At 38.9% G+C, this 144,179-nt stretch overlaps 5 protein-coding genes across 6 annotated transcripts; 3 read left to right on the plus strand and 2 right to left on the minus strand.

Annotated features, from left to right (window-relative positions):
* The first annotated feature begins 6,126 nt into the window (after positions 1 to 6,126).
* On the plus strand, positions 6,127 to 63,998 carry DNAJC13 (DnaJ heat shock protein family (Hsp40) member C13). Its single transcript, XM_062509256.1, has 57 exons — positions 6,127 to 6,232; positions 14,107 to 14,187; positions 18,508 to 18,583; positions 19,087 to 19,236; positions 19,587 to 19,628; positions 20,697 to 20,897; positions 21,984 to 22,190; positions 22,279 to 22,374; positions 22,512 to 22,603; positions 23,426 to 23,592; positions 23,692 to 23,771; positions 23,851 to 24,020; positions 24,748 to 24,847; positions 25,098 to 25,205; positions 25,733 to 25,888; positions 26,627 to 26,683; positions 27,926 to 28,047; positions 29,195 to 29,270; positions 30,316 to 30,411; positions 30,546 to 30,689; positions 31,871 to 31,885; positions 32,400 to 32,482; positions 33,617 to 33,770; positions 35,927 to 36,030; positions 36,109 to 36,268; positions 37,202 to 37,264; positions 37,608 to 37,709; positions 37,857 to 37,961; positions 38,361 to 38,563; positions 38,998 to 39,082; positions 39,567 to 39,721; positions 40,644 to 40,689; positions 40,871 to 41,025; positions 41,633 to 41,834; positions 42,493 to 42,608; positions 43,470 to 43,548; positions 44,091 to 44,226; positions 45,352 to 45,536; positions 46,971 to 47,045; positions 47,252 to 47,371; positions 48,626 to 48,805; positions 49,134 to 49,301; positions 50,557 to 50,670; positions 51,004 to 51,120; positions 51,654 to 51,831; positions 52,894 to 52,985; positions 53,342 to 53,441; positions 54,324 to 54,398; positions 54,562 to 54,674; positions 55,101 to 55,270; positions 55,641 to 55,683; positions 56,607 to 56,780; positions 57,776 to 57,955; positions 58,209 to 58,349; positions 58,774 to 58,917; positions 59,725 to 59,824; positions 63,067 to 63,998. Exons 2-57 carry the CDS (start codon positions 14,120 to 14,122, stop codon positions 63,162 to 63,164), a joined length of 6,738 nt encoding a protein of 2,245 aa, XP_062365240.1. The 5' UTR covers positions 6,127 to 6,232; positions 14,107 to 14,119; the 3' UTR covers positions 63,165 to 63,998.
* Positions 63,999 to 65,344: 1,346 nt separating this feature from the next.
* Positions 65,345 to 94,121, minus strand: ACAD11 (acyl-CoA dehydrogenase family member 11). Its single transcript, XM_062509282.1, is given in 21 exon segments — positions 65,345 to 65,649; positions 66,103 to 66,212; positions 66,617 to 66,733; positions 68,507 to 68,661; positions 69,222 to 69,293; positions 69,485 to 69,536; positions 69,539 to 69,578; positions 71,095 to 71,161; positions 82,534 to 82,632; positions 83,777 to 83,884; positions 83,997 to 84,135; positions 84,493 to 84,570; positions 86,318 to 86,441; positions 86,582 to 86,688; positions 87,112 to 87,233; positions 87,826 to 87,973; positions 89,673 to 89,837; positions 90,266 to 90,427; positions 91,726 to 91,851; positions 92,077 to 92,176; positions 93,943 to 94,121. Coding segments are annotated over 21 exon segments (2,343 nt in total). The 5' UTR covers positions 94,080 to 94,121; the 3' UTR covers positions 65,345 to 65,534.
* ACKR4 (atypical chemokine receptor 4) lies at positions 75,723 to 79,734 on the plus strand. Its single transcript, XM_062509318.1, is given in 3 exon segments — positions 75,723 to 75,756; positions 75,759 to 75,804; positions 78,654 to 79,734. Coding segments are annotated over 3 exon segments (1,161 nt in total).
* Positions 94,122 to 94,756: 635 nt separating the features above from the next.
* On the plus strand, positions 94,757 to 103,816 carry UBA5 (ubiquitin like modifier activating enzyme 5). Of its 2 annotated transcripts, XM_062509295.1 has the most exons (12): positions 94,757 to 94,902; positions 95,952 to 95,997; positions 96,087 to 96,176; positions 96,925 to 97,034; positions 97,463 to 97,549; positions 98,208 to 98,292; positions 99,111 to 99,215; positions 99,385 to 99,512; positions 100,121 to 100,256; positions 100,706 to 100,781; positions 101,108 to 101,214; positions 101,784 to 103,816. In XM_062509295.1, the coding sequence occupies exons 1-12, from the start codon at positions 94,757 to 94,759 to the stop codon at positions 101,865 to 101,867; spliced, it is 1,200 nt and encodes a 399-aa protein (XP_062365279.1). In that variant the 3' UTR covers positions 101,868 to 103,816. The 2 variants fall into 2 exon arrangements, with proteins under 2 accessions (XP_062365279.1, XP_062365288.1); XM_062509304.1 differs by lacking the exon at positions 94,757 to 94,902 and having other exon boundaries at positions 95,953 to 95,997; positions 96,087 to 96,171.
* Positions 103,817 to 103,950: 134 nt separating this feature from the next.
* On the minus strand, positions 103,951 to 129,622 carry NPHP3 (nephrocystin 3). The gene is made up of 27 exons (XM_062509270.1): positions 129,269 to 129,622; positions 128,559 to 128,684; positions 127,177 to 127,327; positions 126,251 to 126,403; positions 124,796 to 124,929; positions 124,384 to 124,544; positions 122,817 to 122,964; positions 122,198 to 122,272; positions 121,505 to 121,684; positions 120,010 to 120,113; positions 119,206 to 119,320; positions 118,020 to 118,163; positions 117,379 to 117,476; positions 116,796 to 116,898; positions 116,095 to 116,177; positions 114,935 to 115,073; positions 113,955 to 114,119; positions 113,376 to 113,473; positions 112,429 to 112,551; positions 111,905 to 112,094; positions 111,523 to 111,764; positions 111,051 to 111,126; positions 109,769 to 109,896; positions 108,047 to 108,287; positions 106,903 to 107,028; positions 106,462 to 106,577; positions 103,951 to 106,268 (listed from the first exon to the last, which is right to left on the minus strand). The coding sequence occupies exons 1-27, from the start codon at positions 129,620 to 129,622 to the stop codon at positions 106,088 to 106,090; spliced, it is 3,954 nt and encodes a 1,317-aa protein (XP_062365254.1). The 3' UTR covers positions 103,951 to 106,087.
* Between the last annotated feature and the right edge of the window lie 14,557 nt (positions 129,623 to 144,179).

Below are 144,179 nucleotides of genomic sequence, written 5' to 3' on the forward strand. Positions count from 1 at the left end.
TGCAGGAATCTCCCTATGATTCTGAATAGTTCTATCAAAAGATTCCAGTAGTTGAATTTTCCTACTCTCCCACTAATTCAATGTGCTCCTGAAATACCTCAGTGTTCAAAATAATTTTTATCTTTTTTTTTTAATTTTTTGTGTTTTGTTACCCTAATTGTTGAATACAAATTTCAGCCACTCCATTAATGTCCAGTTTCTCAAATGAATAGCATTCCTACTCCTGAACTAGAATTTAAATTTGACTTTCAATAAAAATCAACTTTCAGTAAATAAACTGACAATGAAGTTGACAATGCAATGTCTTAAGTACATTAATTTTATAAGATAGAAGTATGTACTAAAATATGTAAGATGTGTAAAAGTTGACATGTCACACTGTCATGCAGATCAATACATTGAATAAGCCAGCAAGGTATACTGCCATCTGTTTTTGTTCTTGTGTCTATAAAAAGAGACAGGGAGAGATCAAATAGCAATCTTAATTTTCTTTAATACAAGTGTGCTTTTGCTAAAAACCACATCTTTAAAGGCTGTATTAGGACACAGAAAAAGAAACACTAATGTACTTTCAACTAGTCAAATATTAGAAGCAGAAGGATGATGTGAAAATAAATTAATTCATGTTCCTGGAGCACTCAGTGTACTGAACAATGTCACAGAAATGCCAATATGGAAATTAGTAAGCTTGAATATTCTGAAACTTGAATAATAGAGCTGGTATAGTGTACACTAAATAAATCTTGGGCCAGCAAACAGAGCATTGTGAATAGAACACAGCATAGAACTCATGTGGATTCAATGAGTCTTTTCATCTTGTGGGGTGAATAAAGCAAAGTTCCCATGGATAAAAATTATACACAAGCATGCAATTATTTGCAAAGGCAATCCTAATCTTCCAGAATTTTTTTAACTCTGAAAGACTTTTGCATTTACAATGTCAATACTGCACATTTATTTATTATGTAAATGCATAATTCTTTAGGTTTATTTTTAAAATCCACATAGTTATGACATGGGATAATATCATATACAACACATAGACCTTCAACAAAGATCTCTAATTAGTATTAAGAATAATTAACAGAGTTGAGATCCACTAGAGAGGATGTCAAATACCAATGGGCATTAGGTTTTCCAGCCTGAGTTATCCTGGAAAAACTGTGGTTTCTAGTTTAGCATAACCCACTATTGCGGGTTCTGCCTTTTTTGCCCTGTCTTTTGCAGCCTGTTGCTCTTTCTCCCACTCCTTCTTCTACATTGGAATCTTCCTATCATTCTATTCTATTCCTCAGATCAATTCCTGTCTCCTTCCTAGACATTCCTAGTCTTTGTTCCCAGCTATTTGCATCATTAACAATGTTTTGCTAGGCCAGATCTAGGTATTTCTTCTCCTTTTGCTTTCACTCTTCTGTGAGTTCCCTATATAAGTTTTCTTGAGAAAAAGTCCTCCCTACAGAAGCACTTCTTCTGTTCAAGTAAAATTGTCAAAAAGCATAGGCTAACAGCTATGTTCATAGACTAACACCTGTTCTCAGGTCAAGCCTGCAGAAGCTGATGGATTACTCTCCTCTCTCAGTTGTTCAAGATATTTATGAGTCTCATGCACAAAGCCTACTCCTAACACACTGGCCAGATCTGCTCTTCCAGAACTCCAATTTCTTCTTTGCATAGGCCTTCACCTTTCTCACAATCTGCTCCTTCTGCAATGCCTCTTTGTGTTTCAGGGAGCCACTCTGCATGGGCTGTGTGTCAACAGTGGGAAGAAATATCACCTGGGACATCCACAGTACCTTTTATCACAAAATGGTCCCCAGGAGTCAGATATTTCAAAACACCTTAAGCAGGCTTGCAATGCTAAGGTGAAGCATTCCCAAGATGAAACTAAGTATATGGGAATTGTCACTGTTATTTTATCAAGGTTTCCACTGAACATATGTGTACAGATTTTTTTTTCAACTATCTGACTAAATACGCTCAAAAGAGAAGGTAGTTAAAGACTTCCTGTATGACTTGGTTGCTATTTCATTTTACATGCAATAAACAATGCATTTCTCCTCTATGCTTTCCTTTGAAAAAATACAACCACACATTTTTTTAAACAGTGTCATTTCATTAGTGTCACATCATTGTGCATTGCTATTTAGTTCCATGGAAAGATTCTTTCTACTGTGAATGACATCTGATATTTTAAGCAAATCTGTTATATTCACTTTTCTTACACCAGATGTACCTACATAAACTACTGAGACTGGATTGCAACTAATATTGGAACTTATTTATTGGAAGGTAAAAGAGTTACAAGACAATCTGTACATTATCTTCAAAAGACACATCAAAAAGACCAGGTTATACAAGGGTATAGACGGATTAAGAGATAAAACGTTATTATGTGAGTATTTACTGCACATAAACCGATGCCAAAATGAGAGGATTGTCCAAACAGAAGAGGAGTTATTGGAAGAATGCTATGAATATGAATACAGATTGGTATGCATCACTGTACTGAAGATACAATTTACCAAAATTTATCACAAAGTTAATTATCTTAGGCTGGATTTATTATCAAGCTATTAGCTAGGATAACAAACAAGCAATCATTGAACAAGTCTATCAGGAAATACAGAATTATTAATGGGGAGCATCCAAAAGTTACCTGTTGATTAATGTCACAGAGAAGATAAATTATTGTTATTATCTGCATTTATTTTTAGACAAAATGTGTCAAGATACATAAAAATTTGATGTGAGCTTTGAACAGCTGGCAGATTGTCAGCATAGTCTTAATGCATCTTTGGGATAACAATGAATACAACAAAGACTGATGCAGGAATGTGAGTCTGATTCCCAGAAGGCCCTCTGTGTAACCTGCATTTTGACACTTTACCATTTTTCAGTAAAAGAGACAAAATCCAGGATGGACGTTTTCAAAGACATGCTACTTAATTAGATTTTTGTGGGACTTTTACATTTACTTCTTCCTTTTCAAGGTCTTTCTGCTACCCCGTCTCAGTCCAGTACTATAATTAGTCATAAAAGGCTTATTGTTATTTGGTCATCTAAAAATTACAATTATTAAGCATATTTTGTGTTATATGTTTAGTTATCCTAAATTCACATTAAGCTGTGGTGTACCTCTTAGATCCAGTCTTTAAGAAGACTGGATAGATCCTAATTACTTCATAGCAGAAAAACAGTAGTTGACCTTAGAGTGGATGGTCCTGCACCCTCCAACACTGAAAGTTAAGTTGAGAGCAAAGTAACGATTCCCAGTTCTAGCAGGAACTTATTTTCTTCTAAGACAAAGAAGGGTGGAAAAACCCCTCATTTGTCCAAACAGGTGACCCAAAATTCTGCCCTACCATTAGAGACAGTACTAGGGAGGGAAGTTAATTTGTCCATTGTTTGGTGCTTGCAGGCTAGGTAGAAACCTGTTCTTTTTTATTGCTGTAAACCATAATATATCTGTGTTGAAAGTAATAGAATCTCTGCTATTATAGGTTGCATTTACAACCATAATATTTACTGTTGCTGTAGAGAATCTTAGCACTGGCTCTACAGTACCTGTAATGTAGTCTGCTTGAAAAATTCAGCCATCCTAAACCACAGTCTTTCAGTATAGGTGCTGATCACAGAAATAGCCAGTGGACTATTAATTATTTAGTGGTGGACTAGAACTCTTCATTCCTTCCAGATTTCAATAATTGGATGGTAAGGAGAGACCTTGCTCTCTAGACTGGAGATGGCCTAAACTCCTTTGCAAATGGAAGTATTTAAATGGCCAATGCCAGATTGACATTTGGAGTACTTCAGGTGAAAGATCTGGAAGAATTGAACTTGGGTTTGCTTCTCCAAAGTGAATTGAAGCAATTTAACATTTTATCTTTCAAGAAGGCATCAAACCTCTATTTTGCTATTCTTATTGTGATAATGAGAATGGCTCTGATATGATTTCTGACTCCGTAAGTGACTGGGAAAACTAAGGACAAAGCACTACCTGTGTCAGACACAGGTAACAACAAAACTGCCATTGACATTAATGGAATGAGGGTTTTGTTCACTTTCTTTTTAAATTAAAACAGCAAACTTTTAAATCTGATGTGTTTAAAATACAATTTTTGTATTCCAGCATTTCCACAAACCTTTAGTTAAACAGAAAAATTGGATCCTATCTCTAAAAATATCCAGTAGCATCACCTCACCAAAAAAAAAAAAAAAAAGACAGAGCAAACTAGAATGTGTTTTTCTGCACACAAGGTAACTTCATGCATACTTTACAGCTAGACAGTAATGAAATCTTGGTCTACTTTAATTTGTGAAAGATATTGTACCATGTTGTACAACATAATTTCCATAAATTCTTGTCAGAACTGCTAAACTCCAAAGTTAATACCACTACTTATGCAAAAGTATGTCCAAAAATAGTGGACAACACAGTTAATGAAACACTAGCTTCAGCTGAATAAATATACTGAAATATAATCCATGCTAATTAAAATCCATCCATGAAAACATTGATTACTTGTTATATCAATTTTGTTATGCAAGTTCATTCTTTGATCCCTAGTAATAAACAGCTAACAAGCTGTTGCTTTACTTGATGTATTCTACCTACCTATATTGACAATGCAAAACAAGTACTCAGACAAAATCAGCACCCCCCAAACCAAAAACTAATCAATAAAACCAGAAATCACTCCAAACCTGTCCAAAAACTCTTCTATGCACTCAAAGAAACTTTTCTGAATCATATGACCTTTCTCTGAAATTAGATTCCTACAATTCCTAGTACATCAATAAAACATTAAATCTTCTTTTTCCTCTCCATTGAAGTTCTGTAACCAAAAGCAATTTATCAGCTTCCCAAAAGTAATGTTATTTCCCCATCAGTGCTATTTTATCACAGTGTCCCAGATTCAGAGGACTAGATTTATCAGAAGAATGATTGACTAGTATTTAAGTACCTTAAGCAAAATATAAGACAGATAGTTTATCACAGAATCACAGAACATCCTGAGTTGGAAGGGAACCACAAGGACCACTGATTCCAACTCCCAGCCCTGCACAGGACACCCCAACAGTCACACCATGAGCCTGAGAGCATTGTCCAAATGCTTCTTGAGCTCTGTCAGGCTGGTGCTGTGACCACTTCCCTGGGGAGCCTGTTCCAGTGCCCAACCACCCTCTAGGTGAGGAACGTTTTCCTAATATCCAACCTAAACCTCCCCTTGCTCAGCTTCATAGTGTTTCTTAGAGTCCATATGATGATGAAAAGGATATTAAAGGATATTTTAATAATTTAACACCTGTGGTTTTGATCTTTTTCTGCCAAGATAGTTAGTTCCACTTTTTTTTTGGTCATTTCTCTCATCTGCAGACTTTATGATACTGTTTGAAGTGAAAGGCCATAGTATAAGAATGCAAGTCTCTTTTAAAAACATTCGAAATATTTATGCCAATCAGTAGGCATGTTAAGGAACTCGTGTTATAAGTGCTGCTACAGTATACAGCACTTTCGGGAAACCTTACATTTGGCACAGAATATGGGGAAGTTGACGGGCAGCTCAAGAGTCCCATAACACATCTGGAGGGTGGTTAGCCAACCACATAAATCAGTGATTCAGCCTCCGCAGCCTTAATGTGGCATTTTAACTTCGCTTTTATAGTCACGTAAGTAATGCACACAATTAAAACAGCGCGCTCTGGATTTTTAACAGTTGAACGCGCCTTTCACGGCCTGGAGACGCTCGGGCAGGAGCCCACCGGTACCGACAGTCCTGAGGCGACGCGCAAGAGGAGCGCGGCGGGGACTTTGCCCCTCGGCGGCGCGGCGGGTGCGCACAGAGACATGTCTGCTCCCGGCAGAACAAGGCAGGGCAGGGCAGGGTAAGGGGCGACGGTGGGAAGGAGGGACGTAGGGAGGGAGGGAGGGAAGGAAGGAAGCAGGGCGGCAGGAAGGGGGAGGCAGCGCGGAGCGCATCAGGTGACCGCGTCCCGTGACGGCCCCGGGCCGCACAGCGGCTGCGCCGAGGGGGCGGTCTCGCTGCCCGAGCTAAGATGGCGGCCTCCAGCGCCAGGCTCTGAGGCAGCGGGAGCGGTGTAGCGGCTGCCGCCCGCCCGGCCGGCCGGAGGGTGAGGGGTGAGAGCTCCGCTCAGTGCCCCTTCGCCCTTATCGCCGGGAAGGCGCATTGCTGGTGGGGGCAGGTCCGGGCAGCGCGGGCTCCCCGGCCAGGTAAATCCCAGCGGCGGGGGAGGTGAGGGGGCGGCGGTAGCCCCCGCCTGCTTCCACGGTCCCGGGCGCTGCTCTGGGCCGGGTGGGCGGGCGGGGGGCGCGCCCGGCCCGCGGGGATGTGCGGGCAGCGGGGTCGGGTCTGGGGCAGCGGCAGCGCTGGCTCTGCCGCCCGGGGGCTGATGCTGCCGCCGGCACCGCCCCGCTCCTGCCCCAGCCGTGAGGGGCCTGGGGCTGTGAGCTGGCGTCCCTCGTCCCCAGCGTGGTACCTGTCACCAGCAGCTTGCAGCCCTTCGCTTTCTGTATCTGAGCAGAGGAGAGGGCTGGGGTTATTCTCCAGCCTCAGCCCGCCCGCTGCTTCGCTCGGCATGCCCCTCACCTGATGCGGCTTCTGTAACCTCCGGGCGGAATTCGTCCTCTTTCTCAAAGGAGGACTGACGTGTCCATTAATAAAAGACACGTTATTTTCCTCCTCGTGCCATGAGTTCAAAATACGCCGTCAGGAGATGCTTTGGGAAATAATTTATGAAGGGTGGGACACGTGGTGGAGATACACTTTCACAGAGATGAGATTTTATTTCTCTTTTGAGTGCTAACAGTATGCCTGAAGAGCATGAACAGAATTAGATGCATCTTCCAGAAAATTTACTCTTAATGCTCTTATTTTTCCAAGAGCACTTGAATTTCTTCCATGCATGCTTTTAGCTTGCTTTTTGTTTTCTGAAAGTCTAAACAAGTAGTTATATTGGATGGTTTTCTGTCTGCAGTGAGCTGCCAGCAGTCTTTGGGATAGATTTTCCTGTCAAGTGGTGTGAAGCTTGTGCCTATATTGCTGTGCCTCTACTGAGGGCTGCGTTCTGGGCCATGTTAAGTGTCTTAGCATTTCAGTTTAGGAGAGAGAGGTCTTTTTTCTCTTTCTGGCTTGGTGCTCTCAAGCTAAGGGAGTGTTTGAGCATTCTGCTTGGGGGGGAAACATAGGCCTAGAAGTTTATTCAGAGACTTCCTGTGAATGCATTTAATCTCTGCTGTGTGGCTGCTTTTGAAGTTAATGTAATCTGAAATGTGTTTTCTCTTTTTCTCCTGTGGTCTTTCACAAGTAAGATCTGTGATGGTTGGAGTAAATGAAATTGAGTAGATAATTGTTTTGTTTCAGGTTACTTAGCGCTGTTTAGAGTTTACTGCATTTCAGAAAATATTGCTTGTTTTAGAATTTAAGTCCTCTGAAGCTGAAGTGTTTTTTCTTCTTCTTCTTCTTCTTCTTCTTCTTGTTAGATTTGTCTGCATAGGCTATTTATATGTAGGGAGATATGTTGGAAAGGAGGAGGCTGTTGCAGGGACTACTAGTGACTTGAGTTTCATTTTAGGATTGAGTTAGGAAGATGCTCTACTGATGGATAAAATCAAAACAACAGAACTAGTATTACAGATGTGAAAATTACGCTTGGCTCTAGCCTGCTTTAATTCATAGATATGCAGCTTGATCTAATTCCTGCCTACTACAGGCAGCCAAGTGCCAGACCACTTAACTAGAAGTTACTGGCGCCTTTCTATTATTGCTGACAGTTTTTTTTTCACTTGCAGCAAATATCTGAGTGTTTGGATTCAGAGTTGCATTTCTGTCTCTGTGTTCCAGGAACTTTAACCTTATATTTTAGCCTTGTTGGAACACATTCTTAAAAAGATTTATTTTGTATGTATTGCTTGCTCCTCTGGGTGTCATGTGACATTTTTCATAGTTTCCAAACACATATTTGTCCTGAGGTACTGAATCACTTTGTATTTCCAAATTGCAAGTGATATGCTGAGGCTTAGTCTTTAAAGCCAGATCTGTTTTTCATACTGTGCAGGTGACTTTGCTTTTGATTTGTTTGAAGCTCAGAAAATGAAACTTACTTGCTTAATAATTCTTCTGCAGGCATTCAACCATATCTTGAAGTGTTAACCTTCAACTGCTTAGCTTCCTGATTTGCTTCCAAAAAACTATTTTTGTGGCAAAAAAAATTAACAACTCTCTTGCCTCACTAATAAAACAGAATATTATTCTGAAGAAATATGACAGGATTGCTGAACTGTGACTAAAAGGAACACCTTCTGTTTTTTCTTCCCTTAGTGAGTATATAGTTTTGTTCTGATACTCCCCTGTCTAGCTGGTGAATCAGATTGGTTCACTGGTAAAGCAGAATGCTAATTTAAATTTAAAAGTCCAGAATCTTCCACACTTTTTCTTATTCTCAACACTGGTCCTCAGTGAGGGAATGGGTCACTTAGAGGATAGAGTCCAATGATGTCGCCATCATTTATGGTAGTAGTAAGGCTGAAATTCTCAGTCTGCTTCTGTTTCTGGGCCACTGTATGTGAGCTTGCTGCTATCACTGAGGCATGTTGCTTCTTTTAAGGATCTGGTGGATTTTATCTCCTTCTCCCCTTACAAAAAGGCCTGGGAGTTCCTATACTACAGATGAAATTTGTTTCCACAGCTAATTAGGTTGCAGTACTTCAGGAGAAGAGTACTGTTCAAGGAAGAGGAAAAACTAATGCTTGTTGGAAAGAATTTGTCTGAAGGCAAAACTCTGCCAGTCAGTGACCACAAGCAATGAGAGAGGAGACTGAAACCAACAGCTGAAACATTTCAGTGCAGGAAAGCTCACTTATTTAAATAATGGCTTTAAAGCTACAGAGGTGTAGATGACTGGAAATCAGACTCCAGAACTTTAAGCTAGCAGACAGGTATGTAGAACCACAGAATTACAGAACCTTAGGGGTGCTTTTTAGTGCTTTGCTCTCATTTCTTTCCAGTTGGTCCCTGTTTTTCTGCTTATAGTATGTCTTCTCTCTTTCAGAAAACTCACATGTGAGCTTGCTGTGAGTATCTGTCCCTGTGTAGTAAAGACATTCCAGGAACTCAAAATCAGCCATGCTGAAATAAAACCTTTAAAACAAAATCACAGTTTCGTATGTGCATTTCTCTTCTTCTTTTGCCCAAGAAATCTCAGTTTCTTATCAGTGTTTCTTTTACTTCTCCCTGCAGTGGAACAGAATAATAATCCTGTGTGGGGCTCTGAATCCTACCTTATTAAACCTTTATCTAAGAAATACATCGAGGTTTTGTAATAATAGAAAGATAATATAATCAGGAAAAAACCCAATCTGAATTCTGCACTAAACTTTGAACCCATGTCCAAACTTCTGACTTTATTTAATAAATTGAAGGAAACATATGTGTAATTACAGCTGTGCCTATTGCTTTGATGTCTTCAGGGTCACAGTTCTTCTTCTGACTCTACAAGTGCTGGTTTGAGACTGACTTGTCTCTGTTTCCTGAAATAGATTGTTTTCCCAGATGGTAGCTTTTGTCTAAAGAATGTGAAATCCTGGAAAAGTGGAAAGTACAAGTTGAATATAGCTTGTGTAATATACCTACTTGTATAAAAGGTCTCTTTTGACACAAACTATTCTATGGTTCTGTGTTGCTTAAACTGAAGCAGGGGGAGTCCTGGAAGTAGTTCAGGCCCTTTAGTTTAAGGGGTTGCTATTTCTGGTACATGAGGCACGCAAAAATGTGGTTTTGGCTCTTCCCCTAAAGCTGTTTCACTGCTATTTACAGTACTACAGGAACCAAATAGGAAAGTATTGTTGAACTTCAGTCCTGTGAAAAAGATGATTTAAATATCCAAGGGATATTCTTGAGAGTGCTTTAGTTAGGCTCCCAAAAGAAGTTGCAAGTTGTAGACAGTACTTTGCCTGCAGAATCCTTGGACTGACTGCAGTCTGCATTCAGCATGCTGACTCTCAACCAAACAAATCATGTTTACAAACTGCTACTTTCAAAGTAATTTTTGTCTCTGCTCCAGTGGAAATAGAACAACTGGGTGTTCTTCTAGTATCAAAACTTTGAAAACCATCAATATGGGATATGCAATAGCTGTGCTGTGAAGTATTCAAAATAACCTTTGAAGTTGTTGACTTCTCTACTCCTAGATATCCCAGAACCACTAAGATGATTGCTCAAGTTAGTGCCTTGTTGCCCTGGATGCTCTTATGAGTGAGATAACAAATTTCACTCAATTTTTTGTATCAAGTCAGTCAACTTTGTAAAGGTCTATTGAATGTGGGAAAAGGAGGTAAAGGTAACAAGAATGTTGTCTTCTTTTAGGAAATTAATATGTAACTAAACAGGCCTCTATAGCTTACACTGGCAATATGGCTAAACTTGATTAATGGTAAAGCCTGGTGTGTTCTGCCAAGTCAATGGCACCTATTGTCTTAGGTGCTAAAATTACAGTGTATCACACAGTAGATAATACAAGAGGGATGCCATACTTGCTCTGCTGGAATGAGTGAAGGAAGTTAGCTTCCTGGTTTCTTCTAAAATATCTTTGTCTGTGGTATGAGCTATTTTGTTTTCATCTTGTTCTTGCTTTGGAATCCAAGACAACTGGAAAATAATTGCTGGGCTTTACCACAGCAGCTCAGAGCACTAGGCTATTGTTAGCCTTTTCTCTCTGTTAAACTGATGGAAAATGTGTACAAGAATTAATTGTTACTAGATTTGGGCATATATTGCCCCTGTGCTAGTCTCCTCAGTGGGAAGGACGGTTGCAATCACTGTCCAGAGGCACAGTGAGTAAAGTATCAAAGCTAAATTATTTTAGTGGTTGTCATCTCAGCAAAAAAGCAGTCTGGTGATTTTGTCACTTGCACTTCAAGTACAGTAAATACTTCATGCATCAGTATACTGCTTCTAGTTAGATGCTGGTGTTAAAATTGCTGAAAGCTGCTGGTAGCTCAGAAATTAATGTTTCTTAGTTCTGTATTATTAGAACTAGATATTTGCAGCCTTGAGAACATCTTGCTTTAAATACTCCAGAGCAAGTTGTGCTCAAGTCTGGGAGACCTAATAGAGCTTGATAGAGGAGTCTGGTATTGGTGAAACTGGAATTACAGATAAATAGGTCTTTTAATCCTGTACTTAGTGAGGCTAGTCTTGTTATAAGCCTCTTATTTTATTTTTACTAATACTTCAGTCTATGTCAAGAAAATGCTTTGAGAGGTATGAAGATTGAGTATATCACATGTTGTTCTGAAAGGTAACTTTAAAACAAAATTACTAGATATAAAATGTGCTTCTGTACAGCAAGATCTGTGTATTTTGGATTGAGCATACTGTTCTGATTCTTATCCATGGTAATAATAATAATACTAGTTGTTTAACTAAGCAAAATGGAGAACTTCAGGAGTAATCATAAAATGCTTTTTGTTGGAAAGGACCTTAAAGATCATCTAGCTCCAACCTTGCTGCAATGGGCAGGAACACTTTTCACTTGACCAAGTTGCTCAAAGCCCTGTCCAGCCTGGCTTTGAGCACTTCCAGGGCTGGTGTAATGGGTGTTGAGAACTTCTCTAGGTAACCTGTTCCAAGTGCTGCACCATGCTCACAATAAAGAATTTAATCCTGACATCTAACCTAACCCTCCCCTCTTTCATTTTAAAGCTGTCACTCTGTCCTGTCACTGCATGCACAAAGACCCTCTCTGGCTTTCTTGTCGGTCCCATTATGTACTGGAAGGCTGCCCTAAGTTCTCCCTGGAGCTGCCTTTTCCCCAGGCTGCACAGCCCCAGGTCTCAGCCTGTCTCCATAGGTGATGTGCTCCAGCTCCCTCCCTGGCCATCTTTGTGGCTCTCCTCTAGACTCACTCCAAAAGGTGTGGACCAAGTCCTTCTTATGTTGGGAGCCCCAGAGCTGGATGCAGTATTGCAGGTGGGGTCTCACAAGAGCAGAGCAGAAGAATCACTTCCCTTGGCCTGCTGGGCAGTTTTTGTTTGATGCAGCCCAGAATGTGGTTCTGGGCTGTGAGCACACATTGCTGGATTGTGTCAAATTTCTCATCAACCAACACCCCCAAATCCTCCTCAGAACTGCTTTCAAGCCATTCTCCACCAAGCTTCTATTTGTGCTTGGGATGGCCCAGCCTAAGTGCAGGGTCATGCATGTGGCCTTGTTGAACTTTGTGAGGTTGGCGTGGACCCACTTCTTGCACCTGTCAGAGTCCCTTTAGATGTAATCCCTGCCCTCCTGCTTGTTGATTGCACCACACTGCTTGGTGTCATCAACAAACTTGCAGAGAGTCCACTGTCCATATCGCTGACAAAGGTGTTAACATGGTGCTGGCCTCAGTCTTCACCCCTGAGGAATGCCACTTGTCACTATCTGCACTTTAACATTGAGCCACTAACTGCAACTTCTTGAGTGCAGCTCTCCAGACAATTCCCTATCCACTTAGTGGTCCATCTGTCAAATATGTGTTACCTCAGTTTAGGGGCAAGGATGTCAGGCAGAGGACAGTGTCAAATGCACAGGTCCAGGTAGGTGATGTCAGCAGTCGGTAGCAATAATACTGTTGAATGTCCTGCCCCTCAAAAAACTTTGTTTCCAAAAACTGGCTTTAGAGAATTTAACTTGCCACACATGATTGGAGTATTAACACAGAAGATTTGACTCAAAAGACTTGAGTCATTGAAACGCATAAGTACTGCTCTTCTCTCTTCCCAGAGGCAGTACTTGAAGTTTCTTTCAGTAGGTAGTGATGATTGTGCTGGTTCTTCACCTGAGGGAAGGAATTCTAGAGTTCATTTTGAGCAAGTTATCCATTCTTCATGCTTGTGACTCCATAACTGCTACAGCCTTTGCTCAGAAAGAAAACTACCTGAGGTTGTAGAGGGTAGAAATTGGCGATATGTTATAGGTCATCCATCTCAAAATAAGAAGTCTTCCTTTGCAAAGTCAAGTAGAGCTAGTTGAATGTAAAAAGATAAGAGGCTGTTTTCTAACTTGCAGTGGGGTACTGACGGGGATTGGGTTGCTTGAGAGTTGCTTCAGGCAAGCTGTGCTCTTGCAGACAGAGCAAGTGCATTAGTGCGTGATGTTTTGGGGATACCACCATGTTATTGGTGTGAACCTGAAAGTAATAAAGGGGAAGCCTGATTTAATAAATTTAAAAATAGAGCTAATGCTGTAGCACTAAATAAAGAGTGATAACTTTACCCTTGTACTTAATCACAGAATGTCTGTTTAAGTTCCTTGTGTATGCCATAACAGCATAGTGAAGTAAAAGGGAGATTAATTTCCTAACAACTCAACATGCATTTGTTTCAGGCATTGAAAATAGTAATGTTTAGAAGAATTACTTAGAACTTTCCTTAGAATTTAGCAGGTCCTAAGGCAATGATCTACTCAAGCAGCTGTGGGCAAGTTTCACTAAATTCCTCTGTGTGTGTGTGTGTTTAGGGAATAGATATTCCTGTGTCAAATAAGCATGTCAGGATGTTAGTGGTGAGATTGCTTAAACTTTTACAGCATAGGAATGATACTTAGTCAGCTCCTTAATCACAGTGCTTAGCTAGTAAGTAAGTTTCTCAACCTCAAGTTCTGTTTCAGGCTGGAAAACAAACTCTATGTATCCAAGTATCTCCTTACTGCTTATTTCAGAATTGCAGTGCAGTAGAACTTTGGTTTAGCTGGAGTTGCAGGTAGAGGCTACTCAAATAATTTTGTATCATACTATTTTTGGGATTAAAGCATTTTTGGAGATGGCATAAAATATACTTGAATTTAAATGTGCAAAGGTGCAGTGAAAGTAGAGTAATTGTAATATGGCAAATAGGGAATAGCTTACTGGAACTTGGTACTGTTAAGTAGTAGCTAGTGTAACAAATGCAGTGAAGAAACTAATAATTCTTGTGCAACTTGGTCCATGTATTGTTTGATAAACATAAGTTTTAAAACAAAGTATTTTTGTCTTGAAGCATATTGATGATTAGTGAACTTTGGTTTTAAATAAGAATCCCAAGTGCTAACAGGATGTCTCCTTTGTTTTCAGGTCTTGGCACAGAATGAATATAATTAGAGAAAACAGAGATCTTGCTTGTTTCTACACAACAAAACATTCATGGAGGGGAAAGTAAGTAGTTTGAAGTTCGTTAATTTTGGTTTTTTGTTTTTGAAGTTTTGTGTGACGTTTTTCCTCTGTTGTTTGATTTCATTACATAGTTTTAACTTCATCCAACTGATGAATGAAAATTGAAGTAAAGGCTCCTGCTGCTCAGTGTCTGAACTAAATGCATCTTCACTAGAATTAGTTTGGATTTTAAACCTTGTGGTTTAGCCTTCCTCTGCTTATGCTCTACACTGCCTCCACTGCAGTGAAGCTCTGAAATGGACTACCTGACCTTATCAGCTTCTGCGTCTCTTGAACTTACTATATAAACCAGTAAATTTCAAGTGGAGATGTTTCTTCTCAGACAAGTTTATGGAGGAGTACTGTTTTACGTACTTTAATAGATGAGGATCACTAGTCCATACATGCACTTAAGAAGTTGTATAACAGATTATCTGTTAAACTGCTAACCTAGATAATTTGAAGAATTCTGCTAATAGAAATAAACCTAATGCTAATGGAGGTCTTAGATCTAAAAATGAATTTTTGGTGATGCTTCTGTCTGCAAAGGCTTGGGAATGTCTAATAAAATTATCCACTAAGTTATCATAACCGGTATCTGTTATGCTGTGTCTGAAATCAGCTGTTATAGGACTTTATTTGGTATGCTTACCCACTGATCCTTTTCATGTGCATAGTATTTTTGTAGAATGGGGTTTTTCCTTGCTATCTAAGCATCAACATAGCAAATAGAGTGGGTTATCTGCATCTTGGGATCATGAGAACTGGTTGGTTCTAATGGTTTCATGAAGAGGTATTGTCCAAATCTGTTGTTTGACCAGTAAATCGAAACTGGTTGGTTGATTTTTTTGTCTGTGTGACACATTCATCCTAACAAAAGCTGAAAGTACTGAGAAGGAAAGGAGAATGGGCTTGCAAGGCAAGGAGCAGCAGTCACCCATCTTTCACAGATGTACTTTGAAGAGCCATGAGGTTGCTTCAATAAGAGCTCCCTGCTTTTTTGTCAGCAAAAATTAAAGCTCTGGGTAGTTCAGAGTCCAGACTAGACTGAGCATCACTCAGCAGTCTGAGTGCAAAATCTTTTCTCTACCAAGTCAGAGTTTTAATTGACTTGAAAGAAATTGTTTAATGTTTAGTTTTATCTCTGTAGAATTGTATCTGGTACTTGTGTAAATTGAGCCTTACCTGAGTTATGATCCATACATTTGGAATCGTGTGGGCATGGATGAATAAACTACTTCCTGTAGTAACAATAAGATACTACATTGCAGTAGAATATTAGAACATATTAGTTTGTTCCTCCTAATCTTTCTGTTCCCCAACAGAAAATGTCTGGTCTCTTCCTCAGAATTTTCTGTGGCATATGTGCAAGTTTGGTGTGCATGTGATTTGAGCCAGTTGGTGAAAATCAAATACATAAACTTCAGATTTCTTCTTTTGCCCAACTCCTCTCATTAAAGAGCCTGAGGCGAGCTCTTGAAGTTATGATCTTGAACCTTGATGGTAACATTCTGGTACACTTACAGAAGTCTTCTAAAACTAGTCTAAAGTCTAGAACTGATTTAGTTTAAAAATTCAGTGGTGTGTTAATTGTTCTGTTGTGAGGGGGAAAGAACTATTTAGTAAGTAGTTGCCTCTTCTTTGTGGCAGCAGAAGCTTATTTGGCTCTTCATAATTTTCTATTTGAATTCTTTAGTCCACTCAGTCCATAGTTATACATTCTTAGTATAATCTATGTATAACATTAAAAGACCTAGAACTTAGTGTAGTGCTAAATGAGCCTGAATCATTTTGACTGCTGGCTATTTTGACTACTCAGAGAATTTATCACTTTGAATATGGGCTCTGTGTGTCGGTAGAGTATTTTACAGTAGTGCAAATTATGATGCTCCAGTGTTAATCTGTAGATCTGTAAAATTAATGAAGATTGTTTTGTATGGTGGTATGAAATTTATCTGCCAGTTCATTCCAATTAAAAAGATCTCTCCAGTGCTTTGAAATAACTAGTGAACAGGTAATAGCCTTTTTATGGGGAAGAGGACATTTGCTTCAACTATTCTCAAAACAGTCTGGGATTAGACAGCACTGCAAAGTAGTTTGAGAGATAATTAATAGTACACTCTTAAAGTCCTGGAGGTACAAATACTCTTCTTACATATTTATAGGGGAGGTACTGAACAAGAGTAGGCTATGTGTAAGAGCTGACTTCTGAATGTCCTCTGTTCATGAAACAAGACTTGGGTCTTTTGAATTTACCTACGGAGAGGAAACAAGGGAAATGGCAACTCAACAAGACTGCTGTTCTGTCTTGTGTTCCTTGTCCCATCAGATTTTAAGAATGCTGGATAATAAATGTTTCCTGAATCGTGAAATGTAGGCTTGAGCATAAGGGGAGAAAAGAAAGAGGCTATGATATTAGAAGCTGCTCTTCAGTTATATGTAATGGTTGCAAATCCTTACTCTTCCACAAAGCACTGTGCAGCTCATAGTAGGCTAAGTAAGTAAACAAAACCTTGAGCAGGTAATAAAGAGCTTTTTTATATGTGACATGCTGTTCCAAAGAACTTGAATGAACCTTATCTATAAGTCATATAAAGGCAGAATACCTACCTAAATTGTACAACAAGAAGAGAGGGAACAGTTGTTTGCTTTTTATGAACTAAGAACTGGCGCATTCTTTGACAGGCTGACTATAGTGGAATTATTAGCAGCTAGTGTAGCTTCAAACATTCTGCTTCATTACTTCATGACTTCCTTGACCTGCATCTTAAATAAGGATACTTCAACTATGTGAAAAAACAAATAGGTTTTGCAAATATGTTAAACATCCTTAAGGTGGCAGATCACTTCAATACAGATGTTCTTAAGCTTTGAAGAAAGTAAGCACTTGTTTTAATTTCTAAGTAAACTCTGGGCCAGTGAAGGCATCAACTTAGGCTGGTTTATTTGAATAATAATGGGGGATGGAAGGGTATTAAGTTTGTGAGATTGCCTAGCTGTCATATAGATACTCTTGACCTTTCTGTCACAAGGGATATGTGAGAGCTGATCGGAATATATTCGAAGCCCTTGCAAAATTTGACTTTGACTAAATGATGGCTTGTGCTGCAGACCTATCAGGTGAGAGAGGAGAAAGGACTGCAGCACAAGAATGCAGAGAAGGATGGAAGAAGTGACCTGCTGGTTCTTGATGCAGTCTAACATGGCACAGATTCAGGTTAATTAAGCATCTGGCTGATAATCTTTTCCAAGCAAACGCACAGTTTACCCAGAACTGAAACTTAAATTCACACACTGAATCAGTTTTAATATGGACAACTAGCCAAAGTATTTTTATTTGGTTCAAGTTCAAGAAAGGCATCCATGTTCAGATGCTGTTGCTTTAGTCAGAGAATACTTGCTAGTATTGGCTCTGGTTCAGGTTTGGCATTACTGTTTGGGCCGGATGGCTTCCAGATGGAAGCACCCTAGAACATGGTTTGTGCAAGTAATAAGGTATTATTAGTGATCTACTGTTTCAAACTCTGCTTAGTTATGTTTCAAAACTTCCAGATTCAGGAATATGTGAAGAGTCCTTATTTGTTCGGGGTATATTTTGTAGATGACCTAAGATGTAAAGCTATGGTAATACTTTGATTTTGCACTTGATGCATCTAAATTCTGTAGCTTCAGCTCACTGCTGCTTGTATCTGATACATCTGAAACACAACAACTACCTTGCTTTTCTTTAAGCCCTGTGACAGTTAATATATCTGTGATATCAATGTACGGTGACTGTAGCTGTGGTGATCTGAGTCTTTCTAGAGTTTGGTAGCTTTGGTTTCCTTCAAGATGAAGAAAATTAGGCTTGACCATAGTAGTACTTTGACTTGGCACAATATTGTGAACAGTTGTGTAAATTGAATTTCAGGTTAAAACTGTTGGCTGAGACAGCTTCAGACAGATGCTTTAGACTATGGCAGGAATGGTTTTGTTTTTTTTTTTTCCTTGCCTGTGTAGCCTCTTAGAATTTATTCTGGTCTAGTAGTACCTTTCAGTGCAAGTTTCAAAACCATTCTTTGATCCTGACTTAACCACTAACTTAGGAAAAGGTATGCGTAAGTAAATCTATTTAGTAGTATTTAACTTGTATGTCCCCTTTATGGATATATAGAACAGAAGAGCTTAACATATGATCAGGGTAAACTGCAAACTAACAACAAAGAAAATTCCATATCCATTTCCAAACAAAAACCTGTATATATCTTCTTAAGATCATTTTTGCAGTTCAGCACAGGTTTTCCTGTGACTTCTGGAAAAATTTAACACTCTTGTGTATTCTAGATATAAGCGGGTCTTTTCAGTTGGAACCCATGCCATCACCACATACAACCCCAACACGCTGGAAGTTACAAATCAGGTAACTGTCATTTTTGAAGTTGATTTTTGACTTATGTTCATTATCCAGAGTGAATAGTTAAGGCTTAAGAAAGTCATTCAGGCTTAAGAAACCATCTAGTCCTACAAGATCTCAGAAAAGGCAGAAGGTGTGGCAGCTGGGTACAAAAGCCCCTGTAACAGAAGGTCTGTGTTGCCTTCACTAACTCTACAAATACCCATTAGGGTTTTGTCCTTTTAAGCAATTTGTCTTTACTGGCCAGCAAGTAGTAGATTGCCTTTGGCTGTTCTGTTCTGAAGGAACTGGGAGAAGTGTGATCACTGCTAAACTGTGTCCCCGAAGGGAGTCAGAACATTTAGTTGCTTTGCACAGTATCAAATAGGGAGCTCAAGCTCATGCTGTCACATAGCATGCTAGCTGTCATCTTGTTACAGGGTTATTATAGGTTCTAAGGGGTTCTGAAGGGGGAGAGATGTAGCTTTAAAATTACTAACAGTATAATCTAATTACTTTCAATTGTCTAGTGGCCTTATGGAGATATCTGTAGTATTTCTCCTGTTGGAAAAGGACAAGGAACAGAATTTAACCTCACTTTTCGCAAAGGGAGTGGAAAAAAATCCGAGACACTTAAGTTTTCCACAGAGCACAGAACAGAACTCCTTACAGAGGCATTGGTAAGATTTTTATTTTTATTTTCTTCAAGCAAGCAGTAAGTACTTGGTTACCAATGCTATCTGTAGTAGCTTATTATGCTTTCTTTCCCTGCATAAAAAGTAGGAAAACAAGTTTTTTGAGCTGTTATGTTAATGATTTTGATCTAGTGTCAGTTGGAGCAAGTATGCATGATTTGTAAAGAGTGAGTAAAGCTACAAATATTGAATATATTAAACTGCAGTGGAATGGTGAGCCTTCTGAGGAGGCTTAATAGGAGTCCCATAAAACAGAGTCAGCTAAAATGTAAACTTTCTGGATAGATAGGTTGTCATATTTGCATTTGTTCACTGTTAACTTTTTTTAAAAACAGAGATTCAGGACAGACTTCTCAGAAGGAAAAATCACAGGACGGGTGAGTGTCTGGCTTATCTGCATCATGTGTGGTTTAAGGAAATGATCTAAAGACTTCTACTTTGTTCATGTATTTTATGCTTGTGCTCTATGTGCTACCTGAAATAGCTTTTGTGACTTTGGATCTGAAGTCTTTGAGAAGAAAAAATGGACTTTGTTCAAAAGCAGTGGGAACCTCTTTACCAGTAGAATATTTGAGCTCTCTTTGAGTGGCCTGAGCCTTATACCTGTACATGGACTGTGAATGTTGCTGTTGAAATACAGGGCTGTGCTGTGTGGAGTTCTTATCTGGAGAGGAGAAAAACATTGATTCATTAGTCAATGTTTGCTTTACTTTCTAATTAAATATTTTCTGCGTCACATCCTGAACATTTGATGCTCCCTAGAAGGATTTCAACAGGTCAAATTACAGACAAGATTAGCATTTACTGAATTAAGGTAATACAATAATAAGCAATGCAGTTTACAGAGCTGGACTTTGTCTTTTTGCAATAGAAGATAGCACTTCATATGCTTAAAGTTACTTTAAGTAATTTGAAGTATTGCATAAAATAAATCTTGAGTCATGAGAATAGTAACAGTGCTGGAATATGGGGCTCCCCTTTGTCTTATCATGGCTTAAAACAGATCTCTTATTTTTGCTGGGTTAAATAAGTTAGTATTTTGTAATGGAATGTGATTGCAGGAGATGAAAAATTTTCACTACAGTGTCAAACTTAACTTGATTTAATTAGCTGAATAACAGCATTTGGTGTAAATGCTATTTTCTCATCTGACCACAATGTTCAGAAGTCTGTGAGTAGAAGATCTTCTGCAACAAGAGAACTTACTTCCTTTGGGAGTGGCTCTTTTGGGACTCTGTTCTTGCTTCAACGTGCATTGTTCAAGCTGTGACCTCCTTGCTAGTTGACAGCTACAGCTAGTTTCCTTTGCTTCATAGTATTCTTAATATGGATAAGAGCATTAAGGAAGATTATATGTTTTTTTTTGAACTTGCTGGCTAAGTAGAGAATTACTGCTGTGTAGTAAAGGAGTGTGCATAGATGTCTAAAAGTAGCTCTCTCTTCAGAGGTATAACTGCTATAAGCATCACTGGAGTGATACAAGGAAACCTGTGATTCTGGAAGTGACTCCTGGAGGTATTGACCAAATTGATCCTGCAACAAATAAGGTCCTGTGCTCCTATGACTACAGAAATATTGAAGGCTTTGTTGATATTACTGGCTATCAGGGAGGCTTCTGCATACTATATGGAGGATTTAGTAGATTGGTGAGTATTAAATCAAAATATCTTGGTGTGGTCCTTAGGAATTTTAGCTGCATATGTAATAATGCAGTTTCAACATAGTTGGAGCATATAAGTGTATGCATCTTTGGGACTCAGCTGTGGAACCTCAAGGCTTATAGGCTGATCCCAAAAAAAAAGAAAAAAATTAGTTAAAACATTTGAGAGTTTTGTATGGGTTTGGTTACTTTTTGTTTTGTTTGTTTTTTTGGGGGGGTGGTGTATGTATTGCATGTTTAAGAGCTAGAAAGGATAAAATACCTGGTTTTTTCAGGTAGTAAATATGAATGTAATGTGGATGTGGAATTTCCTGTAATTTCTCAGATTTACAGAAGTGACAGGTAGTGTGTTACTAATCTATGTAACTTTTGGAGGGATTCAATTCAGAAATAGATTGATTGGTGATGCTATTGCCTCTTGAGACCTGTGATCTGATTACATGGCAGCTTTGCTTGGGAAGTATTGCAGTGTAATACAGGTTCTAAAATCATGATGGGGTTTCTGTGTACTGTACTTCAAGCAGCTGAAAATGATCTTTACATTAGTAACCATAAATTAATTCCTAGGCTTAACGAACTCAGTCTCTATTAACAAAAACTGACTTGGTGAGGGTTTCCATGTCTTTTGTACTGCAGCATGCTTTTCTGTGGCATAAAACTAGTAATATGTACTTGGTGCTCTAGAGCTGCCCTAACCTTGAAGATCACCAGTGGCAGCCCCAATTGCTTTCTCAGGGTCCTCACTCCAGCCAGGCTGTCAGGGTCTGTTGCCAAGGGTGCACAGGCAGGTCATGGAGACATAACTTTAATGACAGACTAATGTGTAGTAGCTATCCTTTAGGAATAGCTGCTGTGGAACCTTTTTTTTTTTAAGGCAAATGTAAAGTTCATAGTGGATCTCTTGTGTGATAAATTCCTGTCTATTATGTGCATTTAGCAAAGGCTGATCCAGCTGCTGTGACCATTCCCTACTGTTAGATATATAGAGGAGGATTATTTATAGAGTCGTGATTTTCTTTGGCTATGCTGTATTTTTCACCTGTTAATGTTTTCTTCTTGATGGAATTTGCAGCACCTGTTTGCATCTGAGCAGAGGGAGGAAATTATCAAGAGTGCAATAGAGCATGCTGGCAACTTCATAGGCATATCTCTACGGATAAGGAAAGAATCCCTAGAATTTGAGCAATACTTGAACCTTCGCTTTGGAAAGTACAGCAACGATGAATCTATAACGTCTTTAGCAGAGTTTGTTGTTCAAAAAATAACACCTAGGCACTTGGTAAGGCTGTCAGACTGAACATACTTTCCTATTCCTATTAAGTACTAAGTATTCTCCTTCCTAGCATGCCTGTCTCTTGTTTTACAAGGAACCTGTGAAAAGAGTACTAGCTCTTACAGAAGCTTGCTTAGTTGAGAGGGATCCAGCTACCTACAACATTGCAACTTTGAAACCTTTGGGCGAGGTAAGGGGCATTCTTTCTCAGTACCGCTTCAAATAAAGGCTCTTAAAGGGAGGAATTGACAGTATATGTAAGCCTTAATTTGTAGAGCAGCTAAATAACACTGCTTCATGAATGTGATCCTCGTCCCTTATTTTTAGGTATTTTCAATAGTGTGTGACTGTGAAAACCCCCAGCTTTTCACCATTGAATTCATCAAAGGACAAATTCGGAAATACTCTTCAACAGAAAGGTAACTGGAGATTCTGTGCATTATAGATTCAGAAAGTCAATACTATAGTGCTTGTAGTTCCTCATCTTCTATAAACTTTGACCCTTGGAGGGGTTAACTTGAGAACTTGCTGTTATAGCAGTTTGCCACTTACAAATCAAGATTTGTTACAGGAACTAAATCTCTCCCATTTGCCTTCATCCCAACTTCGAGCAAATTTCTACAGAAGTTTTCTGATGACCGTGAAAGGGTGTTGGACAGTTAGATACAGCCTGTTTCTCCTAAGCTATATAGTTCTGTGTATGCTGTACTTGGTTAAGTTGTGTATCTGAAACATGGGAAGAAAGCACAGTCTAAGTAATAGGGAAATGTGAAGGCTGTGAGCCCTTTGAGCTCTCTGCTTGAGACAGTCTTAGTTGATTCTATTTAAAATAACCAACAGAACAGTCCCTGAGTGCACTTGCAGTTATAATACAGTCTAATCCTGCTAAGTGAGGTTTTGCAGAAAGCACAGGGATGAATTGGCTGACAACATGTGTCACTCATTAACAGATAATCTAGAACTGATCCCATTAGTGAAAGGCTGAAGCTGACTATACTGAGTATAAGTCAGCTCTCTCCTTACAGTAAATAAAGGAACACTGTAAATTAGTGGTTTCTTCCGTTTAAATTAGTGGTTTCTTCTGGAGGTGTAGCTGTTGGCAGTAGTGTTAGTAAGCGATTCCAAGTATTGCTGCCTTTCACAATGTGATTTTTTTTTCCCCTCTGTTGTTCTTATAACTTGGTTCTTTGACACCACTTCTCTGATACAAATTGTATTTGTGTGTCGTTGTCCCAACCCAGAGATTCTCTCCTGGCTAGCTTGTTGGATGGAGTGAGAGCCTCTGGTAATAGAGATGTCTGTGTGAAAATGACCTCCACGCACAAAGGCCAGCGTTGGGGGTTACTCAGTATGCCTGTAGATGAAGAAGTAGAGAGTCTTCATCTGAAGTTTTTGGCTGCTCCTCCAAGTAAGCTAATGCCTCTTACATGGGTTTATTGTGCTCTTTAAAGCATCCAGATACTGAGTCAGGTACTGTATACTTAACTTTTGGTATGTCTTTTTTCAGATGGTAACTTTGCAGATGCTGTGTTCAGGTTCAATGCTAACGTTTCCTATAGTGGAGTCCTACATGCAGTTACACAAGATGTAAGAATAGAGCTTTTACCTATCCTTTTTAGATGTTGCTAATGCATAAAGAAATTAATGATTGTTATTTTTTAACCAGGGTCTGTTCTCAGAAAACAAGGAGAAGCTCATTAATAATGCCATAACAGCATTGCTCTCCCAAGAGGGAGATACTGCAGCATCTAATGCAGAGCTTGAAAGCCAATTCCAAGCAGTAAGACGACTAGTGGCTTCAAAAGCAGGCTTCCTTGCCTTTACTCAGCTTCCAAAGTAAGTGCAAAGTCTCTTCAGGCTTGGAAATAGTAGATGAAAATAGCTCTTGAGCTTTTGTTAGTAACTTATGTCTAAAAGTGAGAAATGGGATTAGGACTCTCTTCTGAAAAGGACTGTGAGACTCTGTATACTATTTTTTTGAGTAGTGTGAGGCTGTCATCAGGCTTTCATGCAAATTGAGACTCCCAGGTAATCATTTGCAAGTAAAGTTCATTCTTCCTGTGCTAAATACTCTGCCTTGAGGCAAATACAGTTTAATGATTTTCCTGGTGGAAACAATTTTAAGATGTACCTTCATCTGTCCTTGAAGTAGGCAGTATTTCATTCTCAAAGTATGCTGATGTCATTGCTATCTTCAGTTCAACACAAGATTAAACAATGTTAGGAGGTTATACTTCTGCAGTAAGTACAGACTGCTTGGAGTTTGTCTTAAATAACATAAAGCAGCAGAAAAACTGTCTGTTGTTCTGGAAACGAAAAGCTTCTGTTTCACTGTTAATAGTATCCTGTCACTGCACAGATACATCTTTATTCTAATGAATGTGCTTGGCATGTTGTTAACAGTGAATAGTAGGAATATTTTCCTACCAGGAATCTCAAAGTTATAAAAGTGTTAAGTTACTTGCTTGCTAAATGCCCCTTCTGTCTGCTGCCTAGATTTGATCCTAGTTTTACGACTTGAGTTTCTTCTCTGATCTTAGTGGTTTTGCTTCCCTTTCAAAAGATTTCGAGAACGATTAGGAGTGAAGGTTGTGAAAGCCCTCAAAAGGAACAATGATGGAGTAACTCATGCCTCTATTGACATGCTTTGTGCTCTTATGTGTGTAAGTATTACATTTCAGGTTCTTTCACTTTGGGATATGTGAACTTCAGGCTACTGAAAGATGTGGAAATAGGGACGGCCATTCAACTTGCAGTGTGTTCAGACATGGAATAACTTGTTATACAGTGATTTCTTGCTGAACTTGAAGGAGAATATGCTTTTTGCGGGTAGAGAGAGTGGCTTTTGGTTTACAACTGTTAAGAACTGAGGGTTGAAATGTGGCTGCATAGTGAATACTTCTTCTTTTATAGCCAATGCATGATGACTATGACTTGAGGCAGGAGCAGCTGAACAAAGCTTCCCTTCTTTCTTCAAAGAAGTTTCTAGAAAATCTACTAGAGAAATTCAATTCCCATGTGGTAAGTCAGATTTTGGAAACAGATTTAAACTTCTTTAAGTGCCTTTCCTAATTGCAATGAAAATGCTTTTGTCATACTTAATTGTACCTTTGAATGTATTTGCACCTGCAATTGAAAATACAGCTTTGTGTGGCACTGAAATTTGTTCTAATTAAGCTTGGATCTTGAGAGCTAAGGACATAGCTGTTAATACTGTGGAATTTGAATGTCCTCCAACAAATGTTAGCATGTTTAATATGAAAACTGGACATTTCTTTTGAGTAAAAGAATTGTGTAACTTGGATTTGTGGGATTAAATTAGATAAAAATAGTTTGAGTCTCTGATCTGCTTTTTACTTACTTACCAGAGTAGTGTCATGCGCAGAGTTATGGAGTATTCTGAACTGGTAGTTTTTGTTTACAGACTATTTTTAATGCTATAACAGGAAGGAAAAGGGAAGAGCACCTTCAGCATCATGAACATTCTTGGACCACTGTATCTGAATTGCATGCTCATTAGGACATTGCATATGTCTTCCTAATTTCAGGATCATGGGACAGGTGCCCTAGTAATTAGTTCACTTCTGGACTTCCTGACATTTGCCCTATGTGCTCCATATAGTGAGACTACTGAGGGGCAGCAGTTTGACATGTTGTTGGAAATGGTGGCATCTAATGGAAGAACACTATTTAAACTCTTTCAGGTAAGACTTACTTTTCACTATTATTAGATGCTTCAGGTAATCAGTGAGCATGAAATTTTTCTTGTTTTCCTGAAAGACAGATTTGTCTTCAGCTGGTTAATGTGCCTAAATCTTTTCTATCTTGGTGAATGTTTTAGTGGTCTATTATTTTGCCTGCTGATACCAGATTGAGGTGATTATTCTATGGTGAATTAAATGCCAAATCATTGTAGAATAGACTGCCTAAGAGCTGTTTCCAGAAACACAGTAAAATAGCATGTGGACTTTAAGATAGATTCAACAGATGCACAGATGTTCCCCTGATTGGAAAGTCTTCTGCCTTTTCTTTTTTCTTTCTCAATAAATTAGAATTAAGAGTTAGAAAACAGGAGTGACATCCACTTCAGTAATAAACATGTAAGGATTGCAGCATTTTTTAGCAAAAACGGCAATGCCTTCTTACTGTAAAAATAGTATTTTCTTCTGCTTTTTGCGTGGTATCAGCTTGTGTCAGCTGGTTACCTCTGCATTATTCCAGCTTCTCTGATAGGTACTGGTGTTCAGTACCAGGAATTCTGTCTGGGAGTTGCATGAGAGATACTTGTTCAAATATAGAGGATAGGAGCTCCTCAGGCTAGCTTTCACAAAATTGAATTGGAGGTATAACAGCCATGTACATTAGTTAAGGAAACTGAATGACAGATTATCTAATCTTCAGTTTTTGCACTTGGATAATTTTTTGTTAACATTCTGTTCTAGCACCCTTCCATGGCAATTGTGAAGGGAGCAGGTTTGGTGATGAAGGCAATAATAGAGGTGAGATTTTCATCAGTGTTGGCTGGGATAGCATGCAAAATATGTATTGTCTGTTTTGGAAGTGCAATTGCTTACAAAGAGAAGTTTGTTATATTAGCTTCTCAAAGAGGGGAGTGGGGAGGGGGAAGTTGAAAGGTGAGGAAATTACTGCTTAATTGTGAGTGGTTTAATATAGCAACTTGCTTTATCTTTACACTTGGAGGTTTGGAAAGCATGTGAGTTGGGACATTAGGTGGTGCCTTGCATGTCTTCATACTGCAGTCAAGATTTGGCTGTAAATGTTGTATGTTAGCTCAGCCACATACCTCACAGCCACCAGACTTCTCCTGCATGTTAGAGGGTATCTCAAGGAGGAGAGGCCGTATTTCTTGGGATGCATTGCCAATGGAATGGGACTGGGATTAGCAATCAGTAGCAGTCCCAGAGCAGACTAGTGATGTCAGCCTCTGTTCTTGCTTTGGCTTTAAGTTTCCATACCACATAACGTATGGGCCAAGTCCATACTTCTCAAGGGTTGCTCATGACTGTTGCAGAGTGACCATGGTAGCGGACTCTTGACACTTCCTGGGTTGAAATTCAGGGCTTAAGTTGGTGCCTCATTGTATCACAATGGCTCGTGCATCTGAAATCCATCTAGTACTTTCTTGGAATGGAAGTGAATGAACACTTGAAATAGAGGTATTCCAAATCTTCAAGTTTGCAGCAATATACCTGATAATGTTAGCTAAAAGTTACTATGTTGTTTATTAAAAGTCCTATCATTTAGATGAGTAAAAGTATTGCAAAAGCTTTTTCTTATTCCTTGCAACTAATGTATCTTGACTGAGTGACAGTAGCTGCCTAAACTGAACAGCAGCCATTAATCCTAAATGGTTACTGTCAGCAGAAGTCAAGCAACAAGCAATTATGTGTGGCTGCCATTCTTTGTTTAATCCTAATTTATAATTGCAGTGTGAAAATTCTACTACAACGTTTTGGTGTATGATGGGAGACGGGCATCTTGTCCTCTTCAGTTATTGTCCTCATAGATGTAACTACCAGTTATCTGGTCCATGGCTTTACAACAGCATTGAGCAGTTGCTGTTGAGAACTTTTACTTAAAACTTACCATACTCTAGCTTCTGGTTTTTGAATATTAGTTGGCATAACTGATGGTCAAGAAGGCCTTGGAACTGTAGACTGAGATAAAAGCAGCTTAACTAAGATTCTTTCTTTAGTAATCATCTTGCCCTGTTTCCAAAGGAAGGAGACAAAGAGATTGCTACCAAAATGCAAGATCTTGCCCTCAGTGAAGGTGCCTTACCTCGTCACTTGCACACTGCTATGTTTACAATAAGCACAGATCAGAGGATGCTTACAAATAGGTATGTCCATCTCACTTGATATATCATGTTTAAAAAATTCTCTAATGACCTAGCAAACACTGGGAGGTCAGAGAAGAAAAGTTGCAGTTCATCAGGAGAGTATTTTCTAGCAGCTAGTATGTTTTAGTAGAGCAAGCTTCAGACTGCAGCCACTTAATAAACCCTTGATTATTTTTTGTTGACGTGGGCTTGGGTTGGTTATTAGTTAATGGCTCAAGTTTTGATTTTTATTTCTTACAATTCAGGGAAAGAAAAGGCAAGTAGAATGTTTGGAACTTTTAAGAAGTTTCAACTTGTACAACTGTATAAAAATCGATGTGCACATCTCAGACATCTGGCATGCAGCTAGTCACCCATCCTATCTGAGAGAGAAGTTTCCTCACAGAAATTATTCCCTGAATCAACAGTTAGTAGAACTTGTGATCTCTGAGTGTGTGCTGTGGCGGATGAGTGGTGATTCAATTATTTCCACCCAAATACATGATTATAGAGGCTTTAGCTGTGAATTCCTGAAGTGCTTAGAGTTGCTAAGGAATGTAGGGACAAGTGGAACTTTTTGCCACTTTGTGTCATCCAGGAGAGAGCTGGTATGAAACTATCTGTCCTGTTAGTTCTATTTGGTGCCACTACTTACAATGTGTTTGTATCAATGCTTCAGTTCAGTGCAGTAGAATCCTAGTGACAAATGTTGGCAGAAAGCATCGGTTGACATAGAAGGCAGGCTCCCAGTAAGGCTTTTCTAGCCAATAACTGGATTAAGAACTTCAAGTAGAGCATGTAGCAGTTCTTGATGGCTTCTGGCCTCTTAACTTTAGCTGTAACATAATGCCGTAAGGCTGGCTAAATAAACTTACACCTGGTTATTAGATATTTCTGCTCTATTGCTCAAGTGTTCTTTGAGGTCTAGATCAAAAAAGCATGTGCTTCTACTGTTCCACTAACTTCACTGGAACTTATTAAAGGCAACACTTTAAAGCATGCTGAGCATATCCTTGAACGATGTAGTGCTGTGTGCTCTTGCTTACTCAAGAGCACAAATCTCTTGCTCATCTCCATTTCATCAGCATGGTAAGGGTCACAGTTTAGTGGTTTAAAAATCTGTTTAAAGTACTGACTTGCAGTTTATTAATTTCAATGGCTTTTTCAGGCAGTTAAGTAGACATTTGGTTGGCCTCTGGACAGCTGAGAACAAAACTGCTATGAATTTGTTGAAACGTATTTTGGTAAGTAAAAGTAGAATATGGAGTAGCAAAAAAATAAAATATGAAAGCTTGCAGTATCAAAGTTGGGATGGTCTATATAGTATAAACATATTCTCTTTTCCCTTCAAGGGGAAGGTCTTGCTTGGGAGATCAGCAGTCTGGCATCTGCTAATTAAAGAATATTGATGTCTAGTTCAAAGCATCTCATATTCTAAAAATTCTGTTACTTCCCTGACACTTCTTAAAATACTTTGGCGCAAAACTTAAAATAAGGTGTCTTGACTTTTCCTTGATTAAAAGGACAAAATTGTGGGAGACATTGTAAGCATGTCTCTAATGCTTTCTTGTGCCAATAAGAAATTGAGGTATTAAGAGTTCTGTCTATGCTTTCATGCCTTTCCTGTCCAACTTTGTTTGATTATAACTTGGTTAAATTTATATGTTGTTAGTTCATATGCCGATCATTCATATGTTCTTTCACCCTTACAGCCTCCTGAATGTTTCTTGCTTAACTTACTTCAGTGAAGTTGGTTCAATGAGTAGTGTTGTAAGAAATTACTTTATCTGGGAAATTACCAGCTTTTAATTTCAAAATAGCAGTTCCTTAATTTTTTGGCAGAGTAAACTTGGTCACTGATCTTGGTCACTATCTCATGGAAAGCTTAGTCAAAAAAGACTCTCTCATCTCTAATATCACATGTAACATTTAGTCCATATCAGAAGATATGGATGGATTCTAGTGTTATTCATCCTCTCAGTATTGCCCTGGGATCTACTCTTTTCTTCCAGCATTCTTTAGGTGCATTAAGTGCTGCTTTAGGAAATGGGATATAGCCAAGAGTTCTGCTGCACTGAAGCCAGTAATATGTCTCTGTTGAGCAATTGTGTTGAGGATGGTGGCATTTTGCTAATCACAGCAAAAACATGCTGTAGCTTTACATACTTACTTTAGAGTAGAATATGAATTCTGTTTTGAAGTCTGATTTAAAGAAATTTTTATTTCCTAATGTGATGGTTTCTGTTCATTAGCCACATGTGTGCTTACACTGATTTTAAATGTTTTTAGCCACCAGGTTTGCTGGCATACCTTGACAGTGCTGATCCTGTTCCTGAAAAAGATGCTGATAGAATGCATGTTAGAGATAACTTAAAAATTGCAACTGTAAGTAACTGTAGTTGTCTTACCTATTCCATTATATAGATGTACAGTCTTAGTGACTTTTCTAATGCAGACACTTGTCTGCTGCATTGACCTGCAGCAAACACAGCTGTAAAGTAACTGGTTTTATTCCGCAGGATCAGTATGGCAAGTTTAATAAGGTTCCAGAGTGGCAGAGACTGGCTGGAAAAGCTGCAAAGGAGGTTGAAAAATTTGCCAAAGAGAAGGTGGATCTAGTCTTGATGCACTGGAGAGATCGAATGGGCATAGCTCAGAAAGAGGTAAAAGTATTTGAAACTCTTTGTTAGAGTAACTTAGCTAAGTCACAGTTGAGTGTCGGAACACACACTCAAATAGTAAAGAGATGTTGTGGTGTAAGAGTTCTCCTTCCTTTTAGCAAACTCTCTACTTCTTACTATTCTTGGGTTTGAAATGGCTTCCAGGGAGAATGTAAAGCAGGCAAATTAATTCCTTCAGCATATGTGTTAAGCTTTAGCCAACCTTACCAAACTGCAGTGCAGCCTATATGCATTTCTTCTAAGGTAATTACACAGGATAAAACACCTTGAAATTTTGTAGCAAAACCAGTTTTTGAAGTATATTTAAAAGAAACAATATTCTTTGCATTCAAAATTATGTACTTGTCTATTACTATGTACCATTAATATTTTAGTTACGGACCTGCTTGAAGAATCATAGAATAGCCTGGGTTGGAAGGGACCTCAGTATCATCTAGTTCTACTCTCCATGCCATGGACCGGAATACCACCTTAGGATTTGCTTAAATATAGGTATCTCAGTGCTTAAAGAGCAACACAAGACTATACTTAAGGTCATGATTGAGACTGAAGTCATAAATAACTGTTTTGGTCTGATATTGTAAGAGGAGCACTTAAGCACTGCTTGAATTCTTATTATTGGTCTCCTTTTTCTTTTGGTTATGGTACCATGTTCTAAATGACATAAGATGTTTCCCTTAACTTTCTTTAGTATATTGACTAAGCTTGTTTTTATGCATTCTGGAAGTTGAACAATCTGTTGTACATGCAAGGAAGGATGAAAAGCACAATGCAGAGTATTGAAAATGCCTTTGCACTTGTTCTGATGTAGTAATAAGCTTTAATTTAGAAAAATCTAGCTCAAGTTTGATGTAGAACGTGGTGCACTAGTTCGACAGCAATATTTTTGAAATAATGGTGAATTAGGTTCAAGACAGGAGAAATGAAGAAATGTGAAAAACAGTGAAAAGTCAAATTGCACTTCAAACAACTTGTCTAGATATCGAGTTTAAAGAGTGATTTTTATCTGTGGAGTTCTGAGCTGTATCATTTCACAGTAAATGTGTGCAAGTGTAGCTTGGAAGAGGTAGTAGCAAGTTTGGTGTTACCACTTTGAATTACTTCAGCGACTCTGGAGTGTTAAATGTATTTTTCTTTTTCTTCCAATTTTTCTTCATAATCAGGACAGAAACAATATGGTGAGTCTGTATATCTCTTGTCGCTTGTGTGGACTCTGTTGCTCAGACTTCTGCTTGCATGTGATACCTCATGTAGATGATAACACTGATTTCATGCTTCATCAAAATAGGGAATCTTTCAGTGACCAAGTCAGGCTTGATTTCATTTTTGTGACTTCCTCTAGCTCTTTCCTTTTAAGAGGAAAACCTTCTTCATGTGGGTTTTCACCTCCATCAGCTTTGGAGCTGATGAATGCCTCTGGTGGGGGGAATTAAGCTTTTCTCAGTGATAACTTGCTTCTAAACAAATGATTTGTCAAACAGCTGAAAGTTTCTCTGGCATGATTTAACTTGGTGCAAATAACACTTGTAAAAGTCTGTTGCTGCTACTCACTAGAAAAGGAGACATTATTAATGAGGCTTAACTTAGTGTGGTTTTGGAAGAAGTGTAAAAAATTCAGACTTCTGTTTTAAAAGGGAAAAGTGGGAGGTATGTGCCTCTACTAACTTGTGAAATTTGTTGGTTTTTTTGCAGAACATTATTCAAAAACCAGTGATATTAAGGAAACGGCGCCAAAGAATAAAAATAGAAGCAAACTGGGATCTTTTCTATTACAGGTGAAAATACTAAAGTTGATATGGTCGCCTCAGATACAAGTTTTTATCTGGTTGGATATTTTTGTTAATATCTTCTGAATTTCTGGGACTTCCAATTTCTGCCTGCCTTGATACAGTGAAAGTGTCTTGCAACAGCTACTTACTAAAAACCCCCTAAAGCTATACTTAAGGATTTCACTTGTGTTCAGGAAAGGGAGGAATTTATAAAGCTTCTAAAATATTACCAAACTACATAATTTTTTTCCTTGAACCAAAAGGAAGAGTAAATAATTCTGGAAGAGTGAATAAACTTCAGGTACAAATCTGCATGGTATTGGAGGCCAAGTGAAGTAGCACTGGAAAGCATTGTAGTTTGATGGTACATCAACGTGTAAGTTACTCAAGATATTGTAACTTGAATTGGAACAAACATAGCTTAAAGCAGGGCAAGAGAAAGCACATGGATACTGGATTTCAAATAGTACCACAGGTCCTAAATGCAGCTTGCTTACCTGTGAGTTCTTACAGATGTCAAAGTTTACAAGGGAGGGGCTTCCTCTTGGCTAATGAAATATGTAAGCGAGCTTGGGGAAATTCCATAACCTTAACTGTTTGATGTTTCTAAATGTCAAATACCGTTTCATGAAAGGAAGATTCGTGTGCTCCTAAACCTTTGGTATCAAAGCCCATTCTCAGTCTTTGGCTCCAAAGGCTGTGTTGATAACTGCTGCTGAAGAATGTGCACTGACTGTTTTCTGACACTTAAGACATCAACTTTTATTTTATTGCACGAGCTACTTTCTTATATTGTTGTTGGTTTAAAGCACAGCTGGTATGTGCATGTCAGCTGCTCTGGATTGTCTACCTGTAGTCTTTATTGGCTTACAGTGAATCACTTGCATGTCTCCTGGTCATCAGCTACATGTAGATGGCAAACTCAGCCCAAAAGGATGAGACAGTCTAGGCTGGCCACCATGGCTGTGACAACAGTATACAAGCGAACAACTGTAATTACTGTAACAAACTGGAGACCACTGCTCTCTGCCTTCTAATTAAGGTCCATTAATGCTAGCAATTTTCCCTAGCTTGCCAGCTGAATCTTGTCTGCTTTTCAGATAATGTTTTGGGAGGTTTAAACTATGTAACTTTTCTTAGATTTGTTCAGGATCATGCTAGATCAAACTTGATTTGGAACTTCAAAACACGGGAAGAACTGAGAGATACTCTTGAGTCTGAGATGAGAGCATTTAATATTGACAGAGAACTTGGTAGTGCTAATGTTATCTCGTGGAACCACCAAGAGTTTGAGGTAAATTATCTACCATAGGATAAACTGAATCTGTAAAATATGTGTACCTGAAATGTCACTTCTGTCTCTTATTTCACAGGTGAATCTTCTGTTGATAATCCCCAACTAAAAGCTAGAATTTTTGGGGGGTTATGGAATCAACTGCTAAGGCTTAAATCAGTGAACAAGTACTACTGTCCAATGTCACTGTGCAAAACATAAGCCTCTTTAATCTAGCAAATGATGCCGTAGAGATGAAACATTTATCAGAACCCATGGAGTATTCTTGCAATAAGACAACAGTTGGTCCTTACACTGTTGTCCAGATAAGTCGTACTTGTTTTTGAGAGTGCTCTATCAGAATTGTTTTGGGTAGTTTCAGAAGAAACTTGTTCCTGATAACAAGTTTGTTTTTGTTTCCTTCATGTTTCAATAATCCTGTGTCTGTTAAATACTGGGTTGCCAAATCATGAATAGGTTGTGGGGCTAAAACATGCTGCATTGTAAATCATAGGTGAAGGTCACTGTCATCCCATTCCAGGAACAGCAGTACCTAAAGGAAAAAAAAAAACAGCTTGGATGCTTATGCAAAGCCGTCATTATGGTCCTGATTGGCTTTCTCAAAACATCTTGCAAGATGTTTTCAAGTAATGTGCTAATAAACACTTCCTGTACTGTTCTCTTATCTTTTGTGGTTCCACACAACAATGTGGTTTTAATTAATGTGTAACACTTAAGCAAAGCAAGGCCACCCTTGAATTCAACTGCAAGATAGTCCTTAGATATTCCCATTGCCATCCTTGTTAGAATATGGGTTTCTAGTGACATTTGAGCTGAGAACTATTTGCAAAATGAGAACAAATTTGGTTTGGAGAATTTCTCAGCTGACTACACTGCAAATCAGGAAGAACTGCAGGACATCAGGCCAACGGTTTATGAGGAAAAAAAAATATTATGAGAGAACAATATTTATCCCTGTCACACTACAGGTTGCTTCTTACATTGATGCAATAAATAGCTAAGACTGGGTTTAGACTGGTATTTATTGAACTGGCATCCATATTTCAAAGTTCCCTTCAGGTGTAGGTCAGGCACAGGACTTCTGGGTGTCACAGTGTCTGCTATCCCAACTTTTTAGCACTGCAAACTGGGACAGAATCAGAAGTATAGACTTGAAACTTAGTAATATGGACTTCCCCCATGTGCTCTACAGTCCTGCGTGGCTTTATGCTGTGGAATGTATCGGTAGCATTCTTGCTGCTACAACCCTGCATACTTTAGGACTGGATTGAGCAGCTGCTGTCTCACAGATGTGCTTTTAAATTGTAATGAATATGTTACTGGAACTATGCTGTTAGTATTTGAACTAGGTAGTGGTGACAAAGGCTTTTCTATCAATTGTGGAACCTGTCACTTTGCTAAGGGGGATCCTGACTTGAGACTCCTCTAAAAGCATACCAGTTAGTGGGATATCTTTGTATGATATGCTGAGATCAAATCTGCAGTTAACTTTGTGGCTTCTTGACAGTAATCTGTAAACTGTGGATAAGCAAAACATCTGTATAGAGTGGCTTTTGTTGTATGTTAGAGGTGCCTCTAATTAAAGTGCTTGCCAAATGCTTGTTACCACTGAACATTGAGGCATTTGTTAAGTTTAATGTAGTTGCTCTGAAGTTAATGATGCCTTTTATTGTGCAATTTTACTTCAGCTTCTTGTTATGTGAACTGATGCCTCTAGGCTTTTATTATCCAGCACAGTAGCAAGTGTAACTAGTAATTAGGTCATGCTTGTGCTTCATACTTGAAATAATATTGAGTGAAATACCTTGTAGTGGAATAACTACTTATTAAAACATGAGTCACTGAATACATCATGTGTTATCCAAGTTTAATTAATAAAACCAGCTGGTATTAGAAACAAGTAAGTTAAAGGCTGGAAATGGAGATTTCAGTAAGATGAGAAACTTCAGGGGGGCAGCAATAACCCGTGGATTTTGTTTTGTAGATGTGAATTTCTTTAACAGAAAACTTACAGATTTCAGCTTCCCTGCAACTTAGGAGAGGTTGCTAACCTTGTTGAGTTTTTAGATGCAATTGAAACCATTATTGTTATGCAAGCAAAAATTTACTGAAGGAGAAACAGTATGTATTGTTAAGTAAGGTGTTCTGTGTTACAGGTGAAATACGAGTGCCTTTCTGAAGAAATAAAAATAGGGGATTATTATTTAAGATTGCTGCTGGAAGAAGATGAAACTGAAGAGAGTGGAGCAATCAAAAGATCGTGAGACATTATTAAAACCTTATCTCATTCCTAAGGTCCGTGTGTGTTTTGTTTACTAAAATCTCATTTCTTTTTTAGATATGAATTCTTCAATGAACTCTACCATCGCTTCTTGCTTACCCCAAAAGTGAACATGAAATGCTTGTGTCTGCAAGCACTGGCCATTGTTTATGGAAGGTGTCATGAAGAAATAGGACCATTTTCTGATACTAAGTACATTGTTGGAATGTTAGAAAGGGTAAGAATTATTTTTAATTGTTGGATGTAGTAGTTACTATACTGCTAGTCCAGCATGTGTTCAGATCCTTCAAGTTACTATGAAACCTAAGTTCTGGGTTTACAGAATGTGAATACTTTTTTTCTGTGCTGTCAACAGCTGTTCTTAGTATCTCCCTTTGTTTCAGTTTCATTGAAGTTTAACGCAAAAACATGCTGATCATAGAGGTATTTCAAACTAGTTGCTTTGAAACGAACAAAATGCAGATACAGCTTCAGCTTGCTTTTGGAAAATGCAGAAGCTTTATGAGAGGAAAATCTTGTTCCATATCACATTTTTTCAAAGCACTGACTTTGAGTTGTAGCCCCAGACCTAATGAAAGCTTTAGAAGAGCACACGTGATGGATTAGATTTGTAGTAGTAGCTGCTTTGCCTATTAAGCGTCTGTTATGTCTGTCATCTGATTCATCTTGCAAAACTAAATTTCCAAGCAGTCTGAAGGAGGAGTTCTTTCCTTGCATCAGCATGGGTTTTGGCTGTTGCAAGTAAAACTGAACCAGTGTAGTCCCTTTTTATTTTGCCTTGAGCCTTGATAATCTCACCAGGGATGTGACATCAAAGACCCTCTCTGTCTGCTGGCTAAAAGCATTCTCTTTTTCTCTTGTGTTCGTCTTAATTGGTTCACTAGAATCCAAACATAGTCCTGATAGAACAGTAGACTTGGCAGAACAGTGGGTTTGATCCAGGGCAACAGTGGTGTTGGTGAGCGAGAAGGCCTTTTCTCCTCAGTGGCAGAAAACTACCTTTATTAGCTGTGCATGAAACCGAATCAGCAGTTTTGCTGAGCATGAAAAAAAAAAATATGGGGTTTTGCAGCTGAAACTGTGTTGACTTGTGAAAGGAACTTCTTGTATTTGCTATGAAACACTAACTTGTTCTTTTCTGCTGCAACAGTGCACTGACAGGCTTGAGCGGGACAGATTGATCCTGTTCCTTAACAAGCTGATCCTCAATAAGGTAAGGTGGACACGTACACTTAACAGCAGTTTATCAGTCTTTTGACTGTATAAAATAGTCTGAACTGGTGTTTCAGGGTTAACGTGAACAAAAATTCAAGTATTGGGGAAGTTTTAGAACAATGTTTGATACAGCTTTCTGTAATGTGATAGCTGTTATTTACTGGTGAGAGAGCTGGAGGAAATGCGTGGTATTGGTGGTGATTGTACCATTATAGTCACTCTAGAGAATGATTAGACTTCTTTTTGTGGTCACTTCTTACTTGAATAAAAGTGTTCAGTGCTTAATTGCAGCAACACTTACCTAGAAAATGCTTTTGGTAATTCAGTTCATTTGTTAACAGAGAAATGTGAAGGACCTTATGGATTCAAATGGTATCAGAATCCTTGTAGATCTTCTTACTCTGGCACATCTTCACACGAGCAGAGCTACAGTTCCTTTGCAGGTACAGGGCCTTTGTTTTTTACTACTCATATGTTACTCCATGAAAGGGACAATTCCTTAAGAAATCAATGTACTTTTCACATTTCCTATAGAAATGTGATATTTGCACTGTGAAGTTAAAGCTATTCTTGTAAACATCAACTTTTAGAGCAACGTGATTGAGGCAGCACCTGATGCGAAGAGGGAGAGTGAGAAAGAATGGTACTTTGGCAACGCTGACAAAGAAAGGAGTGGTCCTTACAGCTTTCAAGAGGTACCTGTCAGCTTCAGACTCACAACTTGACAAATGATTTATGTCCTGGTGACTGGGTGTGTTTAAAACAGTGAGAGGGACCATAAACAATGCTAAAGAATGTTCTCCAAGTAACTTTAAATGAGGATTAAAGCTAGATAAGAGACTTCATGTAGTGCCAAGAACTACAGCCTTTTTGGTAAGACTGCCTATCCCTTCATGCCTCAACTAGTTCCAACATAATCTGACACCTTCTACTTTGTGATTCTACGACAGAGTTATAAACACATTGAAATTTCACGCAATAGTGAAATAATAGTCAGCCGTACAATAGTTAAAAGCTTGTCATGAGTGTGAGTGTTTAGAAGCAAAGGTGACTGAATGCTGAATAAACTAAATTCATCTCTAATCTTACAATAGATGCAGGATCTATGGAACAATGGAAAGCTGACTTCAAAAACTCGTTGCTGGGCTCAGGGTATGGATGGCTGGCGACCCTTACAGGTCATCCCTCAGCTGAAGTGGTGCTTGCTTGCCAGCGGCCAGCCTGTGTTGAATGAGACTGACCTTGCCACACTTGTCCTCAACATGCTCATCACCATGTGTGGATATTTTCCCAGCAGGTAAACAGTGATTTTCAGCAGAAGGGGTTAACTTTACTGGCAGCTGCATGAATTTATAAATTCTGTCAAAGCTTTTCTTGGAAAGTACATTAAGGAACTCTATTAAAGAGTCTTTTACATGCTAGTAATTAATTCTGTGGGCAAATAGAGTTTGCAAAGGAGACAATACTAGTATTGTGAAAGGGACTGCATGAATGAATGCACAGGCTGTGTGCATTCCTAATGCTATAGACAGGCTCTTGTTTAACTTAAACAAAACTGCTTTAATGCAGGACACTAAACCACACTTACCAAGTCGAATAACAAATTTTGAAGTTAAAAAAAGATAAAGAATATGGCTTCAATAGTCTAATATTTATGCTTAATAAAATGGTTAGTTCTAAGAAGAGAAAGGGCACATGTGTGCTTATTGCTGTTCTACTTGATTTTTTTAGGGATCAAGATAATGCTATTATAAGACCTCTGCCTAGAGTGAAAAGGCTGTTGACAGATAGTACTTGCCTTCCTCATATCACTCAGGTAAATAACTCTTCAAAAATATACCTAAATGAGTGAAAGTTTGACTTGCTCTACCATCTTCCCCATGTGAATACTTTGGGTGGGGCAGACACATCAAAGAACAACTGTAAAATTGCACAGATCTCTGACCAAGCAGTTGTTCATTTCATAGGGTGTTGTTGCAAATTTCATGCTTTTCAGCCAATATCTCATAAAGAAATATTTCCATCCTTGGAGATACTGAAAAGCCACCTGGACATGGTCTTTATCAACCAGGTCTAGAAGACTGTGCTTTTAGCAGAGGGGATTGACAAGAAGGTCTCCAGAGGCCCCTTTCAACTTTAAATATTCTTTGGTTGACACTTTCTCTTTTTAAGCAGAAAGAGTTTCTTTAACTGTATTTCCTGTAACTTTCTGGGTTGTCTCAATAATTAGTTAAAACTTCAATTTTGGCTAGGTAACTTGCATACTTGCGGCTAATATAAATGCTTGTATTTGATTTCAGCTGCTACTGACTTTTGATCCTATCCTTGTGGAAAAAGTTGCTGTATTGCTCTCTCATGTAATGCAAGACAACCCTCAGTTACCTCGTTTTTATCTGAGTGGAGTATTCTTCTTCATCATGATGTACACAGGTTCTAATGTACTTCCTATTGCAAGGTGAGGATAAAGAACAGCCATCCATCCAGTCATCCTCAGGACTGCTGCCTTACGTCTCTACATGTTCTGGGAAGTGTGGCTTGCTAGAAACAACATGAAATTCTTCTTCTAGAAGAATTGCTTCCATGTGATCTAGTCAATCACTAAAAAGTGAATTGCTTATGATCCTTCCAGAGAGAGAATGAGAACATGTCTGATAATGTAGTTCTAACAGTACAACTGAGCATACCTTATTGTAGAATAAACCATTACAAGCACTAAAAAGCAGTAACACAGGCTACATATATGCTGATGTAGCTTTTGATAATAGGCAGCTATTGAAAGGGCTTAAAAATTCTAATAGCTTCTTTCAATATTGAAGCCTAAAACAGTTTAATCAGTCTCTGCTACCTGATAATACACTGCGCATGCAGGTGGCTACTGTGATTAATTTCAGTACTTTTCTTCTAAATGCAGTAGTTCATAAAGAGCTGTCTTGCAATTCCAGTTAAGTCTTTTGTACAGTGAAATGCATTGGGAAACGATTGCATGCTTCCATGATGACTCTGGTGTAATAGAACTGTCAGCAGTTAGTCTAAAATCATCTTGTTTTATCCCCACAGTGGTGATCTAACAGCATAGAGGTTGTCTGTGTCTCTATCAGCATCTTTTTGTGTGTGTGTAGAAAACCAGTTTTCATTAACAAGACTTTCAAACTGAAATGATGACTGTAAAACCACATTTAGAACATGGGAGTGCTTAGCTTGATGAAGCTCTCAAGGATTTAATGAATATAGTACAAAGATTCATGCAACTATTGCAGTTACTCTTTTATCTCAAGGTAGATGTGTAATACCTGCCAGCTGGAGTATGTTGGTCTGCTTACTATTCAAGGGTACCTAAGTATTAAACAAAAAGAGAATAACTGCTGTTTCTCTTCTAGGTTTTTGAAATATACACATACAAAACAAGCTTTCAAGTCTGAAGAAGTGAGTAGATTGCAAGAATAACTACCTTTGTTTCCAAATAATTTTGCAGACTACTACCTGTAGTTGTTTTAACTAGAATTTAAGAACTATAAGGGAAAAGGGGGAGAGATTTTAGGTCTCAAATTAGTTAGCAAGACAGAATTCAATTACCTTCGAGATGACCATATGATCTCTTCTGTAGACAAAAAGTCAAGATATAGTTCAAAGAAGTATACTTGGACATATTCTTCCTGAAGCAATGGTGTGTTATTTAGAAAACTATGAACCTGAAAAATTTTCTGAGATATTCCTTGGAGAATTTGACACTCCGGAAGCAATTTGGAGCAATGAAATGAGGTAACTGTTTTCTGTCAGTGGGGCAAATAAATCTGAACTGTAGGTTATGTTGAAGAGGTATTTGACATTCTTCAAGAAAGATGAAAATACCTGGATTCCATGGCTTCCTCCTGTTTGGTTTCTGCAAGGGCAATGTCCTGCATTGTGCTCTGCTTCAACCGAAAGTAACCAGGGCAGGAGAGAGTAGAATTGGCAGTGGGAAGGGGAATATTTCCCTGAACATCTTGCACAAGTTACTTTTGTTAGTGGAGACTTGACTATGCATATGAAGTGCTTTATACTTACTCATTTGTATATACTTTTTTGTTACCAGCACTTACCTCTGTGATATACCTCTAATATTTCAATACATATTAGGGTCTTCCAGAAAGTAAAGAGGTGTTGAGAAAGGCAAAATTCCACTTTTAATTGTTTTTAATAAACTAATTTTCATGGTGTTTAAATAGCTCTCTAATAAAATAGGAATATAATCCAATTCTAAATCCCTATAGAAATGTGGGAAACTTCTAAGGAAAACCTTCTCAGAAGAAATCATTGAATAGCTTGTACAGTGAGTGAGGATTGAGGACTGCTGGGCAAGTGTTAAACTAAACTTTGTAACTTTTAGGCGTCTAATGATTGAGAAGATTGCTGCTCATCTTGCTGACTTCACCCCTCGTCTTCAAAGCAATACAAGAGCCCTCTACCAATACTGTCCCATCCCAGTTATCAATTATCCCCAACTGGAAAATGAACTGTTCTGTAACATTTATTATCTCAAGCATCTTTGTGATACACTCAGATTTCCAGACTGGCCAATTAAAGATCCAGTAAGTAAGAAGTATTTTAGGATTCATTTAGTTATTGATCTTTCAGTCTTTAAAGTTAACAAAAAGTCCTAAAATATTAACAAAAACAAATGCTGTGTTTGTTACAAGTAACACCTTTTTCGTGAATTTTGGTCCACAAGTAAATACATTAAACCCTACTTTATCTTGAAACAGCATAGTGTTCTTTACTCATAACAACCCCATAAGTGTATCCTTCATGTGGTGATTACTTAAATAGCAAAATCAAGCACCTGAGAAACTTCAGAGAGTGTTTCAGTGAATCTTATTTTAGGGGTGGGGAGAGGGAATGGAAATCATGACTTTAGGGTTCTTATTTGTCCACACTGCAGAAGAAACCAAGCTAACGTGTCAGTACATTAACTGAAGAGATCCTTTTTTGTGCAAGTCTATGGACTAGATCTGTCTAAGCAGCTTTATTTATTCATGCAGCTTTGCAGTTTATATAGTATTATGATGTGAACTGTCTCTTATTTAAGTGCTTCTCCATCTTCTAATTTGACTCTTACATAGTCATTTTAATCTCAAGGTGCTTTTATGTTGAATAAAATACAGGATTCATTAATAAAGCAGGATTTTATTAAAATTATGGATATTGGTGTCAGCATAAATTAAACACTAATAAATTTTAATTCTTGAGGTTAAACTGTTGAAAGATACCCTAGAAGCTTGGAAGAAGGAGGTGGAGAAGAAGCCACCTACCATGTCAATAGATGATGCTTATGAAGTTCTTAACCTACCCAGAGGACAAGGCCAGTAAGTTGTCTTCAGGATTTAAAGTTGTACAACTACTGTTATATAAACTCCATGCAATGAGCAAATGGAAGTTTCTTATCTCTGTGCTTGGGAAGAGTTAGTGATACCAGCTCAGTCACGTGTAGCACCCTCTTCTTTCACAGTGGAGGATTGCTTTGCCAAAAAGAAACAAGGTTTGGAACTGCAATTCCAGTGTTTGAGAAAACAATTATTAAAGTGTTTAGATAAGCTGAAAATGGCTAAAATAATGCTTTGAGCTTTGCTCTTTTACAGAACGAGCTTTAGACTCAAGCATAGTGAGTAAAGAATATATCAGAACTTGAATATGTTCAAAGGAGATTTTTGTGTAATCATCCTTCTCCCTCCTCCATTTTGCCCTAATCATAATTTCTTGGTGCTTATATCCTTAGAATTTTTTGCATCCTGTCTTGCCACTGGTTTCTGACTTCAGTTTTCTAGAAGTGAAACAGCAGCTGTTTGTTTATCCTTCAAGAATAGTGCACTTACTGCAAATGGTGAAATACTAACTTTTAACACTTGTAGCTCATTTAGATTCTTCATTTAAAATATTGAGGAACTTTGAACACCTTCTGGTTAGTATATTAGGTACAAGAGTACCTAATATAGGTACTTTCAGTCTCTAAAATTTCTTCTTGCTCTGACCACATGATAACCCCCCATTCAGTGTAAGATGATGAAGCAGGGTTTTAAAAAGGAAATAGGAGAGCTTTGTAGTTTTCACTCAAAAGTGAAAGTTGCAGTTACTGGTAGTGCTGTTGTCAGAACCCCAGGCTGGTTTTTCTGTGGCTGTTTTTGGTTTTTTGTTATTAAGTGTAATTGATGGAACTTGTTTTATTGTAGAAATGATGAAAGCAAGATCAGGAAAGCTTATTTCAGGCTGGCTCAAAAATATCACCCAGACAAGAATCCAGAAGGCAGGGTATGTACAGCACAAATTTATGGTCTTAATGAAATGGGGGTATATTCAGCTACTACATACATTAAGAATTTTGAAATGTACACTTAAATTGTCTGTCTTCCTTCTAAAAACTGTGCCCTAGATGATTGCAAGAATACAGATTAATAATTTAACTAGCATCGTTCAAATATTTAGCATTTCTACAGTAAACTGGTGTAGTCAGATCAGACTGGCATCTCAGAGAGTTACACAGGACCTAAACAAGGTATTTGTCCCCTTTCAGAGACTGCATCCTCTGCCCATTCTCACAATCCAACTGTACTTACTGCTTTTGTCATACTATGATTGACAGTAGTCTCTTACCTAAGGCAGAGTTCAGGAGACAAAAGAAAACTAATACATGAACCAGTGTTGTTTGCAGTATTTCCTGAAGTGCAGTGAGGCAACAAAGCTAGTGCTGTTGCTAATAACCTGCAATACTTTATTTTACTTGCACTTAAACTGATCATCTAGTAATTTAGGGATTCTTAACAACACTTACAGCTGTTTTTCATTATTTGCAGGATATGTTTGAAAAAGTTAATAAAGCATATGAGTTTTTATGCACAAAGTCTGCCAAGGTGATAGATGGGCCAGATCCAGAAAATATAATTTTGATCTTGAAAACTCAAAGCATCCTCTTCAACAGGCATAAGGAAGGTAAGCATATTGCCTCAGAGTTTTATGTTGATTTCTTTAGCGGTCATTTCAGTTAGCTTTAATCTCCTGTCTTCTTAAGTCTGTGCTCTGTTGATCTGGTTTCTGACTTGCCACAATATTATGTACCTGTGGTATAGGGCTTCAAAATAGGACTTTTTCTTCCATGAAATAAATTAATCTTCAGTAAAACTTAATTCAAAACAGCATGAATAGCTCTTTGAAGTGCTCTGCTCCAATGCTAATCAGTTTGCATCTTCCTCCGTATGGAGAATTCCATCTATGCAGAAAATTCCTCACCCAGATGCTGCTTATACATGAGATTACACTCCTCTGGCTGTTAATAATGAGCCATTCTAGCAGGAATTCTGATTAGTGTTAGAGTCCTCGGGTGAGTGTACTGCAACATGACCTATCTTACTGCTCAGTTGGGAAAGAGGGATATCTAGAGCACCCTAACACTTGCTCCAGCTACAGTCCCAGGCTGGTAGCTGCTGCCATGTCCAAGTCTTGCAAAGCCCACATTGTTTTGCTGTGTGTTACATTATAATGGTAAACTAAGAACCTCACATGCAGTCACAGTCCTGTCAGTTATGTGGAGCTAGGAACAGCATTAGTATAGACTTAAATGTGTTGGCTTGCAGTTGGCTCCATATGAAAAATGAAATTATTTAGCATTGCTGAACTCTACAGGAATGAAAAATGCAATTTAAAACTTAAAATTATTGTGTCAAACTGGACAAAATTCTTACAAGCTTATTGTTAGTCAGTCATGGCCCAAGACACAGACCAAGCTATATTTGAGTTTCTCTGGAAAGAGACAAGCATCACTGGGAAGGCTCTGAGCTTGGGGGCTTACTGAGCTGGAGACAAGCCTTTTCAATCTCAAACGAGTTCTCCCTGTGAAGCTCTGTTAGCTTCTAGCATGAGCAGTTCTATGTGATGAGGAGTTAGATTGTGTGGACTGCTCAGTCTTGTTCCAGATTCCCCGGGTGTTGGCTTCCCCAGGTGTTGGCTTCCTTTCCCAGTCCTTATATATCTGATATATCTTCCCCCAGTAATTTTGTGGTTGCTTAAATTGCTTAGACTGTGTGTATATATAAACTTGGACTTCATTTCCTCTTTCAGATTTGAAACCTTACAAGTATGCAGGCTATCCTATGCTGATAAAGACCATCACCATTGAAACATCAGATGACCTTTTGTTTTCCAAAGAATCTCCACTGTTGCCTGCCGCTACAGAACTTGCCTTTCATACTGTCAGTTGTTCAGCATTAAATGCAGAAGAACTGAGGAGAGAAAGTGGAATTGAGGTAAATGTAAAGAAATATGTTGAAATGCATTCTTTTAGTCTTAACTTTTCTGTAGCTAGAAGTCTTAGATCCTCAATGCTTGGGAAATCAGATGTAATTGAGAATCACTTTTGGTCTTGAGAAACCTGGTATTCTTAATGTCCCAGATATTCTGGATACAGTAAGAGAAACATCTTGCAGAGTATACCCTTTTCTGTACCTAGGCTTGTCTATTGAACTGTGGATAAGCAAGCTACATATGAAGTTTCTCTACTCCTTTACAGAACTGCTGCATTTTTTATGCAGAAAGAATAGAGAAATGTGAACAAGTCACTTGAGCAGAAGGCCTTTTCATTGGACATATTACACTATTAGAACCATCTAGGTTGGAAAAGGTGTTGAAGATCATTGAGTCCAACTGTTAATCCCAACAGACAAGTCCCACTATATCATGTCTACCTGCCTTTTTAAATACCTTCAGGGATGGCAACTCAGCCACTTCCCTTGGCAGCTTGTTCCAGTGTTTGACCACCCTTTTGGTGAAAAAAATTCCTCCTAATATCCAGTCTGAACCTTCCCTGACACTACATGAGGCCATTTCCTCTTGTCCTGTATCTTGTTTCTTGGGAGAAGAGATCAGTCATCACCTTGCTACAGCCTTCTTTCATGTGCTTGTAGAGAGTGTGATAAGGTCTCTTCTTAGCCCTCTTTTCTCAAGGCTATACAGTTCCTCCTGCCTCAGCTGTTCTTTATCATATTTTTTTCTCCAGACCCTTCCCAGCTCTGTTGCCCTTCTCTGGACATGCTCCATCATCTCAATGTCTTTTTTTGTAGAGAGGGGTATCCCAGAAATGAATACAGCATTCAAGGTGCAGCCTGACCAGTGTTGGATTCAGGGAGGCAATCGCAATGCTTGGTCCTGTTCCATTCCAGGATGTCATTGGCCTTCTTGGCCTCCTGGGCACACCCTGGCTCATGTTCAGTGGCTGTTGACCAGCACCCCCAGGGCTCTTTCTGCTAGGCAGCTTTCCAGCCACTCTCCCCCCAGCCTGTAGTACTGCATGGGGTTGTTGTGACCCAAGTGAAGAACCTGGTGCTTGACCTTGTTGAACCTTAGAGAGTTTGCCTTGGCCCAGTGGTCCAGCCTGTCCAGATCCCTTGGCAGAGCCTTCCTGCCCTCCAGGAGATCCACACTCCCACACAACTTAGTGTTGTCTGCACACTGACTGAGGTATTTGTTCACATGTGACAAGACTGGCAGCTCTTAAAGCATCAAAGGTTATTACTACCACTTACAAGGAATTTTGCACTACAAACCATTTATGCAAGCAGCAGATATTTGTCAAATGTTTAGCTTCAGCCATTAAAAATGACTTTACCAGCTAATGTTTTGGTTTTGCTGGCTTTTACTTCTTTTTGTTGTGACTGAGCTTGTGCATCATATAATCCTCACAGGTATTGCAAGAAGCATTTAATCGTTGTGTAGCAGTCTTGACTCGTTCTAGCAAGCCAGATGATATGTCTGTACAGGTGAGTTTAAAGCAGCAGCTTTAACTGAGCATATTGTCTTCTCAGAAGACTACCTGGTGTGTGTATGTGTATAATATGATAATAAACACAAATTTGTGTGTATATACAATAAAAAAACATTGATCTGTTATTGTATATATTAAAAATACAATTGTAAACATGCATTTTTCCTTCACTTGGAACTAATAAAATATTGTGATTTGTAGGTATGTGGATACATTAGTAAATGCTACAGTGTAGCAGCTCAGTTTGAGGAATGCAGAGAGAAGATTACAGAAATGCCGAACATAATTAAAGACCTCTGCAGACTACTGTATTATGGCAAGGCGAGTGCTCCTTTTCTTTGTCCAAATGGGTGTTTAACTGTTAAGTGTTTTGGGGAATATTCTACTTTCAGGGCAGATAAGACAGTCGTAGTATCATAGAATGGTTTGTGTTGGAAGAGACCTTAAGTTCATCTAATTCCAAACCCCCTGCCATGGGCAGGGACACCTTTCACTAGACCAGGTTGACTAGCCCTGCATCCAACCTGGCCTTGAAGACTTATAGTGATGGGGCATCCACTGTTTCCCTGGGCAGCCTCTTTCAGTGCCTCACCACCCTCACATTAGACAATACTTCCTCATACCTGATCTAAACCTACTTTCTCTGCTTAAATCCTTCTCCTCTTGTCCTGTCACTCCATACAGTTGTAAACAGTCCCTCTCCTCCTTTTGTGCGGGCTCCCTTCAGGTGCTTGAGGGCCACAGTTAGGTCAGCTTGAAGCCTTCTCTTTTCCAGGCTGAACAAACCCAATTCTCTCAGCCTTTCCTCATAGTTGCAGTGACTGGTCAAACCGTTCTGTAAGATCCCAGCAAATCATGGGATGCAGAATTCAACTGCCTTGTTTCAACGCTTGGATTTGAATTCATTTAAACTGTAGATTTGAATTGCAGCCACTCTAAAGACTCAGCTACTTTTGCCTTCTAAGTGACACATCAGGCAGCTTAGCTTACTGTACTAAATCAGCAAATAAAAGTACTACAACTAGACCTTGCATAAGCAAATAGACTCTAAAATCAGCATAAACTCTGGGAACAGTGTTCAAGAAGTTTTCTTGCCACTTAGCTCTTTTGAACTTGCCTCATGTTATAAAAATGCCGAATTTTGTCTGAATTAAGAAAGCTTGTTTTTAACTTTTCATGTGGGGTGTGTGAAAACAGGAGACTAAAACCAGATGGTAGTAATTGACTGTATATGCTTGTGTGTTCTTTAGTCCCCACAGGACACATGTATTGCCATAAAAAACTCACCTGGGAATCTCTGTCTCAGTTTTGAATTGTTTTTCCAGCAGTTCATCAATGCTGCTTTCTAATCATATTAAATAACTATTCAAGTATACTTCTCTTTGAAAGATGCTGACTAATTAGCCAGGTTGTTGGTTACCAAATACTTCAGCTGAAGAAATTGTCTACTTCACTTTTCATCTCTGGGCTGCTTAGTATTGCAGAATTAGCAAGTCTTGACTTTTAAATCTACGGAAACCAGTTTGCATTCTTTGGTTACAGGTATTAAGGCAAACTTATTTTTTCTCCCCTCAGACCATACCACGAGTAGCTGCTTTAGGAGTAGAGTGTGTTAGCTCCTTTGCCTTAGATTACTGGCTACAAACACATTTGTTCCAAGCTGGAGTTCTGTGGTACTTACTGGGTTACCTCTTCAACTATGACTATACGCTGGAGGAGAGCGGGATTCAGAAAAGTGAAGATTCGAACCACCAGGTAATGTTGCCAAGGTGCTTTCAGTAGTCAGTGGTTGTTGTTTGCCATCTCTTACTAAGAGACCAAGTGTAATCAAATATTTGTTAGAATCATTGAATTGCATGAAGAGTAACATTAACAGAGAGTTTTAGAAGGGAGTTTCTGTATAGTGATGAATGCTCTTCAAGTTCGGTTTTTTAAAGCATTTAACTGTTAAAGCTGCCAAAACCCATGGTTTCTAAAGGACTTCATGCAAGACACTCTTAATCTATAGCAAACAGTATAAAAGTAAACTTTTGCTATTAGAAGAAAGCTCTAGGTTTTCTCAAACTGTCTCTCTATTTTTCAGGAGGTAGCAAATAGCCTTGCTAAGCTCAGTCTCCTGGCTTTGAGTCGCCTTGGAGGGTATCTTTCTGATGAACAAGCTACTCCTGAAAACCCAACAATCAGGAAAAGCTTGGCTGGAATGTTGACACCCTACATTGCAAGAAAACTTGCTGTGGTCAGTCCTACTGAGGTAAGCATCTGTTGGCCAAAACTTTCTCTCGTGATTTATAAAAGGAGTAACTGGTCACTTCTAGAACACTGAATTCTCTTGATAATGAGAACAGCAGCGTGATTTTTACTTGCAGTTGATGTAACTGCAGGGAAAAGAAACTGGTTCAGCCTCAAACATAATGGACAGCAAGAGTGCTTTATAGAATAATATTTGCAAAACAAATACAGAAACAAAAAAGTGGAGTTAATTGTTCAAGGTTTAAGGATAACATGATGATGGAGAGCGAAGGTTAAACTTAACTCTTTAAAGGTGCCAAGGAAGTAATCTATAAAGAGATACAGCAGGTGGTTGCTGCTCATTGTAAAAAGTGGGTGGAGAATCTGAAGTGTGTCTCAGAGCAGAATAAAGAAAAAACTAAAATTTAGATTATACTTCACCATAAAACTTACACATACTGTTTTTCCTGTATGTTTTCCTGTCTTGGTTTGAAAGACAGGTATCTGCTAGGGAGGGCAGAGCCTCCCTTTGGAATGGAGAATTTGAATCCCCTACCTCCAAATTATTAAAATTTAGAAAATTAAAGGGGCTTTCAGGCAGAGGTCTGGGAATAGGAATGAGAGTTCTTTACTAATATGTATAGCAAGACAAACAACAATAATAACTACAGCATTAAAACTAAACAGAACTAGGGACTTTGAGGGGTTTTGTTTTACTAAACCTGGGGCAGTCTGATTCTGGTGTGGAACTCTGAGAGCACTAAGCTGGAACACTGGAAAATCCTGAGCTCGTGGTAGCAGTCCAGATGAAGCAGTGATCTTGCAGAGAAGGTCTGGTAGCCTTTATCCTCTGTGAAAGATCTAGTGGGTAAGGGCCCAAATCCCACATTATATCCAGGTGAGAATCCTTGGCTCCTCCCTCTGGGCGGAGCATATGACAATGGGGTGATATCTGTTCTATGAGTCCTGCAGTAGGTCCTTGATTGCCCATTAACAGAGATAGCTCCTGGAGAGAGTTATCTATGAGTCATGGCAAGGCATTGATGGGCCCATTAACAGTTCATGAAGGTGGTGATAGAATAGATTTTGGGCACATCCTGGATTGTAACCTAGGACATTTTCCAATGTGGGAAATTTTACACTTCAAACTTGCTTGTGTAATTAGTCTAGCTGTTAATGAGATTGGATTGACTGATACCATGAAACATGCTGATTACTATGCATAACGATCCAAAACTGTTGTAAATGTGTTACATTGTGTAAATTCCTTTTCTTAGACTCTGAAGATGCTTAACAGTAACACAGAGAACCCCTACTTGATCTGGAACAATGGGACACGAGCTGAATTACTTGAGTTTTTGGAATCTCAGCAAGAAAGCATGATTAAGAGAGTAAGATACTCTTTACTTTAAATCCCAGTATTGTTTTTTTAAAAAACTGTTTTGTTTTCCTGTATCCTCTCGAGATGCAATTGTATGGTTTATACAGGTATCCATTGTTATCTACCCCAAAGTTGCTTTCTTCATTCCGATGTTTTTAAAAGAAAACAAAACCCCTGACATTTTGCTTGTTCATTTTGTGCTATGTTTCAGTCTGAGCTTCTGAGCTGCTGAAGCTTTAAGTTTTATGTTCAAGTATTGCCTATTTCATTATCGGATTATAGCTTTACACTTTCTACAAGATTATTTTCTGTCTGAGCTTGTGCTGCTTATCTCTGCTTCAAGGGCGATTGTGACAAGACTTATGGATCTGACTTTGTCTTCAGTGACCATGCAAAGGAACTTATAGTGGGAGAGATTTTTGTTAGAGTCTACAATGAGGTCCCTACCTTCCAACTAGAGGTGAGATGTAGCTAAAAATCTTCCTGTTAAAACTAGTATTTGGAATGCTGCTTCTTCCTGTTTATCTGTCTGTCAGTGGAAACAGAATGGGGAAAATACAGAATGTTATGGAAATTTCCTTTAAGATCAGCATGTTATGACAAATCTCTTTACTGGAGCAGAATGAATTAAAAGAACAAGTGTGTCCTAAGATGTGCTCTTCCGATGTCTTCAAGACTTCTCTCTACAAGCTTGTGATGCAGACACTTGGTTTGATTCAATCATTCCAGGAGGTGGTGATTCTGCCTATTGGCTTTGCAATCAATCTATATATATGGGCAAGCACACACCTATTGTAGTAGCAGCAGTTTTTAAAGTGTATGTTTAGATAGAAATAGAGTTTAATGGGATCCAGATGTAATAGTGATCATAGAGGTGTTGCCTGTCTGGAAGAAAGGAGTATGTGAAACGTACAAGTTATTTGGATATATTTTCTTCTACTGTTGGTGCTGTTGCATCACACAGCTAAAAATGCTGTCATGTCTACTTCAAAGCTTCCTAAAGCATTTGCTGCAAGCCTCTTGGATTATGTAGGCTCACAAGCACAGTATCTTCATACACTCATGGCAATAACTCAGACTGGGAAAGTGGAGTCAAATCAACACGGAGATCGCTTACGGAGAGTTGAAATGGCCCTGGAGGCTCTGAGAAACGTCATAAAACACAACCCAGGTAGGCTTAAAACTGAATTTCCCCAGCATACTCTTCTGTGGGCAACTTTAAAAACTCAGAACCTCTGTAGTCTTTATCTTCCAGTGGGAAAGAAACTTTTTGCTTGACGACAGACTAACATTGTTTGTAAACCATATAAACTTGCTGTTTTATTCCTTACCTGGAGAACACTGTCAGTAGATGTAGCAAAACGTTGGGTTAAATTCAAGCCTTACCTGTTTTCATCTCTTAATCATTAGGTTTTAACTGTAATTTGATCCTTCTGCTGCTAGGAAGACTTAAACCTCTTGAAAGAAACTTTCTGTAATCCTTCAAAGAATCTTCAACTGATTTTTAAACTTGCTTGCATCAAAAAAATCCTTCTTGAACTGAGTACTGTGTGCTAGTAAACACCTAATGGCACCTGTATTAGAGCCATAGTAAAAAAGAGGAGATGCTCTTGAGAGTAGGCAGCAAAGTTTAATGAGCAGATATCAATGAACAGACTGGAAAAGCATAAGACAAATAATTGGGATGTTTTCCTACCGTATTATATCCTACTTCTAAAAGCAAATCATGTTACTATTGTGGCATCTAATAACAGCTGTTTAGGATGGTCCCTGTGTTTGCAATTATAAACCTAAAGGCAACTGTTCCTGCTTGAGATAGCAACCCTGCTCTGAGCTGGGACATTCTGAATGGGCAAGTGTATTTGAACACAATAGGTTTTGATGGTCAATGATAAATAAAATCATGGAAATTGTTTAGTTCTTTTGTAAGAATGCAAGTAACTAGGTAGTCCAAGAAGTACACCAGTTAGCTTCTTTAAAGAGGGGAGTTACCCTCTGTTTTTGAAATATTGTTGACCTGAAATTCTGCGGAAGCTAGATTACTAGAGAGGAGTTCATAATTTTCTAACTCTAGCAGGTGCTGCCCTATGTGAGCTGTTACATCTACTGTGGCAGACTACATACAGATGTGTAGTCTTTAACACCTGCCTGTATAGTGAAATATGGACATGGGAATTGGCGTTCAGTGAATGCTTTGGTTAACATGGAGAGTAACTTATTTGGTCTCTTTCAGGTTCTGAGTGTGAATGCATAGGGCACTTTAAGTTGATATTCTCCCTTTTGCGTGTTCATGGAGCTGGCTTGGTGCAGCAGTTGGCTCTGGAGGTAAAAACCCAACCAATCAAAAAACAAACTAACCCTCACAAACTCCCAACCTCCCTGTGTGGATGCTTTACATAATCACCACAAACAAACATGATTGTGTATCTGTTAGAGTAGCATCTAAAAAATACTCAGATTGGGATTCTAAAGTGTCCATTCCTCCTTGGAGGAACGCGTGATATTTCGTGCCTGTGTCTTTGCATCCTTCTTGCCTGAAGAGACAAAACAATTGGGTTGCAGGAATAAATGTTGTAAATATCAACGTTGGCCAGTGAGTTGGCTGACTTCATACACTGGGTTTTCTGAAAAGTGTTTGAATAGCTGAAATGTAATTGACTGCTGTTTCTGATCTTTTGCAGGTGGTCAACATAGTAACAAGTAATCAAGAATGTGTTAACAACATTGCCGAGGCAATGGTTCTTGCTAACTTACTGGCGCTCCTGCATTCCTTGCCTTCAAGTAGGTTCAGTAGGACTCTCCATCTTGCAAGGCAGAGGGTTTCTAACTCAGAAACTTGTAAGAATTGAACTGGCTGAAATTAGCACTGAGTTCTAGGTTAAAATTGTTAGCTTTATAGGATAGAGAGCTGGGTTATGAAGAGAAACTACATTAAGAACGCCTATATATTGGAACAAAACTTTCCTCAGGCTTCCTAACTGTTGTTGTGCTCCATTGTAGTTGCTCAGCTATTAATGAGAGCAGTAAAGACAGTACTGCTCAGTGAAACGTGGTTTTTCTGTGCCTGATCCTAGTAATATTCTTCAGCTATCAGTTATTCCCCTTTTAGGTAAGAAAAACAGAGCTACCAAACAAGAATCACCATTTTTTTTTAAAGATAACAGGAAGCAGGAATAGAAATAGATAGGTTTTTTTTTTTTCAAACAAATGCAAAATTTAGACCACCTCTGTCATCATCACACAGGCTCTATGATATACTGTAAAGTCACTTGTGTTTGCTCAATTAAACCTTAGTGACTGTCATAGCCCAAGCTAACAAGGATGGTTTACAAAAATGTGCGTGACCAGTTTTTTGTCTTAAATGTGTGACCTGAAACATACGAATTGCAGGTACTCTGATTACTCATGTATTGTGTAGTGTTCCCTTGACAAATTATTCCTGGGAATTTAGCTAATTAGCATCTGATTAAGAATTCTGCTGTATTAAAATGTGTGATTGATTTGACATTCATTAACTTACGTGGTGTGGCTAGAAATCCCTAAGCTTGTAATTGTACTAAGCTATTTTGCAGTTTTGATAGTTTTCTGTTAAAATTGGTTACATTTATCTTTGATTATTCATTTTTGGTGAAACAAAGTTCTTAATGCTCATTATTTTGACAGGTCGGCAGCTTGTCCTTGAAACTTTGTATGCTTTGACATCTAGCACGAAGATAATTAAAGAGGCCATGGCAAAAGGTACAGTACTACACTGAAAGCAAATGTTTCTGCAACAATGGACTTAAAATGCGTAGAGTGGCCACTCTTCCCTTTAAAATATTCAGTGTGGAATTGGAGAATGTCTACTACTTGTGAACAGAAAAAAAAATAAAATTGAATGCTCCCTATCTCTTTGTTACAGGTGCATTAATCTACTTACTAGATATGTTTTGCAACTCAACTCATCCACAGGTCCGAGCCCAAACAGCAGAGCTTTTTGCCAAAATGACTGCAGATAAGCTGGTGGGTCCAAAGGTAAGAATCTTAACAGCTCTTGTTGGAACTTTCCTGATATTACTGGCATCTCTGTAAAGATGACCAAAAAAATCCTCTTCTGTTTCTGAAATACTCATGTAAGGAGCAATCAGGCTTTTTCAAAATAATTTAACTTTTAATCTGTGAGCCAGACTTCTAGAAGCTGTTGTAGGTACAGTAACTTGTATAAGTAGTTTGGTTTCCATTTGTAATGACTTTAACAGTAGAGACCTAGATTTCAGTGTCACTGGCTATTGCTATTTGAAATGATGGTACTATTTTATTTTGTGGTGCTGTTGTCTAGCACTTGACATTTCTAGCATTTAAGACAGTTGGACATTTTGGAGGTTTCCATTTGTCTTAGTTTGTCCTGTCAGTTAGATTGTCTAAAATTGACTAAATGTCATTTATGTTCATCCCTTCTAGGTTAGAATCACACTAATGAAATTTTTACCTGGAGTCTTCATGGATGCCATGAGAGACAACCCCGAAGCTGCTGTTCATATCTTTGAGGGAACCCATGAAAATCCAGAATTAATTTGGAATGACAGCTCCAGGGAGAGAGTATCAACAACAGTTCGAGAAATGATGCTTGAGTATGTGGAAGCCTTCTGACCCAGTTATCTTTAACTGAGTCACTCTCTTAATGGCAGTAAACCAGAGTTGCTGTAGAAGAACTGTGAGACAGAGCTCTGCCTCTAAAAAGTAGAATTCTCGCAAGCCAGACTTCACTGAAAGAAACTTGTTCACTGTTTGTGTACTGTACGTGTAAGTCAGTGATGCAGGTGCAGTTTGTGCACAGTCCATGTATTTGCTCACTGCTGTAGGATTTGGAGGGATACAGTGGGGGTAAAATGGGGCTTAGAAACTGGAGCAGCTTGACAATGATGGAGGGAGACTGAGGTGTCTACTAGAGAAGACAGCTGCTTCTTTTACTGCTCATTAAAACTTACTTTCTCTTTAAAGGCACTTTAAACTTCAGAGGGACAACCCTGACAGTAACTGGAAGGTAAAAGGATACTGTTTCTGCTTTGAGTGTGTCCAGGAAAGCTGTAAGCCACGTGATAATAGATGCATGTATTGAACTGTAACAGGCTTTTCTCTTAAAGTACTAACAGGAGTTCACTGCTGTGCTGTAAACATAACTGTTCCTAACTGAAAACATAACTGGTTTAATGTTGAATTGGTGTTTTAGTTGCTACTTGCACCTTAAAATTAGACACTGGTAAAACCACTGTCAGTATACTCTGAATGTTCTGATAGTTCAGGTCATTCTAAAACTCACCAAAACACAGCAACAAAGGAGAATACTGGTTTGCTGGAAAAATTCCTGTCACTACATAGCCGTAGTAAGCTTGTTCTTGGTAAATGTGGAGTAACTTTAATAAGTCACTGGGTCTCAAAAAATATTCGGGTCCTTAGCCATTCCCTTGCATCAGGCCTGTCAGTGAGGTGTTTCACTATGTAGTGATTCCTAGTATCTGTGAAAAGCTAGACATGACTTCCTCTCAACAGTCCTCTAGTTCAACATCAAACCAGTTTCTGAACCCTTCATGATGTCTGTTTCGATCCAGATGAAAACTGGAAACTTCCATAGACTGATGGTAAGAAACCTTTCCCTGAAGTATACAAAGGAAGGAAAGGGCTGTTGTATCATCATCACAGCCTTGTTGCTGGTGCTTCCCTTGAACTAGGGTTTGTCACTGTTGCAGCTGTAGGTTCAGTTACTTGTGTTCTTTCAAAGAAAAGTTCACAGTAGTGGTACTGCCTGAACTGCACTGTTCTTACCTCATGTTCTTTCAAGATGAAGGGTTTACTGGTCTTGCACAGCTCTATTTTGGAGAATACACTTAGTGACCCTGACCATTTAGAGAAACAGTTTCAGATCTTTCAAATACCCTTGTCAGTAATTTCTGCTTTACAATTCAACAGCTGCCTGAAGACTTTGCTGTGGTATATGGTGAGGCAGAAGGTGAACTTTCAGTGGGGGGAGTCTTCCTCAGGATTTTTATTGCCCAGCCGGCCTGGGTTTTACGGAAACCAAGAGAATTTCTCATTGCACTGTTGGAAAAGTTTACTGAACTACTGGAGAAAAATAACCCCCATGTAAGATGATTTTTTTTTCTGGTTCTGTGCTTTGAATTTGTTTAGCATTCTTCAGTTTTCAGTCTTTCAGCGTCTGATTAACTTCTTCCCATCATAAATGGGGTTTTCTGTCTGCTTTCTGACTCTTCTGTAAAAAGCTGTTGATATGTTCAGGCAACTTGTGAACATGAGTCTAGGTTTTTCAAGTTCCAGAAGCCATAGAGTTAGCTTCAGTTCAGTCTTAGAGACTTACTTAGTGCTAGAGATGAAGCCATAGAGTTAGCTTCAGTTCAGTCTTAGAGACTTACTTAGTGCTAGAGATAAAGCTTAACAAATGAAGTGTCTTTTAATTATTCTATGACTGACCAACCCAAAAAAAAATGGCACTTGTTCTACACCACCTAAAAATTCTCTGCTCTTGAGACTTCTGTTGTGCTTCTGCAACAATAACTTCCTACTCTGGTATAAATTATGTGACCTGCAGAAGTCTGCCACCTAACAGTTAGTGTACAGCAAATGTGTTACAGTTTGAAAATAAATTTTTAAACAGTATTCAGATTCTGTGTTAGACTTGCAGGATGGAAACTAACTAGCATGTTTAGTACAACGTCTTTATTACAAAGATGCGATAGCAGTTTGTAGAGGCATGCAGAATGCACAAGGTGTGACGAGTGCTTCTGCACAGACTGCAGAATCATTTAGGAATTCAGGTGGTCAGCTGAACATCCATGCTATCAATGCTTCCACCAAGCAACTTAGCTGGATATTGGATTCTCAAGATGCTGGAAATAGTACTTAGGAATTCCCATGTGATCTGTCTTTGTGGAACTAGTGAATGTTTGCTACTATTGGAGCTGGTAATCATGTTCTTACCTTGTTGTTTTAACAGTTGGAGAGTAAAGTGGCATAAAAGCAATAGGGAAAAAAATCTATAAGGCAAAGCAAGTGAGAAATATTATGGTGATACATAAGGCTTTACTGAGTTGTACTTTCTGTTGGTTTTCAATTTTCTGCAGGGGGAAACTTTAGAAACCATTACCACAGCAACTGTGTGCCTGTTCAGTGCCCAGCCTCAGCTAGCTGATCAAGTTCCTCCTCTTGGTCATCTTCACAAGATAATCCAGGCTATGAATCACAAGAACAATGCCATTCCTAAAAGTGCCATTCGTGTCATGCACATATTGTCAGACAATGAGGTACTAAATCACCTAAGTGCTTGAGGGGAGAAAAGCATAGCTGGAGTTATTTGTACTGTTTAGTAGTGTTCCTAAAAAAGAGTGTTATTCTAACTATAAATACTGTGTAGCAAGTGAGCAGGGACCTATAGTTAATTAATGAAAAATTGCTAGATTAAACACTGAGAAATTTATGGTGTTTGCTGACCATATCTGCAATAACCATTGAACTTGGCATAAGATAAAGTCCTCAGGATATTTTATGTCTCTGCAGCTTTGTGTAAGAGCAATGGCATCTCTGGAGACCATTGGCCCTCTTATGAATGGAATGAAAAAGAGATCGGATGTAGTTGGGATAGCCTGTGAAACACTGAATCGAATGTTTCAGAAGGAACAAACTGACTTAGTAGTCCAAGTAAGTGGTACATTCTCAGACTGTAAAAATGTGGTATGTTTAAGCTGTTCAACTGAAATGGCATCTAGGAAGCCTCCTGGACACTTTATTGATGTGCTTTTCTTGTTGAAAAAGCTTCTTATCTAAAATGCAGACCTATTCAAGGATGTTACCTGAGCATTGAAGCTTAATGCACAAGGTAGTGTTGTGTCCACTGAGAAAGTGTAGTGGAATGCCAACTAATTCAACTGAGTTTACACCTAGAATTACTGGACAGTATCTTTGCTTTCTCTTGTTTGTATTCATACAGCTCAGGAAAAATGGACTCATCATTTGTAGTAATAGGTGTTGGCACTTTTGGTTCACACTAATGCTAATGACATTAAAAAATCTGTGTGGAACTCTCTGGTCCATGTTACAACAACTCATTTGGGTATGTTTGCAGGCTTTGAAGGCAGATTTGGTCCCCTATCTTCTAAAGCTGCTTGAAGGTGTTGGTCTTGAGAACCTGGAAAGCCCATCTGCAACAAAAGCTCAGATTGTTAAGACTCTGAAATCCATGTCTCGCAGCCTGCAGTACGGGGAGCAGGTGAGTACTCACAAGTCCTTATCTGGGCTTTGACACTTGGTAGGTCAAACTCCGAATATCCCTTGTTAAATCTTCTGGCTGTCACATGCATCATTCCACCTAAAATGTTAATATTCTGCAACTGCAAAATGATTATGATTTGGAATTTCTTCATGTCTTGCTTGTGGAGAAGTCATTGGTTCAGTGCATGTGAAGAACACTAATAAAAAAGACAAATCCCAAGATTTGCAGAACTATTCTATGAGGTGGTTAGCTTTAACTGACAGCTCTTCAGAACTTGTGTTATAGATGTAAATTTCCCTTCTGTTTCCTGAATAAATACATAACTGTAGCAGCTTTATGGATGTATATCTAAGTAAATTTGTCCCAATAACTGCGCTAGTTCTTAATGCCTTTCTCTTACCCTTTTGTTGAAAGTTTTCTCAAGGGGAGGAAACTGGGAATAGGCCTTTCTTCCAAGTAGTCCCTGTCTGGTTTTAGTGCAGGAAAAGTGCTATTCTCCCTCAGCTGTCAGTGAGTGGCAAGGGCTGTTTCTAGGGTTGCTTTTCCTTGTCACCTTTCTGGGGAACAAAGGATAAAGTCAAGCTACTAAATAACTTCTTTTGAGCATTGTGTTCAGCTGCACAATTCACATGGAAAAGCAAGTCTTCTTGGAAATGTGCACAAATTCCATATCACAGCCTGAACTACTGCCATAGTTCTTTGGTGTAATTCTTTCACAATGGTTTAGCAATAGAAAATGGGTTTGTTTGCCTAGAACATGACACATGGCACTTGCTCACTGTGTTCTCTCTTCAAATATTGTAGGTAAATGAAATTCTGTCCCGTTCTTCTGTGTGGAGTGCCTTCAAGGATCAGAAACATGACTTGTTCATTTCTGATACACAAACATCAGGATACCTCACAGGTTAGCAACTCTTTCCTGCTTATATCCTGAATTTAACTGAATTGTTACTTAATTGTCACTCTGGACTCTGGAGTTACTGTTTATCCCCATGATCTAGTGCCCTCACCTGGTCTACACATTCAGTGCTGTAAAAATACAGTACGTTTTTAAAACACTTATTAAAAGGTGGACTTCTTGCTGGTTGAGAATGTATTTCTCTGCATAGTCTTTGTTGTACATACTTAGCAACAGAATCTGAACACTGGCAAGACTTGCAAGTACTCTGTAGTGATAAAGCAGAGATGTAATTGAAACTAATGAATGACAATAGCTTTCCATGCTTTCTCAGGATCAGTCTACTTCAGTTCTAGAACTCAAGTTTGTCCACAATTGGAGGGATGTGTAAGCTGTCTTCAGAATCACTCAGACTGTCTGTATTAGTTAGGCTGTGTATTAACACAACTTTAGTGTTAGCCAGGTAGTTGGAAAAGCTGGAATGCTAATAGGTTGGAGTATGAGGCTGTGTTCTAGCCAGAATCAGTGGCCTGCCAAGGTGGCCTTGTGCCTGTATGTGGCGCTTGCAGCATATACTTCACTGCAGCAGTGGTGCACCTTGGGTGAGTCCCCTGCTGGTGCCACCAAGATCGAAATGGTACCCCAGAGTCACCCCAGTCCCACTGGTAGTTAAGAAGAGCATTTTGGAGATGTGTGCTGTGCACTGTGTGCATGCTAAGGCTAGCATCTGATGGGAGCTTCCTTGTATGGTGCAGACATAATCCGAGATCAGTTATGTCACTGTAAATCAAGTCCTGTTTTTCATTCACTTGAGCAGCACTTGACAGACACAGTGTCACAGTCCAAAACATCACTATCACATATTTTCAGATGTGGCAAATAATGACATTGCAGCAAATTGTCGAAAGCAACACGAGGCAAACTTTGACTCCTCAGTAGCCATCAGCTGAGCACTTGGTCTTAAAAGCTTTGCCTCACAAGTGAGGTTTTTAAAGTCCTTTGTGACAAGCCAGTGTGGACACAGCCATGTGTCACACGGAACTTTGTTATCTAACCCAGTATAGGAATCTTGGTAAAGCATTTGAGCAAAGCTAAACTAATGAAGTATAAATCAAAGATGGCCACAGTTTTTCTTGCAAGATACTAACGTGTATTTTGAGACAATGAAGTGAGAGCCTTTCAAGTCAGGAACTACACCCTCTAGAAGTAGTTGCAATACCTACTCTCATAATACAAGCAATACTTCATGCATTTTTTCACACAGGACTCTGTGTTTTATCTCTGGACAGGAGTTATCTGGTTTTGTACTGTTCAATGCCAGTTGGACAAAGAACAATGGAACTGATTCAGTTTGTACTGAATTTCCTTGGTATTTCATAAATACTATAAATTTAGAAATAGGGAGAAAATGCTGACTGATTATTGGCCAAAAATTGAAACTCTACCAGATGTGGTCAGGCTTGACACTGGGGCAATACAGTTTTCCAATTGCCTTAAGGCCCGTGCTGCTTTTAATTGCCTAATCTTTAAGTGCTTGCCAATGTAGAATGAAGGTGCTGTACAAATGCAAAGTGTAGATGGAAACCAAGCTTTATTTTTAACCTCTCTTAACTTGTGTTCTGCCTTATGTCTTGCTTCAAATTGCTTTGCTATTTGCACTTCCCTTGAAACTTCCCTTGCTTATTTCTCTTCCCTCAGGTGTCTCTTCTCCTTCCCTTCTAACTGGCAGCAGTCCCCTTCACCTGAGAAGTGGGCTTTAGATCTGCTGTGTCAGGCAGCTTGCTAACTTCTGTGTAGCTCTCTAAAGCAGGTAGATACCTCCTCGCAGAACACACACTGCGCTCGCTGCATTCCAAGTAACAGATGCATGTCCTAGAGCTGTACAAATGCGTGGTCCTAAACTGCCCAACACTGACACACTTGCCTTCCTTGAGCACACAGGAGCACTACACTGACCACTGCACTGGCTGGTACTTGCTGGTACTACACAGGAATTCAACTGTGGAACTACATTAGGAATCCTCCATAAAGGAAAAGCTTGAGGCACAAGATAACTATGGGGAACTTTTGCACTAGGATGGGTAACAGTGGGTGTGAGACTTGTCAGGTTCCACTGATGGGCTGGCCAAGAGAGGTTCCCTCCTGCAATCGGAGAGCTTTTTATTGCCAGAGGCACTGCTTACTTTGCTCTCTGCCTCGCAGTAGTAGTAGAAAGAGTAAACAGTAGGGGCTGTTTGCAAGGAGACAAACAGCCTTGTTTGTCAGAACTCTGATGTTCTGGCTCGGGGCTGAAGTGTGAGAAAGGAGGGTGAGGCAGGAAGGAATAGAAAATTTGGGAGAATTCAGTAAGGATGGCTTAAAGGGGAAAAGTACAGGATCCGGCAGAAAGTAGTATGTTGAATATTGGCAGTGTAGGCTGGATATCTAAGACCAAGTTGATTGCTATATTGGTGCAGGAACGTGTTGTGAGGGATCAGTTTTCTAGTCACTGATAAAAATTACTGGTGGAACACCTCATGCTGCAACCTAAGTTTTTATTGCATTTTTTGAAAGTTCCTATATGACTAAATATTTAATTCCAGGCTTTGGGGGAGAGGTGCTTTGCCTGCAGTGTGAAAGTGATTGCCCCTATAGTAATCAACATGGAAACTTAGTAATGGTGTGAGCCCCACATCTCCAGTGTAGCATTTGTGTATCCCAAGAATGCTGCCACTTTATTCCAACTGAAGGCACAAAATGCTGGTTAGATGAGCTTTAGGCAGTTCTGCTTCTTCATGGGGCAGCCCATTGTGCTTCCTGGAACTATGCAGCTGGGAAAAACTTTTACAACACTGAAAAGATATACAAGGAGCCCAGTAGTGGAACACATGCCTGAACTCACTTTGATTCCATGGCAGGGCCTTTCTTTAGCAAAGGAGGAGCATCCCTGCTTTACTGCTGCTTCCATGATGGAAGGTGAGATGGGTAATGCAGGTGGTTGGGGTTCTTTTTAACTTACTCGGCAGAATTAAAAAAGAAAAAAAACTGAGCAAGCCCAAAAATGGCCCCCACAAGCTATTCCACTTGGTAGACTAAGAAGTCTTAGTTTCTAGTGTTCCTAGATTTTAAAGAATCTGAAGAAAAATATTTTTGTGCAAGGTGTTTGGTTGACATAGATGATGTATCTGAGTGTTACCACAGTGAATAAAGCTGTTCAGTCACCCAGTAGAAGGAAAAGTAATCATCAGTATTTGTTTTCCTTCTGAAAGGCCCTGGAGTTGCTGGTTACCTCACTGCAGGGACGACGTCATCTGTAATGCCCAACGTACCACCCCCGGTAGACAACGAAGTGGGAGATGTCAGCTAAGGACTGGAAATCCATGTGGAAGAGACAAAGGCAGACTGGCCAGTGACGAGGAACAGCACTTTCCTCCAATACATTGAAGTGAACTTACTGCCTTGCCAGGTGTTTATGACAGTGTTATTCCTTTTTTCAGTGACTTTTTTTTTCTAGGAAAAGTCAGTGATTCTAACTACCACACTGTAACACAAGAAAGCACTCTGTGGATCAGCTGAAATGGGTACACAAGAATTTTTTTCTTGTTGTACATAAGCACATTTTGTTCCTTTATATTTGTTTACAAGACTGTGAATCAAACTTTCCTAGTTTTTATATTTTATGGATTAGCATGACTGGAGTTGAGCTACAGTCTAGAGGAATTGGGCTAAAATAACTTGGACCTCACCAACCCCACTAAAAGGGCATCCCTTAATTTCTCAGTCTGATGTGATCACTTCCATTGAACATGACCTGAAAGAGTTTGTCTCTGCACCAGTTCACTCATGTCCTTAATCATTAACATTATCTTCTTCCTTGGATCAAACAGCATTAGACATTTGTATGTATAACTGGCTTGACCAAATTGATGAAGCTTCAGCAAAAAAACCTTAAAAAGTTGACATGTTATGTAAGAAATTAGTGTAATTGTGAAATGTTCTATACATTATCCAGTATATAAAAACTTTCTATATTGAGTGTACATTATACAGATCATTCATATGTACATAGAATTTTAAAATAAAGGGAATTAAGAGCCTTGTTAATGAGATAAAGGTGTTCTTGTCTAGCTGTTCTTTGAAAGTGTGAGAAATGAGGGCAGTCAGAGACCCTAATTGGAATGTGTCTGAATATGATCCTGGCATTCTTGATTGAAAAAACATTTTGTGCAGGTTTTGACAGACTGAACCACATGTAGTAGTATTTGTATTTTTGTATTTGAAGTGCATTTTAGCCACTGACCTGCTTGCCACTCTCAGCTTCCTAGAAAACGTTCTTAGCAGGAAGCAAGAGGAAACTTGCTTGGAAACTTGGATGGAAATGTAAACAAGAATTACTGCTTTCTCAAAAGAGTTATAATCTTGGTCTTTACATATAATGAGGTAAGGAACTTCATACAATGCTTCCAGTTCTAGGTACTCTACCACTATACCCCCCGAGTGACCCCTGTAGGTGGACACCTTTCAACTGAGCACTCTGCTTTGGGCTCAAGGACAGAACTGGCACAGCCTCATCCTGAAGACTGAGCCAAGCAGAGTGTTTTCTCCCCAGGCTCCAACAGGAAGGAGCTTGGAATGGGGGAGCGTGTTTGTTCATGCTGACTGTAAACCCTTGTGTTCTTAACTTCATTGCCCTTAACTTACCAGCCCTGTGTAAGTTGAAAAGTGATTATCCTAATTCCAGGCAGCAGAGCTACCAGTGGTGCAGTGTGCTGTGATGTGCCTGGTTCTGTTCCTGCACGGGCAAGTTCTCTTGCAGTAGCTCAGGTCAAAGGGGATTGGTAGAGGAGCAGAACTAAGCAACTCTGACCTTTGAGAACTTCATATAGGTGTATTAGGCATAAATGCCAGAGCCTGTTTTGGTAGCAGCAGAAGCCATGACCTGCACCCTGACACTGCTGCTGCCAGCCAAAACATCAGCTCCTGAGGGAGGAAGGTACCACCTGAGCTTAGGCATATTTAAGAAAGGGTGGGAGCAGTTGGAACAAGGAGGAGGGTTGTGAGGGTGCACAAAAAGAAAGACAGGAAGAAGGATGCAAGGGAAGACAAAAGAGGGGCATCGATTAAGGAAAAGTGGGGGAGATCCCTTTGGAGAAGCACTGCAGAGCAATAAGCAAGTAGTAGCAGACAAACTGCTGCACATGACCCCAGCCTGCTGTACTGCCCCAAGCCTCACTTCAGGAGAGCTGGGGGCAGGACTGAGTGTAGTCTCAGTGACAAGGAAGGCAACTGAGAACAGGAACTGGGGAGCAGAGAGGGTTGGACTGCAGCTCAGCTTTGGAAAAGAAAAGGCAAGGTACTACCTCCACTGTTTGTCACGTAACAAAATTAAAAGTTTAGCCTAGCCTGCAATAAATTAAATTGTGTTGGACTTCTGACTCAAAACTGATTTGTCTATAATAAAAGGATAAAGGATTTGATTCAAAACAAAGAGAACACTTTAGGCCTGTTAGAAAACAGATTTTATTTAGTGTTATAAAAAACCCAAGTAAGTTATGTGGTGTTCTGCAAATTCTTAAAAACAAGCCCTTAATAATTAAAGTGTAATGAGTGAAAATAGTGAGAGAATTGCTTCCAGTTAGAATCAAGTTTTGTATTCGTTCAGTTTTACCTTAGATACCATTATTGCACCGAAACTTTTCTAAATATTCCCTCCATTAAAGAAGGCTTTATGCTGACACTAGATTTTTGCAGTGAGCTTCTTTGACTGATCAAGGAGCTCCCACCTTGCAATTGTTGAGAGATGAACTTCATCGGGCCCATCTGCCAGGCGCAAGGTGCGTATGTACGCAAACCTGTGGGGAGAGAGCTGAGTTAGGGGTGGGTTCCTGACCTGTCACAGCAGCCACAGAGGCTCACGGAGCTCTCAGCACTGTTTTTGCTGTCCTTTTGACACTCCTTGCTTTGAAAAGTGCTGTCATGTGGGAGATACTGCAACAAAATCTTCCTGGCAGGACTGAGATGGGCAGACTGGGAATTCAGAAGTTTTGCTTCTCCCCAAGGCCGCAAGGGATAACATTAAGTTTTAGAAGCACATCCTCTTTACTGCTGATAAGAACTATTTTAGGTCCAGTGCCAGCTTTTATTTTTTGTAAGACTAATTGCACTATAAAAACAATTGTTTTAAATTTTATAGCTTAAAGGGACATGCACTATTATTTCATGCTGAGGTGAAACAGCATGTACTGGTGTTATAAATTATCGTAAAAGAAATGCTTAGAATCTACAGGAAATCTCCCTTTACTCACATGAATGCCAAAGGAAAATCTTGAGAAACTCCAGCTCCACCACACACTTGAACTGCACAGTCAATCACTTTAAGCACAGCTCTTGGAACAACCACTTTGGTCATGGCTACCTGTCGTTAGAAGAACTCATCAGTAATAGTTTCATAAGCATGTGAAAATATTTACTCAATACTTATGCTGAATATTGGTATCTCTCAGTACATTCCTTCCTCTGCTTGAGGAAGAGCTCTGCTGTTCCTGTTCCCTGGGTCTGATAAAACTGTTTCCAGTCACCCAAAACTATCTTACCATGTTGAGACAAGCAAGCAATGCTTGAACAGGTTCATCTCTGTTTCTGACAGATCACTCCCCCATCTTCTGACAATTAAAATCATACCTTAAGGCTGTTTTCAACATCAAGTTATATTCTACTCTTAGAATAATGTTTAACAAAACGTTTTACCTTGTCTTTTAACCAGCTGAACACACAGGCATTGCACCCACCAAGTCCTGGTTACCAAAAAATAAAATTTACCTCTTTCCTTGCTCTTCTGTTGCCCAACGTGTCAATCTTGCAGGCTGTCTGAAGTGTGAGCAGGCGAGCCTGTTCTATGCTAAGGCGGCATTCCGCAATCCAGTGAGCAACAACTTCCTGCAGAACCCAAAGTCAAGATCAAACATCAGTTAATGCTTCCAAGCACACATGGAGCTGCCCCTCTTCCTCAGCTTGTGCACATTCACTCAACCTACAGCCAGTCATGTTCAAATTAAAGCATATCTAATATGAAGCATAATAAAGAAAACACTTGACTAACAAAAATATTAAAGACAGAATAATTCTTCTGCCAGGAAACAAGGGAAAACCTGTGGATCCTGGCACCTGATCAGACTACACTGCATGCTGGCCATTTTCCTACAGCTCTTCCATGCCTGCTTTTTTCTCCCTGCTTCCCTTTACCTCTTACCATCCCTCACAGCCTTCTCTCCATATAATAAGCCCAGCATAGGGGGTGAAAGGGGAGAGGAATTCCTTGGTTTGCTTAAACTGGTGGGGGGGTGGTGTGTGACACACAGGCAAACAGCTGCAGGGTGGTGCCTGCTGCCTCTGACATGATAAATTAGTAACTCTTGTTCCAAAATGAAGTTATGATCCTGGCAGCCCTTCCCTGCTCTTCTTGGCTAATTTCCCCCCCTGCAGCCAACATACCACAGGAGAAACAAATGCGTGATGCTTGTCAGTGCAAAAGCTGTTTGGAGCCTGGGCCAACCTCAGGGACACAGTTGCAGAGCTGTGGATTTTGTAGGACACACAAGCAAATGTTGCTTCAGTACAGTTTGGAAGCTTTGCTTGGTACCAGCAAAGGTGATCTGAGGTGTTCAGTTCTCTTCAGTCAACAGCACCTGGGGTCATAAATTATAGACTTGGGGCTCAAGGAAACTGCCAGCCTCACCTTGTCCTTAGCCATCCTCACTGTGAAGAACCTGCATGGGCTCTGCAGGTGCCTCCAGGTCAAGCCTGTGGCTTTATCAAACATCACTGTTACTTCAACAAGCTTCTGAGAACCAGAGTGTGTGTCATGCACCTCTTAGTCCTCCGAGGTTAGGTGGTGAAGGGAAGTTGGGCAATTGCACGACTGGAAAATAGATATGTAAAGTTTCTCCCTCTGAATCTGCACAAACAATTTGCTCTGCCAGATGCTAATTCAATTTCCTCTTTCCATTGCTTCTACTTGTTTTTTCCAATAAAGCCATAGTAGCTGTTGGGTAAGATTAGGGAACACTTGAAATGTGGCAGGGCAACTACTGAAGTCTGATGATTCCTATATAAAGCAGACTGTAATATTTTTATTATTTTAGCAAGTGCTTGCTCATGAAATAGTATTTCAATCCTGAGCAAGATAAGAGCAAGGATCTCCAATCTGCCCTTGTTGTGGTCTGTACTTTCATAAGCAACTACAAGTATTTGATCAGAATAAAACTTGCAGTGAAATTTAGACCCCTGAGTGTCTCCAGTGATTGTGAATGGAGACAGCCAGGTGACAGAATGGATACACAAAAATGGTGAATTGCAACTACAGAAACATAGTCTGCATCCCTGAAAAAATACCTGTCCCAATTGATCAGGAAAATCAGAGAACAACACAGAGTAACAAAATCCATATTCAAATACAACAAAGGCTATCCAATTCATTGTACATTGCAAGGGGAGGGGGAAAAAAAAGATGCTGTAGATTATGGTGAAAAGTGGGAGCCTTGGGAGCCTTTCAATATAGTTTGTTTTTTTTCCCTTTGCCACCCAAAGCTTTATGAATAGGCATTCAAGGTTAGGGCACAGCTGTTGCCATGTCCATTATCAGAACCACAAGGCTGTGTAAAACAAAGGTCAAGGTATGGAGTGTGAGAACTGAGTCAAAACTGAGCTTACGTGCTGATAGAGTTTCTTGCCGAAAGTCTCGCGCTGAGCTGCACGCTGGCACAGGATCTCCAGAGCGGCCTCGGCCGCACCGAGGGAGCGCATGCAGTGATGGATCCGGCCCGGCCCCAGCCGGCCTTGGGCTATCTCAAACCCCCTGCCCTCACCTGGTTGGAAAGAAAAGCAGGCACTGCAGACTCCATGATTCCCCCTTGCAATGGTCCAAGGCTCCAGGCAGAAGTGGCCCCATAGCAAAACAAAAGAAGCAGCGGGGATACAGAATGAATCGGGATCTATAGTAAGTGAGAGAATTAGAGCGGAGTTCCCCTGCGGGGGATCACAGTGCTGGCCTGCTTGTTAATTTCTTTTTCAGTTCTGCCAAGTACCAGCCATGGAGTGCAGCAGAACAGTCTTTCTAAAAGTCTGTAGTCTACAAAAGCTGGTTTTGAGGGGAGAACACCACTTACAGACTTTGCTTTGCTGTACTTCAGGGCAGTGATATTTGCATGACAGCCAGAACTGCCCTGCTTCCTTCTGTTCTAAATAAGGTACTTATTTACTACTTATTTACTTACTACACAGGTAGGCTGTGAAAGAAAGTGTGGGCTCCCTTCAACTGACCAGATCTGTTTAAAATAACTCATGGTGATTTGTGACATAAACCACTGTTTCATAAAGCTTGGTTCATTGATGCATGTATTAAAAAGAAATCAGTGCTGAAACTCACCCAGTATTATATTTGAGACAGGTACTCGCACATCATTGAAGTGTATCTCAAAATGTCCTCCATGGATCTCATCTACAGAGATAGAAAACACAACAGCAGGGTAAAACAAAGGAGGATAAAAATACAGGCCTCCGGTTCCTAACACTTCTTCTATATATCCATTTTACTAATTTATTTCATACACAATATTTATTAGTGTAACTGCAGCTTCTGAGCCTGCTAATAAATTAATACACATATAGCTGATAAATATGATCACCTACCCATGTAGCCAAACACTGAGAGAGGTCTTATCAGCTTCAGCCCTGGGGAACAGGGAACAATATGGGAACAATAATCATACTGTGCTGCTTGTACCTGATCAAGACAAAAGGTACAGTTACATCTGAGCCTCCCTTCCATCTACCCCTTCTGCTTTTTTTATTTTCCATCTTCAATGTAGGACTTGCACAAAGCCAGTGTTGAGATTTACCTGTACCACCTGCACCATCCTGCCCACAGTGTGGCTTCAACACTTCTTGACTCACCAGTCAACAAGTGAAAATGTATTAATGGCACCTAATGCACTGAGAAACTCCTGCTGCTGTCACTTCTGTGCACGTAGTTCTGTATCACCCAGTCAGTTCCTCCCCCTCTACCCTTCTGTTTTGTTCTCAAAACTAATTTATCAGAATCATCATCTTGTCTTGCTTACAGTTTAGGCAAAGAGAAATCCATCCCCATGTTTACATTCCTTCCAAATATTTAAGGTCAGTTGTTAGTCACACAGAACTGGAGGTGATGCCCCAGGTCTCTGAATTCAGTTTCCAGTTCTAGCAAGTGGAGTGTCACATAATCCCCTCCATTAACTTCTCTTCAGCTTCTAAGAGCTCAACAGATGCCACTGTCTGTACAACTCCCAGGCAAACCTTCCTGGGTGCTGTGTGCAAGTTACTGATTGTTTCTTGGTGGAACCTAGCGAAACCTAAAAACTTCAGATATTCACAGGATTTCGGCTAAAATCCATCTCAGATATAAATGTCACAATATTTTTGCATTACAAGCTGTGTGATGCTAATAGCACCAGACATGGAGCATTTTATTCATTACTTGTATAAGTTTTTGCAAAATTTTGCAATTCTAGTTTGGTAACAAGATTTGGGTATGTTTATGTCAAAAAAGAAGAAGAAAGGATTATATTCACACATATAGGAATTGAATGAGTAAGTCTGATTTAAGATGTGCAATGCTCTCTGCTTACACAGCTTTACCTTACCAACACCCATGTCTCAGCCTTAACTTTCTGTATCTACAGATAATGTTGTGGTAAAACTTAATCAGTAACTTCAGGTCTTTGATATGGCACTTGTACCCATTCTGTCTGGGGAAGCTTTGAAAAGTTTTAGGTTTATTATTTAAGCATTACTATTTATTATTTAATTCTTCCTGGTTTTAATTGTTTTCTATACTACACTTACAAAATAAATTGTAATCCAGAGTTGTTGGTTGTCGATGCAGACTAAACAACTGATGCAAACTAAAATTTATGTGACCAAGATAAAGCTAGTGGAGCCCCCAAAATTTCCTGATCCAGTTCATCACACAGCTGCACAAACACTAGAGCTGGTGCAATGGAGAGAGGTGGGAAGCATGCCAATGAAAGATGGCAACAGTGGAAAGGTTGGAAGGACTCAGTCAATAGTATCTGACAGCAAAACAGAGGAACTCAGGCTACAACAGACAGATACTGAGGTTTTAAAAAATCCCTCTAATTTAGGAACACATCCAACTGGTCAAGGCAATTAATGGCATTTCACTTAAGAAAATTTTTACAAGTAGTGACTCTTCCAGGGAGCAAGTTGTAGGGAATTCTGAGTCTCCTAGGAATTCTTACCTGGATGCTGAAGAGTTTTTGGTTTTCCCCATTACAATTGCAATTTTGCAATTTGGGTTCCCAGCACCTTAAAAAAGTGACAAACACAAAAATTGATTTTTTATAAAATCTCAGTGTCAAATCAAATGAAGTTTCATAACAAGAAACCCTACTCCCTTCCTTTTGTGATGCAGGAGATGCAATGTACTCCTGTGTTTATATCCTGCATATCACACTGAAACAAAATACACATTAGTACTTAGCATGTAAAAGGAAGCTGACTTGTGGGAAAGGGGAACGTGAAGAGGCAAACATCCAAACCCTCCAACTCCATCACCTATTCCCATGAAAAGGGAACAAGAAGGTACTTGAAATGGAATCTGATTACTTCTGTTCTCCACTACAGCTGAGCAAATAAGTGTGATACAGTAGCACATCTATCAAGGTGAGATGCTGCCACTTCAAAAGTAAAACTTTTAAAAAAACTTCTTCAACCTATAAAGATTGGAGGGTCTGTGTGGGAATGAAACACCAACCACATTATAACTAAATAATGCAGGTAAGGCTACCAAAGGGTTACCATGATAACTTTACTACTTCAGCACAACTGTTCTGGAACGTAGGATTTCTCCCCCTTTATAAAAACTATTTTAGATTGCACTTTGAAGAAAGATCAGAATGAAAACTGAAAATAGCTTGCTAGCATTTCAAGCCATTGATAACATCATTTGAGATGGTTTTTACATAGACATACTTATTAAGCCTTCATCCCTGTCTTTTTCTTTAAAGGTTTCTTAGTACCAAAGCAAGCTCATTCCTTTCAAAGCCTCCCACAAACAGTAAAGTTGGGGAAAATACCCAATGGGTGTAGCAATCAGTAATTTTTTACTGCTATCTCAGTGCAGATGACAAGCTTTGTAGAGATTCAATTCAAGGCTTGATCTGTAGCAGCTTGTTTTTGTTCTGAGATTAGAAGCAAATACAACTTTATAACCTCTCTGGCAGCTGTCTTCACAAGGCTTGGAAGACTCTCTGGTCTGGACAATACAACCACCTGGCTTTGAGCTGAGCCTCTTAAACAGCCACTGTGATGGCCAGGAAGTGGGAGAGAGATTTGTTTAATTGTGACAAACACTGCCTGTGTGGAAGGCCGGATTGCCAGCTGTTTACTTTCCTCTTTTGCAATAAGGTATTCAGCCATTGTTTCCAGAGGGGGCTTACAGAGTGGTCCATGAGTTAACAAGCTAAAAATCCCAGGAAAAACTTTGGGCAGGGGCATAAATTAACTTGACAAAACAAAAACAAAACAAAACAACAAAAAAACCACAACAAAACAAAACAAACAAACAAACAAAAAAACCTGGACCCCAAACACTTGGCTCATTTGGGCAACTGCAACAAGCAGGTGATAAACCCCAAATGACCCTACATAGGCTTTGCAGGGTACTACCCCACACAGGGAAATGTCACCCCTGCATAAGGGGTATTTGACTCTTCTCCTTTTCCACAGAAGGTAAAGAATTGCAAAAGTGCTATTTTCTAAACCAGATCTATTTTCAAGTGAGGTTTAAAACAAAAGATATCTTTACCTTCTGGAATCTCCTGAAAAACTGTTTTGTAAATAATCCTCACTAACCACTGCTTCAAAACAAAGGGCAAATTTAACCATGTTGTATAAAAAAAAAATTTTAAAAAATCTTTTCATGTTGAACTCAGTGAGGAGTTCACTGAGAGCTGGACATCTGGATAGATGTTCTAAATCATACCTCCATCTCACATGTGCTTGTTCCTATCTAATATCTAAGCACAGCAAAGGATGACAGATTCTTGGCCCTTCCACTCTTTACAGTCTGAAGTCCTGAAAAACTAAAACAAATTTTATGTCACTTTGACCCATAAAAGACAGAAAAAAAAAGTTCTGGTTTAATGCACTCTGAAAAACTCCAGTGCTTTGGATGGAATGCAAACAGCCTGGATGGAATAAACATCTCATTTGTAGTGGACATTTTCACATCATTTACTGAATTCAAAGATGTTGCTGGAGGATGGAGGGGTAGAATCAGAGAAGCCCATTATTTTGGTAGGCGTTAGAAGTAGTTTTGCAAGAAAACTCACAATTGAAGAAGCACTAGACATTTTAGAAGGTCAGTTTTAATCATATTTCCATACTGATGAGCTTTCAATAAAGTTTTCAATGTATATGACTGCACAACGTGTCCAAAACTTTTAGAACACATTGCTGCTACACTGGCAAGCATCTTTGGTTTAACCAACTTCTTATACTTTTGAACTCCTCATGGTACTCACTCACATAGGCAAAGATTATATTTTAAAATGTGCTGAGAGTGTTGATTGCAATCCCATTAGAAGCCTAATCTTTGCTATCTATCAGTGGTATAAAATGCTTAAGTTTACTGATCTTCATACAATCAAGTTATACAGGTTCTTTATGGTGGAGAGACTACTAAATGTGGCAACCTTTGAGTACCACCTGTACTCGAGGAAGCTGCCATGAAGTCTGCTTTCAGAAGCCAGCGGCACTTCTTAATTCTTGCAATCTCTTTATTTTTCAGTGTTCAGTTTTCAATTTCCTGTCTAAGATGACTAAGGCCAGATAAACTACTGCCTGAATGCTGAATACCTATGATTTTTGCACATTGGCTGCTGCACCCCTCAGTGCAGCAGGTTACTTCTGTCAGCTAAAGGTGACAGGTCTGTGGCGGCTTACAGACCTGACGGCTTCCTAGACAGGCACTGACAAACATATGTTCTGAACTCTTCTACAACAAAAAACTGGTCTCAGTAGGGTGGATGGCAGCATGGTACTGATTGTTGGAATGTGGGAATCTCCTAGTGGAGAAAAGGGACACACACAGGCACATCCCACCAAGAGCCCGCACTAATTTCTATCCACCAGCATATTTTATTCCACAGCTTTATCTCATCTTCTCCAGCTAACACTGCAGGCAGCTGGTTCAGGGAGGGCAAAGACTACACTGTAGCTGCAAGCCAACAGGCAATGCTGGGGCTGTGCAGCTGCAAGGGCTTTGCAGTCCTGCCCCTGAATGTGGCTTCTGGTCATTCCCAGCTGGAGTTCACAGGCTCTGATGGTGCCAGTTAGAGCAGCTGCTCATCTTAGGAATGCTTTTTTCCTTGTTTCCATGCCACTTTCACACAGCCACAAGTATTTTTACTTAGGTAAGATCCATTTTGTATTCACTCTTACATGCTAAATGATTTTTGTAATTTTTGACCCTACTGAAATACGTACATGACAATATTATTTCTTTACTCTGACTGGAAGGATCTGCTCTCCCTGCACCTTTGGAAAGTTACAAGGAGCTGAGGAACTGATATGCAAGGCAGGATTCACATGAACTGCCTTTCTACAGCCTGCCCACAGAACCTCTTGGGCAATTCTGCAGGCAACACACAATTCCCTGGGAGCATTCTCAGCTCTAGCCTGTTTATTCAGTCTTGTTGGAGACCCTGTTGAGACAAAGCCTATCCAGAACTGAAAGTTTCATTTGTTTTGAAGAGATACAGCTCAGGCCTTGAAGCCATGACCTGACCTGTGAGGAGATGGCTGGGAAGGAGCCCAAACATCTTATCTGTGAAGAGCATTGCTAAAGTACTGTGAAAACTCAAGATGAAAGCATTGCAGAAATATGCAAAAATATTGAGGCACTCTTCCTCTAGACTGCAATTCCTCTCCCAGCCCATTTTATGTAGTCATTCTGAAATAAAATATAGCATATGGAAAACATCTGCCCATTACATTCTTAGCTACCCACTTTTAAGAATCTTTCCTTTCACATATTTCAAAATAATTGAAGCACAGACAGAAAGTTAATCCAGACATGGCAGGTGCATCATGAGTGCCCAAAAACCCCAAAATCTGACTCTAGTCTGCTCAATATCTCTCTCTGTTGTTTGGCTTCAATGTTGTATTTAGTGAAGCTCATTAGATTGCTATTTGATTCAAGATAATTCAAACAGGTCACTAATATGATTATGAGATTGACTGGCAACATTTAAGCCCCTGAGAACTCTCCCCCAGGATGCAGGACTATCTGCTTGTACTCTGGTTGACAATTTGCCACTTGCCTTCACATATTTTCCTTACCATCTTTTTGGTTTCACACACTGAAAGAACTGCTTTATTCACCTCACCCAAAGCAACTCATCTTTCTACTGTATCCCCTAAAAAGTTACCTAAGGATGGGATATAGGGATCCCTTAGATCCTTACACAGTCAGCAATCAAAAGCACAGTTATGCCCTTAGGAAAGAATTGAGTGACTCCCCATGGTGTCTGGGGCAGTAACTGAGCCCCAGATGGACCTCCTTTCTATCCTTTTCATCTTTTTAATGTGTCATTTGATAAAAGCCTCTTGATAATGTATAAAACATTTGGGCTTCCAGGAATAAAACCACAAACAACAAAGAGAAGCAGTAAGAGTGTCCTGACCTTCCAAAGAAAAGTCACAATCTGGTTGGAACGGAAGGAATTTAGGAAGTGTGCATGTTCCACACAAGAAGAGTCTCCAAGAAAGCACAATTTTTAGAGGTTTTTTTTTAAACTGTCAAGTCAAAATGAAAGTGCAACGGACTTCCACATGAGGGTGTGGTGTTTGAAGACAAAATGTAATGTGTCAGAGTAATTCACATCATTTCACTGAGGCAATCTCAACTGCAGTACCTGCTACTCATCTGCTGACAAAGGAGGTTAGTTTTGTTTTTATCCTTATTGCTCTGTATATTGTATGATATCTTCTTTGCATACATTTACTCTTAGTTAAGTTGGCTTTACAGAGAAATATCATTTCACTAAGGCAGGTCACCTTTCTGGTATCAAAATTAGATTTGTTCAGTAGCAGGACAGAATACTGCTTAATTTATCAGAGGAAAAAAAAAATCTGTTTAAACTAGGGATATTAACTTAATTCACCATCATTCATACAATTACACATCAAGTTTAAACAAATAGAAACACTGCATTTATATGACTGAAAGGCTCAAATAATTCTGCAAGAAAAATATGCACTTGTAGATTTAATATATTCCTTAGTATACCTCCTAGAAAACACTATTTGAAAAACCAGAAACTTTTGAACTGTTTGGGTAGTTATGGGCAGTTTATACACTATAAAATTCCTTTCTGTCATAACATCCTGAGAAGCTCCAGCTGGAAAATGCAGTGTACCCACAGCAATCTGCTTCTGTAAGAAATTCCCCATGGGCATGGCTCGCTGGGTGGGATGGAGACTAAACTAAGCTTTTCCACCACTCTTTAGTACCCAGCTCCCATGGGACTGCTTGGCTGTTTGCAATGGGCACATGCACGTGTGCCTGAGAAACAGCATGAGCAGGAAACAAAAATGCAAACAGATATGGGACCCAAAACATAACTGTGCTTTTAAGGGAGAAATGTCAACTGTTTCATTTTAGATAGCTTTCTTCCTGTCGCAAACTTGGGGCAGGCAAAAGCTTATTAGACAGTGGATCACAGAGTCACAGCCAAACTGCTTTGTCATGAACAGACTTTTAAAATTTGCCCTGAAACATTTACTTACTTGCTTTCAAGTAAATTTGCCAGTGATCCAATTCGATTAAATGTTCCTTGATGGGTTCTGTATTAAGTGTTTTAAGGCCACAATCAAATCTTTTAATTTAACTTCTAATTTTTCTCAAATCTCAGTAAGTGGATTAAACTCACCTTGCTGCACTTTCTCTTCTACTCAAAAAATTAATAAAAAAAGGTTCTTTTGCTGCTGGTAACTAAACCTCTCCTGAAAGTACTATAAAGCTGCAAAACATTACTGCTGCTGGAGAATCCTTCTAACACAGCTTGTTAGGCATAGAACAGACATCCCTTTGCTAAAGTATTAAGTAGAGTGACTGTACTTTTCCATTTTACACATCTCATTAAAGCAACAATAAAGAACAAATTGCAAGACTTAAAATAGAAGTAATCATTTTTTAAAGTTTGATGGGGAGTGTTTTGAAACATTAACAGATTAATACAACAAAGTAATTAAAGATGGAGCCAAAGTGGATAGTTAATTTCAAACTAATAGGCTAAAAAAATTTTGACTGGGAGAATAATTCGAAAAAAATCAAACAAAAATAAAACTTATTAATTTCTCTCTATTTAATTGGTCTACATCCCTTATTATGAGATCAACCAGTAACTTATCTTTTCCTAGTAGACAGATATTTTTAAAAAGCTTTAGAAGATACTTGGCAACCCTTCATTTAAACAATTGTCTAAGAAACAGAAACAGTATCTGCATTTTTCTTTCGGGCTTGAAAAAGCTAAACTGTATCTCTGGGGCAAAATATCGGACAGCAATCTGCTTTCAGCCACGTTGACCTCAAATTCTGAACACTGCGTATGATGACAAAATGTTTTTAATTCTCAGCTGATTTTTGCTAGTGTTGCTAAGAAACCTTAATCCCATTTATTTCAAGAAAACAGGGTACTGCAAGACTATATTTTACAACAGACAGAATTTCAGCACATTTGTTTGTGAACATAGTTACAGGAAAAGAAGAAAATAATGCAGGACACAAACTTGCTTCAGACACAATCTGAAGATTCGAACACTTAAACTTCAACCCTTAAGCTGGCAGTGAGAAGCCAGCCTCAGTGTTTACAGAGCAAACCTGTCATGAGATTGTACTTTAAAAACCAGCAGAGTCTCTGAGCTGTTTGGGTACTTGTGGGCAGTTTACACATGATAAAATTCCTTTCTGTCATAACATCCTGAGAAGCCTCCAGCTGAAATATGCAGTGTACCCACAGCAATCTGCTTCTCTAAGAAATTCCACATTAATGTGGCTTGCTGTGTGGAATGGAGACTAAACAAATTTTGTTCCACTGCTGTTCAGCATCTGACCTGCTGTCCTTCTTGTAGTGGGTATGTACAGTGTGCCTGAGAAACAAACACTTTCCTTGTACTATACTTATATCCAAAATTTGTTAGAATTTATAACAGCAGGCCCTGAATATTTATAACAGCAGGCAGCTACTTGCCTCAGGTGTAATATGCTCATATTCCTTATAGAGCTGATTCTAACAGCTTTTACAGACTCCAGCTGGGATTCCTTCGCTTTACAGAGGCTGGACAGGGGAAGCTATAGTTCCAACCCTATAAAGGTACAGGCACAGTTATGTGCAATGGAATATTGTCAAACATAACACAGTTGGAACAGTAAAAACAGTGATGGCTCCTTGACTCAAATGCAGAAATCAGTGAGGGGCACTCCAAGCATTTTACAATCTCAAAGGCTAAGGGTAAGGAAAGCTTTTCAATTGAATCCATTTTACATGTATTGCCCACACAGATGTTGTCAGCTACCCTATTTCACATGAGAACTTGAGATGGTGTGCTCTGCCTCTGTTACTGCCTAGCTTCACTTTGATTATTCACAAATGCATTATGAATATCCAAGTTCTTAAATTTGAGACATATAAGCAGCCCTGAAGAAGGGTTTAGGTTTCAACATAAATTTTAGAATTAAACCAAATACTATTTCTTTGGTGTTCCCTTCTCCCTACTTTTTTGTGTCTTGTAGCTTTGCCAGAGTCTTAGATATGAATAACTCAACAGATTACTGGATTGAGGATGAAGATGATAATCTCAACCCTCTTATAGATTACAATACCTATGAGCTTCTCTGTGAAAAAAGCGATGTGAGAAATTTCAGAAAATTATTTCTCCCAGTGTTCTATGGACTGGCTTTCACAGTTGGAGTGGCTGGAAACTCATTAGTGGTTGCAATTTATGCCTACTGCAAGAAACCCAAGACCAAGACGGATGTGTACATCATGCACCTCGCCATCGCTGATCTGCTCCTGCTCTTCACCCTCCCTTTTTGGACTGCAAATGCAGTGCAGGGATGGGAACTTGGGAACCCAATGTGCAAGCTCACTTCTTCTCTGTACACCATGAATTTCAGCTCCAGCATGCTGTTCCTGGCCTGTATCAGCATGGATAGATACAGGGCCATTTCCAAATCCCAGGGCTGTAGAAGAGTTGGCAAACACTGCAGTGTTACCTGCATCTGTGTCTGGCTGGCTGCCATCTTCCTCAGTATCCCTGAGCTGATATTTAATCAAGTCAAGAAACACAATGAGAGGAATGAATGCCTTCCTGTATTTCCTATGAATATGGAAACACTCTTAAAATCAACCATTCAAATCCTGGAAATTATCCTGGAATTTCTGCTTCCTTTCCTAGTAATGCTGATCTGCTATTCTGCTACTGCTCGGGCAATCTTTAGGTCAGCAAATGTTAAGAAGTCCAGGCCTTTCATAGTTCTGCTGGCAGTGGTGGCTACTTTCATTGTCACCCAGCTACCTTACAACATCGTGAAGTTGTGGCGTGCCATAGACATCATCTACATGTTGGTTACAGACTGCGGTGCCAGTAAAACCATGGATGTGGCACTGCAGGTCACCAAAAGCATCGCTTTGTTCCACACCTGCCTCAACCCCCTCCTCTACACATTTCTGGGCGCCTCTTTCAAAATGCATGTCATGAAAATCGCAAAAAATTATGGGTACTGGACAAGACAACAGCAGAATGGAAGACCTGAAGAAATTTCTATGAATTATGATGACCCTACTGAAGAAACAGTCAGTTTCACTATATAGTCCTCCATTTCTTCTATCATCTTACATAACCAAGGGAATTGTTAGCTAATTCTGGGGGGGCATTGTTTCTGCAGCTGTTTCTCTGCAAGTCAACTTTCAGATGAATTTCTGAACCTGCCAAGACACTACAGAGCACTTCAAAGCGCAATGTGCTTATCAGAATCAAGCAAGAACTAAATACTGAAACCCCTAGAAATAACCAGAGATATTTACTAAACAACAACAAAGAACTAAAAAAAACCAAACAAACAAACAATAAAACACCACAACAAAACCCAAACACCTAATAACACCCCCAAGATTTAAATTTTGAAGTGTCAGAGTCCTAGGCAATTAAGTAACTCTGCAATGAACAACCTGTACGTATCTAAGCATGTAATTAAAATGGAGGAAAAAAACCATCAGCAATCAAACAACAGGAACCTTTGTACCAGAAGTTAATAATCTTGTGTTTCTCCAACTATTTTGTAAAGCTCTAGAACATTTGCCTAACATTTCAGTTCCATTTCTCAACTCAACTATCATTCCATAGATTGAAATGAAGTATAAGCTTATGGCTGAGAATTGAGAGGGAGAAAGAGGTGGGAAAAGCCATTCTCTGTGTGTTTCTACAAATGTATATCAGCAACAACACCTTCCACAAACACATCCCAGCAACTCCTTTTTTATAACTCCAGAAAAAATGACCTTTCATCTCTTTTCTGCTCACCCTAAACTTCAACAAGACCAGTGCTCTAAGGGTGGCACATTCTAGATTTCTGTAAATGTAATAAAAAACTCAGTTAATCTTCAGATACAAGGCTTGGATTTTCTATTCAGAGTTTTTAAAATTAATCAAACATTGCAATAACTGTATCTGCTAAAACATGAAGATAGAATAAAATCAAAGAATAGAAGAAGTACACTGGTTTTTGTTTTTTCTTATCTTTATTTTTGATTCATTTTAGTAGGTACTGACATCTCTCATCATAGGCATTTACCAACTAGCAAATGAAAGAGGCTTGCTTGACAAAAGAGACAGGTTCCTATTCCATATGAAGCTCATGGATTTACAGTTTTTACAGAGAGAGCTACCAAAGCCATCCCCTGCTAGAGTGTTGGCGGGGATTTCAGGAAAACAGCAGTTTTCCATGAGTCACCGGAAGCATTTCAAACATACTGACATACTAGCTTAGCTTTCAAAATGAAGAAGTGGTGTTACTGTCCTTCTCTTCAAACACCCTGTGGGCTCTGACAAAATGTCTCATCTACAGATTAGGAAAGCCAACAATAATCTCTCATTTTTAGATACTGCTCCTGGTTACACAATTATGGACTGGAATAAAAAGCTCTAAAATGACAGACAAGAAACAACACTAGCACAAACAAGACGTGAGCCTCTTCTCCCCGTTTGGATGACAAAAGCTTACAGAATGTCTGCTCAGTGTTTTGAGAAATACTAAGGTGCAAACAGATAAGTCAAAAGTGCTTGACCAGTTTTCTACACATAGACCATAAATCAGATATATTTAAACCATTCTGGATTTACTGTACACATGGCAGAGCATAACAAGAAGCCCCACTTCTTCCATTAAGTAAAAATTGGCTCCTTGCATGTGTGATTTATGACTTGTCTTCACAAATACAGAGTAACATTCTGACTAGGCTGTCAGGCTTCTGTAATTCCCACACATTCAAGGTTTTAATGCTCCAAAAGTTAAAAAACCCCAACCAAAACCAAAACAAACAAAAACAAAAAACCACCTTCCCAGCCTGGCAGAAAGAGAGACTGACTAACACAGAGCTGAACAAACACGTTTCTCAAACTTCTTAGAATTGCAGTGCCTTTTATGCATCTGTCTTTATTCAAATCTGATTCCCCTAACTATCTATTAGAAATAAGAAAAAACAAATCATGCTGTCTTATGTTTACTCTCCTTTTTATAATTCACATAACTAATATTATGAATAGTATTTTGTGTCTGCGACCCCCTAAAAACTTTCCTGTTACTTCCTCAGGGACTGCAATGCACAGCTGGGACACACTGACCCAGAGCAAAGGCTAAATAGCCAGCAGTTAAGCAACACTCTTGGGTCAAGAGACAAGATTCCATGCCTCTTTTTGCTGCCAGTTTTACAGGAGTAGGACAGAGAGAGAGATCTATCTTCTGGTGACTCCAGGTACTGCATAAGCATGTATCAGCAGGTAGCTGTCACAATAGTGAATGTAAATGAAACATCCAAGTTTAACAAATCAGTTTATTTACTTGCATTCCAAACTCTCAGGGAATGATGACTTTCAAATTGCTATCACACTTTTTGGCAAAAAAGTAACAGAACTACAATATTAGGGACAGCTGCCACTTAGAGTGCAATGCATTGATTTTACTGGAAGTTATAACATAAAATCTCCTGTAATAGTCCAACAGTATCACAGTCTACTTTAAAAGCAGGCACTTTTTACTGAAGCTACACAGTACTCTTAAACCTCTCACACAAGCTTCCATAGACAGCTTCACAAAAAAAAGCCATAAATGTGTAAGTTAACAGATAAAAAGGGTAGAGTTTAAAGAAAATAGCAGCATTCACTCTGTGAACAAAATTCAGAGGTTCCAAAAAGGGCCCAAACCCTCAAATTGGATTTGAATCTTGGACATTAGTTCATAGAACAAAATCTCAATTCTGTTGTTTTGCATTCTACTGCCTTTACGCAAGAGAAGACAAATTTTGTCTCAGAAATGGAGCACAAATACCTCTGTATTATTAGCTCTTGGGAAAAATTCTACCCTTAGCCATTCTTAGTTAGATTTCCACACTTACCACTGCTCCACCATTTCTTGCCATTGATCACGTAGCTGTTCCCATCTCGCTCAATGGTACATTGCATATTGGTGGCATCACTTGAAGCCACATCAGGCTCTGTGTTAAAAGAAAAAAAAACCACTATATTTAATACAAAGGCAATACAACCACCACAAATATAGGGCTCTAGATATACTCTATTAAAAGTACACTGTTTTGCTACCAGTAGAAAAACTCTTTGAAGAACCTCGCTGCCGGTGGTCAAAAGACCTCTTGTTTTCCAACAGTCTGCTATTCATAGCCAGTTCAAATGTACCTGTCCTTGGGCTTGGATCACCCTTTGCAAATCAGCCTTCTTCTTTTATTTGTGTTTTTAAATCCTTTATCCTTCCACTGTACTTACAGCTAACAGTCATATTTGTCCTCAGCCTGTTCTCTCCTCTTGGGTTCTTCTCCAGTGAAAACAGAAATTGAAAATAATTTTGTGGCTGTATATGAAATAGACTACATGAAGTTGTCAGCAAAATGTCAATGATTTTTTGGAACAGGAAAGATTCTTCCTCTCTCCTTTCACCATTAACTCTTTTTATAGGTGTCTATTTTAAAACAAAGTATCTATTTCCTCTTGGGAAACAGTAAAACAGAATTCGCAAAGTAAGCGTCTGCAAGGCTGAATTCCTGACACAGAAGATTTTGACGTCACATGTTCCAAAAGCTACCTCCCTAGAGCAAGAGCCAGACTTTTCAGAGATGCTGAAGGTCACAAGTTTTCAGGAGCAAAACTAAATACCATGCTGAGCTGTGGACATAAAGCAAGTTATTTATGGGTTGTATCTTAAAAAAAAAAAAATCTATGACACCACAAAACCACATGACTTTAATCACAATAATCACACTTGGACCCAATAATGCAAGTCTGGAGAACTCTACAGCACATGACAACAAAGGGTAAACTCTATCGTAAACCTGTTCAGTACTATGAATTGTGTTTTGCCAGTACAAAAATTAAACTAAAATATATATAGAAAGCAAATACTAATTACTGTAACCATGAAAATTGGCAACTATCAGGAAAGGCAGCAAGGCTGCTCCAGTTTGCATTCACCTCATAGAAGATTTTATATTCAAACACATTCACTGAACTGAATTAGTACAGAAATGTCCACTGCAACACACAACTTGCAGTTTTCTACTTTTCTGTGCATACACCATATGAAGTTCCAACCAATTGGCTCTAACTTTCTTCTGGAGAAAAATTTACCTGTCATGCAGAAGCACGAACTAATCTTCCCTTCCAGGAGAGGCTCCAGCCACTCTTTCTTTTGCTCTTCAGTGCCATACATGTGGAGAACCTCCATGTTTCCTGTGTCTATAAAAAATCAGCAGTCATGCTTACTGCTCGAGACACACAGCCTGTAAGGTGTAAGATGCCCAACTTTTTAATGCTCTCAGTGCCATAGTTTTGGGACAGGGTTGCCAACCTGGTGCGTGACAGTTGAAAACCTCAGGAGCAATAAGGCATCTCCCTGTCTCCTCAGCTATTAGGGCATAGTCAAGCTGGCTGAGACCACTGACAGCTGGGAGGAAAAGGTTCCACAGACCTTCTGCTTTGGCCAGTTCCTATTATAAGAATCAACATAAAAAATATCAGCAATAAGTCTTAAAAAATAAAATTAAATTCTGGCTTACAACACATCTTCACTCCTGCCTATCTTACTGTCCAATATATCTGGTGCTTTTTTCAATAGCTATTCTGAAATTGTAGGTTTAGTCTTTGACATAAACTTCAGATATACCCCTCTCAGACTTCATTTGGTTTTTCTTCTCTCTTATTTGTTTTCTCACTTTTTTTATACTTCCCTCTTCCTTTCTTTTCACTGTTTTTCACATTGTTTCTTTCCCTGTAAAACAACTTCTCCAGCAGGATACACCAATCACTCTTATCCTCTGTGCCTGTGCTCTTTTTCTATCCCATACCTTCAGCCTCTCCAGCAGTGGTGGTTTCTTCCATTTGTCCTCAGTATTTCTATGTTCAGTATAAAACTTTACTATTTCCTTAGAGAAACAATACAAAAGATGCTGTTGAAATGAAGAACACATGTAACACAAAAGTAATAATACACCTTTTCCAGATCTATGACCCAAGGAACCAAGTAAAAAGCATTCAACACAGGTTTATATTATACAGTTGGCTGCATTATAAAATTAAATATATAACTGAAAGTTCAATTGCAATCTATTCATTTTGCAAGACTTTAAACATCAGATGACCCTAATCAGTACCTTAACTACTATTTGGGATGGCTTAAAGTATGCGACAATGGCACTAGGTGGTCAGTATTTTCTGGGGATAAGACAGTACACACAAAAAGCACAAACACAAAAGTAAAATAACAAATAAAACCCTGATGTACTGACCCTTAAGATTCAGACAGATAACCCAGATAATCTTTTGTTAACTGAAAAAAGAAAAGAAAAAAAAACCCACAAAAAATACATTTTATCTTCTTGTCAAAATAATTCCTTAACAGATAATGTAAGCAGTCATTCCAAGCACCAGTCAGTTTTAAGTCAACCTCTACATTCAGTAATACTAGTATTTTCACAAGCATGTTTTAGTGAGGCACAGAGCTTCAAATCTGGCCCAGACCTAGTTATAAAAATCAAAAAAAGTAGTGCCCAATCCTGAAAATAATACAATTAAGACAAATGGCCAAGAAGAATTTACATGTCCTGATTCACAATCCGTGTTACCAGAAATAACTTCCAAGCACAACATGACTCATCTGAAAAACTGCATGGCTATTTGTGGTTCATTTGTTTTTTAAAGCAAATACTTGAATTGTTGCAAGGCTTTCTTGGACTATCCAAAACTACAAACCAAACTTACTCACAAGACATACTTTTTAAGAAACTTTGCATGGCAAAAGTTACTGCCCTTGACCCTTCCTTTTGATAGGCAGATGTATTAATAAATCATTTAGATCAAGATGTTTTCTGCATTTCTGCCTGACATGTAAAAAAAAAAATAAAAAAATTCAGAAAGCCAAAACAACAAATTCTGCAACAAAAGCCATCTGTACTTCCACAAGGCTAAAAAAGTTGAACCAGCTTCCTAAGTGGAAATGCCTATCTTTCCTAGGATAAGAAGTAAACTACTTCATCTAATTTTCCCTTCCACTAACTGTGGATTTGTATATACTTCATTATCTGATTTCAAACCGTCATTGGTATTAGATATGTTCAGGAATGAGGCTACTCTGACACATTATGCAATCCGATTTTTTGACACATCCTAAAAAGCAAGAAACATTCAGCTTCATATGGTTAAAATCAGCAGTTTCTTTTTTAAAATAGGTGACTTTTGGTTCAGTATCTAGGAGTTCTAGGTTGTTGTTAGTCTAACAAGTATTTTGGCAACTTCCTTTAAAAGTAACTCTTTCTAAAAAGAAACATTTTTACACTTAAAAAGTTTTAAAATTACTTTTTAAAAAATAACTTTCATTAAAAATGCATACAAAATTTTAATCCTGAAAAGAAATAATGTAATTTATAATGATTTCTGCTAATATTTTGTAATGCCTCAACCATTACTGCATGAAAATAAGGCCACTTTAGAAAAAAAGAAAAATACAGGAAGATATGACTTCTATACGTACTTTAACATTTTTATAAAATCTAAAGTTAAGGTTTATAGCTCATAAAGTTTAGTTATATATTACAGTTTATAAAGTTTATGAAATCTAAAGTTATAAGTTTAAAAAAAGGTTCCTTTATAAACAGGTTAATGAAATGCTTTTACCTTCTCAGCTGGATAAATGTGCTGCTTCATGAACTGCTTAACCTTTAGCAAAATTTCTTGGCCTTTTCTACTTTGATGGAAGAGCTCTCCAGAAATGCTGTGCTGTGTGCTGCTGAAGGATGATCTAGGGAAGAACATTCAATGCAGTAACAAGACAAGATTTCCTTCATAATAACATAAGCTGCCTTAGACAGGCATTTAAGTAAATAAACATGTTGGAAAAGCTTTGCCTTGCCTTTGACCAGTAGTTTAGACCACTCTTACCTTTTTGAGAGCTCTAATCCTCTTTCTGCCAAAGGCTTTACAAGCTTTGCAAATTCATGACTATTCTCTGCAGAAGCATTTCCAATAAGATACCTGGCATATATACCCTAAAACCAAAAGAAAGCCATTAACAGTATAATTATGAACTTAAAATTGTCTCTGTAACACACTCGTAACTTCTTCAAATATAAAAGTAACACTTAAATACACATAGTCTTAAAAGAAAAAACCTTACTGGGATATGCTAATATTGGTTTTGGTACATTTTTGATACAATGGAGATGCTTGCTGCACAAGAGTTAAAACCATATCCCAGCTAAACCAAACAAAAGGCAAATCACAAAAAGTAGTAGAGGAAAAGTAAAAAATAAAGAAAAAACAAATGTCTGCACATGATACAGCAAACCAGACCAGCCTGTTCCTCAATCCAACTGAAAACAGCATGGACATAAGATTATTAACCATGACTAGATGAATCATCCACAAACACACAAAGATAAGTGACATTTCAGCAAATGTGAGGGTGTTACCTGGGCTATTGCTGCCATTTTAAAATAGGACAAAGCAAGAAAAAAGTTAAAGTTGGATAAAGTAGTGGAGATACGCCGGCAGCGACAGTAAATAGAAACCAGTTCTTCAAAGGAAGGCATTTCTACAACAAAATAGAACAGATTTGTTTAGAATACTCATTTAAATAGTCAAAAAAATAATTCTCTATGATTTTTTTCATCTTATTCTTCAAACATTTGAACAGTTTTTAAACTTTATGAGGTATTTCTTTTACATAGTAAACACTATGATTTATCATTTCTCATGACATAACTGTGATATGGAAAGACCAAAGGAAGTAGGAGTTGCCAGAATTTCAGATAACCCTACCACTTCCTGCTTCCCTTTGTCTCCACTCCAGTTAGGCAAATAATTTAATTCAGGAGAGAAAAGGACTTTTTTTAAAAAAAAAAAACAAATTATATATTTAAATTTATTTTTTCTTCCATTATCTCTTCGAAAGGTTCAAAATAAGGTTTTACAGAAATAGTACGTTGTAGCTAAGACAAAACTTGGTAGAATAGAACTACTTAAAGCCTCACTATCCACATGTTTGCTGCAATTAAAAAAAATATAGAAAAGCTCTTTATAACTGCAAAACTATATGCTTGTAAATTTACCATTTAATTCCTATAACATTTCAAACAGAAATAAAGCCTAGGATTTGTTTCAAGAAAAAGATTATAGTTTCATACCTATGGTGTCTTTGAAACCCAAGATAGAGCCTTGACCTAAGTCCTTAATAGATGTAGGCCAAAAGTAGAATTGAGTGGCATATGCTAAATCTGCTAAAGGATGACCAGTAGTAGAAAGTTCCCAGTCCAACACTGCCAAAACACGAGCCTTAAATAAAAAAAACAAAAAACCTCAAGTGAGTGCTAGAAGACACATTCTCTCCATCCAGAAATGCACAACCCACTCAATATCCAAGTGTTTTATTTGGTTACTTTAAGTTTAAAATGAAAAACACACACTGTAGCTGTTTACAGGAAAAAGAGTTCCTTTTGGCACTATCCAAAGATTAGCAGGAAATTAACATTCACATAGGGACAGAAAGCTAGGCATTTTTCCAAAGAAAATCTGATTTAAATCTACATTTTTGAGTAGTGTTCTTCCTGTCAGAAACTTCCAAACTCTTCTAGTATAAAAGATGATTGAATTAAAATATCCTAAAGAACAGTAGTAATGAGAGTTGTTGTGCTTCTTTTCCAGTCCTGTTGCACAGTCCTTTAGTACAGAAATTCAGAGACAGACTATGCACCAGAATACCTAATTTATCACAACACTGTCCATAGATTAACGCTTATGTGGGGAACTGAATTTCTTAAACAGGAAGTCAACCACTGTTCAGAATGAGCCCCTGCTCCAAGCATCGTTGCAATGATGTCTTCAGCTGAGTGGCCTGAAACTCCCCACAGTGTCATTCTGATAAATTCCTAAAATCCAGCTATCCTGTCAACCTGAATGACCCCTTCAGCCTACTCATGATCCACGGCTGCTTGAAATAAGCAAAGAAGTCTTTCCTACATGGTCAGTCCTGCATATTCAGGAATGGTTTCTACAGATGACTTAAAATTACTTATGTACAACTTGGCCAATTCCTTCAGTTGCATCAGGAACAGATAGGAGGGTCCTCAAGACTGTCAAATTCCCTGTTCAGGGAATGAATTAGCACATTTAAGCCTACAAATCATGTATATCAACTAATATCACAAAATCTCTAGGAATCTCTGTGTTCTGTTGCTTTGTTATGAAGCAGGCATTGCAGTCATGATCACAAGTTCCAGGCATGTCTTCTGGTCACAACACAGCAGGTAGCACAGAAAAAAAGTAATGAAAATGTAACTGTGTTGGTAGATAGGTAGCACATATTTAATACCATAAACTAGAAACAAACAAAGAAATCTTATTTTCCCTAAAGATGAATGGGGAACTTTCAGGGTCTCTGATCTCCATGTGCTCCAAACAGCTTTTGGCAGATTTTCCTTTGCTCCCACTAGTGTCATGTATCATACATTGAGCTCCTGCTCCAAAAGCCCTTGTTAACTGAAGCCATAAAACAGATGTCAGTGGGCTTTGGATCAGAAGCTCATGTAATTTAATGACATGAACCTTCAGCTGCACTGAATCCAATAGGACCTATGCATAAAAAACCCTTTGTTCCTGTAATTTGAAGCAGGGACTAGAACTAATGAATAGAGTATCTCTCAAGGTTGGATGGGGTCCTGAGCAATCTAGTCTACTAAAAGGTGTCCCTGCCCATGGCCAACAAGTTGAAAACAGATGACCTTTACAGTCAGTTCCAATCTAAACCATTCTGTGATTCCACTGATTCTATCTAGATCCTGCAATGAAAGCCGGGACTGTATTAGGTACCTAAACACCTTACACAGAATATAGAGAAGAATTCAGTTTTCTACTGTTTCTTTCAAAGGTGTTTCATACACAAAAATAATCCACATATAAGTGTGCCATTACATGATAGGAGTACAAACAGATGGAGGGTCAAAGCCTACTAAATGTACAAACATATTTCAAATACCTCTATTGGGTGGAAGATGATGTTATCTATTCTGAAGTCCCCATGAATCAGGCTTTCTTCATTATCATCACGCGGCACGTTGTTTGCCAACCACTCAGCCAGCTTGTTCATGGCAGGAATATCTGTATGAGCAGCTGCATCATACTGTTTTTTCCAAGTTGATACCTAAAAAATACAAACACTCCAACAGATTTTTCAGTTGTTTCACAAGTTTTTCAAGAGTATAAAATTTTGAAGCACATACTTCTGGGCTTTGGCTATCGCCATGTGGCTTGAAAATTCAGTAAAACCCAGTACTTCTGCATTTGCAAATGCGAACTAACATATCAAAAGATGGAATGAAGACCACATCTATTTCAATCCTATTTACATAGCCCATATCTAGTGTTATTCCAAAAGCAAATGTGTATCATTCCCTAAGTGCAGCATTACAGAATCAATCTGAAAGTAGTAGTGGCTTCAGACTGTGCACAATTAATTGAACCAAGTGAAGGTTTAATAGCTAAAATACGATCATTGATAATTAACAATTTAGCTTGCAAGTCAAATAAACATTCAAAGACCAGACAAAACAAGAGTGTTAAGAGCTGTACCTGTCTTTTGCAGTATCCTGGTCCTCTACCATATCCTTGGAGACCCAATGACTGTAAATCAAAGGAGTGCAACAGGGCCAGAGTTTCTATCATTGCAAGATACAGAGCAGAACGTTCTGCTGGGCCCACCTCAGGCAGAGAGATGTCTTGGAAAATGCGACCCTAGAAATACCACAAGTCAGGTATTTGGTGGGATGTACACATCAGATGAAAAGAAGTAAAGCTATACATTTCACAACCAAAAACAAATGTGGTGAACCAACACTCCCTATGCAATCAAAAATTCCTTCCTCAATTATTTTATTCCTCACCCTTCAGGGCCGATGAAGGGATTCACAGTAAACCCAGGTCATTAGTATATGGTGTATCTATAGATGAAATTCTGAATTGGATCACTCAATCCAGGTATCCTCAAACTTAAAAGTACTGGGAAAAACAATGTTACCGTATTGTCTTTAAAAGATAAATTGCAGAAAAAATGCCAGTGAAGATTCCAGGGGAAAGGAGGGGCAGGCAGGGGAATGGGTGGGGTTGTGGGTACAAAGACTCAAACGTTTTTATAGTTATTAAAAAAAGAGCAGTGCTGATGATGTAGAACAGACAAACCGTACATTTACATACTTAAAGTAAAAAGGTTTCCTTTTAAGGAATCACTTGGCTCTTATCAAAACCAGTAAAATTCTCTGTCTTTGATGTAAGAAATCTGTTTCAAACTTTTCAGAGCCCTTGCCTTCTATTACCCTTGATATACAGTTTTTGTAGGAAGGTTAGTCTAATCTTCAGAAACTGGCCTGCAAACTTACATTTCTTGTTTCCCAGAAAACCTGATGATAGAATAGGATGCAATGAAGAAGTGAAAGACCTGAGCTCAACTCCTCCTCCCACAGGAAGGGAAAAAAAAAAAAAAGACACAGAACAGCAAACTTCTGCTCAAAAATCACCAAAATCTAACAAAAAGCCTATCAACTCAGCTACAGCACCCCCAGAGTGGTGGAACACAGACTGAGATATGCTGTGCTCTTTCTTAAAACTAGTGTTTGAACTTGAATCCTGCTTTGTTTTCAAGAAAAGATGAGTGAATGTCAGTTCCTATCTTCAATACTACACAGGCTCCATGATGTCCAAAGATTCGGTTTACAGACTGATTTTTTCCCCATCTGACTTGTGCACGCTTTTCACAGAGCCAACATGGCCTCATTTCAAGATATCCTTCCAAGAGCTCAAACAAGAACAAGAGGTTAAATACTGAGCTAAAAAATTTCAGCGAAGTGCAAAATAAGCCCTGCAGAAGCTGAAATATGTGAGAATTACTGATAGCTATCATTTCTTTAAAATATCCAAAGATTATTTATGCTCATATCACAAAATTGTGCTGGGTAAGGCTATAACAGAAAGGTTTTAGACAATTTAAAAGCAGGTAGTAGAGTGAAGAAAAGAATCTCTCGCATGGGAGGACCAACCTGCACATGCTGCATTACATAAAACTCTGTTCCAATGATAGAAACGTCGCTGCAATACAACAGGGGCTCAGGCACTGGAAACCCAGCTGAAAATAAGGCTTTCTGCACACGATATTCTCTATCAACCTGAGGAAGACACAGAAATTTAGGTTCAATTAAAACCTCCCAAACATGAATGAGCACAGTGAATCCTCTTGACTGTTTCATTATATGTAGAGCACAGAACATAGGAAATAATCCAGCAACTCACTGCATTTCTGAACACATTCATCAGTGTGCTGGACCATCATGCACAGAGCCTGGTCACCTGCAAAACAAAGTGTTTGGAGCTCAGTGAAGAATATAACTTACCTTGTGTGCTCCAGGTAAAAGGGGACCATGGGGCTTCTTCCTGAGCACAAAAGTCTGCCCACCCTTCTGAAGGTAAAAGGTTGGGTTTGACTGACCTGAGCTGCAAAGAGAAAGATTATAATTACTCAAAAATTCAAGTACTTATAAATTTCTAAACTTTTAACAGAAACGATACTTGCAAAATGCATTGTGACTTGATCTGAACAAAATGGCAGGATGGTGGAAATCATCTCCAGAGCTGGTCTGTGTTGTGGTTTTTTTTCAAATCTGGACTAGAACAGGCTGCCCAGAGAAGTTGTGGATGCCCCACCTCTGAAAATGTTCAAGCCCAGGCTGGATGGGGCACTGAACAACCTGGTCTAGAGAAACGTGTCCCTGCTAATGGCAAGGGGATTGGAACTAGATGATTTTGAAGGTTCCTTCCAGCCCAAATCAGTCTACGATTCTATTCTACAATTAAATTACTGGTAACTCTAGCACCAAACCCCACTGTTTGCCAGCCTGATTATCATGTCCAAAGATTATGCTTTAGGGACAGCCTACAACAACTGTAAAATTTTAAAGAATGCATGCTGGAGTCACAAAGAAAATGAGACATTTCAATCACACATGTGTAAAAGAGGACAACCCAGTTAAACCCTTCATAACACCTTGTCTATCATATTCTGATCAAACCCATTGATCCTTATTTTCCTCAAGGCTCTGTGTTAGTCTGCCTGCTTTTCTCTCCTTATTCGGGTTCATTATTAAGATGTATTCTGACCTAGCCCAATAAATGATTAGACAACTATTGGGAAATCAAAATCAAATTAACTTTTGCCCTCATTCCTCCCATTACATTTCCATTCTCCCCAAAGCAGGTAGGACACAGTTTGTAATAGTTTAAAAAGCTTAACTGACAAATACTCTACCTGGAACAAAACAAATTTAGGCCAGCTGAAGCCTTGAACTATAATTACAAGACAAAGAAGTAAAAGCATAAATACTGACAAAATTTTAGTAGACTTTATTATTAGCTACTCTCTTAAGACCTCTCCTAAAGTCTTCTCAGCTGAGGTACATAGGAAGATTAGGGCATATTGAATGAATTAATGTTTTGTATTTAGACCAGAAGGCAATGAAAAATTGTTCACTGTTTCTCAGCGACAGCTGCAGATAAATTAGTCAAGGTCATGCCTGCCTACAAAGGAATTAATCTTTATTTTTAGAATAACGTTACTTCTAATAGTTAGCTCCTGACATGAAGTCGTGCAGCAACACCACCGATTTGCTGAATGCAAACGAACTCAGTGTTCCATGGAGCAGAGACTTTGGAGCCCGGGTATAGCACCTCCCTTGCGCACTGCATAATGCTCTCCGGGCAGTAACGGGAATCTCGGCACATCCTTACGCTCTTCTCGTGGATTTACTTACCCGGTGGCAGTCTAAACGCTTTTAGTTGATTTCTTAAGGCACGTATGTACTTCTGAAAATTACTACTTGCTGCGCAATTAAAGATGCAGCAGATCAATTGTGATTTATGCGTAGGCAATTTAACAATCGCGGGCGTACTCTGAGGACAGCGGGAAGTCCATCCAACACACAGCCCGCCCACAGCCAGACACAGACTGAGCGTGACAAAGGTCAGTTCGACCGCCACCACAAACTTTGCCTTCTCCAGCAGCTCAAGGCACGAGTTGGGACACGCCTTTAATTGGACTAAGTCAGAATGCATCTTAAAAATTCATCGATGGCTGCTGCCCGCCGTCCCGACGGCAAAGGGCTCTACCTCTGACCGCTTTCCCTGGCAGGCGGCAGCGAGCGGCTCCTCGGCCCGCCCCTCCCGGGCGGCCCCACCACCTGTGTCACCATTGTCACCTGTGTTACCTGTACTGCCTGACAGCCAGCGTGCCCGCGGGCTGCCGAGGGAAGCCGGGCAAGCGGCTGCTCAGGTAGCGCTCCAGGCTGCCCTGGTCGAAGCGGTGCTGCCGGCGCACCTCGCTAGTGCCCGGCTCCGCCACCATCCTCGGAGGCCGCGCCGCAGCCCGCTCCGGCCGGATCACCCGGAGGCACCTCGGTCCAGCCGAGGAAAGAGCTACGCAGCCCCCTAGCCGCCGAGTCCGGTGCCTTCTCCCGGAGCACGACGTTTCCCGGGAGGCAGGCACCGCCCCTCAGCCCCCGCCCGCCGCCGGGCGTGAGGAGGCGGCCCCGGGAAGGGCCGGGCGTGAGGAGGCGGCCCCGGGAAGGGCCGGGCGTGAGGAGGCGGCCCCGGGAAGGGGCGGCCCCGGGAAGGGGCGGCCCCGGGAAGGGGCGGCCCCGGGAAGGGGCGGCCCCGGGAAGGGGCGGCCCCGGGAAGGGGCGGCCCCGGGAAGGGGCGGCCCCGGGAAGGGGCGGCCCCGGGAAGGGCCCGCCCCGGGAAGGGGCGGCCCCGGGAAGGGGCGGCCCCGGGAAGGGCCCGCCCCGGGAAGGGGCGGCCCCGGGAAGGGCCCGCCCCGGGAAGGGGCGGCCCCGGGAAGGGCCCGCCCCGGGAAGGGGCGGCCCCGGGAAGGGCCCGCCCCGGGAAGGGGCGGCCCCGGGAAGGGCCCGCCCCGGGAAGGGGCGGCCCCGGGAAGGGCCCGCCCCGAGAAGGGCCCGCCCCGAGAAGGGCCCGCCCCGGCGCTTCCCGGAAGCTCCCGGAGCCGGGCGCAGACGTGTCGCTGCCATGGCGGATCCCGGGCGCCTGGAGCGGCTGGAGCGGCGCGTGCGGGAGCTGGAGGAAGAGCTGGGCCGGGAGAAGCGTGGGCGGGGAGCGGCGCGGGCCCGCATCGACACCATGAGCGCCGAGGTGACCGACTCCAACCCGTACAGGTGCGCGGTGTGGGGGATGTCAGGGTGCGCAGGATGGGCAGCAGGGAGGGCCGCGGGTTGGGGCGGTGGGGCTGGGTGAAGCGGGGGAGGCACGCGGAGCTGGAGGAGGCTCGGACGGGTGGGAATCTCAGGGATGGGGCTGGGTGTACTCTTGAGGGTGTCGGGCAGCGCAGGAGGCAGGTGCTCCCTGCGGAGCAGGGGACAGATGCTCTTGCATTTCCCACCTGGCTGGGCTGGCAGGGGTGGATGTCGGGGTTATTTTGTATTATCTTGCTTTACAATACAGGCGGGGGGAGAGAGAGAGAAAGGAAACTTAGTGAGTTTTTCAGCTAAGTTGCTAGTAAATGGGACAGGTCTTGGTATTACATGAGGTCTTATTCTCATTCCTCCAAATTGCCTGTTTTAGAAGTTGGTTTATAGAATTCTTGGGCTTTAGAGAACCTTCTCCTTTTAGAAATCTGATTATATTTTTGGTTTTGTTTTGTTGGTGTGAGTTCGGTTTTATTTTTCCTTAATACAAGTTGATACTTGTGCTTCCATGAAAAATGCAGTAGAGGGATAACAAGTTACTTTAAAATCCTTTCAGTTATATTCAAAACCTGATAGTCTCTATTTTTTTAATGTTATGTTAAAAATAGTTTCAATGTTATGGTATGTTTTAATGTTATGTTAAAAAACAGTTCAAGTCTTCACTAGTTTGCTGCCATATGGTTCATTATGACAAAAAAGTGTCACCATTCTGTAAATTAGGAATTCGTTTACAAAAATAGCTGATAGCCCTCCTGATTTCATCAATATTACGCATATCAGAGGAATAGGTGCATGAGTTTCTGCAGGTTTACGACTCTGGTGCAAATAGGAAAGCATCTGTTCTGTAACTCAGACTGTGCTTAGCTGGCAGGCACAACTGCAGTGGAAAATGCAGGCTTGAGTTTATTGCTTGGTGAGGTTATTTCTAAAGCAAAAGTGATTTTAAATGAGAAGCAAAATTGTTGTTAGAAACATAAATAACATTTTCTGTGTAACGTTGCATTTTTTTTTCTTTGTAGTCGCTTGATGGCGTTAAAAAGAATGGGAATTGTCAAAGACTATGAGGTAGGATTCTATCCATAATGAAACACTGCATTTTTTCCCTGGGAGGACAACTTCTGTGATACTGATCCATATGTTATTTCTTTCTACAGAAAATCCGTACCTTCACAGTTGCAGTAGTAGGTGTAGGGGGCGTTGGCAGTGTGACTGCTGAAATGCTGACAAGGTGTGGCATTGGTAAGGTAATGAGAGGTTTTTTTTATTCTTCTATATCTTTATAGTAGATGGACCAGTCCCCTTCATGAAGAATTTTATTTGATTTTACTCAAATAAAAATATCCTGTGACGAAAGCACTCAAGAATAGCACTTGTGTAAATATTGCACATAAAGAGTCTGTATTTTTATTACGCTGGTAAAATTGATTTATTTAGGGCTTAATCCTGTATCATGTGGATGATTCTTGTTTGGATGTTTGTCACCTCTGTATTCTTATGTGAACCCATCTCCCTGATCTTCATGCTGGATTACTGCAAAATGAAAACAAAATAAAGAAAAAGGAGGTGGTATTTCACATAAAATATATAGTCTTATAAGAACCAAGTTTATATCATGCAACTGAAATGTAGTAGATGACAAACAGTTGTCTTTATCACATACATTAGTTTGTCATGTGGCAGCAAGTAGGAATGTGATTGTAGAGGTGATACTGTTCAGGTAGTCTAATTTGTTGAATATTCCTAGTCAAGATCAAATAAGGAGTTAAGTTTTATTGAGTAATTTTAATGTGTTAACACATTTATTCAATTTTTCATGTCCTTACGATGTTGGTACCTCTTGTATGTGAACTGAATGGGCCTCTGAGGGAGGGAGTTTGGCTGGGGAAGTTTTCTGTGGTTTTGCTTTTAGAATTAGTTTTGTTGTTCAAAAATGCCTTGCCACAGTGCTCTGTTTGCAGAGTTTCACACATGTCAAAACAATCTTTATTATAGCTGCTTTTGTTTGACTATGACAAAGTAGAACTGGCAAACATGAACAGACTCTTCTTCCAACCTCATCAAGCTGGATTAAGTAAAGTGCAAGCAGCAGAACATACTTTGAGGTATGACTTGGAGAAGTGGATATCAAAATGCATTTAGCCAGAATGTTGCTCCAGAAAACCAATGTTTCACTCTTAATCATTTGCAAAGGAGCATAATCAATTTGGGAATTTGAGTATAAAATATTTGTGGGGATGATTGATACTTCAAAGATATTTTTGTACTGGCCAAAACCTTAATATGAGTCTACTTTTTAAGTATACCCAGTTTTGGTCAAGAGTTTGGTATAAACTATGCCACTTCCATATGTTGCGGGTTTTTTTCTTATCTAATCTGAATTTTTGACAAATATGGGTGAATTCTAGAGTTCAGACTAGAAACTTAGGACTGTTTCCCAGTCTCCCAGAGAGCAACACTCGTGAAGTTAAGGAGTAGAATGCAAATTATCATTGTATTCTTTATTACTGACTTTTATTATTTCCTCCATAAGGGAAATTAATCCTGATGTTCGGTTTGAAGTACATAACTACAACATCACAACACTGGACAACTTTGAGCACTTCATGGATAGAATAAGGTAAAATCCCTGAACTTTAGCAAATTGCTAACTTCTGCTGATGTGTGGTTCCACACAGCCTCACATTTTTCTTACTGGGGCTCTTTTTCAATTTAATAACTTCCAGTTGAAAACCTCTGGGAAATATATGCAGATGAAGACATTCCTGCCTAGATATGTTCTCTACAGCTGGCATTTATTACTATTGTTATGTAGTTATTTTTTATATGAGTGCATCTTTAGATTTCCAACCAAAACTTTAGGCTTTCCATTATGGAAAACAGATCAGATCATATCTTGAATGCTCTGTGGTAGTTTCAGGTATGATTTATAGAATGAAGAAGAAAGTAGTTATTAGTGGATCTCACAGAGATCTGAAATAACTTATACCATTTGCAGTTCTGTTCTACAAAGATACAATTCTCCAATACTTTGTACTGTGAGTGCATACTACATAAAACAATCTAAAATGCCCATATATATATTAAATCCCAGCTTCAGCATGGTGGTGTTTCTACTGCAGATCTAAGATGTTGGTTGTATCCTGTACTGCATTTGCACAAGTTTTGTTAGCAATTCACTTTTCTTGGGCTCCTGTACTCTAAAGCAGCATGTTGGTTGCCATGTTGGTGTTTTGTTGTGCTAGCAGTTCCATGTAAACCTCTGATGCTTGTTTCAGTAATGGTGCACTAGAGGAAGGGAAGCCTGTGGATCTTGTTCTAAGCTGCGTGGACAACTTTGAAGCTCGCATGGCAATTAACACGGTAAGGCCACCAAAGACAGGAAGTCTTGTTTTCTCCTACAAATAATGTTAGGCATTGTGGAAATACAGAAAAGACAGGAACTTAAAAACAATCTCCTAAGAAATGTCCCCCTTGGCTTGAGGAATCTGAGCTTTTACTCAGTCTTATAAACCCATTTTCTGTGTATAAATATCACTGAAGACTTTAAAGTTACTATCAGCTAATAGTTAGTAAAAGATTGAAGTATCATAAACCATCTTTTCAAATTGCTCTGTTAGTATAACGGTATTTTCAAAGGCTGGTAGGTTAAATCTTACAAAATTTTAAAGATTTTCTGTAGCTGATTATATACTTTACGTGACTTTTTGTATACTAAAAATGCTGCTTATTTAATCAAACTTTTTATTTATAGTAGCAGCCAATGTAGGGTATATGCCAAATGTATGTTTTCTGTTAACCTTCAGCTTACTTGATCCATAAATTGCAGGCAGGGAAGGCACACAGATACACTGTACCCAAGCCTCTAAAAATAGTTTGTGAAATTATATTCTGTAGTGTGCTGTAACTGGGTCACTAATGTCTGTATTTGTTAAAACATCTCAGGTCCTCAGGAAAGCACAAAGGGCTGGCTTCATGAGGGCAACTTTAATTTGCTGTTTGATTTGTCCTTTGATAAATAATTTCTCTTCTATCTCTTCATGACCCTTTTTCTGACCATAGCCTTTTTGCCTGAAATCAGGGAGCTGAATGTGTTTCACTACTTCCATTTTATCACATTGTTTGGGCTCCTTTTCATTAAACTTCTGCAGTGCTGACATGTGTGTTTCTGTGTTTATAAGGCCTGCAATGAACTTGGGCAAATCTGGATGGAGTCTGGAGTGAGTGAAAATGCAGTGTCAGGGCACATCCAGCTGATCATACCTGGTGAATCCGCTTGTTTTGCGGTACGTGGTGCTCTGCTGAATTGCTCACTTAGCTTTTAGAGTGGGACTGGGAATATGAAGATTAGCTGGCCTAGTGAGTGTGATCCTGGCACAGCTGATGCAGTACCTTAAAATTCCGTGGGATTTCTTTAATGCTTTTTTACAGCTTAATTTCTCTATTGCCCCTCAGTGTGCTCCTCCACTGGTAGTAGCTGCAAATATTGATGAGAAGACATTGAAACGAGAAGGAGTTTGTGCAGCCAGTCTTCCTACAACTATGGGTGTTGTGGCAGGAATGCTTGTACAAAATGTTCTCAAGTAAGTGACTGAGTTGTTGCTATTTGATGTGTACAGCAAAATATGAGAAAAGAAGTCCTGAAGGAACATTTCATAATGACAGATATGATTCTTTTTACATGTTCATGGCTCGTTTCCTAATGGTACTGGCAACATTGTACAGGGCTAAAATACACATTGCTTGAATTTTAACTAGAACATTTCAGGGGTAAGAAAGAGTTCAGATGTTTTCTAAAGAATTTCCGTTACTGCATACACACGTGCACGTTTTTTCCTTACTTCTGCATTTAAACATGTTCTGATTTGAATTATTAACTTATACATTAAAAAATGCTACAATGCTGACTTGTCTTTGAAATTTTGTATATGGACAAAGAATAAATTACTTCTCTTGCCTGTAGCTGAGTTATTCTCACACGCCCTGAGAAAATGGGATTATATATTGATCCAGTTATTCTCTTGTCAGCTGACTACAGCGTAACTGTATTTAAGGCAATTACAATAACTCTACAGCTCCATGAGTTGGAAAGTGTATTCTAAAAGTTGTTTGAGGAAAAATTATTCCCTGAGCAACTGAAGTTTTAGGTTTGCACCTGTGTTACAAGCTCCTTCTTTCTCTGTGTTTCTAGATACCTGTTAAATTTTGGTACTGTGAGTTATTATCTTGGTTACAATGCGATGCAGGATTTCTTCCCAACTATGTCTATGAAACCAAACCCCCAGTGTAGTGACCACAATTGCAGAAAACAGCAAGAAAATTATAAGGTAAAAACAATTTGGGTTTGTGGGTAGATTTTTAAATTTCCCTTTTCTTAGAGAACAAAGCAAGTTGCAAATCTGTAGTAAAAGAAAATGTTGGTTGCTTCTCCAGTTTGCAGCAGTCGTCTTCAGATGGTTGCACATGTTTCTAAATATACAGTACTTACATTAAAAAAGGGTAGGAAAAAGGCTGAGCAATTATGTAGAAGAAAATATTGCTTAACTGAATGCAAACTTTTCTGGCAGTCGTATGTTTCTGAGTGTTAATGGTTTGGTGTTTTTTTGAACTTGCTTGTATTCTGCTTTTTTGCTCCTAAGCAGTCACCATTTAGAACTTTATTATCTTACATATCAAAAAATGTAACTATTAGGCTTGAACTTCTTTGCTGTGCTTGGAAATTGGACTGGTAAATTTTGGTTATTGAGGGTTTTAATTTTTTGTGTTTTCCCTCCAGAAAAAAGAAGCTGCAAGACCAAAAGAAGAAGTAATTGAAAAGGAAGAAGAAATAGTACATGAAGACAACGACTGGGGTAAGTCATCAACTGGAGACTAAATCATGTTCCCAATACTGAGATTCAATTTGGGTTAACCCAGTTTAGGGTACATGGAATTCTTCTAATTCCTACATTTTGTAGCTTACACTGTGTAATTACTGCTTGCTTTTCACAGGTTTTGAAAGGGGAAATATTTTATATTGCTAATAGAATGAAGTTGTTAAAATCAAAGGTGTTTCTGCTTTAATTTTATTCTGTTTTGGGAAAGCAGCTGCAGCTTTCCTCTTACTGTGATAACTTGGTGATTGAAGAACTTTTTCTTCTAACTTTTAATGGAGTTCTTGTTTCCTTTTAATGCAAAGGCATTGAATTAGTATCTGAAATTTCAGAAGATGAGCTAAAGGCTGCATCTGGCCCGGTACCTGAGCTTCCTGAAGGAATTAGTGTAGCATATACTATCCCAGACAAGGTAATGTATTTATTCTTTATGAAATTTTGAAATACACATTTTAGATTAAATTTCTAATACCAGCCAGTTTGATTACCCTTTAAACCTAAGAGAATTCCATCTTGAACAAGTCCAGTGAAACTTGACCTCAGTTCATTTGATTATTCCTTTTAATGGTCCAGTTTTGTGTTCCTAGGAAAGTTACTTCTTTATTTGTGGATGTTAATGTGAATGTACTGCTGACAAGATAGGAATTAATGCATTTGGGGGTAGGGGGAAGGACAGCAAATGTGAATTTCTCAGTTTGATATTTTGGTGACTAATTAATTTTTACGATGCGTATCTTGTTAAAGCTGTATGTAGTCAAAGAGTAATGAGTATACCTGGGGAACATAGAGTCTATTGCAGTAAGAACATTCTAACTACTAATCAATATAGTTTACAGTTGAAGCTTATAATCACTTAGGCCTAATCTCACAACTGAGTGCCTAGTTCTGGGGAAATGGCGTGGTGTAACAGCAATAAAGCTGATCTCTGGGGGGGTTTTGTGTACTTTTTTGTTGACAACTTTTTCTTCCTGTTCCTGACAGGAAGAGAATTTAATAACTGGGGAGACAGTAGCAGAATCTGAAGAAAGCCTAGAAGAACTCATGGCCAAAATGAGAAACATGTAGAAAAACAAATATTAAGTACAACTTCCATGAGTTTGGATGGACATTGGACTATTGGAAGACCAGACTTCTTTTTTCTTTTTTTTTTTTTTTTACTTCCATTTAAGTTCACCTTAACTTTTCTGATGAAACACAACTGTTACAGGGGCAGGAAGGACACAAACTTACATTGTTTATATTCTGTTTTCTCATCATGTCTTTATTAACAGATAGAGTTGTGCTACTGTAAATTTTAGTTTCTCAGCACTGCCAGTGTCCTGATATTCAGTGGCAAATAAAAGCACCTGGATAAACTGAAAAAGCAGGAGAATAGCACATAGAACAGGGTAAAGGAAAGATGAAATCTGCTGGAATGGACTGAGTAGGTGAAGGGCAAATGGTAATATTACTGCTCCTGATTTTCCAGGCACTTGTACTTGGTTGTCATTCACTAGTCTGATATTTTGGCATGGATCATCCTGTAGCTACTTTTTCTGAGTAACGAGAACATCTAAGCCTTTTCATCTGCCTTAAATATCCCTGTGATGGAATTTTCTTTATCAGTATCTTACTACTGCTTTTCCTTATACAGCTGCCTATGTTTTGTATGTGAAGTTTTGAGAATACTGTAAGAAGGTAAAGTCTTTTGTTAGTATTACATTACCATGTATATCAGTGTGCCACTGTTTTGTTTGGCAGATGCTTTTCATGACAAAATTATGAACAACATTGGAAAAAATGTAGATTTTTGTCTACCTTTTCAGAAGTCTAAATATTTTATTTTTGTTGGTTACTGGAAGTTTAGCTGTAATTCTGATCACTCCCAATCGTATGGGCTACGATGTTTGAGTTTGCTTAGAAAGTCTTCTAAAATTAGACACTATGAATTTTTAGTTTTGCAAATATCTTAATTGGAGTAGAGCTCACCTGTTGTATTTGTCTCATAAACAACATTAGTAAGTCTATAACGTTTTAAATGGCCACTTGTTAAACTGACCTGTAAATGTTTGCATCCTGGAGCGCCAGTACCCTGCAGAACTGGAAGAATCAACTTCAAATATTTTAACTGCAGTGGGCATCTTATCCAGAACTTTGTAACTATCTCAGCCTTAGCAGTATAATACAAATATTTCCAAGCTGGGCTCTTCAAAAATCTTTTCCACAATGTGATGGAGCCAACACAGAGCTAGCTAGTAATGGTAGTAGTAGTATCCCACTAAAATGTAAAGAGAGACCAATACTAAGGTGGTGCTTCTTTTCTTAGGGCAGCTGAATGAATACCTGTTAGAGTAATAATTAGTTTACAAAATGTTTCATTTTAAGGAATGGTTACAAAATTCAAAATCAGTTTCCCCCACAGGTAACATCAAATTATATTATACACAGAAAAATAATTTCTGAAACCAGTGAGGTTTTGCGTGCATTTTGAATGCGGGGCATTATATGTAAAATTGAAGTGGCTTTTTTGGACTGAGTTCTGTTTTGGAGAAACCAGGTTTTAGAAATGAGCTGTAAAGAAAGATAGGAAAGTATCTACCTTTAGAAAGGTAGATACTTGAATCTGTGTCACTAAGTCTACCTTAGCTTGGTCAATGTATGTGCTACTTATATTCCCCTGTGACTTTCACCTTTCTGTTGGGAACAATAAAAGTCAGGCACACAGCTGGCTCTGGAGAGGCAAATGGCTGACCCATTTCTACAACAGCTCAGTTCATCCTGACTCTTAACTATTTGGTTGACATGACTGCTATCACAGGCTTGACAGCTTTATAAGAGGCAACTTCAGGTACACTTACATGAGGGAATTAATACACTTTTGTATGCCCTGTTAGAGAGTGCACAGAATGGTTCCTGTGTTTCTTTTAGACTTTTGACTTGTATATACAAGAACTTGAAATAATCAGGAAATATACAAAGGTTGATTGTATGTGTCAATGGTTAAAATTATTTAAAAATAAACAGCATCTAAGAAAGCAGTGTTAAGGATTTTTTTTAAATTAAAAATATATTTACAAGTATCATGTAGCCTAACCGTAAAACATAATAGAATATTTACTGCTTCCTTAGTTACAAACTAACAAATCAAAGTACATTGCTGTGATTAAGTCCAGCTTTGTTTATTTGGCAGTCTTATAAAAGTGTTCAGTTTTTACAGTGTCTCATGAACATTATTAATATATTGGTATTCTGAGTGTAATTAAATCTCCATTGAAACTGGTACCCTCTGCTTTGAGGTGAAGCTCTCCTACACAGAAGTATGATCTGGCATATCCCATATATACAAATGACTTTTCCTTGCTGTCTGTGAGGTACAGCTCCATGGAAGCTGTCTCGTAAGCTTTCTTTGGGTTCACAGGGTAGGCACATGGATTCCTTGCCCTCTTTGCTAAAGGACGATGGATGGTTGGTATCTGCTACATTTTAGGGACCAATTTTTTATTTTAATTTTTTTTCTTACTCCGAAACCAACCCTGCGACCTATGAGAAAGTTGGAGACAAGTTGGTCAATGGAAGAATATTAACAGTTCAGCAACAGTAACGCTGAGGGTCTAGAAAGTAATTTCTTATTTAAGCTAGCTACCTTATTGTTATAAGGTACCTTACTGTTATAAGGGACACTATTTAGGAGGGAAGATGTACCACTCTACATGATAAAATCAGGACAGGACAAGCTAGACGAGACGTCTGGTAATTCTTTAGAGGAGAGAATTACCAGGTCTAAGAACATCAGTCAACAAAAACACACACAAGGCAAGTAGGTTTAGATTTTGGGGGGGCTGGGGGGTGGTATTTTTATTTGGGGTTTTTTGTGTGCATTTGTGTGGTTTTCCTTTTGCTGCTCTTCTTAGCTGATGACAATCCTGCAAAGAACTTTCCAATTTTCAAAACTTTTCAAGCTGGCTGAAACAGAGTGGTAAACCCTTGCTTACAAACCCATTTTCTGAATAAGAGGAAAATATCCAGAGAGCTATTACAAAGTGTTAACTCTTAGTGCTCTACTGTAACCCCTTCAAGAACTACTTTTGATTTTTTTATTTACAACTAAATCTTAAAAATCAAATTTGGGTTGTGTATTGCTCCTGTCAGTTTTATATACCTTTTCTTTTGCCAGGTTACTGCATTCCCAAAATAATAAATTCTTCCTAATCAGAACAAGGGCTGAAAGTAATAATATTTAATTCTACTATAAAAGAGAAAAAACACTGTGGAAGGCAAGTACTCCTTTGAAGTGAAGGCCATTTGCATTTTTGAAACTGAATCAAATTAATCTTAACATCAGTTGCCTTTGAAATATTATAGTAGAGTTTGAATTAATTCCCCACTTACATTTCTTTTTTTGTAAAAAGTCTTTTTGGTATGTATTTAAGTTGATGCATGCATTTATGGACTGAGTGAGAATAGAACTCAGACTGATTCTTTCAATGACTCAGGTATTCAGAAATACAACAGGCAGGTAGATTTTATTAACATTTCTTTATCTGATGGCAAACTATTTTGTATCACTAGGTTTTCCCAGCTAATACAAACATTCTTGTATTTTAAGGGATTCAGTAAGATTAAATAGTGAAAGTATTGCTTAAGGTTTAAGAACAGGAAATCTGGGCATAATCATCATTCTGATTGCTCACTGGAAGTATTTTTATTGAACAGAGTGGAATTTGACAACAGCTTTAACTGTAGATGATGATGTATTTAGATACCCTAGTTTCCCAAGGAAACCAATTAATTTTGCACAAGTCACTTGAATGAAAGTTTGCCTAAGGCTGAAGTAACCCTGCAGGTAAAACTTCAGGTTAAATAGTATTTTCAAAGATTTTTCAAAATTACCGTTTCTTCAGAAACAACTTTAAAGGCTTGTAGAAAGGCAGGAAGGGTTGATGATACAAAAATACACGAATCCTCTAAACCATGCTTTTACAATACAGAAATAAGAACTGCTCCTTAAGAGTTTATGCAAGTGGTTCAGCTTAATTTGTTATAGTCCTGGCACTTAGCCTAAGAGCCATCAAGTCCATGTTTCTGGTATTAGCTACAACTTGAGCTAGTAACTCATGTGTGTACCCATATACAGTGAAAAAAGCTCACCCTGTACCATTTAGTCTGCAAAGTTAAGGCAGAATTCATGAAGACAAATGTCAGTCCCAAAACAGTACATAATCCTCGGAAAAATGGATTTGTCTTAGTCATTTTACATCTACTTGAAAATATCCATGGAGACTGCCCTTTCTTGGGGCAGGCTGGTATCACCTTTGTCCATGTTCCAGCAAAGTGTTTGGTGATAATGCACTTTTTAAGCTGAACGTGTCTCCACTTGATGAGTGTCGAGAAGTTGCTTTTCCACCTATCAACAAAGTCTCTGCTTCTTTTATTTCCATAGCTCTCTTGTAAAGTTCAGCTGCCTTCTCAAAGTCTCCCCTTTCATAGCTTTGGAAAAGAGTATAACAAAGTTGAAAAAAGAAAATAAAACAAATCTCTCAATTACTTTAAACTGAAATATACACCATACTATCAACTTACTTAGTGTACTTAAAACTCTGCTTTCGCAGAAACTACACAAGCCCAGATGTTTTCTTTCATGCAGTAATTGCATTTATAGGGTTAAATCATAGGATCTTACCTTAGCACAGCCAAGTTTTTCAGTGTTTCCCCCACACGAGGATGCATGTGTCCAAAGCTGTCTTCATAAATCTTCAGTGCACGTTCATAGAGAGGTAAAGCTTCAATCTGCTTTTTCTTTGAGCAGCAGAAAGTTTTTTTGTTACAGATGTGTATTTCTTTGATGTAGGTGTGTATTACACTGGCTTTTTTTTTTTTTGCCAGCATAGTATCAATGCATCCCAGATACAACGTGGTGCCTACCAGTCAAAGCAATTATCTTTTCCCTGTATACACTGCCCTTGCCAAATATGCTTTCAATGTTTAAAATGGAACCTGAGAATTTGCAAGTACTCTAAGGAATTTCCCTTTAGAATATGGTCAAGTTTCTTTGTTTCATTTGGACACAATTAATAAAAAAGCCTAAGGCAAGAAAACTAAACGTTAGGCATGACAAACTTACCATTTGACAGTAAAGGACAGCCAGGTTTACGAGAGCAGTTGCTACACTCGGGTGTTTTGGTCCAAATGACTTCTGTCGAATTTCAACTGCTAACTCATACAGAGGAACAGCCTTGTCAAGTTTTCCCTAGAAATAGCAGGAAAAAATATAATTTGGTTCTCTTGTATCAAGATGGTAACAGTAAGGAGTATTTTAAGCAAAAGCCTTAGAGAAGATCAAACTGTTTCTAGAATAAGTGGTTAACTATGGTTAGTTAATAGATATTTTCTGCACAGATTGTTAATCATGAATATTTATTAGAACCTAATTTTCCAAAATACTGGGCATATTCAACTCCCAGCTAATGTGTTTCTCGGCTAGGTCTATTTCTTCCTTTCTTAATTTTTTTTATCCACCAGTGTCTCATTGAGAAGAACGTAAAAAGAGTTTTCAGTTGTACTTTTATTTAAATAGTTTACTCTGGTGACTTTTAATTTGTGCTCCTTCATACTAGCAAAGAGGTTTTTGATGCAAATATTGAGTGGTTTTCCAGTTTCTAGCAGTATGAAAATGAGAAGCTAAAGTGAGCAGAAAATACTGTGACCCAAAACCATTTAATGCACTCAACAGCAGGTAAAAGTTTTAGCAAAAACATGAGCAAATTTGATCCAAGAGATTATCCTCAAGGTCTTTTTTCTCTTTGAAAAAACAGTAAAATGTGAAAATATAAAATAGATAAAAGTTTTATAATCCACTGAACTTGATCTTGGTTCAACACTTGGAAAGAATATGTCAGTATTACACTAATAATAGCAAATGGTTAGAACAACCATCTACAAACAAAAATACTCATAATACATTTTGAGATTATGAAATGGAGAAGTTTATACTCTGGCTGATTTTACTTCTCGCAGTGTATTTTGCACAGGAGTAATGCTCATCTTTCACTGAGTCAACATAAGCAGAAGGTGTCTCAACCAGACAGTTCATTTGTGAACTGCTCTTTCCCTCATAATTCTAAAAGTTGCCCTTAAATTGACTGTAAAGTTCAAGGTCATTGTGTAAACAGAGCTATTCCTACCCCCTAAAACCTTATTTTTTCCATTAAGACAAAGACATTACAGTTAATTTAGGTGATCAGAAGAGGTAACAGGTGTGTGCTCACCATCTTTTTGTACAGCACTGCCAGGTGTTTCACAGTGTAAGCTAAGGAGGGGTGATCTGGAGCCAAGGCTCTCCTCCTGATGTCCAGAGCTTTCTCATAGAGCTCCTCAGCCTTGTCATAGTGCTTCTTCTCATTGTACAGGGCTGCCAGGTTGTTCAGAGACTGCGCGCAGTCTGGGTGGTCGCATCCCAGAACTCGCTCCCGCATTTCCAAGGAGCGCTTCAGGAAAAGCTCTGCTGTCCTACACGACATATTTGCTCATCAATATTTTAAAGCTGGTAACATCTGTACAGGCTGAAGTGCCTGTTTGAAACAACAAATACTCATAGCAGAATCTGTTTGGATCTCACAAAGTGGAAAAGACTCCATAATGTCACCACTGAAATGAAAGACACATTTTTATCCCTCTATAGTAGGGTGCTACTATTCCACTACAGCTTTACAGCAACTCCATTATCAAAACTACAGGTGATCCCTCCATAAGACTGTTAGCATCCATTATTACTAGGCAGCTCCTCATCCTGACATCGACACAAACCCTGTCATGCTATTCTCAAGAGGTCAGCTTAGTAAATCAGAAAAATCCATTTTACATTAGAGAGAAAAAAAAAGACTATTTATACACAGAACTGTAGGTTCAATTCTGGAGCTCTTAGACTTAGAAATGTCAAAAGATGTTCACTCTATGCAAGAGCTGGAGGATGATGCGATAAATTCATTATTCATTCAATTTATTCATTAAGTGACATATTCTGCCACTGATTTCATTTTAACTACATGAACTCTTGGACTTGCTGGTTCAGAGCAGGGATATCAATTTTTAAAAGCTCCTCAAACATTTATTAGAAGCAAGTTTATACCTTTTCTCACCTACAAAATAGTGGAGATACATCTACTCTTGAATTATGTTATGTTTAACAGGAACTACATATGAAAAACATATGGAATATTAAACAATCCTGTATGAGATTAGACAAAATATTGCTCTTCTATAATCAGTCACTTCATGAGGGTAAACTGATTGATGAAAACTCCACTTGTCCAACAACTGGCAAAAATCAATTCCTTCACTGCAGAGATTGTGATTCTGTATGCAGATCCTAAATAATTATGTACTTCTGTAATTATCCAAAAGTTACAGGTGCCTCAAACATCAGATACAGGTACACAAAGAACTGGAAGCAAAAATACTTCCAGAACTCACTCTGTGCTTTTTTGCTTTTTTATCTCTGCTTTTAGAACACCTTTGGGCTGTTCTGACCTTTTTTGGTTTTAAACAGGACATCAGGGTAAAATCTGAGGGATTACAAGCACAATGAATATTTAGGTCATGACTTCTTGTAATACTGTCATAGAAAAACAGCAATCCTGCTGTTCAAAGATGAGCACTGCAAAAGAGACCACTTCACTACAAAATAGTGAAGCTGAGTAGAGGAGGCACAAATTTTAGAAAGAACTGGTATTTGCAACAAAGGCTAACTGTGGAATATCAATTCTGAATGCAGGAAGCGCACTGACTCGGTAAATACCCACATATCAACAGCACCAAATAGAAAATAGAAGTAAATTTCACAGTGAACAAAACCCAGCAGAATGAATACAGGACAGTACTACAACAAGCATTTGATCATGTGTCTGCATTAAGTGCTAGATCTCCATGCTCTGCCTCCATTCAGACATCTGAGAACACTCAGTGGATGTGTCACAATCAGTACAACTCACTCAAGATTATTCTGCAGGTAGTAGAGAACTCCAAGCTCGTTGAGGGTTCGAGCATTATCTGGTGTATCCTTGCCTAATGTGAGCTCTTCCAGTTGCAGGGCTCTTTGACGCAGGAGAGCAAAGCCACGCTATAGCAAAGAGAAGGAGATGTAAGCCAGTCACCAGTACTTTTGAAGTTTAACACTAAAGACAGAAAAACCAAAAGACTTAGTTTGGTGCCAAAGTAACACAATAATCCTCCTTAAGTTCTATTTTTGAGCTATATGGCAAGTGCTTACTTACAATCTATCAGCAAATTGCACAAAAAAAAGTGAATTTTTGGTGAAAACTTCCAGGCAATACAAGTTACTGTGCTGTCACACTGCTCTCCCTGTATCAGACATGCTAATTAGCTTAAGCTTCACAGTTCAAATAACCAGTTCAGATCAAATTCTTAGGTTTATAAGCTCAAAACTTAAAATCAATATAATCTCCAATCCCAAACACAACATACAAATGCATATAAAATACTACTCAAGGCTTCACATCAATCTTTTTAAAATGGACAGACAAATTAATGCTTACAAACAAATCAAAGTAAAAGGTACAGCTGTTTTTACACACTCTACCTATTTTTGCAGTCTTGATAAAAATATTTTTGCAGAACTCATTACAGAAATAGACCAAATCTTCATGAACCAAATTCATTCTTATTCAATCACTGTGGAAATATCAACATGTTTATTGTTTTTTTTTACTTTCATCAGAGCTACAACTTGAGCTCTGGAGCCATTAGCTGGACACTTATAGAACAGGCATTACATGATAGACCCTTAGTTCAAAAAAGACAAGGGAAACTCTGTAGCTGAAAAACAACACAGAAGAAGAAAACATGGGAAAAAAACTCTGTATATCACCTAATGTTTTTACTGGGGTTTTCCATTGCAGTAAGCACTGTATTTACTAGTAGGATAAATGCCTGAGCTGTTCTGGAGAACACCTTTTTCCATTATCACTTTGACACACAGTCGTATCAGCTGTAATTCCACACCTCTGAAACATATATATCCACTTCTTTCTTTTCCACTTCTCTCAACTCCATTCGCATTGTACTGATACATCTCCACTTCCAGCAGAGTTGAAAGGGCAGTTACCAAATCTGCTGCTAAGGTACTTCACTACCTATGCCCACAGTTTTCAAAAGCCCTGGAGCATTGTCAGCTCTGCAGACACAATCTGTCATCTGTTTAGCACTGCCGCAACATGCCCTGCATCTCTTTTTAAATATCAAGTACTTACTTACCAGACTGCCTTTCTGCCTTGCTGCTTTTTGGCGTATTCTGAAGGACTTTTTCCTCAGTTGCTCAGCTTGTTCATATCTGAAAGTAATTTGTAGTGTGAGAAGAATGTCAAATGTAGCATCAATAAGCAAGCTGAAAAGATTCTAAGTTACTTCAGTGTACAGATTTGAAAATTTACCATTCTTGAGAGTAATTCCACTTTTTTTCAAATATAAAATTTACAGAATTATTAGGGACAAACAATGTTTCTCTTTTATCTCGACAAGATTTTTGTTAAACTAAGCAAAATGTTGACCCCTCCTATGTGACCTGCTACAAAAGTAAAGAGGGGATGTTCATGCTTGCATTTGAACATATGAAACTCAAAAAAAAAGAACCAAAGAAAAATTATGGCTTCAGGAAGAAAACTTTTGCTGTTACTATTTTTTTTACTACCTTCACATTAAAAACATCCAGCAGTATAATTAAGCTTACTTGTTCTGCTTTTGGTACAAGGTTGCAAGTGCATCAAGTTCACGGGCCACCCGAGGGTGTTCAGCTCCATAGGCATTTTCAGAGATTTCCAGTGCCTGTTTATACAGCTGTTCAGCATTCCCAAACTTCTTCCACTGAACATACACTCCTGCCAGCTGGTGGAGTGACTGTGCCACCCTCGGGTGGTCTGGATCCAGCGCGGTCTCTCGAATCTCCAGAGAGCGCTGCAGAGGAGCTACAGCCTGTAACAGCCAAGTCCAGTGTGAGGGCAGCAGGCAGCATCCTCTATGCTGCAATAACTTAACTACTGCTATAGAAAGCACACACTGAGCTCTGCTTTCTTTGCCTTTTTGCTGTTACAACAATCTCTAAATGTACTTACCTGACTGAGAAGACCTAGGTCCTTAAGAAACCGTCCCAGAGTCTCATACAGATCAGCCAGGCAGATCATACTTTCCTCTCCCTCACTGCTTTTTTCATATTCTTTCAGAGAGTCAAAATACTCAGCTGCCATAGAGCTCTTATCTTTCCCAACCAGCTGCCAGTAACTCAGCAATTCTGCAAAATGTCCCCTGTTTTAACAAGGAAAAGAATCTTATCTCTGATACCCCTCTATTCAGACCGATGTTAGCTTAGGAAAAAAGGCCTACATGCACAAATGTTTTTGTTATGCTGCAGCATCTACAGATACAATCCATGGAGACTAACACTATTCAACAGCAATATTTATTCCTTTACCACCCCTCAGGGTGTAAGAACAGAAAAAATACATTATTTATATGCAAACAGCATTTAGCACTTCAGCCTCTACTATATTAGTATTTCAATCTGTCAATTTTTTATTTATATTGACAAAAAATTACTATGAAATATTTATCAGGGCCAAAGCAGTTGCTACCTTTGTACCTTTTGTAAAGGTTTTGGGACACAAAGAGATTCAAAAGACACTTGTGCAGCTTTTGCTTATCACCCTGCTGTTGGAAGAGCCAGGGAAGTTCATCTGCACTTCTCCAAGTCACTCGGTCTTGACTGTTGAAAGAAAAAAAATCAAATTTAAAACTCTGACAGGCCTAACATCTTGTCAATTTGATGTGAGAACCAGGCAAGCATACAATTTCCATACCTGATTGTCTGAACAGACAGATTACTGTAAGACCTGTGTACTCCATTTTCTTTTATGTTCATTTTAATTTCACCTCAGAAGGCACTGGATCCCCCCAGGAAGCTGCTTCTCCATCCCATATAGGCTAATCTCTACCTGCCAGAAGGACTGCAGCCCTGCAGCAGCCCACTGTCCCTCTGTGTCTCCTTTGTCTGGCACACTGCGGCCCTCTTGGCTTCCTGCTACCCAACAGTGGATGCTTGGAGGAGCAATAAACAGCAGCAGTCCACAGCTGGGACACAGTAACTCAGGATGTAAATGCAAGTTTTCAAGCTGGATATGAACTAGCAGATGTTCAGCTGTCCTACTGGACTTTCTCTTATCTATGTGCTAATTGCTTGCTGAACACAAGTGGTTTTCTGCTTCAAGTCCTAGGCAAACTCAAATTTCCTAGCATTTGCTGGGAGTCAAAAATCCATGGGGGGTTGGAGACCAAAAAATAACTGATAAGTTATAAATTCATGCCCTACATTTCCCCATTACCACTTTATCACATCCCCATTCCCCTTCACAGATCTCATTCTTTTCCAAGATTAAAAAGCAACATATCAATAAATAAACTTCCAAACTGACAATTTTGCATAGTTATTCTGCCATAATAATTTACTAAACTCAGGTATATGAAGAAAACAAAAATATCTATGAGGCATGAAATCTGCAACTGAGCACTACTTGAAGAATTCTGACCTACCTTAACTGCATGGTGAAATATTCCACTAGTTTTTGTCTATAGGCAGAAATAACACGTTCACCTGCTTCCATATACTCTAGTTTTACCATCTCCCAAGCCTGAAAAAGAGTATAATTAAAAGAAAGAGAATGCATTTAATTTGTTTAAGTGCTGATGATTCACAGGGTGATGAAACACATCTCATCTTGTAGAACTGCAAATCTTTCAATGAAAAAGGCACTACAAACAAATTGCCTTCCCTTAGAACACAGCTCTGGTTATTCAAGCAATATTCCTTTCTCTTTCAATTCTTCTTGGGTTTTTTTGGGAAGCCAGTGTTCTCTAGGATACGTGGAGTTAACAATTCATATATTAGAAATTTATGAAGGTTTGAAAGGCCAGATTTTCAGCAATACCAGTTTATCCCAGCTCTGGTAGTTTTCAAGGCGTTTCTAAATCAGACCAGATGTTAAGGAGAATGGATGAGCAAACATCAATATTTCAAGGCCTACTAGCTAACAGCAGAACTTATCTAAAAAACAGGGGTTGGAGTTAGGAGTTGGAGTTTCACTTCCACATGTTTAGAATAACAAACTTTACCTGGTGGTGCTGGAACTTCAGCAAACCACAGCCATATGTCAGCAGACACATTTTGTGCAGGCTGTGAAGGAGTGAGGCCAGCACTGCAGAAGTCAGCTCAGGATAAAGCTCCATCAACTCTGACTCACTCATCCCATTATGGCTGACACCAATGACACACAGTATCTGTGTGAAGCAGAAAACAAGATTTCACACAGTTAGTGATATTTCCTGGAGAACTTAGTTACACTGAAATCTCAAAAGAATAATGTTTATCACTGTGACAACTTTAAAGCTAAAGGAAAGCACCCTGCCGATACAATCCCTTTCCCTCTTCTCAAAGAAGAGACCTCAGTGTTAATGGTTTAATATTCTAACAGATGAAGTACCAAATGGGACACTCTGAGACAAACAAATGCCTCCTCAGACCTTCCTCTAAAACACTGGGAGAGAGTAACTCTATCATCATGAGTAAAATCCATCCATCAAGGTAAAACATGCTGAGGGTCTTTATTCTGCCAGAACCAAAGAAGCAACAAGTAGAAGTATTGTGTCCTAATTAAAAAAATATTTTGCACAAGAGGGAAATTCTGCAAAGGTAGGAAGGGGAGTCAGAAATGTAATAAGCAATGCCTGTATTCACAAGACACCATGTTTTGATTGCATTTACTATGCTCAGTGTAGTTAATCACTAGATCGTGGTAGTGATCAGCACGGAAGTGCTAATTCTGTATTACATCATAGTGAAAAAGCCCTGCTTTATTCTGTGAGACAACACAGAATAAGTTGATACTTAACACAAAACAGTCATACATTCTATAGTTATGCAACAGATGTAATTACATAAATTAAATTGTCCCTTCTATACTAATAATACACAGTAATATCTGAATCACACATATGAACTAATATAAATTTGAATTTGCTTTTAAGTTAAGAAAAACTCTTTACAGGGAAGAGTATTCATTTCCTGTAGAAATAGTAATGCATTCTCTGCTTACCTCTCTCAAAAGACCTTTCTCTTTATCGCTCTGCAATGATTCCTGAATTGATCTCAGAACAAGCCTGTACAGTGACACTGTGTCTTGGCACTGGCAACACTGCTGAAGAATCTCATCAATATTTCCTGTATTTCCAACACTGAGCAGAAGGACAAAAAGGGTAAGATTTAGAATATTAATTTTTTCTGAGCAAGATTGATTTGAAGCTACAAAAGAGCTCTATCTCAAATACTCTCTGGATTCTTACTGGGTTCAAAAGGTGCACAGCACCTGATGAGATTTAAACAAAGAAGAGGTGAGCTCTTCTGAGCCAGTTTCTGTCATACTGCCTGATTTTTCTAACTAGCTACAACAGTTTTATTAAAAACCCTATGCTGCAGTGTTTTTTTCTCCAGTAGGAGTACAAGTAAAACATCAGGATGGATAAAGATAATACCACATGCTGCTATTTCATTTAATGAATTTTCAAATCATGTTTTCAGGAACAATTGAGTCTTCTAGAACATAAAATGTGAACAAAAATAATGAAATCAGTCACCCAGAGTAAATTACCAATTAGTGTATCATCTTCTGGGAGTCTCTTAACTAAAAATGCATCTTTCTCAACAAGATGAAGTCTAGGTTAATAAGAAGCCAATGCACTTATTAGGTATTCTCTTGCACAACAGGGAAGATTAATTTTCTCCACAGCAGGAATTACAAGGCTAAGGACCATATGCAGGATGTTAAACTAAACAGTTGTTGAACTTCCCTGTAGCCTTAAAAATCTATGGGGCAAATTCTCTGGTGCATCAGTAAATACAATACTCCTGAATTTAACTATTTAACAACACAATACCAACATTCTCCACATACCTTTAAAAACCACTGAAGCAACTTAACACCCATAAAGAAGAGCAAATTAAAATAAAATACAAATAGAAGATCTTAAAACAAATAGATACAACTATTTGGATTCACTTGGTATCAAACCGATGACTGTATACTCTCTGATTTCTGTTCCCATTGCATTCAGAGCCAGTGAAGGGTTAAACTTCTCCACTGTTTTTTTCTAAACAAGATTCATTCTGTGTAAAATGAAAGTGTATCAAAAGGCTAATCTATTTGAAGTCTTCTAGTCTAGTGATGACCATAGTAATTTCCAAAACACTTCAACTTACCAAGCAATGGTTTTGCCCAAGAGAGTAACATACAAAGCATTGCAAGTTGTGGCAGAACGACAATGTCTCTCAAGCTTCTTCTCCTGCAACATTTTAAATAAAATCTGTGAACTGAGATGAAACTAATCATACTAATAAAACGTTCACTGTTTGATAAGAAAACAGAAGTTCTAGATATTATTCTATCTGTAACAACTGAAGACTATAACAAGGTAAGTAGTGCACAAAATACTGCGCACATTTCCAGCTATAGGAGCATATGAGTGAAAATTCCCATTTGAATTTAAGATGAAGAGTTAGGATCCAACTTTATATCTCAACATGAAGGTTATCTTACATAATCAGTCTCAAGGGAAAAGGTAAAATACTGTTTTTCCCACTCTGTCAATCATTGTTACAGTATTATGCAACAATAATTAATTAAAACATAATTAAACCTTCTGGTAATCTAAAATAGAATAACACATTTACAGCCGTATGTGCAACTGCACAGTTCTTCTGTTAAAAATGTATGTTGTTCCATCTGTGTTTCAGTGCTATAAGCCATAGGGTAAAAAATACTCAAACTTAATGCTATCTTGAATTATATTTATTTAGCTAAATATAATTCTTTATTTTGGCAGCTGGGCTTATTTAATCCATGTTTTTATTAAAAGTTATACTAGAGTAAGATATTTTAGAAAAAACTGCAACAGACATACCTGCTCTTTAGTCAACTTAACATTTGCAGAGTTACATTCTGCACTAATGAGAGATTTAACATCTTTGGAATTCAGTGGATCAAGATGAAGAGTGGGCCATAACCTTTGGTAAGAGAGAACAAAGTCATATTTGAACCTTATTAAATAGCACACAAAAGGGAAAAAAAAAGACATCAGAGTTCCAGGGCTTTTTAAAGATTTATATCAAAGCAGTAATTGAAGTTGTTCTCTGCTACTATGAATTTCTAGTCATCTGAAGTAAAATTTCCACTTTTAGCCTTATCCTGAATCTACATCACGGTACTGCAGTTCTTGATGTGCATCTGACTGCATTTAATATTGTCTTTCATACAGTCATGTGGATAGATCCATCACAGTAAAATAAGAATCTGGTTTTCCAACAGCTAAAATCTGTCATTGAAGCTTCAATAGAGAAGCTCTCATTTTCCTCATAGCCTGCAAAATCTTACTATATTAAATCTCCACATCTTGACAAATCTGTCTGCTCTTCAGTGAGTAAGTGCAATTTAAAACAATAATCCTAAGCCAGGATACTCTGACACATCACAGAAATATAACATACCTCCATGCCTGCGGACATGTTTCTACATTCACTGATACAATCACTCTCACGTTCACTGGCAGTGGATCTATCAACCACTTCATATGCTTCTCAGCTTGCTTTAAAACAAATTTTAATTTCTTAACACAGAGGTTGTTCAAAACAATGCCAGAAGTTGCTATGTTTCATTAACTGTGCAACCCAATGAAAGGAGTCTTAAATTCCCCAGTGTCCTTTAAAATCTTTCATGATCTGGTCCTCTAGACAGTGCTAAATGACCCATTTATATGTATCAGTACAACTGTACACTAAATGAAGCAGAGAGAATACTATTGTTGAAATGTTCACTTCATAAAAACCAGTCTATTTACATGCTCAAAAGTCAGCTCGTAGCCTTGAATCTTTGGATAGGCAGTGTAACCAGACTGCTCAAAAATTAAGGTGTAAAGATAAAATTCAGCAGGAAAAAAAAAATCAAAACAACCCCAAAAAAATTTATCTACAAAAATAACTCAACTGCACTTTTTACAAAACTATTATCTATACGTTCTATTCAGAGCAAAGCAAACACTAACATTTCTGTTACATAGCTATGGCTGAATCTATTACAATAGTCAAGATTCTTCTTAGACTGCCAAATGGCAAAGATTTTGAAAACATACCTGTATTTGGTCAATAGAGTCAATAATTATAATAATGCTGCCTTGATGACGTGCAGAAAGTTTTTCCAGCCAACGGGGAAACTCTTCCAGAAGTTTAGCTGGATCGAAAGTCAGAGGTGATACTAACCAAGAGTGCTGCATAAGCTGCAGAATTATAAACATGTACAAGAAATTCTACCTTTAAAATCATCTAGGATAGTTGAAAGAAGTCATATAGACACAAAAGGCAAAAAAACCAAAAACACTCCTTCCCCCCTACCTCACCCTCCCCCCAAAAAAACTTCCATGTGATTTGGGGGCAATTTTTCTAGTCAAGTTCACACAGAGTTTTTTCCTTCTAGTATATGCAGAAAGTTGGCATATGCAGAACAAAAAATATTTCTTGAAGTCAGTGTTTAAATTCTAGAGAGATAACCTTTACACAATAGACAAGAAATATGGAGACTTAAAGGACTTGAAGTTTCATAGATTAAACATCTAAGACAGATGAGAAAACTGCAAGCACAACTGAATTCATTTTTCTACAGGTTTTAGTACTATAAAGCCCTTAGTGCCACTCCAGGATGGAAAAAGCAAGTTCAGACCCTGGCAGAAAAAGGATCCTTCTTGTTCCCCATGTATTTAGTGCCCAATTAAAAATAAATTAATATAGGAGAGAGCCTAGTCTAGGAACGAGATGGTGCCAAGTGGCCAATACAGCCTCAGGTTTCTAAGCACATAGACACAAGAGGTACCACCTGCCTCTTTCATTGGTCAAATGGCAGGGAATTTTGGAAGGAGGTTATATGGTTTTATAAGTCATCAATATAGGTCACTGGAAACATAACTGCTAATGCTAATCAATTACGAACATCCCAGAGATGCTATTTAATTGAGCTATATTAAGTGCATAGGATCAGACTCCCCTCATTCTATATTGCCTTACATTTCAAAAACTCACAGAAGATTTTGGATTGGAAGGCGCTTTAAAGGCCATCTAGTCAAACTCCTTGCAATGAGCAACCAGATCAGGTTGCCTAGAGCCCTGACCAATGTGAACCTGAATATTTTTCTGCTATAGTTGTATTACTTTTCACTGATGCTAAAAAATTTATAGAAAATGTTATCTTTGCACACACACACACACACACACACACACACACACACACACACAGAAAGATGCAATGCAGGGCATGTACAGCATTACCTTTAGAGTAAGGCGCTTAATTATCAAGGCAGATTCTGAACTAGTAGACATGGGCCTCCCAACAAAGTGGTAAAGAATTAGTGTGTTTGGTGAATGCTTCTGCTGTAACTGAATCCTAATGAAAGAACAGAAGAAGAAGAAAAAAAGACTCAATAGACTAATTTTGCAAACAGCTCTTAAACAAAAAGCATCAGTTTTGCCAAAGGAGATAGGGTATCTTAGTTAGATGTGTTCCATGTTTATCGTACAAAACAGGATAGACATTTCCTGAGCTATAACTGAACTTTTAATGTCAAATTCCATTTTTGCTCTCACCATTATTGATAGCAATTATCAAGTACTGAATCCTGGCACTGAATAGTCATGTGCCACTAAGCTTGTAAAAAGCAGTGACACCATCAATTTATTTTTATGACAGCAAATTTTGTCATAGCATACAAGTGACCATAAAATTCTATGGCTTATGGTAAATTATGAGGATTCTTTCTTCATTTCAGACCCTTCCTGTGTATCAGAGAAGGGTAAGACTATTGAGCTATCAAAACCACATTGTAATGCTGTGCAAAGAAAGATACACAAGTGATGCCTTATTGTAAGGTGTTGCAGCTGGAGTCAGGGAACTGCTAAAGGCAGATGAAATTAGCTACTTAAATATCATAAATCTTTCCAGGATGGTTCAATAACTTCAGTGCTTTGTAAATGCCCCCATTTTACCTCTTATTACTGACACAATGCTTGAAATGTAAAGGAAACTTTTTCCTTAAATTTAATTCATATATATATTAAAAAAAAAAAGTAAACTACCATTTTGACAGAAGGAGGGATTTCCCAGAGCCTGGTCCTCCTGATACAAGCAATGGTGGAATTGGTGCTGGTGCTGCTACTAGGTCATTCAGACGTTCAAAATACTATAAAAAAGAAGCAATCATTATAAATATTCCAGTTTAAGGAAGAAATATAGTGCCTGGTACTGTAAACCATTTAGATTCAAAATACATGTACCAATTTATTAAGGTAAAGGAGCAACTACTCAAATGCAATACAAGTGTAAATAAACGTTGCAAGGAAACACATAAATCACAAATTTATTATCTCTTCTTTAGAAAGTGTAAAATTAATTAACACTTTCTTCAAAACTCTGTTTAGAATGGAATCTTCAGTGCTAATAAACTTAATCAGTGTTACAGTAAAGCAACTGCATTCTATGTTCAAGCTTCCTTGCCCCTCTTTCCCCACACTGCTCCACTGCACTGGATATGGTTGCCAGTTAAGGTTGGCATCTGCCATGAATTACTATTTTGAGCATACAAAAGCATACAAAAGGAGGCTTTCTTTCAGCATATGAACGTCCAAAAATGTTGCAGCAGATGATAAAATAAACCAAAGCAAAATGCTCTTCACCCGCTTGGGAGAAATATTTTGTCTTTAAAATAAAAGGTTCATTTAGATACACATAGGTATTTTTTCTTTAATGTTCTATTATTCTGTTTTTCTAGAATGTAGTAGAGACGGAACAATCCTCCAAGCCATTACCAATACAGGACTGGTGAAGTAAAAGAAAATATTGTGCTAGTAAAATAGGCATGCAGAAAGTTTAAATAGGGGTACTAAGAATTTAAATACAGTAACAGAAAGTGCATGCTTATGGTATATTGCCCAAATGAACTACTGCACCAATTCTGTGATAACTTTAATGTTTATCTTCCTACATTCATTATATCTTCCTGCCATATAACTGTTCCTGATACTCACAACTTGAAATGTTTTTAAATATTTATTTCCAGCAATGAGTAAGTACTGAGCTATTCAGCAGCTTTCCACTATAAAGTTTCCTTTGCTCATCTTTTACAGCTGCATGATGAGATAAAATCGTTTCATTATCCATCTCCTAAAGACCTAACTCCAGGTGTCAAGAAAGAGATTGGATTTCCTTGGGGAAAAATAAAAGATAAATAAAAAAATAAAATAAGAAAAGATAGATACTCAGAGTGTTTTCTATTGATGACCAACCTCTAATAGGATGCTCTGTTTCTGGCACACTGTTATAGTGCTTTTCTCCAGTGCACGCACAACAACTACTTCTTCATCAATGTCATTCAACAACACACCAACTGGCATCTCTCCCAGAAAAGAAATATACCATCTATATCAGACATATGGCTTCTTCCAGTGTAAGGAATGACAGCCTTAAGGATGCTCTCAGACACAGCTTCTTCTGTAGAAGTGCATCTTGCCCAACAAGGGACAGAAGTGAGTGATGACTTTCTCTTCATCTATATACCTTTTATAATGTACTCACTTTCTCAAATCCCAGCTCACATGTTGAATGAGACGCATGCTGAAAAGCTTCCATCTGTTCTTGCTCATCGTGTGCATCCCACAATACATCACCAAAAACTTCTTCTTCAGGAGCAGTAGAGTCTTCCTTATTACTCAAATCATTGCCTTCTAGGTCTGTCATTTCATACCCCAGTATATCCTAAGTCAAAAGAAATAACATGGAGAAAACTGCAACAATAGTGCAAGCACATTTGCTGTTAGTCTCAGTATGTATGTGGCTCTAGTAACACCAAAATGCTCATTTCCTTGTAGGGTAGCAGAGGACATAAATAAATAAGCAATTAAATGAAACTAAGTTAACTCTGAATGCACAGGTCTCATGACATTGATTTTAAATATCTCATAGTGGAAACAACTTACCACAAGATTAAGGAGAGAACATACCTATGATACGGATAAAGAGAAATTAAAAGCTAGTTTAGGCCCATAAATAGAACCCTTTCCTGTGGTCCTGTGTTTTTAAGCATAAAAGTGCTGCTCAGTTTGGGGTTTTATTTTCCACTTGCACATTTCCTTGCTTGCCAGATAGTAATGATAAAACAGAGAGATACTTTGAATCACATCTAAGTACCACATAGTAATCACACTGACAATAATTTAAGATCATAAATCAGCATACACATGAAAAGCTAAAATGCATCACATACTTTACCTGTTTAATTATTTTTTCCACACAATTATAGATTTCATATGCTCCTTCCTCCACACCTCCAGCATGGTCAATAATCTGAAAAAGTAAATGTCAAAGCATGACACAACTCTGAATCCAACTGAGAACAGTATTTAAGACTTCCAACAAAAACATTCTGGAACACATTTAAATTCCATTCTGTTGCCTTCCTTAGGTAAGATTCACTTGGCCTAAGAACTTTAAAAGTTGGGCATCTAGTTTCAGCTGTTCTCAACTGTTGTCTCTGTACAGAAAAATAAATCATAACTGATTGATTTTTCAGGCAGCCGGAATCTCTCTAGAGGTACATTTCATTCCCTTCAGTGGCTGCAGAGGGACCTCATATAAACAACATTGCCATTTAAATGCCTAAACACAGTTAAGAATTCTATCCTTATAGTATAGCCCTTTTTTTTTCCAGTGAAAATGCAGTGGATTGTTTTTCGCCCTGCTAATGAAAATTTAATAACATTCATAAATTTCAGCTTCATCAATCTGCACACAGAATGAGCAGCCAGAGCAATGAGCGCAATGCAATTTCTTCTAAAATCTGGGACTATTAGCATGCAGTGTTGCTTACAGCAATTTTTAAACACCATACCTTTGCTTTGTTCATGCAAGAAATTTGCTCAATTAACTGTTGAACTGTGACTGAACTGACTCTGCCATCCTCCCTTCTGTGGTAAATTAACCGGGGCTTTTCTTCTGGATTTCTCAAGAAGGCTTCTTCACAGTCCTCCAACAAACAACTAGATTGGAAATCAGCATTCTTGTGCTATATTACACTGCTGCAGTAAACAGTTCAATCAACACAAGCTCCAAAGATGGGTTTCACTGCAAAATCTAATTCAAAAGTCATATCTATTTATAGCAAAAAGCAATCAACTACTTCAACAGAGAATTTGAGAAAAATCCTGAAGCAAGAAAAAGCTAAGAGAGAGATTTATGCTACTTGTACCAAAACCAGTAAAACCATTTATTAATTTTTATGATTATTATTTGCAAATTTAAAGCTGTTTTTCCCATCATACCAATATGCAGAGTGAAAGGTAATTGCCTTGCATGGAAAGAACATGGTTTCACATACAATTAATAAGCATCATATATATGCTTTGCTGTCAGGTATCTGAAGGTTCTGTTCTAGCTCTGATCTTATTAGGAAGAGCTGTTTAGTATTTGTCCGATGTCTTGGGGGACAGCCTTTCAATTTATAGTATTTAAAAAGGAGAACTTGACACCTCCAAATTCAAAAGCACTTTGCATTTATATATGTGAATGATACCTATGGGTATCTATTGCTGTTCCACAGAAGGAACTATACTACTTGGGGATGCTGATAACAGCAGAGAGAATTGCTCAAATACTACCATCTTTACACAGGCACTGCAATTTTCCTCAGAGTTTTTCTAAGAGAAATTATCTAAATTAATACTTTCGGTGTTTCTTTTCCCTGCACATTTTGTTCTTACACATCTGTGCTCCACATATATAAAACTGGGTTATTTGGCAACAGCATATAACACATAACAGTAACATTCCTAACACAATTCAAAAGGTAATCCTTCTTTGCTGTATTTTCTTTAGTGAATCATGCTTCTTCTTCTAGAAGGTTAAGAAATTACTCACTGAACAAAGAGACCACATTCCATCACTATTTGTCATGAAACATCATGACTTCAGTAAATCAAAGCTGTCAAAAGCTAGCATAAGGTAAGACACAGGAGAGCCATGAAATTAGTCTGAAAGACAGCCAAAGCCAGGAACTAATATATGATAGAATAAACCCCAAATACTACAGACAGGTGTGAGGCTAGATAAGCAAATGAAAAACACTGAGGACATTCACATCAGCCATCTCGAATTCCTAAGACAGCCACATGCACAAAACAGAGCTGCTATTGGAAAGCAAGACATTTCTATATGTTATTAAGACATCACTCAAGCTGTATCTTAAGAGAATTTGTAGCTACAAGACAAAGAAAATGGTACAAAGTTAATACATTCTTTTAAGTTTCTTTACTAGTAAACCTAAAGTTTGAAGGAGTATCACTTTGAAGTTACTAGCTTAGGAAACATACTAAGCAAAGCATCCCATACATTTTAACAAGCTATGCACTCTGCATAAATTACCAGTTGCCATTTGTTTCACCAGCCTGGAAAATACTCACCTTGGCAAAGTTAAATGCAGGAGCAAAATTACTAATGAACTTTTTTCAATTTCCCATTTTCTTACATCCTGAAGAGGCCTTTCATTCTCTGTTGAAAAATTAACAACTTGAAAGAAGTACCCCATTGTTTCACAGACTCTCTGGAGTTTTGGAGAGTAGTTCTGAAAGCAAATGTGAGCAACAGTGCTTTATTAATAAACATGCATAGCACTAAGGACCTATCAAACAAATCTCAGTTTCTTTTCTCTAAGCAGTGTGTTCCCCTGAAGCCCTTGACAATACTTTCGCTGATTTTTTTGAAATCACACTACACCTACTAAAGCTTACAAGAAGTATTAAGCAAATTTCTGAACCAGCAATACATTGGAAACAAGACAGCATGTAAGTGAGCATAGGTTTGAGAGGTACTCACTCTAATGAAGATGGTCATGTCTGGCTGAGTCTCATCAGTACTGATAATATAACATCTTACTGTGTTACTCCACAGAGAGTGGGAAAGCAGAGGAGTAACCTGCAATAAACTGGCAACAGCAGCATCCCAGTCATCTGCCAATGGAAAAAAACTCTAAAATGAAGTCTTAGAGTCCTTCACATATCATTACACTGCATAACAGATAAATTATCACCTCTTAACATCTTGAATACTACATTTTATTTAAAATAGTGGTAGTGGTTTTTACTCAATTATTTAAATTTTACAATTTTTGAGAACTCATACCATTTGACAATGTCATACAATTTGATAATGTGGCAAAATAAAAGTGTTGAATATATTTATATTATCATCATAATCATATTTCCTCCAAAAAGGATTGATGAAATATTTTCAGGAAATCAAACTGATATCTGTAAAATAAGTAACAATATGCAGGAGTAATAAATTCACACATAACCAAACACTTTTTTTTCCTTGAGATCTACATGAATTTCAATTAGATCATGTGAATAAATGACAGCAAAACACTGCAAGAACTTCCTCTTCTGGAGAAAAAAATCCATTGCTTTCTGCAGCATTGTATGTTTATTCCTTACAGGAGCAATGAGTTTTAAAACTTTAATCTTAGAGTCTTCATTTTGTGGCTGGTCATTCTTTCAAGATAGGAAGAGGTTCTCTTCCCAGGTTGATGAAAGGCATAGTGTATGAAGCTGGAGCCATGACAGGGAAGACCCACCCCTTCCACTTTGCAGGCACAGACTTCTGAATCAGACAGCCTGAAGGATTGAACTAGAAAGGGAGAAATTGCCAGCAAAGTCAACTATATGCAGGAGAGATTTCAGAGCCAGGACAACCAGAGTCAGTGAAGGAAAGCAGAGTATCAGAAGCCAATTTATAAGAGGCCACTTGGGAAACAAATTTCAAAAGCAGTGATTATTGACAATAAAAAATGAAGCCCTGATTAGCATAACAACACATACACCCTGGTCCTGCAATCAGATTTCTGCAAGGGACCCCCTAGGCAGAGTCAAAACCCATGCAAAATCAATGAGTAAAACAGGGGTATAATTTACTCTAATACAAATGTTATGCTCATACTCAGGAAGTAGAGAATATGAATACAAATGGAAAAAAGGACATCTAGATAGTGAAAGAAGAAGCCACAATCTTCTATTGTCAACAAGGAACATACAACAAAGCACTGGTAACTGCTGTTTGCTAAAATCACTGCTGCACACACCATAGTCATATATATTAAACAAAACTGAGGTACATTTCCTTTCATTTTTACAAAGAATTCTAATAATCCTTTAATTAAATTACCCAAGAGTGGACAGAAAAGGATCTAAGAAGGAACAGAGTTACTTAACCATAGCTGGAAAAATTCCATAGACACCTACAATCCCAGGAAAATCAATTACCATTACTCACCTCTGTTTATATTTGCAAATGGTCCCTCGACATCTATGGAGCTATGAGCAAATTCAGGCCCTCTGAAAGACTGCTGAAGTTGCATCATACTACCCATGGATGGCTCACTTCCCAACACTCCTCCATTCCAGTATTCAGACTGTGCCCCAGCAGCTAAAAATTGGAAAACAAAAAACCCCTCTTCATTGTCACTACATAAGGTAAATTATCAGTCCTAAATACTCCAGCTAAAACCTACAGCCACATGCCACTGCGCATGACTTTTTTTCTCCTTCAGCAGATTTCCTCACACCTTTGTGTGCTGTAGTTCTAAATAGTTGCTTGTCCAAAGTTAATGAGAAACCACGACACCACAGGCTGAGGGTATTTCCTAATACTTGCTGTTACATAGATTGCTCACACACCCATCTGAACCCTTTCCATGTTATTGAATTACTCTTACAGCATATACAAGGTTTTGTACCTACTTCTCTGTTAAAGATCTAATTCTGCTGTTCTGGAACACACAGCAGCTGACACTGGCACATGTCATCAGCCAAAGTTTCTATCTAAGCCTCTCTCTAGTTTCAGGTGTGATTTTTGGATATCCTGGAGCATCATCCTTAGATCTAGATTAAAAACACTCAGAAAAGACTAGAAAACTCAGAATAGTTCAAGGAACAAGTTTTTAAAAGTGCGCAAGTAAACTGCATCTAGACAGTACTCTACCTTCATTTATCAATCTGTAACACCAGAAATTTAAGTTTACCACAATCTAAACCAAGTTTGCAAGTTTTGTTGCTTTTACCCTTCAAACTAGTTTGAGTTGCTTTTCATCTGGATTAATAAAACTTTTTCGTCAAAACAATATAAATACCTGTCTTCTCTTTACTGTTTGGAGACTTCAGTCACGTGCCAACATAAAGGGTTGGGGATGAAATTCTCACCTGTAACATCTGTACAATTATCATCAGAATCAGACTCTTCAGGATCAAACACTTGGATTCCCTGGGCCTGGAGTCTCTGCAGTTTTGCTTCTAGCTCTCGTTTGGCTCTCAGTAAGTCCTGAATCTCATTTTCTTTAGTTTCTCTAAAAATCTAGCAGCAGGAAGGGAAAAGAAAATCTTAACATTCATTATCTGTTGCTGAGATTCTGTTATCTACTTTCAAATGGAAAAGCAAGTTTCTAGAATTCATTTACCAGATGAGGGCATGAAAATGTGAACCCGAAGTCATCACAAATCAGAAATAAGCAGGAAACCATAGGTTAAAATTATCTGGTTTTAAAATTTTACCATTATAAACCTTAGCACACCATTCTGAAAGAAGCCTGCATTAGTATGTTCATTAAAAATGAAAAAAAACAACTCTTTTTACTTTTTAAATTTTATTGTCTTCTAAAATCGCTACATGCAAAAATTTTTCAAAGGTTCTCTTTAATTCTTCCATGTATTTATTTACAATTAAATATAATCTTGTATTTATGTTTTATTGTTGCAGAAATTTAACTTTCCTATGACAGAAATTGATCAAGCATCTCCAGCTGTCCTGTTTGTAACTTATTACCATCATGTGAGAAAGAAAACACAAATCTAGTTTTAAATTCAAAGAAACGAAGTAGTCTTCAAGTCTCATTTTCTTAAATAAGGTCAGAACCAATGCTCTTTTCATATATCTTCCAAATATGAACTACGTATAGCAACAGACAACTAAAATTAAGGACATCAAGAATCTTCAAAATAGTGAAAAACTAGATTTACTGCCCTATTTTGGGTAGCAAAAGTATCATCTGTGGCAAAGGAAAAGCAGAAACATCTGCCTGGCCTTTCAAGTCATCCCTCAAGAGAGTGAAAACTGTCTCTAATTGACTATCATAATTTTGCAGTCAAAAGACACCAATACACACTTTAAAAAGTAAGCTAAAGGTGTTACACCTTACAGCGCACTATATAAAATTTATTCAGAAATAATGGAACTCTGTGTTTATACATTCCTTCAGCATGTAGCAATTTGCAGCTCATGTTTTCTTGTCACTCTGAAATATGAATATAATCCTGTGTTCAAATTCAATGCAGGAATTTAGTTTATGATGTATTCTCCTTTTAATATTTATAAAGTTATTTCAGATTTTTTTTCCTTTTAGTCTAATAGAGAAGTCCTGGTAGTATTATTTTAATATAAATAGGCAGCTACAAGTATGACACTCTAAGCTATCTTTAAGGAGAGGCCCTCATGAAAGTTATTGGAGAAGGGTTCATTCAGGGAATGTGAAAAAGTGGCATCCACCCTTTTTAGTCATTTTCCCAGGAACAGAAAAATCAAACCATACCTTGAATTGCCTTTTGACCTTGTCTCGATCATGTTCAAAAGTAGCAGCTCTCTCCATGGCTTGGTATTTAGCTTCCAATGCACTTTCTTTCTCTCTAAGTATTTTCTGGTATGTTTTCTGAAGTGCCTGAAAACATTTAATTTTTTTCAGAGTTTTATTGCCAATAAGAGGTTTTAGATTACTTTCCAGGTCTGACTACAGTATTATCTCAGCACCCGACATCCCTCCTTACTGTAGGGCAGGGAGAATCACAGAATATTCTGAGTTGGAAGGGAACCACAAGGACCAACTCCCGGTCCTGCACAAGACACTCCAAGAGTCACACCATGTGCCTGGCAGCATTGTCCAGACACTTCTTGAACTCGGTCAGGCTTGTGCTGTGACCCCTTCCCTGGGGATCCTGTTCCAGCGCCCAAGACCCTCTGGCTGAGGAACCTCTTCCTAATATCCTGCCTAAGCTCCCCCTGGCACAACATTCCCTGTCACTGGTCACCACAGCCGCCCAGGGTGTGGACCCCATCCCCAGGCGCGCACTCTGACGGCATCCCGAAGGCTCAGCAGGAGAGCACCGGGGCACCATTTCCCCAGCACCTTGCCTTCACTCGCACCCGTCACTTTCCAGCCACAGCTCTCCCCAGGAAGCGGGACGAGTTTTTGGCAGGCTCAGCTCCGCTGCCCAGCGCCCTCACCCCCAGGGCAGCGGGCGCTACCTGCAGCTCGGCGCGCAGCCGCTTGTTCTCCCTGTCCAGCTTAGCCTCCTTCTTCACCATGGAGGCCACCTCGTTGTTCTTGCTGACGCGGAAGATCTCGTACTCCTTCCTCAGGCGCTCGTACTCGGCCACGCACTCCAGCTCCTGCACCGAGGCCGTCGACTTGAAGCTGGCCCCGATGAGGCCGCCGGGCCGGGAGCCGCCGACGCGCCGCAGGGACCCGCGCAGCAGCCGCGCCTTGGGCTTCACCTCCACCGGGATCTCGCAGGCCTCGCCGCCGCCGCCGCCGTACGTGTCCTCGATCACCTCCCCGACCGCGCCCCCCGGGCTCACCAGCGACGACGCCGTGCCCATGGCCCCGCGCCCGCCCCGGGCGAGGCTCTAACCCCGAGCCCAGGGCCCGGTGCCCCTGGCGGGACCTGGCGGCGGAGCCGTGCCCGGCGCGGAGCCTTCCCGGCGGTGGCTCCGGGCCATGGTCCCGCTCTTGGCGGCCGCCGGACGAGGAAGGGAAAGCGAGAGGAAGCTGCCCCGCTGGCCGCCTCTCCCCCCTCCCTCCCTCTCTCCCTCCCTCTCTCCCTCCCTCTCTCTCTCTTTCCCTCCCTCTCTCTCTCTTTCCCTCCCTCTCTCCCTCCCTCCCTCCCTCTCCCTCTCTTCCTCCCTCTCTCTCTCCCTCTCTCCCTCTCTCCCTACCGCTCCCGCCCCGTCCCGTTCCGCGGTGGCTCCCGGCTTGGGAGCGCTGCTGGAGCAGCCCGGGACGGGGCATCGCCGGCCGCCCTAGAGGCTGGGGAAAAGCGGAGAGGGAGACCTGGAGGGGCTGGCGGCGGGATTTTGATGCTCTCAGCTAAAAGTGACGGCGTTTTAGGGGTTAGCTCATGTGAGGTCACGGCAAACTTTCCCATCCCCGCTGCCACCGTCTGAGCCTGACCAGGGATGCTTCAGCAAAAAGAAAAACGTGCCCATTTTCTTTTCGCTGCATCTGTTTCTCTTCCAATGCCCATTTCTGTTCTCTCTGTCACCTGCCCCGGAGCCTTCAGGTTGTGCCGCATCCCGGGCTGGTCTGCACGATTATATATCCCTGTTGTCCTTGGGCAAACAGGGACGTGCAGGTGGTGCCTCAAGATTTGGTGTTGAAGAGACCTTGGAGAGGGAACTACCTCTCACCGGTCGGAAGTTGAGACCGCTGAGACCAGCTGGCACTCACCGAGGAAGAAGAACTGAGAAGAGCTGGTAGTGGCGCCGCCAAGAAGTGAGCGCTGGGCAGTGGTGCCGTGTAGTGCCCGAGGTCAGTGCTCGCATCCTGAGTGTTTCACATGAAATTTATGAATTCCCTGTTCGAAGATCTTTCCTGTGAAGAATAAGGAAGCCATGGATGATCAGTCCCGTAAATTATCTTAATGACATTTCCTTCTCTGTCTTTTTAAAAAAACCCTGTTTGGTTCCTTCACCTGTCATAGAGAATTCAGTGTAACAGATCCCCGTGGCTGAGGAGAGCATCCATTAGTTCCCAAATCTCAGAATCTGCCCTACCTTTGGTGTGAATGACAAAAATGTCACTATTTCAAAACAGATTTTGCCTCGTGTGTGTGCCACGTTTGTTAGCCATGAACAAGGGAGCCATTTCCTCTTAACAATGACGAAAAAAAAATCTTATAGATGTCTTTCCAATGAGACATTCCTGAGTTTCAAAATCTACTGGAGGGGGAAGTTACTTTTGTGTACAGTAGTAGAAATAGGACAAAAGATGTTGCTTTTTTTATCCCTAGGAAAAAACTTTGGGAGAATATGTACTTCACCCCATCCACCACCCCACCCCCATCCCACCCCGGATTTTACCCCATTATTTTCCTGAGGAAAAACACAATTCCTTGTCTGAATATAATTTATTGATAAATCACGTTGGTGATCTATTCCACCTAAACCCTTCACTGACAAAGACAGATACAGAATATGTGACTTGAGGGAACAGGAAGAGTGCTGCTATGTTTTCTCTAATATTGACAGTAACATCGCTTGCACACTATTAGGTGATTCAGCAATTAAGTCTGTAGATCTGTAACAAAGCAAGGCTCTTGGTTTCATTGTGTGTTGATATCAGGCAGTTTCTCCACTTCACTGCTGTCTGAGCTCTGGGAATAATTAAAAATACATTCATGCTGGTGCTTGAACTGAATTATTTTTATATTCTGAGTTTCTGAATATCAAAATCTTTAAGCCTGGAATAAAAAGCGTAGTATATTAAGAGCTCTTGGATTCCTTCTAATAATCCACTTGACATTAACAAATAGATTGGAAGAACTGTAAATGCTGTTTCTCTAATGCTGCCCCTGGGTGCATTATGGAATTTTTATGGATAATAAAGACCATATTAACACAACCCTTTCTAAACAGAAAAATTACACTGCTTCCCTATTGCTTCATGGATTGGTTTTCCTAATGTTTAGAGATTAGAATAGCTTACTTCAATATCTAATTTAAAACAAACAAAGTTTGCTTTAAATCACTGATTAGGACAATTCAGAAAGCAATCCAACTGTTTGTTGCACAAATATTGGAAACAGTGTCTGAAAATGAGCTGTCTTCGCTTTCAGAAATTAATTGACCCACAAAATCATTTGGTGGAGAAAACACCATAACAAGTTCTTTCAAAAATTCTCTTCATGTTGTGCTACTTTTCAAAATGTCAATTGGAGCAACCCAATCCTTAGTCCTTTGAGGATATTGATGCTGGGTGTATTGTGTCATGAAGTTTTGGATAGTTGAGCAGCTTCCTATTTACTGTTTCCATTATTTACATAATTTAGACAGTTTATTAAACATTCCAAGAGTGAAACATGCTGGATTAACCTCGGCTACTTCTTATTACTACATGATGTATTGTTGAAGTTTCTTACTCCTGAATTTATTTCATTTTAAGAGTTGTTGGTGACTGTTGGCAAGTTCTATGGATCTAAAGATCTGTCCCATAGAGAAAAATACAGCTGCACGAATTAGACCTTTGCAAGAAGGTTTGGGGCTTTACATGTATTATTAAGTTCAGCTCCAAGTTAGCAGATGTTCGTTTTATAAAATAATATATCTGATACCTATGCATTCTAATAAAATTTAGTGTACAAGGTCAAGATATGGCAAGATAAAGGGAAGCTTAGGAAGGCTGAAGGTGATAAGTTGACACAGATTAATTAATCAGTAAAAATGAAAGTTGCTTTGTTTAGAATGAATGCTGATAATGACCTGAAAACAGAAGGTGCTTTAAATGAAAGAGAAGTGACCAAACTTCTGCATAACGTCCAGAGGCTGGAGTGACTTTTAAGGATGTATACTACAGACATCAGCAAAGTGTGTTAAAAATCCTTCATGAATCAGTATTAAATTGGTTTTGCCCACACTGAAGGGAGTTGAAAATATTTTATTATCTCATTCATTCTTAAAAAATGTCTGTGACTGATGGAACATAAGGGAATTCTAGTGAGGACATAGAGTTGAAAGGTGTAGAATATAATTCTTAAAAGTTTTGTTTTGTCCTGGAATATACAGGCTTTTTACAAGGGCATGGAGTGATAGCACAAGGGGTAATAACTTTAAACTGAAAGAGGGTATATTTAGATTAGATATTATGAAGAAGTTCTTTACTGTGAGGGTGGTGAAGCACTGGAACAGGTTGCCCAGAGAAGTTGTGGATGTCCCATCCCTGGCAGTGTTCGTTCAAGGCTAAGTTGGATGAGGCTTTGAGCAACCAGATCTAATGGAAGGTGTCCCTACCCATGGTTGGCAGTTGGAACTGGATAATTTTTAAGGTCATTTCCAACCCAAACCGTTTCTTGAGTCTGTGGTTCTGTGGTATAAGCTCTAAAAGGAAACTTGCTATTGGGCTGTTCTTTATTAACTTGTTGTCTTTGCCCAGTACAGTACATTGAGCACAGAGTGCAAGTCTGAATTAGCCAAATGGGGCTGATCTACTTACTCAGCTTCTTTGTTTTATATAACGAGGCCTGATGATTTTCAATTGAGAAAATTTGTTTTGAATCTGGCACACTATTTGTTTCATAAAAGCCAGAAACTGCCAAATCTTAGAATTACTTTGTTGTTTTTTGCCCTGTTGTGACATCTGTGTTTTGTTCATCTGTGTAAAAGACATCTGGACATCTGCCTCTGTCCTCTTCAGAGACCTTCATGCTAATCATTTTCAGTTCCATGATTAACCAGCCACTCTGGCTGGTATGTAGGTTTCTGGAGCAATGTGCAGCTGAGGTGATGGCTGCTGGATGGTGGAGAGGTAGATGTCTTCTTCCTTTTTTCATGTGTTGCAGCATGGCTGTGGCTATGTCCATTATTATGACTGGCTTACACCTTGCAGTCTTTCTGTGACCTGACATGAAATTGCATAACTGGGATTTGAGTCATTTGAGGTGCTGTGATTGTGGGAAACAGGGTAAATAAGAAATTTATTACAGTTCATCATTAGCTCAAGAAGTTAGAAATTGACATTCATAAGCAAGACTTTGTCATTAACTTTTTTAGAAGTAGGACTGTACAGCTGAGGTCTGAAGAAATGTGCTGAAAACTCTGTCCAAAGACTTCTAATTTATTTCAACAGGCATGTTTATGAGAGTCTCTAATATATCTGCTTTTTCTTTTCAAGCTAAAAATAATTAAATATCTGTGATTAATTGTAGACTGCTTAACAGGTTCAACCTTGGGGCATAGTTCTAAGTTCAAGTAGCTACTGAACTTGCTATGTTTCACTCAGTAACTTTGCTACAAAGCAAGCTGAAATCATCAGCTTCTTTCAAGAATGCATTTGCTGAGAGGCCTGAAAGTTCCCTGGAGCAGAGATGATGAAAATCATAACGGAGAGGACATCTGCTTTTAGATGCTCCCACAACTTTACATGTCATAGCCCTTTGCCACTAGAGGACAGCAAGACCTCAGGAAAATGGGGTTGTGCGAGGAGATGAGAGAAAAGGAGAGCAATTGCTTACACAAGAGTTAAGAAAGCCTTAGTTCAAAAGTTACATACTTCTAGGCATAGTCAATCTTCTTAAAGGTTGAGTCAGTTTTGGAAGATATTTCAAGACAAAATACGAAGGAGGCAGATAAATAAAAGCTGAAGTTTTAATGTAGTGCTTCGTTGACCAGTTATAGATAATGTTGTTTGAAAAGTACAATACTAATTAGCTTTGAGGGCTGTATGCTGTTTCCATTCAATTAATATATAGTTTTGTGTTGATTTCAGCCATAATAGAGCTTTTCTTTGAAATCTTAAATAACTCATAGGTTTCCTGATTTTTGATTGATAAATTAGATACCCTTATGTAAAAAGGTTCTTACAAGTATTTAGAATGGAAATAATAGATTGAACACTGAAAAATAATCTTCTGCCTCTACACCTATTACTGAAATAATTTCTATGTCTGTAACTTCTAATGCGAGGTCTCATTAAAGGTTTCAACATGCTATAGGAAATGCATCCAGAACAGTGCAAGTCATAACCAATATCAAACTTTTCACCTTCATGGCTTCAGTATGTCAGACAAGAAAAACTTATTTCATCTTTATGGTAAGTCACTTGGTGATATTTCTCAATTAATAGTTCAAAAACCTCTTTGAAGTGACCTTCATTTGTTATAAATCTGAATTGAGTTTTAACTGAAAATTACACAGTGAGTTATAATCCTAGAAAGAAGAGCTCTTGAACATCTATTTTATCATCACTGAACTGAGAAGGACATACCAGATTTTGCAGTCTCATGGTCATTTTATTTCAGGCCAGTTGGATTAATGTATATGATCACAAGGCTGAGGAACAACTAATCTTGCTCACCAGAAAGGTGAGGTGGAAGTGAAGGAAATATCCAAACAAACAGCAAAACAGAGACACAGTAATGACAAGCAATTGATGTTACCATGCTCTTTATTGCTTCAGCCTAGAGTCAGAAAACAACAGTAGTGCATAGCAAGGGATGAATATAGAGAAATATGCTGAAGCTTCCACCTAATAAATTTGACAATCACTTAGGAGTGCTCTTTTACAAAATCTTGTGTTAGTGGGAATGTGGAATTCAATAGGACCCAAGTGAAATTTCACAAGTACTTTCGTGCTGCACTGTTCATCCCCAGAACATCTGCCTTCTTGGCAGAGCTGAGTGTCCCAATAAGTTACCCTGTTTAGGATTTGCAAATTAGGTATCCTAAATCTAAACAAAATTTTATTTGAAAACACTTGGAAATGACACTGCCAATATGAAAGTTTGGTACCTGAGTTCTTTAGCCAGTGTTTTTTTAGCCTGGAGCAATTAGATCCTGCATCTTTTGTTTCCCAGAAGGTTGCCTTGACCAAGGGGCTATAGGCAGGACTGGGCTCAGACTTTCTGCAGCTGTCTGGGGAGAACTACTATGTCATGCAGCAGAGAGTGCATATTTTGTGGGACCATAGCTAACTATATATGATGAACTATAGGAATCACGAGTCTCTAAATCAGGGATTAGGATTCCTCTTTGCTTCCAGCAAGCTATAAAAATGTATTCTGTCTCTAGATGTACTCAGCTATACCCAGATGAGGATGAAATGAGCTCTTACTTCATTTTAGATGCCTGATTCTGGGAAGCACCAGAGATCTCAAGAGTGATCAGGTATAAACCATAATCATCCTTCATAATTCCTTCAGGTAATTATTGTCTCTGTCATTCTGTATTCTGTCTGTGGTCAAGTGTGACTCTGTCCTTGTAGTCTCTGGGGAAATCAGAGTGCATTGTCAGGGCAAGAGGCTGAAAATTTGGTGTGACAATGCTAGAAGATGTCATATTTAACTGTCTTTCTAGAATAGTCTTTATTCAGTGATGCAAATGGTTGCAGTTCACTAAGGTACCAATTTAGCAGTGTCCTTAATCATGCCTAATCTGTAATCATGTCAGTATTTACTTTGAAATCCAAGGGGCTAATTCCTTCCTGATGCTTTTTTCTTGCAGTTGGTTGTCATCATTATATTCAAGCACAAGCAATTTTGGTTTTAGGAGTCATAGGACAGCCACAGATATTTTTTTTCTGACTTGATCAAATGCAAAAGAAATTATGTTGAAATCCTGTGAGAAGTTTCTTCAGAAATTCCTGCATTGTTAGGGTAGGGTAGAAGTGCCAGCAGAGGCATGGGAGGTGGGATGTTGAATCCCATCTTTAAGAAAATAAATACTAGAATGCTTCCCAGAAATTTTTAGTACATTTGTAACTCTGATTTCAGATCTGAATGGGTCCCATCAAAGGATTATATGCTCTGGATTTCCAGAGGCAGGTCCTTTTCATCTGGCTGAAAACTAAATGCTAAGTTCCTTTAGTTTTTAATTGATCTCCTCGAGTTTTAATTATGTAGCTTGAAGTGCTTATTGCAGGGGTGCTGCTATATTTTATTATGTGTACTGCTAAACAGGATACAATTTCAAGAAATTAATTGGATAGTGTGGAAATTGCTGAAATGAATTAAGAATGTTAGGTATTTTCCATGGAGTTTATGTTATTAGATAGAAAATGTAGTTACTTGTGTGCTACATTAGTTCTGCATTTATGAGCTGAAACTTGTAACTGCATGATGTAGAATTTTATCTCTAAACTATTATGTGTCATATTTTTGAGTTAGTTTATGTAGTTTCCTAAAAAAATTCTCACATTTTACTACAACTGGGGTAGCACTCCAGTACTTTTTAGTACTTAATTTTCTATTGTGTTTAAATTCTCTATATGAGACATGTATTTAAACCAAATTACATTTCTCTTTTTCTAACTGCGGCAGATTCTGAACATCCTGAGGCTATACCTGACTGGCATACAGAAAGATTAGATAACCGTTGCAGAATAGGAGTGGCTGGAGAACACTGGAACTGCAAATTCCCTTTTAAACATATGGTATTTTAAAAATGTGGCTCAAATGAAGAAGAATTTTGGAGTCTGATATATATTAAGTTACAGCTTATGCCTTGAAGACTTCAAAAGAAAGGACATACCACATAATTATTACTTCATTGCTGAAAAGTTATTATTCCAGTTGTCCTCTACAAACTTATTTTTTTCTTCCTTCCATCTTTCAGTACATGCCAAAGGAACAGTCAGACAACCAGACAGACACTAGCAGGGCCTCTTCACTCCTGATACTCAAGTACTAGTGCTGCAATGGCCAGACATTTCACTCTCTTAGGTGTTGCGCTGCACCACAAATCTGATTTCATGCCCTCAGACCCTAATTTAGTCTTCTGTCTCTTTAAATAATAAAAAAAAGAAATCAACAAAAAAAACTCCAACAACTGCTGTTCGAAGAGACATCACATATGATAAAGGAAGGGGAAAAACATGAGAGGTATCTTTTTGGCTTGTAGTCAACATAGATGAAAGTATGTTCTGGCAACCAGAAGACTGCAGTCTCTCTCATCAATATCTCTGTGGTAGGAAGCAGAGGTGTTTCAAATCATGGAGAAAAGACAAGGCAAAGTGCTTGGTGTGAGGTACAATCTTTAATACCTGCTGTTATCTCAAGTGTGTTAGAAAACAGTCTTTGCAGTCATGAGGGCTAAACTTCTTTTTGAAAGTTTCTACTCTGCACAAAGAAAGCAAGTGGTAATGAGAAGAGAGACCTAACTCCCTGGGTCAGTTTCGAAGAACAAACAAGGCAGATTTTTCCTAAGTGTTTTAAAGACCTTTTAAGGTCCTTTTGAAGACCTTTAAAAACCATAATGAATTGAAGGGGAAACCAGGCTATAAAACATGTACATTTTCAATGTATTTATAAACAGCAAAATACCACTTTATTCTCAAGCAAGGCAAATAAATCCATGGAATACATAGCTCAGACCTGTCAAAAACATACTGCCCTTGAATCAGAAGAAATATTTCCCACTACATCTTCAAAAGAATTTTTAAAGTCTGGCAATGAGACTAGTTTTCAAAACAGTAACCCTACCTAGCTTTAAGCTGTTAAATGTCAGACCTGAGCTTATGTTCACAATGGAACTAAATGATGAACAGCACCAATTGAATGACCTTTATTGAGTAAACAATTTGTTGCAGTCTCTGGTGAAGTCTTTCCATTGACAGACATGCCTTTAGAATAGAGGATATGTTAGAATAAACAGTACTGATAGCTAACAGTAAAGGAAACATTCAAAATACTACTTTATTTCCCCATCCTCCCTAAAGCCTGTCACTCCATTCTCTTGTACCTCCTAAAGAAATGCCTAAGGCTTCTTGAAACATTCTGAGTTTTCTTTGAAAATTAATACGCATGGAAAAGAAATTGAGAGCAAGGGCAACTTTCTTCCTGCTACACAGATGATGGAAGAAATTAACTGCAATTTTTGGATTAAGGGCCATCTTGCGTCAGGGATTCATGTAGCAATGAGATTTTCCTTTCCTCCACAACACTTGAATAGCTCAGAAATTAACGAGGCGCAAGTGAAGCACCTTTGCTTTGAGCTGTTGTGGCACTGCTTCCTCAGGGAATCAGGAGTACCAAGGTGGGGCATTAGTATCTAGTAAATAGCAAACTCATGTGCTTGGTTTCAGAACCAAATGTCGCCAAATTCCTTCTACTGGCAATGCCTTTTTTGGAATTGCATTCTAGGATCCATTCCCTGCAGAATGTGCTATGGTAATAAGATCATGCCTCTGTTCTCTTCTTGTGGCGGTTTAGGGCATGATATTAACACAGAGTAATGTTACAGAATTTCAGAATATACTGAGTTGGAAGGAAACCACAAGGATCATTGAGTCCAAGCCTTGACTCTGCACAGAACCATCCCCAACAGTCACACCATGTGCCTGAGAGCATTGTCCAATTGTTTCTTGAACTCTGTCAGGCTGGTGCTCTGACCACTATCCTGGGGAGCTTGTTCCAGTGCCTAACCACCCTCTGGGTTAGGAAACTTTTTCTAATGTTTAACCTAAACCTCCTCTGACTCAGGTTCAGGCCATCCCTTGGGTCCTGTCACTGGTCAGGAGAAAGAAGAGATCAGCGCCTGCCCCTCGTCCTCCCCTCAGGAGAAAGTGGTAATTACACTGAGGTCTCCCCTCAGTCTCCTCTTCTCCATGCTGAACAAACCAAGTGACCTCAGCTACTCCTGTCAGGCTTCCCTTCCAGACCCTTCATCATCCTTGTTGCCCTCCTTTAGACACTCTCTAATAATGTCTTTATGTTGTGGTTCCCAAAACAGCCCCTAGGACTCGAGTTGAGGCTGCCCCAGTGCACAGCAGAGTGGGACAATCCAATCCCTTGCCCAGCTGGTGATGCTGTCCCTGATGCCCCCCAGGACAGGGTTGGCCCTCCTGACTGCCAACTCAGGTTCAACTTGCCATAGACCAGGACCTACCCTGGGGAGGATACTGCAGTGTTTCAATACATCTTTTCAAAGGCCAGTGTGTGCCTTTGGTTAGCCTGAAACATACAATGCTGTTTAAGTGGTTAGGGTTTGTTTTTCTGAACACAGGCAAATACATGTTCCATATGAAGTGTCTCCTTAGGCACCAGGCATTTTTAGAAGGGTGTGAAAGCAGAATACCAGCCTAAGAATGCAGCTCACAGACAAATGTTGAGAGCACAGATGGGTTGCAGTGCCTGAAGCCCACAGGGAATGAGCAACAGAGTTGAGCATGTGTTTTCTTCAATGATGGTTGGGTAGAGACTGTGTTTGGTAGTGGGTTCTGATTTTGTACTTCAGTGCAGTCATGAATTTTCATGAGGTTCAAGACGATACCTATTTAGTTAGTCACACTGTTGGGAAATTTTGCTGAATGTATGAGTATCTTGGTCTCTTATAGCATGTTGTCATTGAGGGAGAAGAATTGGAGTCTTTTGCCAGTTATTTAAAACAAATTGGTGAAAAACAAGTGTGGTAAACAATCAGGTCTGTGCTAAAAGGTTCCCTCCCCAATTCTGTGCTAATTAATGAGGAATTAACTTAAATCTGTGACAAATCCAACTAAGAAAGAAGTCAGTCTTTCTGTGTGGTAAATAAATTTCTTGTCAACTTAAAACCTATCAGTACGTTTATCAGGAAAAGGCAATTTATCTATGCATGTTCATGCTTCTGATATTAATTCAGCTGTTTATCTGCTTTTATATGTTTGCTCCTCATTAGTTGTCACATGCATAATTTATGATCTAGTTTTTAAAAGCATAGAGTTCTGTACATTTGTTCCTGAATATCTTCTTGTAAAATTTTGCTCTAGAAAACTTAAAAACTAAGAGGATATCATAATAATGGATGAATCTGTTCAGAGTGATTGATAGAAGCAGCATATATCCCCTGCAAACTGATATTGTCTCTTTGCAGGGTTCCAGCTACATGGAAAGAACATAAAATTATTTGATTGATTTTTCTAGTAATTGATGCATGTATATTTGGTTACCTGAGACATCTAGAGTTCATCTAAACCAACTGTGCAAGATTTGGTGTATTTGGTAGGGTGCTTGTCAGTGTTCAAGGTCATGTGTCTGGGTGATCTGCAGTAGCTCTCAGAACAGCTGAAGTATTACAGGAGGACAAAAGGATGGGAAGAGTAGGAGGCTGCAGGGGAGCAAAAGTGGAAGTAGGAGCCTGCCCGAGGGCAACACATTTGGATATAAGTGGTGAGGTGAGAAGTGGATATTAACAGAGCTTCAAGCAGCTACACTTCCATATGGTTAAACAGCTGTGTGCTTGCTGCTCTCAGAAACATGTTTTCCTATTACAGCTTGGAGCTGATTCATTCAGAGACACACTCCAGACCATAGCACAATGAAGCAGAGCCGTGCTTTCTATCTGGGTCATGATATTGTAATTAAATACAAGGTAAAATATTAAAAAGACCTCTACGTGGCTTAGAAATCGAACTTACTTTTTCATCAGATTTCTTAGTACAATGTTGAATTGGTCTTAAACTGTTTGAACCACTGTAAAAATGGGGCCTAAATACCATGTGTACCAAGTGTTGAATGTGCAGCCATAATTATTTTTTTAAAGAATCTTAGTGTTTGTTAGAAAATTTAGAAAATGAGAAATATTATTGCTGCTCTTTTTCTTTAGATCACTTAGGCTGTATTGTGAGAATGAGGAGTAAGCAGTAGTATTGGCAGAACAAAGTAGGAATTTTGCTAAAAATGTAAAGGAGAAACCAAAGGTGAAAGAAATTGAGTGCCCTGAAGAATTATTTTGCGTATTACATGATTCTTTCCTAGACCCATAACATCTCTGAGCAGATTATTCTATTCTTAATTTTTGTATCCTAAAAGTCTACATTATAATTTACTTAGACTGTGGGTCCTTGCATTTTAAATCTTCACTAATGTCTGTTGTAAATACTATGTTTGCATTGATGAAAGAAATTATTTTGGGGGGGAATGAATCTTTTTATTCAGTGCCTCTTGCTTAACTTTGTTATAATCCTTTAGGTAAGCATTTTAAAATAATACATATTAAAGAGAATTGAAATATGAAATAAATTTGGAAGATTTTAGGAAGATAGGAAAATCTTAATGTGGTTGATATGTTTGCTGGCACATCTTTACTGGGTGACAAGCCATACTGTATAACAAAGCTATAAAGAAAGGTGAGATTACATATTATTTGGATTTGAGCTGTTCTCTGGGCTTTTGGTCCTGAGATAAAATAGATCCACTTCAGATGTAGTTTCAACAGCACTTGTTTATCTCCATTTTTGAGTGGTGCAAATATTACTGAAACATCTGTGTACAGACATAGGTAAGAGTCATTCATCCATGTCTTTTCTGCAAAGCTGGTGCAGTTAACAGGGCTGGCAATCCACAACTGTCAGTTCTTGAACCTTCCTACTTCTTCCTGTAGAAGTAATTCCTGCAGACCCATATTAGCCCAAAATCAGTGAAGACAGAACAGAGCCCAAACAGTTCCAAAGATGACATGTCATCTTGAGGTGAGGCTGTGACAGGAAAGGACTTTCTACAGTTTATGTTTCTTATTTCTACAGAGAAAAAGCTCAGCCTGGATGTAAATAACTCTTTTACACATTCTGTAGGATATATGAGAATTGTAGTATAGTATCACACATAGCACCATTTTCATCACTTTTCATAATTTTGTAGAAAACTGCCTACTTTATTTGCCCACTTCTTTCAAGAAAAACTGTGTTAAAATACTTGAATTGTGATAGCTCAATGTTCATATTGCTTATTCATATTTTGACTCAAACCCCCTGAACTTTATGGAAAAATAAGTACTGCATTCCCTTTTTAAACCACCCATTCATACAGCCCCATATCCAAAAGAAGTTGACTCCTAAAGAAGTTATTCCTAAGCGTTCCACTGAAATACATACCCACTTTGCAAGCAAATGTGTGTTTCTTAACAAAGCAGATTAAAAAAACTTAAGAGATGCTTCTGAAAAACTCAAGAACATTTCACAAAAACATAAAGAATTACTAGCAATATCATTGATCATAGTAAAAGATATGAACAGAAAACTACATTTCCATAAAAACCTAACAAAAATTTTCTCCTAAGGAAACCTTCAAAAAGAAAAAGTAGGATTATTTCAATTGTGCAGTTCACATCATAAATTTTCTAAAGAAAGTGTAATCCTGTGTTAATGCAGCTTCTTTAACTTCACTGTACAAGGTTGGGTTTGAACACAAAAACCTCTTTAGGAGTTTTAATATCTCTCTGAATACTCTGGAAGAAGAGTGAGATTCTACTATCTAGGAGAATTATTTTTTTTTTAATCCCAGTGCCCAGTGACATGATTGTAAATTCTGTAAGGTCTTTTCTCTTCATGGATACTGCACCTTGAAAAGGGGGGAGGTTTTTGGGAAGGTGGCATGGGCATCAAAGTTAGAAACCACTAAATGAAGGCAGAGGACAAAATGGCATGAAAGGAGAAAAGTATAAAACAGATGAGATAAAGAAGGATAGAGATGAGCATTCGGTTTCAGAAAGTCAGAAGAATGTATCAGACAGACCACAAGAGCAAGTGCAAGGGGCAGAGATGATTGAAAAAGAATTTGCTACACTGCACATTTTCATCAGAACCAAGCTTTGCACTTAGTTGCCCAAGCCTTCAACTTCTCAGGTACACTGGTTCCATCAAATGGAGCTGAATTGATCCCATCTTTCTTTTGCCGGATACCAATCAAAGGACAAGAAAATGAAGAAATTCCTAGGGCCCAGCAGGCTGTGAAATGCATTTTGAGTAGTGCAGCTACTTCTATAATACCAAATGAAATGTATCAGCTTTGTTACTATGCAAATTAGCTATAAATAGATCTTGTCATTAGATAACACAACAGCTGTATATTTGATGAATTACTTTGCATCTTCTGATGGCAAACACTGCTTCACTGTAGTGCCAAATTGATTTTTATAAAGGGATTTCTAGCTGATACAAAATATCATCATTCCTCTGACTTAAATCCATCCAAGTCTCAGTTTAGGTCAGGTGTTTGGCCACAGTGTTTGAGAGCCTATGCCAAGAAGGGTAAGAGTAATGCAACAGAAAAGAAATTTGAGTGATGAGACATCTTCATTTTACAAAACACTCATCTGATTTCTGGGTAAAAATGTTATTAAATGGTAGGTGCAAGTTCCTGTCTTACTGAGCAGCTCATTTATGTATGCTGACCACAGAGTCCTGTAAACAGGTCATAACTGCATGCCTTGATTCTACCAAGGGGAAAAAACTTTCATATATTCATTTGCTTTGCTTTGCATCAAGGAATGGCAATGAATTTAATTGTCCAGTGGATAAGAACAACAATCTGCTGGCTTATTTTGTAGTTTTGATAATTTCACTATGTTCAATTACTCCATTTCCCATCCTATAATGAAAGACATGTATTAATTAGATAGATATATATTATTTGAACTTGTTCTTTTGGATCCATAACAACTCAATAAAAACATATCATTTTTCCCCAAAGTTTCT

Source organism: Cinclus cinclus, chromosome 1, assembly GCF_963662255.1.
Source record: "Cinclus cinclus chromosome 1, bCinCin1.1, whole genome shotgun sequence".
Lineage (NCBI taxonomy): Eukaryota > Metazoa > Chordata > Aves > Passeriformes > Cinclidae > Cinclus > Cinclus cinclus.

Bases quoted from the DNA above. Each gene is read 5' to 3' on its own strand.
- DNAJC13 (XM_062509256.1), top strand. From the start codon at position 14,120: ATGAATATAATTAGAGAAAACAGAGATCTTGCTTGTTTCTACACAACA. The intron at 20,898-21,983 runs GTGAGTATTAAA...TGGAATTTGCAG, and splicing joins ATGGAGGATTTAGTAGATTG to CACCTGTTTGCATCTGAGCA. The intron at 22,375-22,511 runs GTAAGGGGCATT...CCTTATTTTTAG, and splicing joins CTTTGAAACCTTTGGGCGAG to GTATTTTCAATAGTGTGTGA.
- UBA5 (XM_062509295.1), top strand. From the start codon at position 94,757: ATGGCGGATCCCGGGCGCCTGGAGCGGCTGGAGCGGCGCGTGCGGGAG. The intron at 94,903-95,951 runs GTGCGCGGTGTG...TTTTCTTTGTAG, and splicing joins ACCGACTCCAACCCGTACAG to TCGCTTGATGGCGTTAAAAA. The intron at 97,035-97,462 runs GTATGACTTGGA...TTCCTCCATAAG, and splicing joins GCAGCAGAACATACTTTGAG to GGAAATTAATCCTGATGTTC.
- NPHP3 (XM_062509270.1), bottom strand. From the start codon at position 129,622: ATGGGCACGGCGTCGTCGCTGGTGAGCCCGGGGGGCGCGGTCGGGGAG. The intron at 121,685-122,197 runs GTAAAGTATGTG...CTTTTGACTTAG, and splicing joins TGGAAAAAATAATTAAACAG to GATATACTGGGGTATGAAAT. The intron at 117,477-118,019 runs GTATGTTTTCAA...TTTGTTTTAAAG, and splicing joins ACTCTATTGACCAAATACAG to CAAGCTGAGAAGCATATGAA.